The sequence below is a fragment of the Bufo gargarizans genome, chromosome 1, assembly GCF_014858855.1.
Source record: "Bufo gargarizans isolate SCDJY-AF-19 chromosome 1, ASM1485885v1, whole genome shotgun sequence".
Lineage (NCBI taxonomy): Eukaryota > Metazoa > Chordata > Amphibia > Anura > Bufonidae > Bufo > Bufo gargarizans.
Window position 1 is genome coordinate 306,746,789 of NC_058080.1, and position 144,179 is coordinate 306,890,967.

General features: G+C 45.0%; 1 protein-coding gene across 2 annotated transcripts; it reads left to right on the forward strand.

Annotated features, from left to right (window-relative positions):
- The first annotated feature begins 31,857 nt into the window (after window positions 1–31,857).
- FUT10 (fucosyltransferase 10) lies at window positions 31,858–107,111 on the forward strand. 2 transcript variants are annotated; one of them, XM_044305157.1, is made up of 5 exons: window positions 31,858–32,021; window positions 86,380–86,558; window positions 95,554–95,833; window positions 100,691–101,526; window positions 104,525–107,111. In XM_044305157.1, the coding sequence occupies exons 2-5, from the start codon at window positions 86,481–86,483 to the stop codon at window positions 104,747–104,749; spliced, it is 1,419 nt and encodes a 472-aa protein (XP_044161092.1). In that variant the 5' UTR covers window positions 31,858–32,021; window positions 86,380–86,480; the 3' UTR covers window positions 104,750–107,111. The 2 variants fall into 2 exon arrangements, with proteins under 2 accessions (XP_044161092.1, XP_044161093.1); XM_044305158.1 differs by having other exon boundaries at window positions 86,450–86,558.
- Window positions 107,112–144,179: the final 37,068 nt, after the last annotated feature.

Consider the following 144,179-nt stretch of genomic DNA (forward strand, 5'->3'; position numbering starts at 1 on the left):
GTGACGTTAGAAGGTCCTTATGGTTAATGCGATTCAGATGCCACTATAATGATTGGCAGAGGAGTGAGACAGGGGCCCTGGATGGACAGGAGGGGTGGACACAGCAAGTAGGTGCAAGGGGCTCTGAGTGGGATTCATACAAGTAGTGGCAGGAGGTCTGGGCAGGGCAGCAATAGGAGATAGGAGGGTGGAACAGCAGCTCTGGATACATGAGGGGGGAAAGGAGACAGCAAGGGCTCCATGAGGATGAGATAGGACAGGATATGGGGGGGGGGGAGTTGTCATGGAGGCAAAATGCTTAATGAAACATTAAAACAACTAAATAGAATGAAGTAGCATCCCCCTCCTGTCCCACAGAGAAGAGACAGTCACAGTTCAGACTCACTGACAACCTGTGTTCACACTTCTGCTCCAGCCCTGCTTGTCTCTCTCCTCAGGCAGCATGTCCTGTGTAGAAGGGGTGTGTCTGAGTCTCTGAAGCAGCCAGCCTCATGTGACTCAGAGGGCCCACCAAAGGGGTACTGCGCAAGTGAAATGACAGCAATGAGAGCTTCCATCTGTATTGATGGAAGTGCTCATAGCAGCTCAGTGAGCCCCCCCAGGAGCATTGGGCCCTGGCCCTGGGCCCAGAGCAGGAGAGGGCCCCTTTATACCGGGGGCAGGGGGAGATGAGCGCTTCCATTGTGGAAGTGCTTATTTCTATTCATCTGTATCGCTGTCCTTAGGACGGCAATACAGATGGATGCTGCGGCAGGGGAGAGGTGTCTCCCTTCCCTAGTCTTCTCATAGGTTGCAGGCCTAGTGCCTATAGCAGAGGCCAGCGCAGGTGGCGCAATGACATCATTGCACTGTCTGAGCCTACAGCACAGGACACAGGCCGGAAGAGGCCTGCATCACATTGCTGAAAGCAGCAAGGAGGTAAGTAATAAGTATATGTGTTTATTTTGTTTATTTACACTTTTCTAGGGACTCTATATGGAACTCATAAGGGCATCTACTGGGGCCCTATCTTATGTACTAGCACACATGGGGCACTATGGAGGAGGAGGAGCACTATGGGGGCCCTATTTTAAATACTGACACACATTGGGGCACCATGGAGGGGGGAGTACTATTGGGGCCCCATTTTATATACTGGCACATATGGGGGCACTATGAAGGGGGAGGAGCACTATGGGGGGCCCTATCTTATTTACTGGCACACATAGGGGGCACTATAGAAGGGAAGGAGCACTATGGGGGACCCTATCTTAGTTACTGGCACATATGGGGGGAACTATGGAGGGGAGGAGCACTATGGGGAGCCCTATCTTATATACTGGCACACATGGGGGCACTATGAACGGGGTGAGCACTATGGGGGGCCCTATCTTATATACTGTAGGGGCACTATTTCTAGTACGTATTGTCTGGTATATAATTATTTCTTTTGGTGGGATTTTGGGTAGCACTTTTACTTTGATGGGCACCCTGGCACGGTATCAGCTTAGCACAATTATGGGGAACATTATGTTTACACTATTAGTGTCAGGGACACTGTTTTCTGGGTGCAGTTATTTTTTAGGACACTGTGTGACAATAATTAATGAAGGGGAACAATCTGTATGCAAATAGTAAGAGATGACTTAAAAAAATCATCATGGTGGTGTGGTCTGAAAGGAGAAGATGAGGACAGAGAACATCTACATCAAAGAAAACATCACTGGATGTAAGAGGTATGTGGACCTGTATGAGGCTACCTTCACATCTGAGTTAGTGATTCTGGCAAGTGGTGGTCGAACCGGACCCATCTACGTCTTTTGTCATGTGCTGTTACTTTAAAACATTACCTTTATTTATTATTCCTTTTAAGAATACTTATGGGTCAGTACTACACGACAAGACAAATTAAAACTATCAGCGACATGGGTGGCTCCCTCTTTTGTCTATATCTCAGTGTTATTGCTGTTGCCTCACAGCATTTATGTAGCATCAATACCAACTGCAGCCTGTCTTGTGGTTAGCAGCTATTTAAATCTTTGTACCTCAATTGACTAAAATGAACTCCTATTGCGGAGCTCCCTCACTGCCACTGAGCCTAAAAACATACACACTCATACACTCTGCATCCCAACCTGTTTCACTGGTCACCCAGCATCTTCAGGGGATCGTGCAGGTATGAGTGTTGGGGGCAGAGCCATCTCTTAACCCCTTAAGGACTCAGCCCTATTTCACCTTAATGACTTTTTTTGCAAATGTGACCAGTGTCACTTTAAGTGCTCATAACTTTAAAACGCTTTGACTCAGGCCGTTCTGAAATTGTTTTTTCGTCACATATTGTACTTCATGACACTGCTAAAATTGGGTAAAAAAAAGTTAATTTTTTTGCATAAAAAAAGACAATTTTTACCAAAAATTTTAAAAAAATTAGCAAATTTCAAAGTTTCAGTTTCTATACTTCTGTAATACATAGTAATACCCCCAAAAGTTGTGATGATTTTACATTCCCTATATGTCTACTTCATGTTTGTAGCATTTTGGGAATGACTTACAAGGCTTAGAAGTTTAGAAGCAAATTTTGAATTTTTTCAGAAATCTTCAAAATCCCACTATTTATGGACTAGTTCAGGTTTGAAGTCATATTGTGAGGCTTAGATAATAGAAACCTCCCATAAATGACCCCAGTCTAGAAACTACACCCCTCAAGGTATTCAAAACTGTTTTTTCAAACTTTATTAACCCTTTAGGTCTTCCACAAGAGTTAATGGCAGATTGAGAAACATCACCAAGGTCTGATTTTAATACAAATCAGAATCGGAACCTGCGCTGATTCCGATACGATTCAGAATGATGGGTAGATGTGCAAGGGAAGGGATATTCACAGTAATGTTCGGAGTAGTTACCTTCTATAGCAGGCAATATGTCTGTGGAGTTTTCTTCTTATTGGATCCGAAAGGTTAGCTTCCAAGTACCTTCAGGTTCAACCTCTAGCGTAGGTGGTGCTCCGGCTGGCAGCAAATCACTCACACGAGGGAACCCCAGTTGAAGTCCGGGAACTTGGCGTGTGACGTCACCGCACTGAGTATGGAAGCCTTCAGGGGACAAATTAAATCCTTGAGATTGAGAAACAATTTTGCAGATTTTGCAGGACTGGTTTTGTTTATACCATGTCCCATTTGAAGCCCCCTGTTGCACCCCTAGAATAGAAATTTCAAAAAAAAGTGACTCCATCTAAGAAAGTACACCCCTCAAGGTATTCAAAACTGGGTTTACAAACTTTGTTAACCCTTTAGGTGTTCCACAAGAGTTAATGGCAGATGGACAAACAATTTCGAAATTTCTATTTTTTGGAAAAGTTTCCATTTTAACCCTTACTTTATTACTGGAAAAAATGGGTTAACAGCCAAACAAAACTCAAAATAGGTTGCCCTGATTCTGTAGTTTTCAGAAACACCTCATATGTGGTCGTAAACTACTATTTGGCTAAATGGCAGGACATAGAAGAAGAGGAACGTCATATGGTTTTTGGAAGGCAGATTTTGCTGGACTGGTTTATTTACACCATGTACCCTTTCAAGCCCCCTGATGCACCCTAGAGTAGAAACTCCATAAAAGTGACCCCATCTAGGAAACTACGGGATAAGGTGGTTGTTGTTTTGGGACTATTTTAGGGGTAAATATGATTTTTTGTTGCTCTATATTACTCTTTTTTGAGGCAATGTAACAAAAAAATAAAATTCTAAAATTGTTTCTACATTCGCTATTTAGTTTTGTGGAACATCTAAAGGGTTAACATAGTTTGTAAAGTAACTTGGCAGGGGGGGGTCTGGGGTCTGATAGATGGATCAAAGAAAGTTTTGAATAAAAGTGTATATTTTTTTTTTCCTAACTAACTTTTCCCTTCTTTCCCTGCCTAACGGTGCCTCTCCCTCACTGACCCTAACCTACCTGGGTGGCGATGGGTGCAGGAGGGTGATGGATGGCGATTAGGGGGGACTCAGGAGCTGGTGCTGGACGATGCTGCCGCGTGCTCGTGCAGAACAGGAAGAGGAGGGGAGAGAGGAGCGCAGGAAGTTTGAATCTCGCGCCTCTCTCCCCTGCACCAATCAGCACCCTGGACAGCAGTGTTCAGCACCAGGGCCAGCACCGCCTCTCCAAATCTTCGCACTGCGATTGGTGGTGTGTAATCACGCCACCGATCGCAGTCTTTTTCCGGGTCACAGGACACCCGAATGGACCGGAAACGCAGAAAACCGCAGGTCTGAATTGACCTGCGGTTTTCTGCGATCGCCGATACGGGTGGGTCAAATGACCCCCCCCCTGCGTTGTTACGGGATGCCAGCTGAATGATTTCAGCCGGCATCCCGTTGCGATTAACCCCCGCGGCGCCGGAATCCCGATTTAAAGTTAAGATGTACCAGTACGCCCTGAGTTCTTAAGGGCTCGGGAAATAGGGCGTACCGGTACGCCCTGGGTCCTTAAGGGGTTAAAGACTCGTACTACAGTGACGCGATCACCACTGCCTATGGGTGGCGTTCCGTCTTACATCCCTCCCTTCTTACTATACCTCTATCACTCTAATAGGTTGTTGCGCGCTGGGGGTGTGTTCTACCGATGACCGCAATGTCCTGTGTATATTCGCATATGTGCGTCAAGTTCGGAATTGTTCTTCTCCATCGGTACACACTGGAGTGGAACTGGTCAGGCGCATGGACTTCGGAATTTATCTTATCGGTGAGAATACAGATGGAACTGCGCAAGTGCATGGACTTAGAAATTTCTCTTGACATACACTACCAAAGCACATGTATTTTTACTTAGATGTTCACCTCTCCAAAGCCCAGGTGCAGCTACCTCAATGAATACCCCTCATTTTTCCCCCTCTTGGTACGTTGTAATACTTACATAATAAATCAAAATATGCATTTTCTCCTTTTCACATGTCCTCCAGGGCTTAACTACATGGGGTGATTACTTAAATATTTTTAGGAAACAGTCACCCCTCAATATACAGGTCCTTCTAAAAAAATTAGCATATTGTGATAAAGTTCATTATTTTCTGTAATGTACTGATAAACATTAGACTTTCATATATTTTAGATTTATTACACACCAACTGAAGTAGTTCAAGCCTTTTATTGTTTTAATATTGATGATTTTGGCATACAGCTCATGAAAACCCAAATTTCCTATCTCAAAAAATTAGCATATTTCATCCGACCAATAAAAGAAAAGTGTTTTTAATACAAAAAAAGTCAACCTTCAAATAATTCTGTTCAGTTATGCACTCAATACTTGGTCGGGAATCCTTTTGCAGAAATGACTGCTTCAATGCGGCGTGGCATGGAGGCAATCAGCCTGTGGCACTGCTGAGGTGTTATGGAGGCCCAGGATGCTTCGATAGCGGCCTTAAGCTCATCCAGAGTGTTGGGTCTTGCGTCTCTCAACTTTCTCTTCCCAATATCCCACAGATTCTCTATGGGGTTCAGGGCAGGAGAGTTGGCAGGCCAATTGAGCACAGTAATACCATGGTCAGTAAACCATTTACCAGTGGTTTTGGCACTGTGAGCAGGTGCCAGGTCGTGCTGAAAAATGAAATCTTCATCTCCATAAAGCTTTTCAGCAGATGGAAGCATAAAGTGCTCCAAAATCTCCTGATAGCCAGCTGCATTGACCCTGCCGTTGATAAAACACAGTGGACCAACACCAGCAGCTGACATGGAACCCCAGACCATCACTGACTGTGGGTACTTGACACTGGACTTCAGGCATTTTGGCATTTCCCTCTCCCCAGTCTTCCTCCAGACTCTGGCACCTTGATTTCCGAATGACATGCAACAGTCCAGTGCTGCTTCTCTGTAGCCCAGGTCACGCGCTTCTGCCGCTGTTTCTGGTTCAAAAGTGGCTTGACCTGGGGAATGCGGCACCTGTAGCCCATTTCCTGCACACGCCTGTACACGGTGGCTCTGGATGTTTCTACTCCAGACTCAGTCCACTGCTTCCGCAGGTCCCCCAAGGTCTGGAATCGGTCCTTCTCCACAATCTTCCTCAGGGTCCGGTCACCTCTTCTCGTTGTGCAGCGTTTTCTGCCACACTTTTTCCTTCCCACAGACTTCCCACTGAGGTGCCTTGATACAGCACTCTGGGAACAGCCTATTCGTTCAGAAATTTCTTTCTGTGTCTTACCCTCTTGCTTGAGGGTGTCAATGATGGCCTTCTGGACAGCAGTCAGGTCGGCAGTCTTACCCATGATTGCGGTTTGGAGTAATGAACCAGGCTGGGAGTTTTTAAAAGCCTCAGGAATCTTTTGCAGGTGTTTAGAGGTCATTAGTTGATTCAGATGATTAGGTTAATAGCTCGTTTAGAGAACCTTTTCATGATATGCTAATTTTTTTAGATAGGAATTTTGGGTTTTCATGAGCTGTATGCCAAAATCATCAATATTAAAACAATAAAAGGCTTGAACTACTTCAGTTGGTGTGTAATGAATCTAAAATATATAAAAGTCTAATGTTTATCAGTACATTACAGAAAATAATGAACTTTATCACAATATGCTAATTTTTTGAGAAGGACCTGTACACTCACCTAAAGAATTATTTGGAACACCTGTTCAATTTCTCATTAATGCGATTATCTAGTCAACCAATCACATGGCAGTTGCTTCAATGCATGTAGGGTTGTGGTCCTGGTCAAGACAATCTCCTGAACTCCAAACTCAATGTCAGAATGGGAAAGAAAGGTGATTTAAGCAATTTTGAGCGTGGCATGGTTGTTGGTGCCAGACGGGCCATTTCTAGGGTTTACAAAGAATGGTGTGAAAAGGGAAAAACATCCAGTATGCGGCAGTCCTGTGAGCGAAAATGCCTTGTAGATGCTAGAGGCGAATGGGCCGACTGATTCAAGCTGATAGAAGAGCAACGTTGACTGAAATAACCACTCGTTACAACTGAGGTATGCAGCAAAGCATTTGTGAAGCCACAACACGCACAACCTTGAGGCGGATGGGCTACAACCACTCATCTTCACTACAAATAGGAAAAAGAGGCTACAATTTGCACGAGCTCACCAAAATTGGACTGTTGAAGACTGGAAAAATGTTGCCTGGTCTGATGAGTCTTGATTTTTGTTGAGACATTCAAATGGTAGAGTCCGAATTTGGCGTAAACAGAATGAGAACATGTATCCATCATGCCTTGTTACCACTGTGCAGGCTGGTGGTGGTGGTGTAATGGTGTGGGGGATGTTTTCTGGGCACACTTTAGGCCCCTTAGTGCCAATAGGCCATTGTTTAAATGCCACGGGCTACATGAGCATTGTTTCTGACCATGTCTATCCCTTCATGACCACCACGTACCCATCCTCTGATGGCTACTTCCAGCAGGATAATGCACCATGTCACAAAGCTCGAATCATTTCAATTTTTTTTCTTGAACATGACAATGAGTTCATTGCACTAAAATGGCCCCCACAGTCACCAGATCTCAACCCAATAGAGCATCTTTGGGATGTGGTGGAACGGGAGCTTCGTGCCCTGGATGTGCATCCCTCAAATTTCCATCAACTGTAAGATGCTATTCTATCAATATGGGCCAACATTTCTAAAGAATGCTATCAGCACCTTGTTGAATCAATGCCACGTAGAATTAAGGCAGTTCTGAAGGCAAAAGGGGGTCCAACACCGTATTAGTATGGTGTTCCTAATAATTCTTTAGGTGAGTGTATATGTCACAGGCAATTATGCCAAATCAGATACTTAGGCCTCTTTTAGATTATTCCATGGGATGTATCTTTTCTTAAAGATTTTTCTCATCACCCTCCATAATATATAGGCATAAGCACTATCGCTTATTGGTATTACTTAAATTGCCCCATAACTATATAGTGGGGGGCGAATGTGCATTGTTTGGGGGATTATTGTGGGCATTCTTGTGTGGTTACAATAATATATATATATATATATATATATATATATGGGTAGTTTCTATCCGAATACATTGTTTACTTGCACAGGTAAACCTCTTCTCCTCCAAAACAGTGGGGGTCCAAGATTGTTACCCGAATGCTTTATTATTGTACGGGATTTACATATCTTTATTCTACTACTTTCCAGAATCCACCCAACGAGGAGGATCCTCTCCAGTACGTTCTGCGATTCCCCAAACTTAGCAAGCATTACCAATTGAAGGAAGGGGGCATACAGCCATCTTCATAGTAAGTATGATGTACCACGTTACTGTATACTATCTTATCATGTTTTTTTCTTTATTTGTATATTTTTTGTTTCCTTACTTACTTTTTATTATCTTTATTATTTATGGCGAGGATGGTCTTTTGTCTGTCTATACTAGTTGAGATACTATTACTAGTTGTGATATTTATTACTGATATTTACTTAGGTTTACCTAAGTTTGATAGTTGCTGTTCCATTATCTTATAAAAATGGAGAAAATGTAAATCCTTGATTAATTCAATTTGTTGACAGAGATTTTATGCGATAAATCCATTTAGCCTCTTCTTGCTATAGCTTATTATCAACGTCTCCCTGTCTCGGGCCTGCTTTTACCTTCTGTATACCCCAGATTTTTAGGTCTGAAGGACTACCTCTATGGTATTTATTTATGTGTCTTGATAGAGGTGTAGCCTCATTTGTATGTAGGTTGCTGAGATGTTTGGAAATTCTCCTTCTCAGCTACTGAACTGTCTTCCCAACATAAATTTTTGTACAGTCACACTGAATCACGTATACTACTCCGGTAGTCTTGCAATTGATGTAATCTTTTATGGTAAATGTCTTCCCATCTATTGGATTTTCAAAGTCTTTTTTAGGTGACATGTATTTACAAAATGTGCATCCGCCACAGGGACATGATCCCTGTGTGAATAGCCAGGTTTTAGTACCTTTTTTCTTCTGAAAGTGACTAGGCACCATAATCTCATTTAGCTTCCCCCCCCCCCCTTCTATAGGTTATTGATGAGTTTATAGATATCACCTCCCTAAGATCTTTATCTGATCTGAGGATATGCCAATGTCTTTTGAGAATTCCATATACTCTCTGATATTGGGAATCATATGTTCCTATACATTGTATTGTCTTTTTATTTTTCTGTTCCTTCCTTCTAAATAGACTATCTTTCTCTGTGTTTTTTGCTCTGTTATAGGCCTTATACAATGTTTTTCTAGGATTTCCTCTGGCCAAAAGTCTTTTATACAGTAGTTTACTTTCCTCCTCAAAAGCTTATTCGTACTGTTTATTTTGGTTCTCAGTTACTGGGCTACTGGTATGCCTTTTTTGAGGGGCTGTGGGTGACAGCTCTCCCAATGGAGAAAGCTGTTGGTTGCCATTGGTTTCCTATAGATCTCAGTGTTAATTTTACCATCGGTTTCTAGATTTATTTTTAAATCTAGAAAAAGTATACTTTTCTTCTGAATCTCTGCTGTAAATGTTAGGTCTATATCGTTCTTATTGAGGTTCTCAGTGAATTGCACAAAATCTGAATCTGTGCCATCCCAAAAAATTATAATGTCATCTATATACCTTCCCCAGTATAAAACGTGATCTGTATAATGTGTTAGATGCTCAGTGAAAACAAAATTATCTTCCCACCACCCTTAAAATAAATTAGCAAAACTTGGTGCACAAACTGTCCCCATTGTGGTACCGTGTGTCTGTAAATAAAATTGTCCATCAAAAATGAAAAAATTGTGCATGAGGAGAAATCACAACAGTGTGATAACTAAATTGTTGTGTTCGTGAAATTGGGTACCCTTAGTGTAGAGGTAAGATGCTACATCTTTAATACCTAGTTCATGGTGTATACTTGTGTATAATGCCTCAACGTCCAGGTGTAACGCACCAAGTTGGTTAGTTAGGATCTCAACTGCAGAGTCAATGGACATCAACTATTTACCACACTGCCTAAGTGCTGGCTGTGTGTTTTGCGGCTGCTCAATTTGAACCCCAGGCGGCTCTCTCAGTCTTAGGCGGAGAGGTTGGGGTTACCAAAATCATGTACCGCAATACACATAAATAGATTAATTAATGGGGAGGAAGATCTCCTCTTAGTTGCGAAGGTAAGGAGGTATTTTTATAGCAATTCCTCAGGAATATATATAACTGCAATATCAACTCTCACCACCGGGTGGCAGCAATTCTACAGGTTAGTATGTAACTGCAACATCAACTCTCACCACCGGGTGGCAGCAACTCTTCAGGGTTAGTATGTGACTGCAATATCAACTCTCACCACCGTGTGGCAGCAATTCTTCAGATTAGTATGTAACTGCCATATCAACTCTCACCACCGGGTGGCAGTAACTCTTCAAGGTTAGTATGTGACTGCAATATCAACTCTCACCACCGTGTTGCAGCAATTCTTCAGGTTAACTTCCACATAAACAGCGGAGCCTGTTAGCAGGCATGTACTTGCGGTTTAGGAGTCCTCCGAGAGGGAACCAGCAGTGGGGGAGCCGTAGCAGATGGTGGTGAGTCCTCCCTGAGCTGCAGGGTTCCAGACCTGCATCAACGATTCCGTCCTCTTGTGCAAATGGAGCTGACAGGGTGCGCACTCCATTAGTGGAACACCCTGTACAGCCCCTGACTTCTATTTATTGGCCGGAACGTGAGTGGGCGGCGCCATTAGACAGCCCAGCGGCCGGAGCGTTCCATCACACCAGGTTAGCTATGAGAGTGTTCTCATTAACATGTATGTCCTGTAGTTTGAGAACAGTATCACTCTTGTCTTTAAGGAAGGATGGAAGAGTTTCTACAAATGGCCTGATGATGGTATCTACATAGGCACTAATGCCTTCACATAAGTTGTTGTTCCCTGAAATGATCGGTCTTCCAGGTATAAGTTCTTGTTTTTTATGAATTTTTGGCAACGCATAAAATGCCGCAATGGTTGGATGTGTTTTATACAGGACTTTGTATTCTTTTGTAATCAATCAGTCTATTGCCTCCATCAGTATATTTTTTAGATCGTTATTATACTTCTCTGTTGGATTGCTCTCTAGTTCTTTTTAGGTATTTTTATTTAATAATCTCATCACCATCCCTACATAGTCATCTCTGTTCATCAGGACTACATTACCTACTTTATCAGAAGGTTTTATAATAAGATCATCTCTTGCGGTCAATTCTGTAATAGCTCTCCTCTCATCAGTAGAAAGATTTCCCCCCACTTCATTCTTTTTCCTTTTTATTTTTTCTAGGTCCTCTGTCACAAGGTTGAAGAACATTTGTATGTTTGCAAAACCTGAGAGAGGTGGAGTATACTTTTATTTTTAGCTCCTTCTCTAAAGAGCTCCTCTAGAGTCTCTAGAGCCTCTCTTTCTTTATTTTCTGTCTCGCCATATAGATGTTCTTTGATCTTAAAGTCTTTGTGTAATGCGAGTTTCCTGGCGAACAGATTAACATCTTTCTGGAGTGGGGGTATAAGATAATCCCTTCTGTATTAGGGTTTCATATTCTAGTTTCATTGTTACTGATGAGAGATTTATCATTTGCATCAGATACTGATATGTCTGTATATTGTTTAGAGTCTGTCCTCCTTATTGGTAGTAATTTATTAGTGGACTTGATATAGATATGACCAGTTTCAAAATCCCTCTTACCCCTAATGTAGTTTCAATGTTTCCTTTCTTTTACCTCTGTTTGTAAATTCTTAACCTTTTTTTTTGCAACTTTCTTTCTAGAGGAAGGAATTGCTTATGCTGAGAACTTGGCTTGGAGGGGAGGGGGCCCAGGCACATTCTTTGCACAGGGGCCCTCTGCTGTCTGTGTCTGCCCCTGTGTAAGAGTCAGCCTTACATTCACCAAATTACATTGCACTGACATCTCTGGCGATAATGCTGCACACAGGCTGTGATATCCTCCTTCAGCCACAAGAGGCTGCTGTGGCTTAGAGTAAGGGAAAGGACAAGCTGAAAGAAGATAATAAAGTTTTTCCCGGGCTGTGCTAGAAGTTGCCAGGTCTGTCTGGAGAGAGAGAGAGACAGGCTGTTGGGAGGTATAACAGCAAGAGACTATAAGAGGTAATTTCTTCCTGACAGCTGTGGAGCAGAATACAGAGACTGCAAAGCGTGTTTCAGAGGAGTGAGATCGTGTCATTCAGAGACTAGTGACAAGCCGGATTCTTGCTGCCAGAGCTGAAACTAGGTGAAGACCTACACCTGCCGTAATCCAATCAGAGAGAAAGAAAGACCACGCTGGGACAAGCAAGAGACCGGATCTGGAGCCAGACTGCACCTTCCATCACGTATCAGACCAAGGAGAATCTGCAGAATTGTGAGTGGGACCGGTGCTAATTTGCGATAGGTTATAGAGTAAGGGAATTTAGTCAGCGCACTGTAGAAGCGTCCCCTGGGTAGCAGGGCTAGATAGGAAATTATTAGTGAGAGTAGCTTGTAAGCTATGTTTGCTGTTTAGCTCATTCCATTTTTTCATGCAAAATTCCATTACCATTGTTGCTGATTTATGTACACCTGTTTATACCATTTCTGTCATTAACCCATTGTGCCTCTGGTGCGGTGGTACTGTACTGTTAATCCGATTTTCCGGCTTTTCCTTTTTGTGCTTTAATAAAGCCGGTGTATGTTTTAGCTTCCTTGTTTGCTGTACTGTATTTGAATCCTGCCTTGTGGTCTATTCCTCCTCTGACCGCTGCATCTGGATGAATGTGTTCAATAACAATGGTTCTCACCCTGTCCACCCCCAATATGACACCAGAGATGTGACGTCGCATCTGGTAAGGTTTCATGCGCTACTGTCTTAGGCAATCCATTGATAAAGACATTAGTTTGGCTTCTATTCTCCTGGGCCTCAATGTGAGTTACGATTAGCTTGATTGGTCTCAAACTAGTGTTGGGCTTGATTTTTTTTTTCCCTCAGTAACCTCCCTTCATGCTTGTGGGCCAATGAGAAGGCTGTAATGTCTTTGTCTGAGCTTTGCAACATCCCTAGCAACCAATAGGAAAGTTGCCTACCCCTTACTATATATGAACCTCCCTAGCAGCCATTTTCTGAGAGAGACAGCAGTGTTTGAGGATGTCAGGAGAGAACCTCTAGGAAGCCTGGAAGAGGATTTATGGCTCACAGTGGGGCCTGGCAACAGCAGCTAGGGAAGATTCACCGCCAAGGATCCGGGAAACACGTGGCTGTACGGTACAGTTCTGGAGTGGACCAGTGGATCAGGAAAAAGCACAGAGAGACTGGCAAGAACTGTAAGTACGGTTTTGCCACGTCACATCGCACCACACGTTTCCAGTGACATTTTGGATATACCAGAAAGCTATAAGAGACAAACTCCACTTTCCTTTGGATTACAAATAGTATTGCGCAATAATTAGGGTGCACCCCAAGGAGAAGATCGCTCAGGAACATTCAGGCGCAGCTACGCAGCTTTTTTGGACTTTGGGGGACATTTAGCAATAGCTGGTTTAGTGTTAGTAAGCATTATCTTTACTGTGTATTCATGCTCTGTTTTCAATCTGTTTTATATATGCTCAGCTGGTTGTTCATTAAGTTTATGTTCAGTAAACATAACTGCTGGGAACGAACCGTTGTTTGTGTCTGTGTGGCATCGTGCACCCTCTGTATCTGTGGGCCCAGCCTTCGGTGTTCTTTAATTTGCCCTCTAGTGTTGCTCTGATTGTGCCCAGTGCCAGTCTGTAGTAATAGACCACAGTAACCTCATACCCCTCCGCTGTCAGTTAATAGATAAAGTATATGGAGTAAGTTTCCATAAAAGTATTCAAGAGTAGAGTTGAGCGGACACCTGGATGTTCGGGTTCGACGGGTTCGGCCGAACTTCACAAAAAAAGTTCGAGTTTGGGACCCGAACTTGACCTCGAACCCCATTGAAGTCATGGGGACCGGAACTTTTGAGCACTAAAATTGCTCTAAAAAAGTCATGGAAATGGTAAGAGGGCTGCAAATGGCAGCAAAATGTGGTTAAGAGAATGGCAAGTGCTCTGCAAACAAATGTGGATAGAGAAATGACTTATAAAATATATAAATATAAATAATATAAAATACATAAAAATAAAAAATAATAATCTTGATCTAGGAGGAGGTTGAGGAGGTGGTGGATGTGGCAGTGTAGGTCGAAGCGGCGGTGAAGGAGGAGGAGGTAGCCAACACTGTTTTTTGTATTTTATTTTATAATATTTTTAAAAAAAATTTGGTTAGACCCCAAAACATTGGGAAATATAACCTGTGATAACCCCTTCCAGCCGTGCTAAACAAACGTTCAGACAATATCCTGGCTACAGGGCAGGCCAGCACATCCGTTGAAGGGGGTAGACCCATCAGTCAGTACGTGTAGGCGTGTGCACCTGTAATGACCGGCGTCACGCAAAGGGAGGGAAAAGGGAAGGCCCTGCCCAAGGGAGAGGGAAAGGTGGTGACCCCTGACTCACTTTGCGGCTGGCACCTGACTGCCCTGACGTCCCTAGACGGGTTCCTCACCCGTACGCCGATCACGTGCCTAAACCCTGGCTTTCCCTAAGGTGAGCCCTAGGTAGTGAACGGGGCGGTGGGATCACTAGTCCGCACCACTGACACTAAAAGAAAAACACCAAGGAGAGGACAGACAATACAGACAAACATATAATCCCAGGTGGGCGACAACAGCAGACCACAAAGGCCCAGCAGGGATCTGGAGGGTAACGTTCTGGAACAACAACCAGGGAACGCAGCAACACAGCTCCAGTGGGTCAGTATAGAAGTCCAGGCAGGAAGCTCTATATCTGGCAACCAGAGAAGTGGGAGAGGGGAATATAAGGAGGTTGGGAGTGCTGGACAAGGAACAGCTGAGGAGAAGGAGCTACGGATCCCTGAGTGAGCCAAAGAGGGTTGCAAAGCAAACCCAGAAAGCTACCATAAAGAAACAGCCCTATCTTTCTACATAGAGCACGCAGCCAACCGCTGCAACTTCCTGACCCCGGGTATAACGGAATCAGGCGTGGTTCTTGACACCCTCGTGACAGCACCCTTACTGCTCCACCATGTTGCACGTCCCTGTGATGTCCAGGATCCAATTGGATATCTTCTCTATCAACTTTCGATGTTCTTTTCTGCGCCTACCATGTTGTTCACAGTTAGCGGGGAATCAGGGTTCTACGCTGGAGGGTGAGCGTGAGAAAGGGATACCATATCCAAGGGAGGTCAATGGCTGAAATGTGATCGAGCGGAAATATAACGAAGTCAGGCGTGGTTCTTCACACCCTCGTGACAGTACCCCCCTCTCTACGAGGGGCCTCCGGACACTCAGGACCAGGTCTCTCAGGATGAGAGGCATGAAAAGCCCAAACTAGCCTGTCGGCGTTTACTTCAGACGCAGGAACCCACATTCTTTCCTCGGGGCCGTAACCTCTCCAATGCACCAGATATTGAAGAGAGCGGCGGACCCGACGAGAATTAACAATTTTGGATATCTGAAACTCTAGATTACCATCCACAACAACAGGAGGGGGTGGCAGCGGTGACGGTTCTAGAGGTGGAACATATTTCTTGAGTAACGACTTATGAAAGACGTTATGGATTTTAAAAGTCTGAGGTAACCTAGGACCCAGTTTCCAAGAGGGAACCTTTAATTTAATATTCCTAGTAGACAACCACACATAGTCATTCACTCCTAGGTCCGGACCTGGCGACCGTCTCTTATCAGCCATGCATTTGTATTTACCTCCCATATTTCTCAAGTTAGCTTGCACCTTCTGCCATACCGATGAAAGAGATGACGAAAACCGTTCCTCTTCGGGAACCCCAGAAGACCCCCCTCTTTGAAAGTACAGAATTGGGGATGAAAACCATATGCACCAAGAAATGGTGACTTGCCAGTGGATTCCTGACGACGATTATTTATGGCAAACTCAGCTAATGGTAAATATGATCACCACAACTCTTGGTTTTCAGACACAAAACATCTTAGATATGTCTCAAGGTTTTGGTTTGTATGCTCAGTCTGTCCATTCGACTGAGGATGGAAAGCTGAGGAAAATGACAACTGTACCCCCCAACGGGAACAAAATTCTTTCCAAAATTTAGAAATAAACTGGGTACCCCGAAACAACATCGGAAGGGACCCCGTGAAGCTTCACGATTTTACTGATGAATACCTGAGCAAGAGTCTTAGCATTAGGTAGTGCGGGTAACGCAATGAAGTGTACCATTTTGCTAAACCTGTCCACTACTACCAAAATAACTGTTTTACCTGCAGACAAAGGTAAGTCAGTGATAAAATCCATTGACAGATGTGTCCATGGCCTATTGGGAATGACAAGTGGTAATAAAGACCCTGCAGGACGTGTATGAGAGACTTTCGCGCGCGCACAAGTAGAACAAGAAGACACAAAATCCATTACATCCTGACGCAACCTTGGCCACCAAAAACAACGAGACAATAACTCCAAGGTTGCTTTACTACCCGGGTGCCCAGCAAGTGCAGAATTATGATGTTCCTTTAATAATTCGAAACGCAGGTTCAACGGTACAAACAATTTCTCTGAGGGGCAAGAGACCAGGCCGTCCCCCTGGGCCTCTAACACCTTCCCCTCCAGAGCAGAGTGTACTGCAGAGACAAATACTCCTTTTTGTAGAATAGGTACCGGATCACTCACATTACCCCCTCCAGGGAAACAACGAGATAATGCATCAGCCTTGGTATTTTTTGCCCCAGGACGATAGGTAATAAAGTTACACTGGTAAAAAATAGCGACCACCTAGCTTGTCTAGGGGTGAGACGCTTAGCTGATTCGAGGTACAGAAGGTTTTTGTGGTCCGTAATCACAGTGACGGGGTGGATTGCCCCCTCTAAAAAGTGAAGCCATTCTTCAAACGCTAGTTTAATAGCTAATAGTTCCCTATTGCCAATATCATAGTTCTTTTCTGCTGCAGATAGTTTTTTAGAAAAGAAAGCACAAGGACGCCATTTGCCAGGAGACGGACCCTGAGACAGCACAGCCCCCACTCCCACCTCTGACGCATCGACTTCAACAATAAAAGGCTGGGAGACATCAGGTTGGACTAGTACAGGTGCCGAGGTAAACCTCTCTTTTAGAGAGGAAAAAGCAATTTTAGCGGCGTCAGACCATTTAGAAAAATCAGTCCCCTTCCTAGTCATGTCAGTAAGGGGTTTTACAATAACTGAATAATTTTTAATGAATGTCCTATAGAAATTTGCGAAGCCCAAGAGCCGTTGCAATGCTTTGAGGTTCTCAGGAAGATCCCAATCTAAAATTGCCTGGACCTTCCTAGGATCCATACGGAAACCTGAAGCAGATAATAAATAACCTAGGAATTGTATCTCCTGAACGGCGAAGACACACTTTTCAATTTTAGCATATAATTTATTCGTCCGTAGGACCTGCAGTACTTGTCTGACATGCACCTTATGTGTTTTCAGATCAGACGAATAAATTAAAATATCATCTAGGTATATTACCACAAACCTGCTGATAAGATGACTAAAAATGTCATTAATGAAATGTTGGAAGACAGCAGGAGCATTGGTCAGACCGAAAGGCATGACTAGATTTTCATAATGCCCCTCAGGGGTGTTAAAAGCTGTCTTCCACTCATTCCCCTCCTTGATACGAATCAGATTGTAGGCCCCCCTAAGATCAAGTTTGGAGAACCACCTAGCACCTGCAACCTGATTAAACAGGTCAGGAATGAGAGGAAGAGGGTATGGGTCTCGGATGGTTATCCGGTTTAATTCGCGAAAATCTAGGCAAGGACGCAGGCCCCCATCTTTCTTTTTAACAAAGAAAAACCCTGCAGCCATGGGTGAAGAGGAGGGTCTGATGTGTCCCTTAGCCAAGCTCTCGGAGATATAATCTTTCATGGCTTGTCTCTCCGGACCCGAAAGATTATATAACCTGGTCTTGGGTAATTTTGCGCCAGGAATAAGGTTAACCGGGCAATCATAAGGACGGTGAGGTGGTAACTTCTGACAACCCTTTTCAGAAAAAACGTCCTCAAAGTCCGAAACAAATGTAGGTAGGGTAGCTATGGAGGCGACTAAGCAATTGCTATTTAAGCAATTTTCTCTGCAATGCTCACTCCACTCCAATATCTCCCTGGCCTGCCAATCCACCACTGGATTGTGCGCTACCAACCAGGGAAGGCCCAGCACCACCGGAGTGAGAAGCCCCTCCAGAACATAACATGAAAGCATCTCGTTATGGTGGTCCCCTACCCGAAGGTGTAATTTATGGACAATGTGGGTGAGGTTTCTCTGAGACAGGAGCAGAATCAATAGCGAAAATGGGAATAGGTCTCTGTAGCGTACAGAGAGACAAACCCATAGTGTGGGCAAAATGGGCATCTATCAAATTTACTCCTGCTCCACCGTCTAGAAAAAAAGAAATAGTCTCCGTCTTAGCGCCAAAAACAACAACCGCTGGCAACACAAATTGCGATGTTCGTATGGAGGAAACATATACCCCCCGGCTGACATCCTCCACACAGCCTGGGGTTAGTAGTTTTCCGACGGTCTTTTGTTTTTGAGGAAAGAAGGACAGACATTAATGAAATTACCCCTCTCCCTACAGAAAAAACAAACCCCACGCCTATGGCGAACCTCCAGAGGACGGACCTGACGAGTAGTTCCTCCTAGCTGCATATGCTCGTCTAAGTCCGTACAGACTAACTGCTGCTTGGGAGGGGTTACCAATTGCTCCGGGTCTTTCAATCTGTCCCTAAGACGTCTATCTATTCGGATAGAAAGGGACATAACAGCATCAAGGGAAAAGGGGGTCTCATATAGCGCAAGCGCATCCTTAACCCTTTCGGATAACCCAGAGCAGAACTGACTCCTGGGAGCCGGGTCGTTCCACTGGGTATCCGTAGCCCACCTACGGAACTCAGAGCAATAGTCCTCTACTGGCCGCTCTCCCTGAAGGAGTCTCCGTAATTTCGATTCAGCCAGTGCGACTCGGTCAGGGTCGTCATATATGAGACCCAAGGCCCCAAAAAAATCATCCACTGACCGGAGAGCCTGGGAATCAGTGGGTAAAGAGAACGCCTAGGATTGCGGGTCCCCCTGCAGCAGGGAAATAACAACCCCCACCCGCTGTTCTTCATTACCAGAGGAGTAAGGGCGCAGCTTAAAATATAATTTACAGGCCTCACGGAATGTCACAAACTTGTCCCTTCCGCCAGAAAATCTGTCAGGGAGAGCAACCTTGGGTTCCGCAACAACCTGGTTACCTGTAGCAACCGCTGGGCTTGCGGTCAGTTGTAATTGCTGCTGTTGCTGGAGGACCGATGCCTTCAATCCTGCCACCTCCAAAGACAGGTCATGAAATTGCTTTGACAAAGCAACAAAGCAGCAATTGGATCCATACTGGATTCTAAGTAGGTAAAAAAAAGGTTGTTTTTTTTTGTTTTTTTTACCTACACAAAATAAGGGCCAGATATAATGTAATGACCGGCGTCACGCAAAGGGAGGGAAAAGGGAAGGCCCTGCCCAAGGGAGAGGGAAAGGTGTTGACCCCTGACTCACCTTGCGGCTGGCACCTGACTGCCCTGACGTCCCTAGACGGGTTCCTCACCCGTACGCCAATCACGTGCCTAAACCCTGGCTTTCCCTAAGATGAGCCTAGGTAGTGAACGGGGCGGTGGGATCACTAGTCCGCACCACTGACACTAAAAGGAAAACACCAAGGAGAGGACAGACAATACAGACAAACAATACAGACAAACATATAATCCCAGGTGGGCGACAACAGCAGACCACAAAGGCCCAACAGGGATCTGGAGGGTAACGTTCTGGAATAACAACCAGGGAACGCAGCAACACAGCTCCAGTGGGTCAGTATAGAAGTCCAGGCAGGAAGCTCTATATCTGGCAACCAGAGAAGTGGGAGAGGGGAATATAAGGAGGTTGGGAGTGCTGGACAAGGAACAGCTGAGGAGAAGGAGCTACGGATCCCTGAGTGAGCCAAAAGGGTTGCAAAGCAAACCCAGAAAGCTACCATAAAGAAACAGCCCTATCTTTCTACATAGAGCACGCAGCCAACCGCTGCAACTTCCTGACCCCGGGTATAACGGAATCAGGCGTGGTTCTTGACACCCTCGTGACAGCACCCTTACTGCTCCACCATGTTGCACGTCCCCGTGATGTCCAGGATCCAATTGGATATCTTCTCTATCAACTTTCGATGTTCTTTTCTGCGCCTACCATGTTGTTCACAGTTAGCGGGGAATCAGGGTTCTACGCCGGAGGGTGAGCATGAGAAAGGGATACCATATCCAAGGGAGGTCAATGGCTGAAATGTGATCGAGCGGAAATGTAGGACAAGTTATTAAAGTGGAAGGATCGAATAAAAGGAGGTGGCGTGCCTCAATTAAAGATTAATTTTAGAAATTTAAGTCCCTGTCACCTATGCAGAGCTGGGGTTTTTCATCGGCAAAAATGTGTTCATGTCACCCACCAATTGAACAGATGATTTTAAAAAAATTAGGTCCCTGTCACCTATGCAGAGTAGGGGTTTGTATACGGCAAAATTGGTAAAATGTCAGCTGACAATGTAAGACGATTTTTTTAAATTTAGGTCCCTGTTACCTATGCAGAGCAGGGGGTTTTTCACGGCAAAAATTGGTAAATGTCACCGAAGAATGTAACAGACGCTTTTGCACACTGCTCCCTCTTTTGCTGTGTTGGTGCCTCTGTACGACCACCGCCTCTTCCTTCAAACTAGACAGGAAACTTGCATGACCTTGATTCCATTCCGTTGTCCTCCACATCATCTTCCACCCAGTCTTCACCCCCTGCCCTCCTTGTCGGTCTGCACACTGCAGAAAGCCACAGCAGTTTGCACCTGTGTTTCGTCATCATCCGAGACGTGCTGCGGTGGTCCTCCCTTGTACTCATCCTGAAACATAAGTGGTTGGGCATCAGAGCACTCAATCTCTTCCACTTCTGGGGCAGGGCTATGTGGATGGTCCTGGGAAACCCTGTTAGCAGAGTCATCAAAAAGCAGAACTGCTGCATGACTTGGGGCTCAGACTGCTTGGCTGATTTGCAAGGGGTGAGGTGAAGGACTGATGGACATGGGCTGCAGGTGCCAACTCTGATCTTTAAGCAGGAGACTGGGTGGGAGACAATGTGAAGGAACTGGAGGCACTGTCAGCCACCCAATCTACTATTGCCTGTACTTGTTCTGGGCCTGGTACGCATTCAGCCCTACCAAATAACACTGAAGGTTCTGTCGCCTACTCGCACCTGAGGAAGGTGTTTCACTTGCGCATGTAGCTGGCACAGATCTACCACGTCCTCTCCCTGCAACAGGAGCTCCACCAGCAGCACCACGACCGGGCCACGTCCCTTGTTTGACGCTCTCCTCATTCTTTGCGTTCACCCACCAAACTAACAGATGGTTTTGTCAGGCAACAATGTAACCGCCAATATTCAACAATTAAGTTCAATGAGAGTAAGGCAGTGCCAGTGTCATAAAGAGGAAAAAAAAAATTAGGTCATGCAACAGTGTGACAGGTGAATTTTATACAATTACTTCACGGTCCCAAAAAATTTTAATTTGTCAAACAACAATGTCCCCAGATGTAAGGTCTTTCAAAAAATTAGTTTTTTTAAACCCAGAATATAATAGCAGTATTTAAAGTTTGTATGTGACTGTCACAAATGCAACAAAGGCCGTAAATGTATTATCTTGCCCAAAATGGGTGTTTTCTTTCATACCAGACTATAACAGCAGTATCTAATGCTTGTATTGAACTGTCAGAAATACAGCAAAGGCCGCAAATGTATTATCTTGCCCAAAATTGGGTGTTTTTTTAAAACCCAGTATATAATTGCAGTATTTAAAGCTTGTATTTCACTGTCAGAAATGCAGCAAAGGCCCCAGATGTAGGGTCTTGCCAAAAATTGGTGTTTTATAAAACCCAAAATATAATTGCAGTATTTAAAGCTTGTATTTCACTGTGACAAATGTAGCAAAGGCCCCAGATGTAGGGTATTGCAAAAAATTGGTGTTTTTTTAAACCCAGAATATAACTCCAGTATTTAAAGTTTGTAATTGGCTGTCACAAATTCAGCAAAGGACCCAAAAGGTATTATCTTTCAAAAAATGTGTGTTTTTTTTAAACCCAGTATATAATTGCAGTATTTAAAGCTTGTATTTCAATGTGACAAATGCAGCAAAGGTCCCAGATGTAGGGTCTTGCCAAAAATTGGTCTTTTTTTTAAACCCAGAATATAACTGCAGTATTTAAACCTTGTATTTGACTGTCACAAATGCACATATGCTGTGCTGGTGCACTGAACTTGCACAAAATGTCCGCCAACGCCCACCTATCTAACAGATAAAAGTTATTTTTCTGTGTCAATGGGCTCAGGGCAGGGTAAAAAAATGGTGCACTGCACCCGCAAAACAAGATCGTTGTAGATTGCTGAGTTAACAAGCACTTCTGATAACAGATTCTTACCTATTCTCTTCCTCACAACAGCAGCATCTTATCCCTACACTAGTAAAATCAGAGTGACGTGTAGCGCTACGTGACTCCAGCTTATATAGTGGCTGGGTCACATGCTGCATTGGCCAATCACAGCCATGCCATCATTAGGCATGGCTGTGATGGCTTCTAAGGGCACAGAGTTAAACGCTTGCTGATTGGCTGCTCTACAGCCTTTCAAAAATCGCCTTTGACTCGCCAAACACCGAACTCAAACCCAAACTTTTACTGAAAAGTTCGGGTTCGGGTCCGGGATCCAAAAATCCTAAAGTTCGGTTCGCTCAACCCTATTCAAGAGTACTTCAGGGTAGAGTAGAAATAGCACAGCAAGATCTCTGGAAGTCTACCTGCATAAATCTGAATTACAGACTATAGTGAAAGAGGAAGGTGAACCTGAGTTATCTGACTTAGATGCCTTCCTGTAGGTGACAAAAAACAAATATGTTTAAGGAGATGTTTTTAGAGGCCCTGGATATTTCAGCCTCAATCTCCATGCATGTAATGTGGAAAAAACGAAACTCCTTCTATGCCATCTTACTGCTCAGTACAGCAGCTAAACCCTTGATTCCTTGTAGACCAGCCATCAGACCTCAAGAACCCTTCATTAGAGATTAGCACCCTTACTAGGAAGAAGTTATACTTCCCATAATTCTGTTGTGTTTCCATGTAGCCAAATAAAAGTTGTGCTATTTTGGGAACACCTTGGTCAAGCCGTATCACAGCACCTTAGCCCCGGGCACAAAATTGCAGGGGGCGCCAGCAGGCCTACACCGCCAATTAGGCGAGGTGAGGCGATGGCCTCAGGCGGCGCGGCCCTAGTGACAAGTGGGGGGCAGCAGCAGGGCACAGGAAGGTGAGCTCATCTTCACAGTCATCTGTATCGCCATCCTCAGGACAGCGATACAGATGAATGTGCTGCTGCAGGGGAGGGAGAGGCATCTCCCTTCCCCGTTCTTCTGATAGGCTGCAGGCATTAACCCTGCAGCCTATCAGAGGCCGGTGCAGGCGGCACGATGAAGTCATCGCGCCGCCTGAGAGGTACAGCGCAGGACACAGGCCGGAAGTGACCTTCATCGCATTGCTGCCAGCCTGATGGAGGTAAGTATAAGTGTTTATTATTTTTTTTATATGGTACTGTAAGATCCTCACCTGCTTTGAACTCCAGGGGAACCAAGAGGGGTCCTCGTGGAGTTGCGGGACAGGTTATGCGTGTCTCTGATGCACCAGCGCTGACCCCTTTGCGAGCCAGTGCGGAGATGCGTTCGCGTGGACATCGGAGGGGAGGACCGTCGGAGTCTCGGGGACAGAGTGGCCAGGCGAGTGACAAGACGCCGCGGCCAGGGTTGTCTCCGGTGTCTCCTGCGACTTCCGTTTCCGCATCTGGGTCCACGCGCTCGCATACTCGCGCTGAGTCAATCATGCGTCCGTGCGTACGCACGAGGGCAGGTTCGCAAAGGGATACACGGTCGCGAGTACGCGCTTCTTATGCACTTCGTCGACCAGTGGCGCATATTATACTGACTCACAAGAGCAAAGTGGATTAGGGAGCCAGCCATGGGTTAATCAACTTGTGATTGCCTTAGGCCTTGTACTCAGGTGCAGGGCAATTTGTTCACCTATGGTAGTGGACACTTGGCACCCTGGGATTGGTCAGCAGGCATTTAAAAGGAGGTCTCTCAGGGTGATCAGTGCCCACTGTTATTTTCCCTCAACCAGGTATAGGTCACAACTCCTAGTGACTGAAGACTGCCAGGAACTTTGTCCTTTACAGCGGACCCAAGATCTGGAGTGACTCGACTGCCAAGTGCACAGCATCATTCAGCACTGGTTGGGACTATTCCTGGAATCTCCTTGCCTGGTTTTTTAGTTATTATTCCTTGTTACCAGCAAGTGTCCTGGACGTTTATGTTTCTGGTGAATAAACACCTTTTTGCTTTCATCACTGGTCTGTTTGTTGGTGCCTTGCATTACAGAACAGTGGGCCCAACTAACAGTTGCCATGGACAAGATCCAGCAGCAGCTGAATGAATTAACGGGAGCCGTTAACCTGCTGTTCCAACGACGCCCAAATATACCAGCAGCCGCTGCAGCGCAAATCCAAGAGCAACTGACAACTGTGATGGAGGAGGTTCAGCAGCTTATCCAGGGAGCCTCAGCACTACCCGTCACTATCGCAAGGCATCAAACAGAACCTAAGATCCCTCTGCCTGACCCCTTCACAGGAGAGCGACAGGAGTTCTTAAACTTCAGGGACTCCTGTCTCCTTTATTTCCAGTTACGACCGATGGCTTCTGGCACTCTCAGGCAGAGAATTGGGATTGTAATGTCACTGCTACGTGGAGACCCCCAACGTTGGGCATTTAACTTGCCTCAAGACCATACAGCTTTTTCGTCAGTGGATGCCTTCTTCGAGGCTATGGCTGTGATTTACGATGACCCGGATCGTACTCGCACCGCAGAGACCAATCTTGAACATATTCAACAAGGCCGCCGCCCAGCTGAAGAATACGCTGCAGAATTCAGGCGATGGGCAGCTTTCACCACCTGGGGCGACGCAGCCCTACGCCATCGCTTCCGTTTGGGACTTTCGGATGCGGTCCGGGATCTTCTTTTGGCCTTGCCTACCCCCTTCTCGTTGGAAATGGCTATCTCTCAGGCAATCGATGCCGACAGGCGAATCCGTGAGAGGCGAGTGGAACGGTCGTCTCGGTTTTCATCCTCTCGACCACATCCAGGGCCTCTAAAATCGGCCGAAGAGCCAATGGAGGTTGGATCCTCCCATCTCACACAGGCAGAACGAGCTCGTCGCCAACAGAAAGGCCTGTGCCTATTTTGCGGAAAGTCTGGACACCTCGTTAAAACCTGTCCCCTCCTGCCGGCGGGAAACGAATGAACCTAGGGGGCATAGAGGAGAACCCCCTAGGTGCTATTATCCCTCCTCCAAGCCGGGTGATGGTATTCATATCCTTACGGTGGCAAGACAAGGTCCATGAGTTTTCAGCACTAATTGATTCTGGGGCCGCTGGGAATTTTGTGGACTCAACCTTGGTTCGTCGACTTGGCATCCCGTTGATCCAGCCGAAAACCACCATGTCAGTGACCGCGATTGATGGTTCCCCTCTTCAAGATGGTCGTGCAGTGTGGATGACTCCGGGAATACAGGTAACGGTGGGGGCTGATCATCGGGAGACCTTAAGCCTTTTTGTCCTTGACATGCCATCCACTCCTGTGATTTTGGGTCTCCCTTGGTTAAGGCTCCATAATCCAGTAGTGGACTGGCGCTCGGGTCTTATCTGTCAGTGGAGTACGGAATGCCTTACTAAGTGCATTCGTCCCGACCTGTCACTAGCCTCCATGGAAGTATTAAGTACTTTACCACAGCAGTATCATAATTTCCGAGATGTGTTCAGTCCTCAGGGGGCTGATGTATTACATCCCCACAGGTCATATGATTGTCCTATAGACCTGTTGCCAGGCACCATGCCACCACGAGGGCATCTTTATAATCTCACTGGGCCTGAGGTTCAGGCTCAGCGGGAGTATATTAAAGAGAACCTTGAGAAGAATTTCATTCGTCCATCCACTTCCCCTGCTGGAGCTGGATTCTTCTTTGTGGAGAAGAAGGATGGAGGCTTGAGACCTTGCATCGATTATTGCATCGAAGAATCGGTATCCACTGCCTCTGATTGATGATCTGTTTTCTCAGGTGGCAGGGGCCCGAGTCTTCACCAAACTCGATTTAAGGGGTGCTTATAATTTAGTTCGCATTAGAGAGGGTGACGAATGGAAGACCGCATTTAATACCAGAGACGGGCATTACGAGTATCTCGTGATGCCTTTCGGTCTCTGTAATGCTCCCGCGGTCTTCCAGGAGTTCATCAACGATGTTCTCAGAGATTTCTTGGATAGATGTGTTGTTGTCTATTTAGATGACATACTAATCTACTCTTCGGATCTGGTCTCTCATCGGAGACACGTGTGTCAGGTTTTCCAGAAGCTGAGGGAGAACCGCCTCTATGCCAAACTTGAGAAGTGTCTGTTTGAGGTGAAGGAGTTGCTTTTCCTGGGGTACATTATCTCAGAAAAGGGATTGGCTATGGACCCATCCAAACTTTCTGCTGTCTTGGATTGGCCTCAACCTAAGGATCTTAAGGGGTTGCAGCGTTTCTTAGGCTTTGCCAACTTCTACCGCAAGTTTATTAAGAATTTTTCTGCGATAGTAGTACCTCTCACCAACCTCACTAAGAAGGGAGCTAATCCTTCTAAGTGGACGAGAGAGGCAGTCAGAGCCTTTGAGACGCTGAAACAGGCCTTTTGCCCGGCACCAATTCTTACTCATCCAGACACCTCCAGACCTTTTGTTCTCGAGGTCGATGCCTCAGAGGTCGGTGTAGGGGCAGTTCTCTCACAGTATTCTGGGGACCCCGAGAGGTTACATCCCTGTGCCTTCTTCTCTCGGAAGCTCTCTCCAGCCGAGTGTAATTATGATATCGGCAATAGAGAGCTTCTGGGAGTAAGATTGGCTTTTCAAGAGTGGAGACATTGGCTAGAGGGTGCAGAACATCCCATCACGGTTTACACTGACCACAAAAATTTGGAGTATCTAGAGAGTGCCAAAAGACTCAACTCCCGACAAGCCAGGTGGGCATTGTTTTTCACCCGCTTCAATTTCCGCCTCACTTATAAACCAGGTTCCAAAAACGTGAAGGCAGATGCCCTGTCCCGCTGCTTCCCTGAGGCTGCTTCCGTCCTGGACTCTGAGCCAGAAACCATTCTCCCAACTAAATGTTTTCTTGCTGCCCTGGGGGCCGCAGAAGTAATGGAGGACTTGTCCTCTCTTCTTGAGCCCTCACAGGCAGAGAGTCCACCTGACAAACCCGAGGGTCGATGGTTCGTACCCATTAACCTTCGATTGGAGGTCATCCGACAGCTTCATGACTCAAAGTCTGCCGGGCATTTGGGTGTTAAAAAAACACTTGCCCTTGTTAAACGTCACGTGTGGTGGCCCAACATGTCCGTGGATGTTAAGGCCTATATCCAGGCATGTACTGTTTGCACCAGATGTAAACCGTCCCGGTCTGCCCCTTCTGGGACTTTACTCCCACTGCCTATTCCCCAGGCTCCATGGACTCACATTTCCATGGATTTCATCACAGATTTGCCAAGGTCCTCTGGAAGTACGGTAATCTGGGTAGTGGTGGACCGTTTTAGTAAAATGGCCCATTTTATCCCACTCCCTGGATTGCCCTCGGCCAGAGAATTGGCAGATCTGTTCTTGAATCATGTCTTTCGATTACACGGAGTGCCGGATGACATTGTTTCAGACAGAGGAGTGCAATTCATCTCCCGCTTCTGGCGTTCTTTCTGCTCCCGATTGGGTATTAATTTGTCTTTTTCTTCTGGTTTTCACCCAGAGACCAACGGTCAGACGGAAAGGACTAACCAGACCCTGGAGCAAAATCTCCGGTGCTTCGTGTCAGACTGCCAGGAGGAATGGGCAGCGTATCTACCCTTTGCGGAGGTGGCTTATAATAACTCTGAGCATGCTTCCACTAAGATGTCTCCGTTCAGGTGTGTGGGGGGCAGGGATCCAAGACTCTCTTCTTTGGCCGGACCCTCCACTGACTCACCGGTGGTGGATCAGTGGTTCAAGGATAGACGTCCCATTTGGTCGTCGGCCCAGCGGAATCTCCGCAGTGCGGTGGCGCAACAGAAGAAATTTGCTGATCGTCATCGCACCGTAGAGCAAAAGTTTAAGGTGGGAGATCAGGTGTGGGTCTCCACCCGGAACATTCCGCTGCGTCAGCCATCTTCCAAGTTGGGTCCTCGATTCATTGGCCCATACCCAGTGACACAAAAGATCAACCGAGTTACGTACAAGGTTGCTCTTCCACCGTCGATCCGAGGAGTGAACACCTTTCATGTTTCACTTCTCAAATCGGCCGCCGACTCCGCTCCCTTCATTCAGACCCCATCCCCGCTGGAGGTCCAAGGGGTACCGGAGTTCGAAGTGAACAGAATTTTGGACTCTCGTTTTGTCCAAAGGTCTCTTCAATACTTGGTGGACTGGAAGGGTTTTGGTCCAGAGGAGAGATGTTGGATACCTGCTCGCCAGGTGCATGCGGATGAGTTGGTGGCAGCCTTTCACCGGGATAATCCGGGGAAAGCTTGCTTGGAGTCTTCAGAGCCGCCTCCTCGAGGGGGGGGGGTAATGTAAGATCCTCACCTGCTTTGAACTCCAGGGGAACCAAGAGGGGTCCTCGTGGAGTTGCGGGACAGGTTATGCGTGTCTCTGATGCACCAGCGCTGACCCCTTTGCAAGCCAGTGCGGAGATGCGTTCGCGTGGACATCGGAGGGGAGGACCGTCGGAGTCTCGGGGACAGAGTGGCCAGGCGAGTGACAAGACGCCGCGGCCAGGGTTGTCTCCGGTGTCTCCTGCGACTTCCGTTTCCGCATCTGGGTCCACGCGCTCGCATACTCGCGCTGAGTCAATCATGCGTCCGTGCGTACGCACGAGGGCAGGTTCGCAAAGGGATACACGGTCGCGAGTACGCGCTTCTTATGCACTTCGTCGACCAGTGGCGCATATTATACTGACTCACAAGAGCAAAGTGGATTAGGGAGCCAGCCATGGGTTAATCAACTTGTGATTGCCTTAGGCCTTGTACTCAGGTGCAGGGCAATTTGTTCACCTATGGTAGTGCACACTTGGCACCCTGGGATTGGTCAGCAGGCATTTAAAAGGAGGTCTCTCAGGGTGATCAGTGCCCACTGTTATTTTCCCTCAACCAGGTATAGGTCACAACTCCTAGTGACTGAAGACTGCCAGGAACTTTGTCCTTTACAGCGGACCCAAGATCTGGAGTGACTCGACTGCCAAGTGCACAGCATCATTCAGCACTGGTTGGGACTATTCCTGGAATCTCCTTGCCTGGTTTTTTAGTTATTATTCCTTGTTACCAGCAAGTGTCCTGGACGTTTATGTTTCTGGTGAATAAACACCTTTTTGCTTTCATCACTGGTCTGTTTGTTGGTGCCTTGCATTACAGGTACAGCACAGAGAGGAGAGCATGATTGGGGGGCACTTGTTACTTGCACATTATTGGGGGGGCATCTATGGGGGGGCACTTCTTACTGGCACATGATTGGGGGCATCTATGAGGGCACTTCTTATTGGCACATTATTGGGGGTCACTGTGGGGCATCTATGGGGGCAGTTCTTACAGGCACATTATTGGGTGGCACTATGGGGGAATCTACTGAGGCCACAAAGAAGGTGTATTTTTATGGGGGGGCACTATGGGGGAAGGGGGGGGGGGAACACTATGGGGACTTCTACTGAGGCCACAAAGAAGGGGTATTTTATATAGGGTCCTCTGTATAGGGGAATTTTATACTGGGACACATTATGGTGGGTACTATGGGGAAGGGGGAGCGGAGTACTATGGGGTCATCTACAGGGGGCACTAAGAAGGGGTATTTTATACTTGCAAATTATGGGGACAGTGAGGGCATTTACTGGGGCACTATATATGGGGCATTTTATACTGGTACATTTTGGGGGGCACTAGGAGGAAGGCGGAGAGGAGCACTATGGAGGAATTTACTGTGGGCACTATATAGGGATATTTTATACTGGCACATTATGGGGGTATTTTTTGCACTAGCACACATTATAAGGAAGCATTTTTGTACTGTCACATTATAAGGAGAATGATTACTACTGGGTGGCATTATGGTGGGCTTTATTACTACCGGGGGTCTATGGGGAACATGATTACTAGTATGGGCATTATGGGAGCATTATTACTTCTGGGGCACAGTGGGGACATGTTGGGGGCACTGTAGGAGCACTATTACTACCATGTGTGCATTAGCAGTGAATTATTACTATTGGTTGGACTTTTGGGAGCACTATTACTGTGGGGGCACCTTGGCACAGTATTTGCTGGGAGCAGTTATTTTAGGGCAGTGTGTATCAATAATTATTGAAGGGGGCATTATCTGTGTGGCACTAGTATTTACAGGGGGTTTATCTGTTTCTGCAGTATAGAATTGGGGAGCACAGAGGCACAGTATTGGGGCTGGTAGGATGATTTGTACAGAAGATGGGAGGATGATGGAAAAGTAGTAAACTAAGATTTTTTTTGTCAAACTGCAGAGACGACAAATAGCTGAAAAATGGTCTGGTCTGAAGGTTTGAAAGGAGAAGGTGAGGAAAGAGAACATCTACATCAAAGAGACGTCACTGGATGTAAGAGTTATGGGGCGCTGTATTACCCTGTATGTTCTGTAGTGATGGGAGGGCGGATATAGAATTTGGTCCACCCTGCTGCATCCTGGCCCTAGACAAGTCTCACTGTGCGTGTTCTGAATTCTGGGGGCTCACACCCACCTACTACATTATCTGTACTCAGAGAGTTATCACAGTGTTATCTGTGGTGTTATGTATGACAGCAAGTGATATCTACTACATTATTTATATAAAAAAGGGCGTGGCCACATATTGGGGGGGGGGGGGGCACAATACTTGGCTTGCCCCGGGTGCTGGCAACCCACACTATGCCACTGCCTTAGCAACCCAAGTCTCTGGGGGGATGGAGCTCTTTCAATAGCTCTTTTGAGGACAAATGTTCTATGCATACCCTGAGGACAATACTTGGTATGGGATGGCATGGTATTCCAAATTGCCTTCATTTAAGGAAAAAGACCAAAACTTACGTGAACAAGTTTTTATATGAAGTGGATCTACCTTTTCAAAAAAGTGTTTGGCTCCCAATAACTAGCATTAGTATCTGTTAGTCTTTGTGATAATTGATGACTATGTATAATTGTAAGAGGATGTTTTGAACAATATAGCTCAGGGCTGGCCAACCTGCGGCTCTCCAGCTGTTGTAAAACTACAACTCCCACAATGCCCTGCTGTAAGCTGATAGCTGTTGGCAGTCTGGGCATGATGGGAGTTGTAGTTTTGCAACAGCTGGAGAGCCTCAGGTTGGCCATCCCTGATATAGCTTATGTGTCCCTCTTTCCCCATCAGAAACATCGGGAGTAGTGTCTTTCTCAGCTGCTGTCTTTCCAAACCATAGGTATTCAGAGTAAATTGAGTGATCTGAAAACGCTGGATAATAATCCAGTGTAATAGGAGCCAGGAATGTAAGGGATTAATTGAAGAGCTGCAGCTACAGCCACCGCAGGTTTTCCTAGATCCTGCTGTCTCATTGCTACACCAGATGCTGTGACATCATCTAGCAAACTACGAGCTGGATTCCTGTGAGTGAATGGGGCTGAGGTTATAAACAATCCCAGTCCTCAGCGTGGATGGGAAGGCTTCCAGCCAGAGATTACAGCTAGCTGTGCTGAGCCATAGAGGAAGTAGATGCTGTAGGAAGGCTGGTCAGCAATGGAAGCATGCCTGCTCTTGTCACCCCATTCACTCTCCTTTGTGTATCCACAGCCACTCCAGTGTAGGACCCTGTGAAGAGGTTGGACTTGTTATGTATTGCTGATGTCTGATATTTGGGGTTTAGATGTGCTTTGCTTCACGTTTACGTCACCAGGTAAAGTTTCTAAATGATGATGTTGCTCAGTGTCAGTCCTTCATGCAGCTGCCATGCATAATCTCTGACCACAGTGTAGTCAAATCCCTGTTGCTTTTAAATGTGTTTGCTGTTTCTAATTTGATGACTTTAGTTATGTAAAATCCTACATGGTATGTTTATCATGCTACTACGGATGTAGAAGAGTTAACACACATGCTTTATGCTTTATGAGAAGTGTTATCTAAACTTAAGCAAACACCTTCAATTACTTTTCAATGGCTTTTGTTTCAAGATAACGCGATGAGTTAAGAGTTTGTGTGTTAACCCTGTTACATCCGAATGTCAGTTTACCGGTGAATAGTGATCGAGCATGCTCGGCTTGTCGGGCAGTAATAATTCAATCAAGAATTATTAATTATGGTCATAAAAATAATTAACCATAAAAAAATTGAAGGTATAAAATTTGTCAAATAAAGGTATAAAATTTGCATAGAGCTTATCTTAATCTCCTGTCATAAATTTGTAAGTAGACATCCAGGAGGTCTCTTCTCAGACCAGTACATTAATGAGAAGAATAACACTAAAGAGCATAAACCTTTGTCGAGCATGGCTCTTAACCTATAGTCGAGCATGGCTCTTAAAATTAATGAACATCCATCTTGACTACAATAATTGGATATCAATGCATTTACCTATAAAAAGGCTCAACAGGCTGAACACCTGTTTGGCTCGAGCATCTCGATGCTCGGCACATGGCGGTACTTGGCCGAGCACCACATGTGCTTGAGTGCCATGCTCGAATCTCCTCCCCGCACTTTTCTTGTAGTGTAGGGAGTGTAATTGATTTTTTTTTTTTGTACAAAAACTTTTCAGAGACCCCAAAGTCCTTGTAAGGACTATTGTGTGTGACAGCAGCAATATGTTTGTAGCGCAACCTGCGTTAAATTGCTCAGTGTTAGGGAGAGCTGTGCATAGGAAGGGACAGACAGTGTAGGGAGTGTAATAGGAAAATTTTTATACAAAAACTTTTCAGAGACCCAAAAGTCCTTTTAACCCCTTCGGGACTTAGGACGTATCGGTACGCCATGTTTGCCGAGTCCTTAAGGACTCAGGACGTACCGGTATGTCCTAACTTTAAATCGACATTGCGCGCAGCGGGGGTCACAATGCCAGGGGGGAGTCATGTGACCCCCCCCCCCCCGTATCAGCGATCGCTGCAAACCGCAGGTCAATTCAGACCTGCGGTTTGCGGCTTTTACCTGGTGCGGCAGCGGTGGTCGGCGGTGCCAACGGGTCCCTATGCAGCTGTAGGGGGGACCCGATGGCATGGAAGGCAGCGAGATGTCTAAGGAAGCATCACGCTGCCTTCCGGTGACGAGCCTGTGAGATCCAGCCCCCTGGATCTCACAGGCCGGAAGCTGTATGAGTATTACACACAGTATTACTCATACAGCCAATGGATTCAAATACAGAAGTATTGGAATGCATTGTAAAGGATTAGACCCCCAAAAGTTCCAAGTCCCAAAGTGGGACAAAAAATAAAGTGAAAAAAAAAGTTGAAAAAATAACGTTTCCCCCCCAAAATTAAAAGTTTCAAGTAAAAATAAACAAAAACATAATTTTCCCCAAATAAAGTAAAAAAAAATTGGTAAAAAATAGGGGGAAAAAATGAATACATATTAGGTATTGCTGCATCCGTATCGACCAGCTCTATAAACATATCACATGACCTAACCCCTCAGATGAACACTGTAAAAGATAAAAAATAAAAACTGTGCTAAATAAACCATTTTTTTTGTCACCTTACATCACAAAAAGTACAACAGCAAGTGATCAAAAAGGCGTTTGCCCACCAAAATAGTACCAATCTAACCGTCACCTCATCCCGCAAAAAATGAGCCCCTATCTGAGACAATCGCCCAAAAAATAAAAAAAAATATGGCTCAGAATATGGAGACATTAAAACATCATTTTTTTGGGTTTTAAAAAAGCTGTTATTGTGTAAAACTTACATAAATATAAAAAAAGTATACATATTTGGTATCGCCGTGTTCGTATCGACCGGCTCTATAAAAATATCACATGACCTAACCCCTCAGATGAACACCGTAAAAAATAAAAACAGTGCTAAATAAACCATTTTTGGTCACCTTACATCACAAAAAGTGTAATAGCAAGCGATCAAAAAGTCATATGAACTCCAAAATAGTGCCAATCAAACTGTCATCTCTTTCCTCAAAAAATGAGACCCTACCTAAGAGACCCAAAAATGAGACCCAAAAAGAAATCATTGTGTAAAACTTACATAAATAAAAAAAAGTATACATATTAGGTATTGTCGCATCCGTGAGAACCTGGTCTATAAAAATATCACATGATCTAACCTGTCAGACAAATGTTGTAAATAAAAAAAAAAACGTGCCAAAACAGCTATTTCTTGTTATCTTGCCTCACAAAAAGTGTAATATAGAGCAACCAAAAATCATACGTACCCTAAACTAGTACCAACAATACTGCCACCCTATCCTGTAGTTTCTAAGATAGGGCCACTTTTTTTGAGTTTCTACACTAGGGGTGCATCAGGGGGGCTTCAAATGGGACATGGTGTAAAAAAAAAAAAACAGTCCAGCAAAATCTGCCTTCCAAAAACCGTATGGCATTCCTTTCCTTCTGCGTTAGTTAGTTTACGACTAGGGATGAGCGAACTCGAACTGTATAGTTCGGGTTCGTACCGAATTTTGGGGTGTCCGTGACACGGACCCGAACCCGGACATTTTCGTAAAAGTTCGGGTTCGGTGTTCGTCGCTTTCTTGGCGCTTTTTGAAAGGCTGCAAAGCAGCCAATCAACAAGCGTCATACTACTTGCCCCAAGAGGCCGTCACAGCCATGCCTACTATTGGCATGGCTGTGATTGGCCAGAGCACCATGTGACCCAGCCTCTATTTAAGCTGGAGTCACATAGCGCCGCCCGTCACTCTGCTCTGATTAGCGTAGGGAGAGGTTGCGGCTGCGACAGTAGGGCGAGATTAGGCAGATTAACTCCTCCAAAGGACTTCACTTGATTAATCGATCGATCTGCAGCTGTGCATCATTGAGCTGCTGAAATTCAAATGCTCACTCACTGTTTTTAGGCTGCCCAGACCGTTTGTCAGTCACTTTTTTCTGGGGTGATCGGCGGCCATTTTGTGTCTTGTGCGGTGCTGCGACCAAGTGCATCCAAGCTGCGACCAAGTGCATTTAACCCTCAATGGTGTGGATGTTTTTTGGCTAAAGCCTACATCAGGGTGAAGCTGTCACACCAAGTGCATTTAACCAGCAATAGTCTGTTCATTTTTTGGCCATATACTACATCAGGGGCAAGCTGCGCCCGTCACCAAGTGCATTTAACCCTCAGTAGTGTGGTTCGTCAAGCTGTGACACCAAGTGCATTTAACCAGCAATAGTCTGTTCATTTTTTGGCCATATACTACATCAGGGGCAAGCTGCGCCCGTCACCAAGTGCATTTAACCCTCAGTAGTGTGGTTGGTCAAGCTATCACACCAAGTGCATTTAACCAGCAATAGTCTGTTCATTTTTTGGCCATATACTAAATCAGGGGCAAGCTGCGCCCGTCACCAAGTGCATTTAACCAGCAATAGTCTGTTCATTTTTTGGCCATATACTACATCAGGGGCAAGCTGCGCCCGTCACCAAGTGCATTTAACCCTCAGTAGTGTAGTTGGTCAAGCTATCACACCAAGTGCATTTAACCAGCAATAGTCTGTTCATTTTTTGGCCATATACTACATCAGGGGCAAGCTGCGCCCGTCACCAAGTGCATTTAACCAGCAATAGTGTGGTTATTTTTTGGCCATATCCCAGTCTAATTCTGTCACTAAATCCATACCGGTCACCCAGCGCCTAAATACTAGGCCTCAAATTTATATCCCGCTAAATCTCTCGTTACCGCTGTCCTGTTGTGGCTGGGAAAGTTATTTAGTGTCCGTCAAAGCACATTTTTTGTTCTGGGTTGAAGTACAATTCCCAATTTAGCAATTTCATAATTTAGTGGTTCCTGCTATATCAGAGCTATTTGAAATCTATCCCTAAAAGGGTATATAATATTCAAGGTGCACATAGGGTCATTCAGAATAACTTCACACACACGCTACTGTGCATTTCCAAGTCTAATTCTGTCGCTAAATCCATACCGGTCACCCAGCGCCTAAATACTAGGCCTCAAATTTATATCCCGCTAAATCTCTCGTTACCGCTGTACTGTTGTGGCTGGGAAAGTTATTTAGTGTCCGTCAAAGCACATTTTTTGTTCTGGGTTGAAGTACAATTCCCAATTTAGCAATTTCATAATTTAGTGGTTCCTGCTATATCAGAGCTATTTGAAATCTATCCCTAAAAGGGTATATAATATTCAAGGTGCACATAGGGTCATTCAGAATAACTTCACACACACGCTACTGTGCATTTCCAAGTCTAATTCTGTCACTAAATCCATACCGGTCACCCAGCGCCTAAATACTAGGCCTCAAAATTATATCCCGCTAAATCTCTCGTTACCGCTGTCCTGTTGTGGCTGGGAAAGTTATTTAGTGTCCGTCAAAGCACATTTTTTGTTCTGGGTTGAAATACAATTCCCAATTTAGCAATTTCATAATTTAGTGGTTTCTGCTATATCAGAGCTATTTGAAATCTATCCCTAAAAGGGTATATAATATTCAAGGTGCACATAGGGTCATTCAGAATAACTTCACACACACGCTACTGTGCATTTCCAAGTCTAATTCTGTCACTAAATCCATACCGGTCACCCAGCGCCTAAATACTAGGCCTCAAATTTATATCCCGCTAAATCTCTCGTTACCGCTGTCCTGTTGTGGCTGGGAAAGTTATTTAGTGTCCGTCAAAGCACATTTTTTGTTCTGGGTTGAAATACAATTCCCAATTTAGCAATTTCATAATTTAGTGGTTTCTGCTATATCAGAGCTATTTGAAATCTATCCCTAAAAGGGTATATAATATTCAAGGTGCACATAGGGTCATTCAGAATAACTTCACACACACGCTACTGTGCATTTCCAAGTCTAATTCTGTTAGTAAATCCATACCGGTCACCCAGCACCTAAATACTAGGCCTCAAATTTATATCCCGCTGAATTTGAATACAATACATTGGGCCAAATAATATTTTTGTTGTTGTGGTGAACCATAACAATGAGAAAAACATCTAGTAAGGGACGCGGACGTGGACATGGTCGTGGTGGTGTTAGTGGACCCTCTGGTGCTGGGAGAGGACGTGGCCGTTCTGCCACATCCACACGTCCTAGTGTACCAACTACCTCAGGTCCCAGTAGCCGCCAGAATTTACAGCGATATATGGTGGGGCCCAATGCCGTTCTAAGGATGGTAAGGCCTGAGCAGGTACAGGCATTAGTCAATTGGGTGGCCGACAGTGGATCCAGCACGTTCACATTATCTCCCACCCAGTCTTCTGCAGAAAGCGCACAGATGGCGCCTGAAAACCAACCCCATCAGTCTGTCACATCACCCCCATGCATACCAGGGAAACTGTCTCAGCCTCAAGTTATGCAGCAGTCTCTTATGCTGTTTGAAGACTCCGCTGGCAGGGTTTCCCAAGGGCATCCACCTAGCCCTTCCCCAGCGGTGAAAGATATAGAATGCACTGACGCACAACCACTTATGTTTCCTGATGATGAGGACATGGGAATACCACCTCAGCATGTCTCTGATGATGACGAAACACAGGTGCCAACTGCTGCATCTTTCTGCAGTGTGCAGACTGAACAGGAGGTCAGGGATCAAGACTGGGTGGAAGACTATGCAGGGGATGATGAGGTCCTAGACCCCACATGGAATGAAGGTCGTGCCACTGACTTTCACAGTTCGGAGGAAGAGGCAGTGGTGAGACCGAGCCAACAGCGTAGCAAAAGAGGGAGCAGTGGGCAAAAGCAGAACACCCGCCGCCAAGAGACTCCGCCTGCTACTGCCCGCCGCCATCTGGGACCGAGCACCCCAAAGGCAGCTTCAAGGAGTTCCCTGGCATGGCACTTCTTCAAACAATGTGCTGACGACAAGACCCGAGTGGTTTGCACGCTGTGCCATCAGAGCCTTAAGCGAGGCATTAACGTTCTGAACCTGAGCACAACCTGCATGACCAGGCACCTGCATGCAAAGCATGAACTGCAGTGGAGTAAACACCTTGAAACCAAGGAAGTCACTCAGGCTCCCCCTGCTACCTCTTCTGCTGCTGCCGCCTCGGCCTCTTCTGCTGCTGCCGCCTCGGCCTCTTCCTCCGCCTCTGGAGGAACGTTGGCACCTGCCGCCCAGCAAACAGGGGATGTACCACCAACACCACCACCACCACCTCCGTCACCAAGCGTCTCAACCATGTCACACGGCAGCGTTCAGCTCTCCATCTCACAAACATTTGAGAGAAAGCGTAAATTCCCACCTAGCCACCCTCGATCATTGGCCCTGAATGCCAGCATTTCTAAACTACTGGCCTATGAAATGCTGTCATTTAGGCTGGTGGACACAGACAGCTTCAAACAGCTCATGTCGCTTGCTGTCCCACAGTATGTTGTTCCCAGCCGCCACTACTTCTCCAAGAGAGCCGTGCCTTCCCTGCACAACCAAGTATCCGATAAAATCAAGTGTGCACTGCGCAACGCCATCTGTGGCAAGGTCCACCTAACTAGAGTTGAGCGAACACCTGGATGTTCGGGTTCGAGAAGTTCGGCCGAACATCCCGGAAATGTTCGGGTTCGGGATCCGAACCCGATCCGAACTTCGTCCCGAACCCGAACCCCATTGAAGTCAATGGGGACCCGAACTTTTCGGCACTAAAAAGGCTGTAAAACAGCCCAGGAAAGAGCTAGAGGGCTGCAAAAGGCAGCAACATGTAGGTAAATCCCCTGCAAACAAATGTGGATAGGGAAATGAATTAAATTAAAAATTAAATAAATAAAAATTAACCAAAATCAATTGGAGAGAGGTTCCATAGCAGAGAATCTGGCTTCCCGTCACCCACCACTGGAACAGTCCATTCTCAGATATTTAGGCCCCGGCACCCAGGCAGAGGAGAGAGGTCCCGTAACAGAGAATCTGTCTTCATGTCAGCAGAGAATTAGTCTGCATGTCATAGCAGAGAATGAGGCTTCACGTCAGCCACCACTGCAACAGTCCATTGGCATATATTTAGGCCCAGCACCCAGGCAGAGGAGGGAGGTCCCGTAACAGAGAATCTGTCTTCATGTCAGCAGAGAATTAGTCTGCATGTCATAGCAGAGAATGAGGCTTCACGTCAGCCACCACTGCAACAGTCCATTGGCATATATTTAGGCCCAGCACACACACAGGCAGAGGAGAGAGGTCCCGTAACAGAGAATCTGGCTTCATGTCAGCAGAGAATCAGTCTGCATGTCATAGCAGAGAATGAGGCTTCACGTCAGCCACCACTGCAACAGTCCATTGGCATATATTTAGGCCCAGCACACACACAGGCAGAGGAGAGAGGTCCCGTAACAGAGGATCTGGCTTCATGTCAGCAGAGAATCAGTCTGCATGTCATAGCAGAGAATCAGGCTTCACGTCAGCCACCACTGCAACAGTCCATTGTCATAAATTTAGGCCCAGCACCCAGGCAGAGGAGAGAGGTCCCGTAACAGACAATCTGGCTTCATGTCAGCAGAGAATTAGTCTGCATGTCATAGCAGAGAATGAGGCTTCACGTCAGCCACCACTGCAACAGTCCATTGGCATATATTTAGGCCTAGCACACAGGCAGAGGAGAGAGGTCCCGTAACAGACAATCTGGCTTCATGTCAGCAGAGAATCAGTCTGCATGTCATAGCAGAGAATGAGGCTTCACGTCACCCACCACTGCAACAGTCCATTGGCATATATTTAGGCCTAGCACACAGGCAGAGCAGAGAGGTCCCGTAACAGACAATCTGGCTTCATGACAGCAGAGAATCAGTCTGCATGTCATAGCAGAGAATGAGGCTTCACGTCACCCACCACTGCAACAGTCCATTGGCATATATTTAGGCCTAGCACACAGGCAGAGCAGAGAGGTCCCGTAACAGACAATCTGGCTTCATGACAGCAGAGAATCAGTCTGCATGTCATAGCAGAGAATGAGGCTTCACGTCACCCACCACTGCAACAGTCCATTGGCATATATTTAGGCCTAGCACACAGGCAGAGCAGAGAGGTCCCGTAACAGACGATCTGGCTTCATGTCAGCAGAGAATCAGTCTGCATGTCATAGCAGAGAATGAGGCTTCACGTCAGCCACCACTGCAACAGTCCATTGGCATATATTTAGGCCCAGCACCCAGGCAGAGGAGGGAGGTCCCGTAACAGAGAATCTGTCTTCATGTCAGCAGAGAATTAGTCTGCATGTCATAGCAGAGAATGAGGCTTCACGTCAGCCACCACTGCAACAGTCCATTGGCATATATTTAGGCCCAGCACACACACAGGCAGAGGAGAGAGGTCCCGTAACAGAGAATCTGTCTTCATGTCAGCAGAGAATTAGTCTGCATGTCATAGCAGAGAATCAGGCTTCACGTCACCCACCACTGCAACAGTCCATTGGCATATATTTAGGCCCAGCACCCAGGCAGAGGAGGGAGGTCCCGTAACAGAGAATCTGTCTTCGTGTCAGCAGAGAATTAGTCTGCATGTCATAGCAGAGAATGAGGCTTCACGTCAGCCACCACTGCAACAGTCCATTGGCATATATTTAGGCCCAGCACACACACAGGCAGAGGAGAGAGGTCCCGTAACAGACAATCTGGCTTCATGTCAGCAGAGAATTAGTCTGCATGTCATAGCAGAGAATGAGGCTTCACGTCACCCACCACTGCAACAGTCCATTGGCATATATTTAGGCCCAGCACCCAGGCAGAGGAGGGAGGTCCCGTAACAGAGAATCTGTCTTCATGTCAGCAGAGAATAAGTCTGCATGTCATAGCAGAGAATGAGGCTTCACGTCACCCACCACTGCAACAGTCCATTGGCATATATTTAGGCCTAGCACACAGGCAGAGCAGAGAGGTCCCGTAACAGACAATCTGGCTTCATGACAGCAGAGAATCAGTCTGCATGTCATAGCAGAGAATGAGGCTTCACGTCACCCACCACTGCAACAGTCCATTGGCATATATTTAGGCCTAGCACACAGGCAGAGCAGAGAGGTCCCGTAACAAACGATCTGGCTTCATGTCAGCAGAGAATCAGTCTGCATGTCATAGCAGAGAATGAGGCTTCACGTCAGCCACCACTGCAACAGTCCATTGGCATATATTTAGGCCCAGCACCCAGGCAGAGGAGGGAGGTCCCGTAACAGAGAATCTGTCTTCATGTCAGCAGAGAATTAGTCTGCATGTCATAGCAGAGAATGAGGCTTCACGTCAGCCACCACTGCAACAGTCCATTGGCATATATTTAGGCCCAGCACACACACAGGCAGAGGAGAGAGGTCCCGTAACAGAGAATCTGTCTTCATGTCAGCAGAGAATTAGTCTGCATGTCATAGCAGAGAATCAGGCTTCTTGTCACCCACCACTGCAACAGTCCATTGGCATATATTTAGGCCCAGCACCCAGGCAGAGGAGGGAGGTCCCGTAACAGAGAATCTGTCTTCATGTCAGCAGAGAATTAGTCTGCATGTCATAGCAGAGAATGAGGCTTCACGTCAGCCACCACTGCAACAGTCCATTGGCATATATTTAGGCCCAGCACACACACAGGCAGAGGAGAGAGGTCCCGTAACAGAGAATCTGTCTTCATGTCAGCAGAGAATTAGTCTGCATGTCATAGCAGAGAATGAGGCTTCACGTCAGCCACCACTGCAACAGTCCATTGGCATATATTTAGGCCCAGCACACACACAGGCAGAGGAGAGAGGTCCCGTAACAGACAATCTGGCTTCATGTCAGCAGAGAATTAGTCTGCATGTCATAGCAGAGAATGAGGCTTCACGTCACCCACCACTGCAACAGTCCATTGGCATATATTTAGGCCCAGCACCCAGGCAGAGGAGGGAGGTCCCGTAACAGAGAATCTGTCTTCATGTCAGCAGAGAATTAGTCTGCATGTCATAGCAGAGAATGAGGCTTCACGTCAGCCACCACTGCAACAGTCCATTGGCATATATTTAGGCCCAGCACACACACAGGCAGAGGAGGGAGGTCCCGTAACAGACAATCTGGCTTCATGTCAGCAGAGAATTAGTCTGCATGTCATAGCAGAGAATCAGGCTTCATGTCAGCCACCACTGCAACAGTCCATTGGCATATATTTAGGCCTAGCACACAGGCAGAGGAGAGGTTCATTCAACTTTGGGTAGCATCGCAATATAATGGTAAAATGAAAATAAAAATAGGATTGAATGAGGAAGTGCCCTGGAGTCCAATAATATATGGTTATGGGGAGGTAGTTAATGTCTAATCTGGACAAGGGACGGACAGGTCCTGTGGGATCCATGCCTGGTTCATTTTTATGAACGTCAGCTTGTCCACATTGGCTGTAGACAGGCGGCTGCGTTTGTCTGTAATGACGCCCCCTGCCGTGCTGAATACACGTTCAGACAAAACGCTGGCTGCCGGGCAGGCCAGCACCTCCAAGGCATAAAAGGCTAGCTCTGGCCACGTGGACAATTTAGAGACCCAGAAGTTGAATGGGGCCGAACCATCAGTCAGTACGTGGAGGGGTGTGCACACGTACTGTTCCACCATGTTAGTGAAATGTTGCCTCCTGCTAACACGTTGCGTATCAGGTGGTGGTGCAGTTAGCTGTGGCGTGTTGACAAAAGTTTTCCACATCTCTGCCATGCTAACCCTGCCCTCAGAGGAGCTGGCCGTGACACAGCTGCCTTGGCGACCTCTTGCTCCTCCTCTGCCTTGGCCTTGGGCTTCCACTTGTTCCCCTGTGACATTTGGGAATGCTCTCAGTAGCGCGTCTACCAACGTGCGCTTGTACTCGCGCATCTTCCTATCACGCTCCAGTGCAGGAAGTAAGGTGGGCACATTGTCTTTGTAGCGTGGATCCAGCAGGGTGGCAACCCAGTAGTCCGCACAGGTTAAAATGTGGGCAACTCTGCTGTCGTTGCGCAGGCACTGCAGCATGTAGTCGCTCATGTGTGCCAGGCTGCCCAGGGATAAGGACAAGCTGTCCTCTGTGGGAGGCGTATCGTCATCGTCCTGCCTTTCCCCCCAGCCACGCACCAGTGATGGACCCGAGCTGCGTTGGGTGCCACCCCGCTGTGACCATGCTTCATCCTCATCCTCCTCCACCTCCTCCTCATCCTCGTCCTCCTCGTCCTCCAGTAGTGGGCCCTGGCTGGCCACATTTGTACCTGGCCTCTGCTGTTGCCAAAAACCTCCCTCTGAGTCACTTCGAAGAGACTGGCCTGAAAGTGCTAAAAATGACCCCTCTTCCTCCTCCTCCTCCTCCTCCTCCTGGGCCACCTCCTCTTCCATTATCGCCCTAAGTGTTTTCTCAAGGAGACATAGAAGTGGTATTGTAACGCTGATAACGGTGTCATCGCCACTGGCCATGTTGGTGGAGTACTCGAAACAGCGCAACAGGGCACACAGGTCTCGCATGGAGGCCCAGTCATTGGTGGTGAAGTGGTGCTGTTCTGTAGTGCGACTGACCCGTGCGTGCTGCAGCTGAAACTCCACTATGGCCTGCTGCTGCTCGCACAGTCTGTCCAGCATGTGCAAGGTGGAGTTCCACCTGGTGGGCACGTCGCATATGAGGCGGTGAGCGGGAAGGCCGAAGTTACGCTGTAGCGCAGACAGGCGAGCAGCAGCAGGATGTGAACGCCGGAAGCGCGAACAGACGGCCCGCACTTTATGCAGCAGCTCTGACATGTCGGGGTAGTTGTGAATGAACTTCTGCACCACCAAATTCAGCACATGCGCCAAGCAAGGGATGTGCGTCAAATTGGCTAGTCCCAGAGCTGCAACGAGATTTCGCCCATTATCACACACCACCAGGCCGGGCTTGAGGCTCACCGGCAGCAACCACTCGTCGGTCTGTTGTTCTATACCCCGCCACAACTCCTGTGCGGTGTGGGGCCTGTCCCCCAAACATATGAGTTTCAGAATGGCCTGCTGACGTTTACCCCGGGCTGTGCTGAAGTTGGTGGTGAAGGTGTGTGGCTGACTGGATGAGCAGGTGGAAGAAGAGGAGGAGGAAGCCGAGAAGGAGGAGGTGGCAACAGGAGGCAAAGAATGTTGCCCTGCGATCCTTGGCGGCGGAAGGACGTGCGCCAAACAGCTCTCCGCCTGGGGCCCAGCTGCCACTACATTTACCCAGTGTGCAGTTAGGGAGATATAGCGTCCCTGGCCGTGCTTACTGGTCCACGTATCTGTGGTTAGGTGGACCTTGCCACAGATGGCGTTGCGCAGTGCACACTTGATTTTATCGGATACTTGGTTGTGCAGGTTAGGCACGGCTCTCTTGGAGAAGTAGTGCCGGCTGGGAACAACATACTGTGGGACAGCAAGCGACATGAGCTGTTTGAAGCTGTCTGTGTCCACCAGCCTAAATGACAGCATTTCATAGGCCAGTAGTTTAGAAATGCTGGCATTCAGGGCCAGGGATCGAGGGTGGCTAGGTGGGAATTTACGCTTTCTATCAAATGTTTGTGAGATGGAGAGCTGAACGCTGGCGTGTGACATGGTTGAGACGCTTGGTGACGGAGGTGGTGGTGGTGGTGTTGGTGGTACATCCCCTGTTTGCTGGGCGGCAGGTGCCAACGTTCCTCCAGAGGCGGAGGAAGAGGCCGAGGCGGCAGCAGCAGAATAGGCCGAGGCGGCAGCAGCAGAAGAGGTAGCAGGGGGAGCCTGAGTGACTTCCTTGGTTTTAAGGTGTTTACTCCACTGCAGTTCATGCTTTGCATGCAGGTGCCTGGTCATGCAGGTTGTGCTCAGGTTCAGAACGTTAATGCCTCGCTTCAGGCTCTGATGGCACAGCGTGCAAACCACTCGGGTCTTGTCGTCAGCACATTGTTTGAAGAAGTGCCATGCCAGGGAACTCCTTGAAGCTGCCTTTGGGGTGCTCGGTCCCAGATGGCGGCGGTCAGTAGCAGGCGGAGTCTCTTGGCGGCGGGTGTTCTGCTTTTGCCCACTGCTCCCTCTTTTGCTACGCTGTTGGCTCGGTCTCACCACTGCCTCTTCCTCCGAACTGTGAAAGTCAGTGGCACGACCTTCATTCCATGTGGGGTCTAGGACCTCATCGTCCCCTGCATCGTCTTCCACCCAGTCTTGATCCCTGACCTCCTGTTCAGTCTGCACACTGCAGAAAGACGCAGCAGTTGGCACCTGTGTTTCGTCATCATCAGAGACATGCTGAGGTGGTATTCCCATGTCCTCATCATCAGGAAACATAAGTGGTTGTGCGTCAGTGCATTCTATGTCTTTCACCGCTGGGGAAGGGCTAGGTGGATGCCCTTGGGAAACCCTGCCAGCGGAGTCTTCAAACAGCATAAGAGACTGCTGCATAACTTGAGGCTGAGACAGTTTCCCTGGTATGCATGGGGGTGATGTGACAGACTGATGGGGTTGGTTTTCAGGCGCCATCTGTGCGCTTTCTGCAGAAGACTGGGTGGGAGATAATGTGAACGTGCTGGATCCACTGTCGGCCACCCAATTGACTAATGCCTGTACCTGCTCAGGCCTTACCATCCTTAGAACGGCATTGGGCCCCACCATATATCGCTGTAAATTCTGGCGGCTACTGGGACCTGAGGTAGTTGGTACACTAGGACGTGTGGATGTGGCAGAACGGCCACGTCCTCTCCCAGCACCAGAGGGTCCACTAACACCACCACGACCATGTCCACGTCCGCGTCCCTTACTAGATGTTTTTCTCATTGTTATGGTTCACCACAACAACAAATATATTATTTGGCCCAATGTATTGTATTCAAATTCAGCGGGATATAAATTTGAGGCCTAGTATTTAGGCGCTGGGTGACCGGTATGGATTTAGTGACAGAATTAGACTTGGAAATGCACAGAAGCGTGTGTGTGAAGTTATTCTGAATGACCCTATGTGCACCTTCAATATGATCTACCCTTTTAGGGATAGATTTCAAATAGCTCTGATATAGCAGAAACGACTAAATTATGAAATTGCTAAATTGGGAATTGTATTTCAACCCAGAACAAAAAATGTGCTTTGACGGACACTAAATAACTTTCCCAGCCACAACAGGACAGCGGTAACGAGAGATTTAGCGGGATATAAATTTGAGGCCTAGTATTTAGGCGCTGGGTGACAGGTATGGGTTTAGTGACAGAATTAGATTTGGAAATGCACAGTAGCGGGTGTGTGAAGTTATTCTGAATGACCCTATGTGCACCTTGAATATTATATACCCTTTTAGGGATAGATTTCAAATAGCTCTGATATAGCAGAAACCACTAAATTATGAAATTGCTAAATTGGGAATTGTATTTCAACCCAGAACAAGAAATGTGCTTGAACGGACACTAAATAACTCGCCCAGCTACAGCACTAGGGACAGATTTAGCTGGATATAAATTTGAGGCCTAGTATTTAGGCGCTGGGTGACCGGTATGGATTTAGTGACAGAATTAGACTTGGAAATGCACAGAAGCGTGTGTGTGAAGTTATTCTGAATGACCCTATGTGCACCTTGAATATTATATACCCTTTTAGGGATAGATTTCAAATAGCTCTGATATAGCAGAAACCACTAAATTATGAAATTGCTAAATTGGGAATTGTATTTCAACCCAGAACAAAAAATGTGCTTTGACGGACACTAAATAACTTTCCCAGCCACAACAGGACAGCGTTAACGAGAGATTTAGCAGGATATAAATTTGAGGCCTAGTATTTAGGCGCTGGGTGACAGGTATGGGTTTAGTGACAGAATTAGACTTGGAAATACACAGTAGCGGGTGTGTGTGAAGTTATTCTGAATGACCCAATGTGCACCTTGAATATTATATACCCTTTTAGGGATAGATTTCAAATAGCTCTGATATAGCAGAAACCACTAAATTATGAAATTGTTAAATTGGGAATTGTATTTAAACCCAGAACAAAAAATGTGCTTTGACGGACACTAAATAACTTTCCCAGCCACAACAGGACAGCGTTAACGAGAGATTTAGCAGGATATAAATTTGAGGCCTAGTATTTAGGCGCTGGGTGACAGGTATGGGTTTAGTGACAGAATTAGACTTAGAAATACACAGTAGCGGGTGTGTGTGAAGTTATTCTGAATGACCCAATGTGCACCTTGAATATTATATACCCTTTTAGGGATAGATTTCAAATAGCTCTGATATAGCAGAAACCACTAAATTATGAAATTGCTAAATTGGGAATTGTATTTCAACCCAGAACAAGAAATGTGCTTGAACGGACACTAAATAACTCGCCCAGCTACAGCACTAAGGACAGATTTAGCGGGATATAAATTTGAGACCTAGTATTTAGGCGCTGGGTGACAGGTATGGGTTTAGTGCCAGAATTAGACTTGGAGAGGGGGGCGGAGCCAGCAAGCGATGGTGTAGGACGTCTTCACCAGAGCTCCTCACCACTAGCCCAGCTTTTCAGCATTTAACCAGTAGATAAAGACCCCAAGATGGGGAAAACCCTCAGAGACAAAGATGGAGCTTCGGGGATCTCCTCAAAGACAAAGAAGACTCAGGGAGACCTGAACAAATTCCTTAATAGGAGATCTTCGTCTCACCCGGAGAGTGGCAAGATGGCGCGCGAGGCGCGAAACAACTCAGAGCGGGAGGGCGCGGAGTCGGATGCTGACAGCTCCGACACTGAAGCATACAATAGAGGTGAGCAAGACTCTCTTCCCCTGACCCGAAGCTTTCTCCAGCAGTCGCTGGCTCAGGCCCTTACGCCCGTGATGAGAGAGCTGTCGGACATCAAAGCCGAATTCCAGCAACTGGGCCTCAGGGTAGAGGCCCTGGAGGATAACCAAGACCTCCTTGTCCGCCACGGCACGGGTGTACAACACCACCTATCAGCCATGTCCAAGATGGTTAATACGGCATACCTGAACCTGGAAGACCAGGAGAACAGGGGACGTAGAAAGAATGTCCGCCTGAGGGGAATACCCGAATCGGTGTCGGCGGAAGACCTGACTGACACCGTACGCCGCTTGTTTTCCACTTTAGTAGGAGACGAACAGGCCGCCGCCATTATTATTGAAAGGGCTCATAGAGCTCTCCGGCCCAAACCAGCGACTGGGGAGCCGCCTAGGGACGTGGTGTGTGCCCTTATGAACTTTCTGGACACCGCAGCCGTTTTGCGTGCTGCCAGAGAGAAGGAAGACATCTTGATTGATGGCCACAAAGTCCTTCTGTTTCAAGATTTAGCTGCAAGTACGCTGGCCAAAAGAAGAAACTTGCGCCCATTAACCACGCTGCTTAGGAACAAGAAACTGCCGATCCGCTGGTTGTTCCCTTTTGGCCTTAGCACTGCGATAGGAGGGAAGCAGTTCACTATCAGGTTTCCAGAGGACTTACCACCTGTATGGGAGGCCTTGGGATCAGAAGCCCTGGACATTCCGTCATGGCTTCCCTGTAATCCGGTGATGGATCTACCACGCTTGCCGCAGGCGGATGGCTGGCAGCTTTCACAGAAGAAGAGGTCTCCGAAGAAAAGGATCCCCTGATCTGATCCTCTCAAAGATTACTGAGGACTCTCCGGATCGGGACTTGTGACATCCCGACCACGGTGATTGAGGCAGACGCCATGTGTCTGTCTTTCAGGTTTCATGCGCTGTTTTGCTCTTTACCGCTCCCATGTGCAGGTTATACCTGTCTTGATACTATTTATGCCTCCTTCATTACTACCCTTTCCCGCCTTTTTCCCGCATCTTTCCATCCCTCCATTTGTCATTTCATTCTGTCGCTGCTCTGTCTCTACCAAGAGAATCGCAAGTGTGTATTGCGAGGTGCCCTAGAGGGTTTCTCTCTGTTTAGATGTTCTTCTCCATAATACTTATCTACCGTCAATAGCAAGGTTGCTGGGTCTAGTGAGTGAGACCTGGCCTTCGGGTGCTTTTACACTGATCCTCCACACAGGGTTCTGTAACCCATCGGGTAGATACTACCCTTTCATCACAATGTCTTTTGTTCAATCCATTAGTGCTGTTTATACTATGTTCCTTTATGTTGTTGCCCTATGTCAACCCTTACCTGATCCCCTAGCATACTTGCGCAGACTAACAAGACACTACCATGTCTGACTTGAAAGTTATATCTTGTAATGTGAATGGTATGAACACTCCGCAGAAAAGGAGCCAGATCTACCAATTGCTTAGGAAGGAGGGGGCTGACGTGGTACTTATACAGGAGACCCACTTTAAGCATTTGCACATACCTAAAACTATGAGCAAATGCTTCCCTGAATGGTACCATGCCTCCTACTCCTCCGCGGCAAGAGGGGTCTCAATAGCGTTGGGTCAGAACTTTCCTTTCACACTGATGTCTAAACTGACTGATCCTGCTGGGCGATACCTATTTTTGAAAGGTAAAGTAGCAAATGTCACGTACACTCTGGTGAACCTGTATGCACCGAACAGCAAACAGATCTCCTGGCTGATTAGTACTCTGGAGGTTCTCAAAACCTTTAAAGAAGGTTATCTCATTATAGGGGGTGACCTTAACCTCACGCTTGATCCCTCCAGAGACTCGACTTCTAAAAATAGGCCGCACTCCAAGGGGCAGATGAGGAGACTCCTCCTCTCCTTCAGGGACTTAGGGATCTCGGATGCTTGGCGTCTTCTGCACCCTGAGGACAATGATTATACCTTCCACTCGCAGTCGCATGATACCTATCAACGTTTGGATTATATACTTATATCTAATCATCTGCTGCCCTCGGTTACTGAGGCTTGCATTGGAAATATTGTAATTTCGGATCATGCGCCTGTGAGTGTGAGGATTAAGTTTCATGGTCTGCCTCCGAGGTCCTGGGTCTGGAGACTAAACGAGACGCTTTTGGAGGAGGAACCCCTCAGGCAGGATGTGGAGAAATGCCTAATTAATTATTTCAAAGAAAATACTGGAGGCCTTTCCAGTGGGACATCACTGTGGGAGGCGCATAAGGTTGTGGTCAGGGGAGAGCTCATCAGTTTGGGCTCCAGAGCCAAGAGAAATAGACAGAAACAGCTAGACTCCCTCCTTCAGCAGATTTCCACGCTTGAAATCCTCCACAAGAGATCGAAATCAGATGAAGTCCTAGGGTCACTCAAGAAACTGAGACTTGAGGTAGTTGATCTGTTAAACGTGCGTTCCGCGAGGGCGATTAAGGTACTGCGCTTTAAACAGTACTTACATGGAAACAGAGGCTCCAAGTTGGTCTCCAGTCTCCTTAAGGGCCAGAGGAACAAGTCTTTCATCCAGGCTATTAAATCTCCCTCAGGCTCTCGATTTATTGATACACCAGCAATAGCCCGGGAATTCTGTTCCTTTTACTCATCCCTGTATAACCTCCCTGTCCCCCTCTCTAGCCAGCAGCTTGATGATCGTACACTGGAGTTCCTTGATTCCATTGCTATCCCCAAACTGCCGGCGGAAGATAGGCATAAGCTACTCCTGCCATTCACAGTGGAGGAAGTAGGTAAGGTCCTTGCCTCTATTCCTTCTGGCAAGAGTCCGGGGCCGGATGGGTTCCCAATATCCTATTATAAAAAGTTTAAGGATATACTTCTCCCTCATTTCACTGATGTCTGTAACCTTCTTCTCACTGGTGGCTCCTTGACTCCACAGGCCCAGGAAGCACATATCACGATTATTCACAAAGATGGTAAAGATAAAGAGATTTGTGGTAGCTACAGACCGATCTCGCTGCTAAACACTGATCTAAAGTGGTGGGCCAAACTGCTAAACAGTAGAATTTCGGAGTTGCTTCCTGGGCTTATTGGAGAAGAACAGGCAGGCTTCGTAGCAGGCAGAGAAGGCAGACATAATATTAGCAGAGTAATCCATATGATCACCCACGCCATTAAAACTAGTACCCCCCTTGTATTATTAGGAACGGACGCTGAGAAGGCATTCGATAGGGTTAGTTGGAACTTCATGGGGAAAGTCTTGAGTGCCTTCGGTTTCCCAGCAGACTTCATAAAAGCCATTTTTACTTTATATTCTGCTCCGTCAGCGAGAGTTTTGGTCAACGGTACCCTATCGAATGCCTTCCAAATCAGAAATGGTACCCGTCAGGGTTGTCCGCTATCCCCCACCCTATTTATCCTTGCTCTTGAGACGCTTTTACTTAAATTTCGCCAATCTCCCAAGATTAATGGGGTAAAATTAGGAGGTTACAATCACAGAATGGCTGCCTTTGCGGATGATTTGTTGCTTTGGATGACGAACCCTGAGACGGCTTTACCAGAGATCATGCAGATTTTTGAGACTTTTGGGGAGGTTTCAAATTTTAAAATTAACTTTGATAAGTCGGAGGCCTTGGGTATATCACTGCCACCAGCCCTGCGTACCAGAGTTAAGGCTCTCTCACCATTTAAATGGCCCGTGCAGGCAATTAAATATTTAGGGGTTATGATCCCGATGGAACCCAAACTCTTATTCAGCCTTAATTATCCCCCATTACTCTCCAAGGTCACTTCCATTCTCTCAAACAGTCATTCGCCTTTCCTCTCCTGGTTGGGTAGAAAGAATGTTTTAACCACATACATTCTGCCACTGATTATGTATACATTGAGAGCTCTTCCCATATCAATCCCAGGCACTTTTATCAACAAATTGCAGGCTGTCTTGAGCAAATACCTTTGGGATAAGGGTCGTCCTAGAGTTTCCCTTCGACTCCTTTCGCGTAGGAAAAAGCAAGGAGGAATATCCCTCCCGGATATAACAACCTACATCCAGGCTATTAGCCTAGAGAGGTGGGTCAGGTTAGCCAGACAGGAGACCCACTGTATGTACATAGACCTGGAGTTAGCCCTATTAGGTAGGGCAGTATTTCGCAGCCTGTGGATTCCTGGGAAGACAGGGATGAGGGCTAGAGTTGACAGTGAGCTCACCAAAGGTTTGATTAATGTTTGCCATGGGTCTGGGGAGCTCTCCTCTGGCCACACCAGGATTTCTCCTTTGGCACCCTTGCCGGTGGTCCCCATAGTGATGCATCCACAGATTCAATTTCCTTCGGGCATTTGGCTCTCATTATCTCGCTGTAGGGTAGGGGATCTAAAGAGGGTCCAGACGTCTCCTGGCTTTTATCCAGCCTTGTCAGGTGATGATATACCTGGACAAGACTTCATCCAGAGGAATGACTTCGAGTCTATTTGCAAACAGTTTCTGGCCTCTGATTTCGCTCCACGACACGATCCGACTTGGCTGGAGAATTTTATTCTCCTGCCGAAGTTGCCCGCTAAGTGTGTTACCCTCATTTATAGGCATATTCTGGATGCAAGGGACGCTAATGCGCCACCGTGGGTAGTGGAATGGGAAAGAGAACTCCGCCTTGTAGTGAATGATGCTGACAGAAAATGGATCCAAAAATGCTCACATGGTTTCTCCAAATGTATAAAGATACAAGAGAATTCTGTTAAAATAGCGTTAAGGTGGTACAGAACCCCGGAGTACCTTTTTAAAATCAAGCTCCTCCCCACTGATCTTTGCTGGAGATGCAAGGCTGATACTGGTTCCCTCTCACACATCTGGTGGTCCTGTCCGATTGTACGTGCTTTCTGGGATGATGTTGAAAGGGTCATAAATATGATATGTGCCACGAATCTAAAGCTCACAGTGCAGTTGGTGATGCTTTGGTTACCCACACCCTGTTTTCGCCCAAGTAAACATACCCTCATCACACATCTACTTATGGCGGCAAAGCTACTGATCCCAGTGAAATGGAGATCAGTTGACCCACCAACGTTAGAAATGTGGAGGGACAGGGTCCATCAGATGTGTCACATGGAAGAGCTGATAGGATGGACGTACCACTGTAGGGAGAATTTCCTGAAGCTCTGGCAGCCGTGGTTGGATTACAGGGCGAGCCTTCCTCAGTGATCTGACGAATGCTTCCAACAACTGCTGATGAGTTCTGCACTCCTCTACCTTTCCTTTGCCTTATACCCATCCTCTCCACTCCCGCTCCTCATCTTTTTGCTTTTTGCTTACTTACTTTTCGCCAGAAATGTACTCTGTTCATGTTTCACTCATACCATGTCTTAGTTGATGCAGACATTGCTGGTACTCTTGACACTAATCTTGACACTATCAAGCGAACTATGATTGGGTAATAGGTTGGCACAATGTTGGGTTTGTTAACTGTATGTCCTTGTTTCATATATGATCATTCACCCAAGGGCTTTTTAGCTCTAGCCGAGTGGTTATCATATCCTAGCATGTATTGTCAGGCACTGCCTTTGAAGATTTTTACTTTGCTGTAATGTGATATGTAACACTCTACGTGTATGCGTGTACTTAACTGATGATCTTTGTTTGTTCAATAAAAAGAGATTTCAAACAGAATTAGACTTGGAAATACACAGTAGCGGGTGTGTGTGAAGTTATTCTGAATGACCCAATGTGCACCTTGAATATTATATACCCTTTTAGGGATAGATTTCAAATAGCTCTGATATAGCAGAAACCACTAAATTATGAAATTGCTAAATTGGGAATTGTATTTCAACCCAGAACAAGAAATGTGCTTGAACGGACACTAAATAACTCGCCCAGCTACAGCACTAGGGACAGATTTAGCTGGATATAAATTTGAGGCCTAGTATTTAGGCGCTGGGTGACCGGTATGGATTTAGTGACAGAATTAGACTTGGAAATGCACAGAAGCGTGTGTGTGAAGTTATTCTGAATGACCCTATGTGCACCTTGAATATTATATACCCTTTTAGGGATAGATTTCAAATAGCTCTGATATAGCAGAAACCACTAAATTATGAAATTGCTAAATTGGGAATTGTATTTCAACCCAGAACAAGAAATGTGCTTGAACGGACACTAAATAACTCGCCCAGCTACAGCACTAAGGACAGATTTAGCGGGATATAAATTTGAGGCCTAGTATTTAGGCGCTGGGTGACAGGTATGGGTTTAGTGCCAGAATTAGACTTGGAAATACACAGTAGCGGGTGTGTGTGAAGTTATTCTGAATGACCCAATGTGCACCTTGAATATTATATACCCTTTTAGGGATAGATTTCAAATAGCTCTGATATAGCAGAAACCACTAAATTATGAAATTGCTAAATTGGGAATTGTATTTCAACCCAGAACAAGAAATGTGCTTGAACGGACACTAAATAACTCGCCCAGCTACAGCACTAAGTACAGATTTAGCGGGATATAAATTTGAGACCTAGTATTTAGGCGCTGGGTGACAGGTATGGGTTTAGTGCCAGAATTAGACTTGGAAATACACAGTAGCGGGTGTGTGTGAAGTTATTCTGAATGACCCAATGTGCACCTTGAATATTATATACCCTTTTAGGGATAGATTTCAAATAGCTCTGATATAGCAGAAACCACTAAATTATGAAATTGCTAAATTGGGAATTGTATTTCAACCCAGAACAAGAAATGTGCTTGAACGGACACTAAATAACTCGCCCAGCTACAGCACTAAGGACAGATTTAGCGGGATATAAATTTGAGGCCTAGTATTTAGGCGCTGGGTGACAGGTATGGGTTTAGTGCCAGAATTAGACTTGGAAATACACAGTAGCGGGTGTGTGTGAAGTTATTCTGAATGACCCAATGTGCACCTTGAATATTATATACCCTTTTAGGGATAGATTTCAAATAGCTCTGATATAGCAGAAACCACTAAATTATGAAATTGCTAAATTGGGAATTGTATTTCAACCCAGAACAAGAAATGTGCTTGAACGGACACTAAATAACTCGCCCAGCTACAGCACTAAGGACAGATTTAGCGGGATATAAATTTGAGGCCTAGTATTTAGGCGCTGGGTGACAGGTATGGGTTTAGTGCCAGAATTAGACTTGGAAATACACAGTAGCGGGTGTGTGTGAAGTTATTCTGAATGACCCAATGTGCACCTTGAATATTATATACCCTTTTAGGGATAGATTTCAAATAGCTCTGATATAGCAGAAACCACTAAATTATGAAATTGCTAAATTGGGAATTGTATTTCAACCCAGAACAAGAAATGTGCTTGAACGGACACTAAATAACTCGCCCAGCTACAGCACTAAGGACAGATTTAGCGGGATATAAATTTGAGGCCTAGTATTTAGGCGCTGGGTGACAGGTATGGGTTTAGTGCCAGAATTAGACTTGGAAATACACAGTAGCGGGTGTGTGTGAAGTTATTCTGAATGACCCAATGTGCACCTTGAATATTATATACCCTTTTAGGGATAGATTTCAAATAGCTCTGATATAGCAGAAACCACTAAATTATGAAATTGCTAAATTGGGAATTGTATTTCAACCCAGAACAAGAAATGTGCTTGAACGGACACTAAATAACTCGCCCAGCTACAGCACTAAGGACAGATTTAGCGGGATATAAATTTGAGGCCTAGTATTTAGGCGCTGGGTGACAGGTATGGGTTTAGTGCCAGAATTAGACTTGGAAATACACAGTAGCGGGTGTGTGTGAAGTTATTCTGAATGACCCAATGTGCACCTTGAATATTATATACCCTTTTAGGGATAGATTTCAAATAGCTCTGATATAGCAGAAACCACTAAATTATGAAATTGCTAAATTGGGAATTGTATTTCAACCCAGAACAAGAAATGTGCTTGAACGGACACTGAATAACTCGCCCAGCTACAGCACTAAGGACAGATTTAGCGGGATATAAATTTGAGGCCTAGTATTTAGGCGCTGGGTGACAGGTATGGGTTTAGTGCCAGAATTAGACTTGGAAATACACAGTAGCGGGTGTGTGTGAAGTTATTCTGAATGACCCAATGTGCACCTTGAATATTATATACCCTTTTAGGGATAGATTTCAAATAGCTCTGATATAGCAGAAACCACTAAATTATGAAATTGCTAAATTGGGAATTGTATTTCAACCCAGAACAAGAAATGTGCTTGAACGGACACTAAATAACTCGCCCAGCTACAGCACTAAGGACAGATTTAGCGGGATATAAATTTGAGGCCTAGTATTTAGGCGCTGGGTGACAGGTATGGGTTTAGTGCCAGAATTAGACTTGGAAATACACAGTAGCGGGTGTGTGTGAAGTTATTCTGAATGACCCAATGTGCACCTTGAATATTATATACCCTTTTAGGGATAGATTTCAAATAGCTCTGATATAGCAGAAACCACTAAATTATGAAATTGCTAAATTGGGAATTGTATTTCAACCCAGAACAAGAAATGTGCTTGAACGGACACTAAATAACTCGCCCAGCTACAGCACTAAGGACAGATTTAGCGGGATATAAATTTGAGGCCTAGTATTTAGGCGCTGGGTGACAGGTATGGGTTTAGTGCCAGAATTAGACTTGGAAATACACAGTAGCGGGTGTGTGTGAAGTTATTCTGAATGACCCAATGTGCACCTTGAATATTATATACCCTTTTAGGGATAGATTTCAAATAGCTCTGATATAGCAGAAACCACTAAATTATGAAATTGCTAAATTGGGAATTGTATTTCAACCCAGAACAAGAAATGTGCTTGAACGGACACTAAATAACTCGCCCAGCTACAGCACTAAGGACAGATTTAGCGGGATATAAATTTGAGGCCTAGTATTTAGGCGCTGGGTGACAGGTATGGGTTTAGTGCCAGAATTAGACTTGGAAATACACAGTAGCGGGTGTGTGTGAAGTTATTCTGAATGACCCAATGTGCACCTTGAATATTATATACCCTTTTAGGGATAGATTTCAAATAGCTCTGATATAGCAGAAACCACTAAATTATGAAATTGCTAAATTGGGAATTGTATTTCAACCCAGAACAAGAAATGTGCTTGAACGGACACTAAATAACTCGCCCAGCTACAGCACTAAGGACAGATTTAGCGGGATATAAATTTGAGACCTAGTATTTAGGCGCTGGGTGACAGGTATGGGTTTAGTGCCAGAATTAGACTTGGAAATACACAGTAGCGGGTGTGTGTGAAGTTATTCTGAATGACCCAATGTGCACCTTGAATATTATATACCCTTTTAGGGATAGATTTCAAATAGCTCTGATATAGCAGAAACCACTAAATTATGAAATTGCTAAATTGGGAATTGTATTTCAACCCAGAACAAGAAATGTGCTTGAACGAACACTAAATAACTCGCCCAGCTACAGCACTAAGGACAGATTTAGCGGGATATAAATTTGAGGCCTAGTATTTAGGCGCTGGGTGACAGGTATGGGTTTAGTGCCAGAATTAGACTTGGAAATACACAGTAGCGGGTGTGTGTGAAGTTATTCTGAATGACCCAATGTGCACCTTGAATATTATATACCCTTTTAGGGATAGATTTCAAATAGCTCTGATATAGCAGAAACCACTAAATTATGAAATTGCTAAATTGGGAATTGTATTTCAACCCAGAACAAGAAATGTGCTTGAACGGACACTAAATAACTCGCCCAGCTACAGCACTAAGGACAGATTTAGCGGGATATAAATTTGAGGCCTAGTATTTAGGCGCTGGGTGACAGGTATGGGTTTAGTGCCAGAATTAGACTTGGAAATACACAGTAGCGGGTGTGTGTGAAGTTATTCTGAATGACCCAATGTGCACCTTGAATATTATATACCCTTTTAGGGATAGATTTCAAATAGCTCTGATATAGCAGAAACCACTAAATTATGAAATTGCTAAATTGGGAATTGTATTTCAACCCAGAACAAGAAATGTGCTTGAACGGACACTGAATAACTCGCCCAGCTACAGCACTAAGGACAGATTTAGCGGGATATAAATTTGAGGCCTAGTATTTAGGCGCTGGGTGACAGGTATGGGTTTAGTGCCAGAATTAGACTTGGAAATACACAGTAGCGGGTGTGTGTGAAGTTATTCTGAATGACCCAATGTGCACCTTGAATATTATATACCCTTTTAGGGATAGATTTCAAATAGCTCTGATATAGCAGAAACCACTAAATTATGAAATTGCTAAATTGGGAATTGTATTTCAACCCAGAACAAGAAATGTGCTTGAACGGACACTAAATAACTCGCCCAGCTACAGCACTAAGGACAGATTTAGCGGGATATAAATTTGAGGCCTAGTATTTAGGCGCTGGGTGACAGGTATGGGTTTAGTGCCAGAATTAGACTTGGAAATACACAGTAGCGGGTGTGTGTGAAGTTATTCTGAATGACCCAATGTGCACCTTGAATATTATATACCCTTTTAGGGATAGATTTCAAATAGCTCTGATATAGCAGAAACCACTAAATTATGAAATTGCTAAATTGGGAATTGTATTTCAACCCAGAACAAGAAATGTGCTTGAACGGACACTAAATAACTCGCCCAGCTACAGCACTAAGGACAGATTTAGCGGGATATAAATTTGAGGCCTAGTATTTAGGCGCTGGGTGACAGGTATGGGTTTAGTGCCAGAATTAGACTTGGAAATACACAGTAGCGGGTGTGTGTGAAGTTATTCTGAATGACCCAATGTGCACCTTGAATATTATATACCCTTTTAGGGATAGATTTCAAATAGCTCTGATATAGCAGAAACCACTAAATTATGAAATTGCTAAATTGGGAATTGTATTTCAACCCAGAACAAGAAATGTGCTTGAACGGACACTAAATAACTCGCCCAGCTACAGCACGAAGGACAGATTTAGCGGGATATAAATTTGAGGCCTAGTATTTAGGCGCTGGGTGACAGGTATGGGTTTAGTGCCAGAATTAGACTTGGAAATACACAGTAGCGGGTGTGTGTGAAGTTATTCTGAATGACCCAATGTGCACCTTGAATATTATATACCCTTTTAGGGATAGATTTCAAATAGCTCTGATATAGCAGAAACCACTAAATTATGAAATTGCTAAATTGGGAATTGTATTTCAACCCAGAACAAGAAATGTGCTTGAACGGACACTAAATAACTCGCCCAGCTACAGCACTAAGGACAGATTTAGCGGGATATAAATTTGAGGCCTAGTATTTAGGCGCTGGGTGACGGGTATGGGTTTAGTGCCAGAATTAGACTTGGAAATACACAGTAGCGGGTGTGTGTGAAGTTATTCTGAATGACCCAATGTGCACCTTGAATATTATATACCCTTTTAGGGATAGATTTCAAATAGCTCTGATATAGCAGAAACCACTAAATTATGAAATTGCTAAATTGGGAATTGTATTTCAACCCAGAACAAGAAATGTGCTTGAACGGACACTAAATAACTCGCCCAGCTACAGCACTAAGGACAGATTTAGCGGGATATAAATTTGAGGCCTAGTATTTAGGCGCTGGGTGACAGGTATGGGTTTAGTGCCAGAATTAGACTTGGAAATACACAGTAGCGGGTGTGTGTGAAGTTATTCTGAATGACCCAATGTGCACCTTGAATATTATATACCCTTTTAGGGATAGATTTCAAATAGCTCTGATATAGCAGAAACCACTAAATTATGAAATTGCTAAATTGGGAATTGTATTTCAACCCAGAACAAGAAATGTGCTTGAACGGACACTAAATAACTCGCCCAGCTACAGCACTAGGGACAGATTTAGCTGGATATAAATTTGAGGCCTAGTATTTAGGCGCTGCGTGACAGGTATGGGTTTAGTGACAGAATTAGACTTGGAAATACACAGTAGCGGGTGTGTGTGAAATTATTCTGAATGACCCAATGTGCACCTTGAATATTATATACCCTTTTAGGGATAGATTTCAAATAGCTCTGATATAGCAGAAACCACTAAATTATGAAATTGCTAAATTGGGAATTGTATTTCAACCCAGAACAAGAAATGTGCTTGAACGGACACTAAATAACTCGCCCAGCTACAGCACTAGGGACAGATTTAGCTGGATATAAATTTGAGGCCTAGTATTTAGGCGCTGGATGACCGGTATGGATTTAGTGACAGAATTAGACTGGGATATGGCCAAAAAATAAACAGACTATTGCTGGTTAAATGCACTTGGTGTGACAGCTTCACCCTGATGTAGGCTTTAGCCAAAAAACAACCACACCATTGAGGGTTAAATGCACTTGGTGACAGGCGCAGCTTGCCCCTGATTTAGTATATGGCCAAAAAATGAACAGACTATTGCTGGTTAAATGCACTTGGTGTGACAGCTTCACCCTGATGTAGGCTTTAGCCAAAAAACAACCACACCATTGAGGGTTAAATGCACTTGGTGACAGGCGCAGCTTGCCCCTGATTTTGTATATGGCCAAAAAATGAACAGACTATTGCTGGTTAAATGCACTTGGTGTGACAGCTTCACCCTGATGTAGGCTTTAGCCAAAAAACAACCACACCATTGAGGGTTAAATGCACTTGGTCGCAGCTTGTGCTGGCGCACCACAAGACACAAAATGGCCGCCGATCACCCCAGAAAAATGTGACTGACAAACGGTCTGTGCAGCCTAAAAACAGTGAGCAATTGAGGATCAGCAGCTCAATGATCCACAGCTGCAGATCGATCAGTTAATCAAGTCCTTTGGAGGAGTTAATCTGCCTAATCTCGCCCTACTGTCGCAGCCGCAACCTCTCCCTACGCTAATCAGAGCAGAGTGACGGGCGGCGCTATGTGACTCCAGCTTAAATAGAGGCTGGGTCACATGGTGCTCTGGCCAATCACAGCCATGCCAATAGTAGGCATGGCTGTGATGGCCTCTTGGGGCAAGTAGTATGACGCTTGTTGATTGGCTGCTTTGCAGCCTTTCAAAAAGCGCCAAGAAAGCGTCACAAAAGCGCGAAGAAAGCGACGAACACCGAACCCGAACCCGGACTTTTACGAAAATGTCCGGGTTCGGGTCCGTGTCACGGACACCCCAAAATTCGGTACGAACCCGAACTATACAGTTCGAGTTCGCTCATCCCTGCACCTAACCACAGATACGTGGACCAGTAAGCACGGCCAGGGACGCTATATCTCCCTAACTGCACACTGGGTAAATGTAGTGGCAGCTGGGCCCCAGGCGGAGAGCTGTTTGGCGCACGTCCTTCCGCCGCCAAGGATCGCAGGGCAACATTCTTTGCCTCCTGTTGCCACCTCCTCCTTCTCGGCTTCCTCCTCCTCTTCTTCCACCTGCTCATCCAGTCAGCCACACACCTTCACCACCAACTTCAGCACAGCCCGGGGTAAACGTCAGCAGGCCATTCTGAAACTCATATGTTTGGGGGACAGGCCCCACACCGCACAGGAGTTGTGGCGGGGTATAGAACAACAGACCGACGAGTGGTTGCTGCCGGTGAGCCTCAAGCCCGGCCTGGTGGTGTGCGATAATGGGCGAAATCTCGTTGCAGCTCTGGGACTAGCCAATTTAACGCACATCCCTTGCTTGGCGCATGTGCTGAATTTGGTGGTGCAGAAGTTCATTCACAACTACCCCGACATGTCAGAGCTGCTGCATAAAGTGCGGGCCGTCTGTTCGCGCTTCCGGCGTTCACATCCTGCTGCTGCTCGCCTGTCTGCGCTACAGCGTAACTTCGGCCTTCCCGCTCACCGCCTCATATGCGACGTGCCCACCAGGTGGAACTCCACCTTGCACATGCTGGACAGACTGTGCGAGCAGCAGCAGGCCATAGTGGAGTTTCAGCTGCAGCACGCACGGGTCAGTCGCTGTACAGAAAAGCACCACTTCACCACCAATGACTGGGCCTCCATGCGAGACCTGTGTGCCCTGTTGCGCTGTTTCGAGTACTCCACCAACATGGCCAGTGGCGATGACGCCGTTATCAGCGTTACAATACCACTTCTATGTCTCCTTGAGAAAACACTTAGGGCGATGATGGAAGAGGAGGTGGCCCAGGAGGAGGAGGAGGAGGAGGAGGAGGAAGAGGGGTCATTTTTAGCACTTTCAGGCCAGTCTCTTCGAAGTGACTCAGAGGGAGGTTTTTGGCAACAGCAGAGGCCAGGTACAAATGTGGCCAGCCAGGGCCCACTACTGGAGGATGAGGAGGACGAGGATGAGGAGGAGGTGGAGGAGGATGAGGATGAAGCATGGTCACAGCGGGGTGGCACCCAACGCAGCTCGGGTCCATCACTGGTGCGTGGCTGGGGGGAAAGGCAGGACGATGACGATACGCCTCCCACAGAGGACAGCTTGTCCTTACCCCTGGGCAGCCTGGCACACATGAGCGACTACATGCTGCAGTGCCTGCGCAACGACAGCAGAGTTGCCCACATTTTAACCTGTGCGGACTACTGGGTTGCCACCCTGCTGGATCCACGCTACAAAGACAATGTGCCCACCTTACTTCCTGCACTGGAGCGTGATAGGAAGATGCGCGAGTACAAGCGCACGTTGGTAGACGCGCTACTGAGAGCATTCCCAAATGTCACAGGGGAACAAGTGGAAGCCCAAGGCCAAGGCAGAGGAGGAGCAAGAGGTCGCCAAGGCAGCTGTGTCAATGCCAGCTCCTTTGAGGGCAGGGTTAGCATGGCAGAGATGTGGAAAACTTTTGTCAACACGCCACAGCTAACTGCACCACCACCTGATACGCAACGTGTTAGCAGGAGGCAACATTTCACTAACATGGTGGAACAGTACGTGTGCACACCCCTCCACGTACTGACTGATGGTTCGGCCCCATTCAACTTCTGGGTCTCTACATTGTCCACGTGGCCAGAGCTAGCCTTTTATGCCTTGGAGGTGCTGGCCTGCCCAGCGGCCAGCGTTTTGTCTGAACGTGTATTCAGCACGGCAGGGGGCGTCATTACAGACAAACGCAGCCGCCTGTCTACAGCCAATGTGGACAAGCTGACGTTCATAAAAATGAACCAGGCATGGATCCCACAGGATCTGTCCGTCCCTTGTCCAGATTAGACATTAACTACCTCCCCTTAACCATATATTATTGGACTCCAGGGCACTTCCTCATTCAATCCTATTTTTATTTTCATTTTACCATTATATTGCGAGGCTACCCAAAGTTGAATGAACCTCTCCTGTGTCTGGGTGCCGGGGCCTAAATATATGCCAATGGACTGTTCCAATGTTGGGTGACGTGAAGCCTGATTCTCTGCTATGACATGCAGAATGATTCTCTGCTGACATGAAGCCAGATTGTCTGTTACGGGACCTCTCTCCTCTGCCTGTGTGCTGGGCCTAAATATATGCCAATGGACTGTTGCAGTGGTGGCTGACGTGAAGCCTCATTCTCTGCTATGACATGCAGACTGATTCTCTGCTAACATGAAGCCAGATTCTCTGTTACGGGACCTCTCTCCTCTGCCTGTGTGTGTGCTGGGCCTAAATATATGCCAATGGACTGTTGCAGTGGTGGCTGACGTGAAGCCTCATTCTCTGCTATGACATGCAGACTAATTCTCTGCTGACATGAAGACAGATTCTCTGTTACGGGACCTCTCTCCTCTGCCTGTGTGCTGGGCCTAAATATATGCCAATGGACTGTTGCAGTGGTGGCTGACGTGAAGCCTCATTCTCTGCTATGACATGCAGACTGATTCTCTGCTGACATGAAGCCAGATTCTCTGTTACGGGACCTCTCTCCTCTGCCTGGGTGCTGGGCCTAAATATATGCCAATGGACTGTTGCAGTGGTGGCTGACGTGAAGCCTCATTCTCTGCTATGACATGCAGACTGATTCTCTGCTGACATGAAGACAGATTCTCTGTTACGGGACCTCCCTCCTCTGCCTGGGTGCTGGGCCTAAATATATGCCAATGGACTGTTGCAGTGGTGGCTGACGTGAAGCCTCATTCTCTGCTATGACATGCAGACTAATTCTCTGCTGACATGAAGCCAGATTCTCTGTTACGGGACCTCTCTCCTCTGCCTGGGTGCTGGGCCTAAATTTATGAAAATGGACTCTTACAGTGGTGGGTGACGTGAAGCCAGATTCTCTGCTATGGGACCTCTCTCCAATTGATTTTGGTTAATTTTTATTTATTTAATTTTTATTTTAATTCATTTCCCTATCCACATTTGTTTGCAGGGGATTTACCTACATGTTGCTGCCTTTTGCAGCCCTCTAGCTCTTTCCTGGGCTGTTTTACAGCCTTTTTAGTGCCGAAAAGTTCGGGTCCCCATTGACTTCAATGGGGTTCGGGTTCGGGACGAAGTTCGGATCGGGTTCGGATCCCGAACCCGAACATTTCCGGGCTGTTCGGCCGAACTTTTTGAACCCGAACATCCAGGTGTTCGCTCAACTCTATTTACGACCACATATGGGGTGTTTCTGTAAACCACAGAATCAGGGCCATAAATATTGAGTTTGGTTTGGCTGTTAACCCTTGCTTTGTAACTGGAAAATAAAAATATTAAAATGGAAAATCTGCCAAAAAAGGGAAATTTTGAAATTGGATCTCTATTTTCCATTAATTCTAGTGGAACACCTAAAGGGTTATTGACGTTTGTAAAATCAGTTTTGAATACCTTGATGGGTGTAGTTTATAGAATGGGTGGTTTCTATTATGTCTCGCAAACTGACTTCAGACCTGAACTGGTTCCTAAAAATTGGGTTTTTGAAAATTTCTGAAAAATTTCAAGATTTGCTTCTAAACTTCTAAGCCTTGTAACGGCCCCAAAAATAAAATATCATTCACAAAATAATACAAACATGAAGTAGACATATGGGGAATGTAAAGTAATAACTATTTTTGGAGGTATTACTATGTATTATATAAGTAGAGAAATTGAAACTTGGAAATTTGCTATTTTTTACAAATGTTTGGTAAATTTGTTTTTTTTTTTACAAATAAAAATTAATTTTTTTGACTTCATTTTACCAGTGTCATGAAGTACAATATGTGACTAAAATATAGAATGGCCTGGATAAGTCAAAGTGTTTTAAAGTTATCACCACTTAAAGTGACACTGGTCAGATTTGCAAAAAAAGCCAAGTCCTTAAGGTGAAATAGGGGTTAAGGACTATTGTCTGTGACAGCAGCAATATATATTTTTAGCGCATCCTGCACTCAATACCATGTAATAGGCCACTGCAGACAGTTAAATTATCCGCGCCACATCTCCTGTTTAAAGTGTGAGCATCCCTAAAATATCTGTGACATCCAGTGTACCTTTTTCCATAGACACTGCAAACAGTGACATAACGTTTCCTTATCAAAAATACCTTTGTAAATTTCAAGCATATATCACATTTAAAATGAAGAAGGCGAGCAGTAAGGGACAGGGAAGTGGCTGTGATGCTGATGGTGCACACAGAGGTCGTGGTCCTGGGCGTGGAGAAACTATGCCTGCTGCCAGAGCACAAGAAAAACAATCATCCACAATACCTAGCTTCATGTCCCAGTTTGCAGGGTGGCGCAGGACACCACTCTTGCAGTCAGACCAGTGTGACCAGGTGGTCGGTTGGATTGCAGCAGATGATGCTTCCAGTCAGTTAAGCACCACCCTGTTTTCCACCAAGTCCAGTCTCAGTAGCCAGGAGTATGGTCAACACAATCCTCACCCAGATCCTTCTTCCTCCTACCATGTACAGTGTGGCTAAACAAGTGATCCCACACTCGGATATTACGAGGAACTCTTTTCATCGTCATTACTTGATTTGGCCCTCCCCGCCAAGCATGCTTGAAGAGGGACATGAGATCTTGTGCCCTGATTCCCAACCTCTTGAGCATCCACAGTCACAAGAACATGACGTTGGGGAAATGGCAATTAGTGTTTAATGAGGTGGATGATGATGAGACACAGTTGCCAATGAATCAACCACAATTACTGTCTCAAGAGGTTGATGAAGAGGATGAGACACAGCTGTCAATTACTGAGGTTGTGGTTAGGTCAACAATTCAAGTGGATGATCAGAGTGAGGAAATGGAAGAGGAGGTGGTGGACGATGAGGTCACTGACCCAACCTGGGAAGGTGAAAAGCAGAGCGAGGACAGCAGTACAGAGGGGGAGGGATTTGCAGCACCGCAACAGGCTGGAAGAGGCAGTGGGTGGCAAAAGGGAAAAGGCGGGCCACACCAAACAGGCCTGCAACTGTTCAACAGAGCACCACCTTACAGAAATCTCTCTTGCCAAGGGGTAGATGTTCCGCAGTGTGGTGCTCTTTTGAGGAAAGTGCAGACGACAAAAGAATAGTAGTTTGCAACCTGTGCCATACGAAAATGAGCCAGGGCGTGAACACTAGCAACCTCATCACCACCAGCATGATCCCTCACATGGCATCCAAGCACCTTAATAAGTGGGACGACTGGGTCAACAATCTGTGTCTGCGGGTCACACCACTGCCTCCTCTTCCCTTATGTTACGTGCCGGCTAATCCCCTGTTGAAGGCACAGGCCTGGATGCCTCCCGCCCTGCACCTTGACCTTCGCAAGCACTATCAGCGACCACTTCCATGTCCCAGCGCAACGTCCAAATGTCCTTACCCCTTGAATGCAAGCAAAAATACCCAGCCACCGACTCACAGGCTATAGCACTAAAGTTTGCTGTTTTCCAAATTACTGGCCCTGGAAATGTTGCCATTTAGGCTTGTGGACACTGAGGTCTTCCGCAGCCTGATGTTGGCGGCCGTCCTGCGTTAAGCAGTCCCCAGCCGCCACAATTTTTCAAGGTGTGCCGTGCCCGCCTTACACCAACATGTGTACCGTAACATCACCCGTGCCCTGACCAACACAGTTATTGGGAAGGTCCACTTAATCACGTACACATGGACAAGTGCATTCAGCTAGGGATGCTACATTTCCCTGACTGTACACTGGGTGAATATTGTGGAGGCCAGGAGCGAGTCGTACCCTGGGATGGCACAGGCGCTACCTACGCCAAGGATTGCGGGCCCTACGTCGATCAAGATTTCCACCAGCACCTACGATAGTGGCTCCAAACCCCACTTCTCCTCCTCCATCTCCTCCTCGAGTTCTACCTCCAATGTATCTGCGTGCAGCTGCAGTCTGTCATCAGTCAGTAGCTGGAAGCAGTGTAGCACTGCAGTGGGGAACCGGCAACAGGCCAGCTGAAGCTGATATGCTTACGTGACAAACAGCACACCGTCGCAAAGCTGTGGCAGGGGATAAGAGACCAGACTGAGCTGTGGCTCTCGCCACTCAACCTAGAACCAGGCATGGTTGTGTCTGATAATCGCCGTAACTTGGTGGCAGCTTTGGAGCTCGGTAAGCTCGGACACCTCCCATGCTTAGCCCACGTGTTTAACTTTGTGGTTTAGCGGTTTCTCAAAACCTACCCCAATTTGCCTGAGCTACTGGGGAAGGTGCGCCACATGTTTGCACATTTCTGCAAGTCGTCGACAGCTTTATCTGGTCGGTCAACGCTGAAGCAGTGCTTGAAATTGCCAGCTCACCGGCTGTTGTGTGACTCGAGCACGTGCTTGCTAGGCTGTGTAAGCAGCAGAGGGCAGTAGTGGAATACCAGCTGCAACAAAGTCGTCGACTTTCCAGTCAGCTTCCGCTATTCACAAGCGAGGAGCGGGCATGGATGTCTGATCTCTGTGAGCTTTTAAGAAACTTTAAAGAATCAACTCAAATGGTGAGCGATTATCAGCGTAACCATCCCACTTCTGTGTCTACTCAAACGCTTGCTGTGACACTTTGCATGTGGAAATGGGGGAAGACATTACACAGGGTGATAGCCAGACCACCCTTAGTTCGTATTCTCAGCGCAAATTGGACAATGAAGAGGAGGAGGAGCAGGAGACGGTTGCCTCCACTACAGAGGGGTAGTACCCATTGAAGTTTATATCAATCTGTTCAGCATGGGTGGGCATAAGAGGATGAGGAGATTAAGAGTGATCCTCCTGATGACGACAGCAAAGTCTTGCCTGTTGGTGCTCTTGCACACATTGCTGACTTCATGTTAGGCTGCCTTTCCTGCGACCCATGCGTGATACCAATTTAGATAACACGGATTACTGGTTGTTCACCCTTCTCGACCCCCGCTACAAAGAGAACTTCTCATCTCTAATTCCTCTGGTGGAGAGGAAGAGCAAAACGGTGCAATACCAGATCCTTGTTGAAAAATTGCTCCAAAACTTTCCATCTGACAACGCTGGTGGCAAAGTCCGCAGTTCCTTGGCCAACCGATGAGGGGGACAAGGGGAACACACAGCAGTTCCAACAGAGGCAGGGCAACACTTTCAAAAGCCTGCAACAGTTTCATAACACCCAACCGGCAGCCTCACCCTGATGCGCGGCCTTGTATCACAAGGAGTGAAACATTTTGGAAGATGGTGAAGGAGTGCCTAGCATCCTCGATGATCCTTCAGTGCCTTACAACTACTGGGTGTCCAAGCTGAACAGATGGCACGAACTGGCTCTCTACACCTTGGAGGTGCTGGCCTGCTCTGCTGCCAGCGTTTTGTCTGAGCGGGTATTTAGTGCTGCTGGTGGCATTGTAACAGATAAGTGTATCCGCCTGTCAACTGAAAATGCTGACAGGTTGATTCTTATAAAATTGCGGAAAGCGGATGAATATAAAGGCACTTTAAATGTGTTGTTTATAATGTACCGAATACACTGTATTCCCAGGCACCCATTCCACCACAAACAAGGGTATATGGTTGAATCTTCCTTTTCTCATCCTCCTTCTCCTCTTCCATCATATCAACACATACTTATTTGTCGCATATAATGCCATCGCATATATGCCCTTCACATATAATGTTTTATAGGGTCAGCTCACCAGCAGGCCCTCACCTAATTATACCTAATAGGTAATTTGCGCACATGCTGCCTTGCTTGGATGTGGTAGCCGTAGCTTTTTCTCAGGCTTTCTCTCCGGAATAAAACCCCAATTTTCTGTATCGAACGTTGATAGGCCAGACATCCGAATGGATCGTCGCCGTCCCTGGGATGTGCGATTGGCCCCAGGTTATATAGAGTCATCAATGCGGCAGCAGGCCCTCACCCATATTGTTTTAGATTGTCAGAGAAAGTAGCACTTGCACCTGGTAGCACTTGCACTTTATATGCAAGTTAATATACAGGAAAGAATGTTTCCTAACAATTTTTCATCTAAAATCTATTTTATCTTCGGTTTTGTGCGTATTATTGTCTGTAAAAGTTGCGTACTACTCGGACAACATCGTTCCAAGCAGCGACCTGAGAGTCAAAGATGCATCCAGACATCCTCCCCATGCTGCTCCCGAACAATTTTGGTGGTGTTGCTATCAATTTCTGACCTTTTTACTGTGAACCAGGCACCCTCCCTTTTCACACTATCGGTGCAAAGAACGACAGTGAAGTTAAAGCTATATTAATCTGTGCTACCTTTTCTTGACACAAATTTTCTATAAAGCCAGTTTCACACCAACATGTTTGGTCCGGGAAACATGCTCCGTGTGATGGTAACATTTACTGGAATGTGAAGTACTCACTCTGACATGAACTCGCAACTTCATAATGGTTTATGATTAGAGTTGAGCGAACACCTGGATGTTCGGGTTCGAGAAGTTCGGCCGAACATCCCGGAAATGTTCGGGTTCGGGATCCGAACCCGATCCGAACTTCGTCCCGAACCCGAACCCCATTGAAGTCAATGGGGACCCGAACTTTTCGGCACTAAAAAGGCTGTAAAACAGCCCAGGAAAGAGCTAGAGGGCTGCAAAAGGCAGCAACATGTAGGTAAATCCCCTGCAAACAAATGTGGATAGGGAAATGAATTAAAATAAAAATTAAATAAATAAAAATTAACCAAAATCAATTGGAGAGAGGTTCCATAGCAGAGAATCTGGCTTCCCGTCACCCACCACTGGAACAGTCCATTCTCAGATATTTAGGCCCCGGCACCCAGGCAGAGGAGAGAGGTCCCGTAACAGAGAATCTGTCTTCATGTCAGCAGAGAATTAGTCTGCATGTCATAGCAGAGAATGAGGCTTCACGTCAGCCACCACTGCAACAGTCCATTGGCATATATTTAGGCCCAGCACCCAGGCAGAGGAGGGAGGTCCCGTAACAGAGAATCTGTCTTCATGTCAGCAGAGAATTAGTCTGCATGTCATAGCAGAGAATGAGGCTTCACGTCAGCCACCACTGCAACAGTCCATTGGCATATATTTAGGCCCAGCACACACACAGGCAGAGGAGAGAGGTCCCGTAACAGAGAATCTGGCTTCATGTCAGCAGAGAATCAGTCTGCATGTCATAGCAGAGAATGAGGCTTCACGTCAGCCACCACTGCAACAGTCCATTGGCATATATTTAGGCCCAGCACACACACAGGCAGAGGAGAGAGGTCCCGTAACAGAGGATCTGGCTTCATGTCAGCAGAGAATCAGTCTGCATGTCATAGCAGAGAATCAGGCTTCACGTCAGCCACCACTGCAACAGTCCATTGTCATAAATTTAGGCCCAGCACCCAGGCAGAGGAGAGAGGTCCCGTAACAGACAATCTGGCTTCATGTCAGCAGAGAATTAGTCTGCATGTCATAGCAGAGAATGAGGCTTCACGTCAGCCACCACTGCAACAGTCCATTGGCATATATTTAGGCCTAGCACACAGGCAGAGGAGAGAGGTCCCGTAACAGACAATCTGGCTTCATGTCAGCAGAGAATCAGTCTGCATGTCATAGCAGAGAATGAGGCTTCACGTCACCCACCACTGCAACAGTCCATTGGCATATATTTAGGCCTAGCACACAGGCAGAGCAGAGAGGTCCCGTAACAGACAATCTGGCTTCATGACAGCAGAGAATCAGTCTGCATGTCATAGCAGAGAATGAGGCTTCACGTCACCCACCACTGCAACAGTCCATTGGCATATATTTAGGCCTAGCACACAGGCAGAGCAGAGAGGTCCCGTAACAGACGATCTGGCTTCATGTCAGCAGAGAATCAGTCTGCATGTCATAGCAGAGAATGAGGCTTCACGTCAGCCACCACTGCAACAGTCCATTGGCATATATTTAGGCCTAGCACACAGGCAGAGGAGAGAGGTCCCGTAACAGACAATCTGGCTTCATGTCAGCAGAGAATCAGTCTGCATGTCATAGCAGAGAATGAGGCTTCACGTCAGCCACCACTGCAACAGTCCATTGGCATATATTTAGGCCCAGCACCCAGGCAGAGGAGGGAGGTCCCGTAACAGACAATCTGGCTTCATGTCAGCAGAGAATCAGTCTGCATGTCATAGCAGAGAATGAGGCTTCACGTCACCCACCACTGCAACAGTCCATTGGCATATATTTAGGCCCAGCACCCAGGCAGAGGAGGGAGGTCCCGTAACAGAGAATCTGTCTTCATGTCAGCAGAGAATTAGTCTGCATGTCATAGCAGAGAATGAGGCTTCACGTCAGCCACCACTGCAACAGTCCATTGGCATATATTTAGGCCCAGCACCCAGGCAGAGGAGGGAGGTCCCGTAACAGAGAATCTGTCTTCATGTCAGCAGAGAATTAGTCTGCATGTCATAGCAGAGAATGAGGCTTCACGTCAGCCACCACTGCAACAGTCCATTGGCATATATTTAGGCCCAGCACACACACAGGCAGAGGAGAGAGGTCCCGTAACAGACAATCTGGCTTCATGTCAGCAGAGAATTAGTCTGCATGTCATAGCAGAGAATGAGGCTTCACGTCAGCCACCACTGCAACAGTCCATTGGCATATATTTAGGCCCAGCACACACACAGGCAGAGGAGAGAGGTCCCGTAACAGAGAATCTGTCTTCATGTCAGCAGAGAATTAGTCTGCATGTCATAGCAGAGAATGAGGCTTCACGTCAGCCACCACTGCAACAGTCCATTGGCATATATTTAGGCCCAGCACACACACAGGCAGAGGAGAGAGGTCCCGTAACAGACAATCTGGCTTCATGTCAGCAGAGAATTAGTCTGCATGTCATAGCAGAGAATGAGGCTTCACGTCAGCCACCACTGCAACAGTCCATTGGCATATATTTAGGCCCAGCACACACACAGGCAGAGGAGAGAGGTCCCGTAACAGAGAATCTGTCTTCATGTCAGCAGAGAATTAGTCTGCATGTCATAGCAGAGAATCAGGCTTCACGTCACCCACCACTGCAACAGTCCATTGGCATATATTTAGGCCCAGCACCCAGGCAGAGGAGGGAGGTCCCGTAACAGAGAATCTGTCTTCATGTCAGCAGAGAATTAGTCTGCATGTCATAGCAGAGAATGAGGCTTCACGTCACCCACCACTGCAACAGTCCATTGGCATATATTTAGGCCTAGCACACAGGCAGAGGAGAGGTTCATTCAACTTTGGGTAGCCTCGCAATATAATGGTAAAATGAAAATAAAAATAGGATTGAATGAGGAAGTGCCCTGGAGTCCAATAATATATGGTTATGGGGAGGTAGTTAATGTCTAATCTGGACAAGGGACGGACAGGTCCTGTGGGATCCATGCCTGGTTCATTTTTATGAACGTCAGCTTGTCCACATTGGCTGTAGACAGGCGGCTGCGTTTGTCTGTAATGACGCCCCCTGCCGTGCTGAATACACGTTCAGACAAAACGCTGGCTGCCGGGCAGGCCAGCACCTCCAAGGCATAAAAGGCTAGCTCTGGCCACGTGGACAATTTAGAGACCCAGAAGTTGAATGGGGCCGAACCATCAGTCAGTACGTGGAGGGGTGTGCACACGTACTGTTCCACCATGTTAGTGAAATGTTGCCTCCTGCTAACACGTTGCGTATCAGGTGGTGGTGCAGTTAGCTGTGGCGTGTTGACAAAAGTTTTCCACATCTCTGCCATGCTAACCCTGCCCTCAGAGGAGCTGGCCGTGACACAGCTGCCTTGGCGACCTCTTGCTCCTCCTCTGCCTTGGCCTTGGGCTTCCACTTGTTCCCCTGTGACATTTGGGAATGCTCTCAGTAGCGCGTCTACCAACGTGCGCTTGTACTCGCGCATCTTCCTATCACGCTCCAGTGCAGGAAGTAAGGTGGGCACATTGTCTTTGTAGCGTGGATCCAGCAGGGTGGCAACCCAGTAGTCCGCACAGGTTAAAATGTGGGCAACTCTGCTGTCGTTGCGCAGGCACTGCAGCATGTAGTCGCTCATGTGTGCCAGGCTGCCCAGGGGTAAGGACAAGCTGTCCTCTGTGGGAGGCGTATCGTCATCGTCCTGCCTTTCCCCCCAGCCACGCACCAGTGATGGACCCGAGCTGCGTTGGGTGCCACCCCGCTGTGACCATGCTTCATCCTCATCCTCCTCCACCTCCTCCTCATCCTCGTCCTCCTCGTCCTCCAGTAGTGGGCCCTGGCTGGCCACATTTGTACCTGGCCTCTGCTGTTGCCAAAAACCTCCCTCTGAGTCACTTCGAAGAGACTGGCCTGAAAGTGCTAAAAATGACCCCTCTTCCTCCTCCTCCTCCTCCTCCTCCTGGGCCACCTCCTCTTCCATCATCGCCCTAAGTGTTTTCTCAAGGAGACATAGAAGTGGTATTGTAACGCTGATAACGGTGTCATCGCCACTGGCCATGTTGGTGGAGTACTCGAAACAGCGCAACAGGGCACACAGGTCTCGCATGGAGGCCCAGTCATTGGTGGTGAAGTGGTGCTGTTCTGTAGTGCGACTGACCCGTGCGTGCTGCAGCTGAAACTCCACTATGGCCTGCTGCTGCTCGCACAGTCTGTCCAGCATGTGCAAGGTGGAGTTCCACTTGGTGGGCACGTCGCATATGAGGCGGTGAGCGGGAAGGCCGAAGTTACGCTGTAGCGCAGACAGGCGAGCAGCAGCAGGATGTGAACGCCGGAAGCGCGAACAGACGGCCCGCACTTTATGCAGCAGCTCTGACATGTCGGGGTAGTTGTGAATGAACTTCTGCACCACCAAATTCAGCACATGCGCCAAGCAAGGGATGTGCGTCAAATTGGCTAGTCCCAGAGCTGCAACGAGATTTCGCCCATTATCACACACCACCAGGCCGGGCTTGAGGCTCACCGGCAGCAACCACTCGTCGGTCTGTTGTTCTATACCCCGCCACAACTCCTGTGCGGTGTGGGGCCTGTCCCCCAAACATATGAGTTTCAGAATGGCCTGCTGACGTTTACCCCGGGCTGTGCTGAAGTTGGTGGTGAAGGTGTGTGGCTGACTGGATGAGCAGGTGGAAGAAGAGGAGGAGGAAGCCGAGAAGGAGGAGGTGGCAACAGGAGGCAAAGAATGTTGCCCTGCGATCCTTGGCGGCGGAAGGACGTGCGCCAAACAGCTCTCCGCCTGGGGCCCAGCTGCCACTACATTTACCCAGTGTGCAGTTAGGGAGATATAGCGTCCCTGGCCGTGCTTACTGGTCCACGTATCTGTGGTTAGGTGGACCTTGCCACAGATGGCGTTGCGCAGTGCACACTTGATTTTATCGGATACTTGGTTGTGCAGGGAAGGCACGGCTCTCTTGGAGAAGTAGTGCCGGCTGGGAACAACATACTGTGGGACAGCAAGCGACATGAGCTGTTTGAAGCTGTCTGTGTCCACCAGCCTAAATGACAGCATTTCATAGGCCAGTAGTTTAGAAATGCTGGCATTCAGGGCCAGGGATCGAGGGTGGCTAGGTGGGAATTTACGCTTTCTATCAAATGTTTGTGAGATGGAGAGCTGAACGCTGGCGTGTGACATGGTTGAGACGCTTGGTGACGGAGGTGGTGGTGGTGGTGTTGGTGGTACATCCCCTGTTTGCTGGGCGGCAGGTGCCAACGTTCCTCCAGAGGCGGAGGAAGAGGCCGAGGCGGCAGCAGCAGAATAGGCCGAGGCGGCAGCAGCAGAAGAGGTAGCAGGGGGAGCCTGAGTGACTTCCTTGGTTTTAAGGTGTTTACTCCACTGCAGTTCATGCTTTGCATGCAGGTGCCTGGTCATGCAGGTTGTGCTCAGGTTCAGAACGTTAATGCCTCGCTTCAGGCTCTGATGGCACAGCGTGCAAACCACTCGGGTCTTGTCGTCAGCACATTGTTTGAAGAAGTGCCATGCCAGGGAACTCCTTGAAGCTGCCTTTGGGGTGCTCGGTCCCAGATGGCGGCGGTCAGTAGCAGGCGGAGTCTCTTGGCGGCGGGTGTTCTGCTTTTGCCCACTGCTCCCTCTTTTGCTACGCTGTTGGCTCGGTCTCACCACTGCCTCTTCCTCCGAACTGTGAAAGTCAGTGGCACGACCTTCATTCCATGTGGGGTCTAGGACCTCATCGTCCCCTGCATCGTCTTCCACCCAGTCTTGATCCCTGACCTCCTGTTCAGTCTGCACACTGCAGAAAGACGCAGCAGTTGGCACCTGTGTTTCGTCATCATCAGAGACATGCTGAGGTGGTATTCCCATGTCCTCATCATCAGGAAACATAAGTGGTTGTGCGTCAGTGCATTCTATGTCTTTCACCGCTGGGGAAGGGCTAGGTGGATGCCCTTGGGAAACCCTGCCAGCGGAGTCTTCAAACAGCATAAGAGACTGCTGCATAACTTGAGGCTGAGACAGTTTCCCTGGTATGCATGGGGGTGATGTGACAGACTGATGGGGTTGGTTTTCAGGCGCCATCTGTGCGCTTTCTGCAGAAGACTGGGTGGGAGATAATGTGAACGTGCTGGATCCACTGTCGGCCACCCAATTGACTAATGCCTGTACCTGCTCAGGCCTTACCATCCTTAGAACGGCATTGGGCCCCACCATATATCGCTGTAAATTCTGGCGGCTACTGGGACCTGAGGTAGTTGGTACACTAGGACGTGTGGATGTGGCAGAACGGCCACGTCCTCTCCCAGCACCAGAGGGTCCACTAACACCACCACGACCATGTCCACGTCCGCGTCCCTTACTAGATGTTTTTCTCATTGTTATGGTTCACCACAACAACAAATATATTATTTGGCCCAATGTATTGTATTCAAATTCAGCGGGATATAAATTTGAGGCCTAGTATTTAGGCGCTGGGTGACCGGTATGGATTTAGTGACAGAATTAGACTTGGAAATGCACAGAAGCGTGTGTGTGAAGTTATTCTGAATGACCCTATGTGCACCTTCAATATGATCTACCCTTTTAGGGATAGATTTCAAATAGCTCTGATATAGCAGAAACGACTAAATTATGAAATTGCTAAATTGGGAATTGTATTTCAACCCAGAACAAAAAATGTGCTTTGACGGACACTAAATAACTTTCCCAGCCACAACAGGACAGCGGTAACGAGAGATTTAGCGGGATATAAATTTGAGGCCTAGTATTTAGGCGCTGGGTGACAGGTATGGGTTTAGTGACAGAATTAGATTTGGAAATGCACAGTAGCGGGTGTGTGAAGTTATTCTGAATGACCCTATGTGCACCTTGAATATTATATACCCTTTTAGGGATAGATTTCAAATAGCTCTGATATAGCAGAAACCACTAAATTATGAAATTGCTAAATTGGGAATTGTATTTCAACCCAGAACAAGAAATGTGCTTGAACGGACACTAAATAACTCGCCCAGCTACAGCACTAGGGACAGATTTAGCGGGATATAAATTTGAGGCCTAGTATTTAGGCGCTGGGTGACAGGTATGGGTTTAGTGCCAGAATTAGACTTGGAAATACACAGTAGCGGGTGTGTGTGAAGTTATTCTGAATGACCCAATGTGCACCTTGAATATTATATACCCTTTTAGGGATAGATTTCAAATAGCTCTGATATAGCAGAAACCACTAAATTATGAAATTGCTAAATTGGGAATTGTATTTCAACCCAGAACAAGAAATGTGCTTGAACGGACACTAAATAACTCGCCCAGCTACAGCACTAAGGACAGATTTAGCGGGATATAAATTTGAGGCCTAGTATTTAGGCGCTGGGTGACAGGTATGGGTTTAGTGCCAGAATTAGACTTGGAAATACACAGTAGCGGGTGTGTGTGAAGTTATTCTGAATGACCCAATGTGCACCTTGAATATTATATACCCTTTTAGGGATAGATTTCAAATAGCTCTGATATAGCATAAACCACTAAATTATGAAATTGCTAAATTGGGAATTGTATTTCAACCCAGAACAAGAAATGTGCTTGAACGGACACTAAATAACTCGCCCAGCTACAGCACTAAGGACAGATTTAGCGGGATATAAATTTGAGGCCTAGTATTTAGGCGCTGGGTGACAGGTATGGGTTTAGTGCCAGAATTAGACTTGGAAATACACAGTAGCGGGTGTGTGTGAAGTTATTCTGAATGACCCAATGTGCACCTTGAATATTATATACCCTTTTAGGGATAGATTTCAAATAGCTCTGATATAGCAGAAACCACTAAATTATGAAATTGCTAAATTGGGAATTGTATTTCAACCCAGAACAAGAAATGTGCTTGAACGGACACTAAATAACTCGCCCAGCTACAGCACTAAGGACAGATTTAGCGGGATATAAATTTGAGGCCTAGTATTTAGGCGCTGGGTGACAGGTATGGGTTTAGTGCCAGAATTAGACTTGGAAATACACAGTAGCGGGTGTGTGTGAAGTTATTCTGAATGACCCAATGTGCACCTTGAATATTATATACCCTTTTAGGGATAGATTTCAAATAGCTCTGATATAGCAGAAACCACTAAATTATGAAATTGCTAAATTGGGAATTGTATTTCAACCCAGAACAAGAAATGTGCTTGAACGGACACTAAATAACTCGCCCAGCTACAGCACTAGGGACAGATTTAGCGGGATATAAATTTGAGGCCTAGTATTTAGGCGCTGGGTGACAGGTATGGGTTTAGTGCCAGAATTAGACTTGGAAATACACAGTAGCGGGTGTGTGTGAAGTTATTCTGAATGACCCAATGTGCACCTTGAATATTATATACCCTTTTAGGGATAGATTTCAAATAGCTCTGATATAGCAGAAACCACTAAATTATGAAATTGCTAAATTGGGAATTGTATTTCAACCCAGAACAAGAAATGTGCTTGAACGGACACTAAATAACTCGCCCAGCTACAGCACTAAGGACAGATTTAGCGGGATATAAATTTGAGGCCTAGTATTTAGGCGCTGGGTGACAGGTATGGGTTTAGTGCCAGAATTAGACTTGGAAATACACAGTAGCGGGTGTGTGTGAAGTTATTCTGAATGACCCAATGTGCACCTTGAATATTATATACCCTTTTAGGGATAGATTTCAAATAGCTCTGATATAGCAGAAACCACTAAATTATGAAATTGCTAAATTGGGAATTGTATTTCAACCCAGAACAAGAAATGTGCTTGAACGGACACTAAATAACTCGCCCAGCTACAGCACTAAGGACAGATTTAGCGGGATATAAATTTGAGGCCTAGTATTTAGGCGCTGGGTGACAGGTATGGGTTTAGTGCCAGAATTAGACTTGGAAATACACAGTAGCGGGTGTGTGTGAAGTTATTCTGAATGACCCAATGTGCACCTTGAATATTATATACCCTTTTAGGGATAGATTTCAAATAGCTCTGATATAGCAGAAACCACTAAATTATGAAATTGCTAAATTGGGAATTGTATTTCAACCCAGAACAAGAAATGTGCTTGAACGGACACTAAATAACTCGCCCAGCTACAGCACTAAGGACAGATTTAGCGGGATATAAATTTGAGGCCTAGTATTTAGGCGCTGGGTGACAGGTATGGGTTTAGTGCCAGAATTAGACTTGGAAATACACAGTAGCGGGTGTGTGTGAAGTTATTCTGAATGACCCAATGTGCACCTTGAATATTATATACCCTTTTAGGGATAGATTTCAAATAGCTCTGATATAGCAGAAACCACTAAATTATGAAATTGCTAAATTGGGAATTGTATTTCAACCCAGAACAAGAAATGTGCTTGAACGGACACTAAATAACTCGCCCAGCTACAGCACTAAGGACAGATTTAGCGGGATATAAATTTGAGGCCTAGTATTTAGGCGCTGGGTGACAGGTATGGGTTTAGTGCCAGAATTAGACTTGGAAATACACAGTAGCGGGTGTGTGTGAAGTTATTCTGAATGACCCAATGTGCACCTTGAATATTATATACCCTTTTAGGGATAGATTTCAAATAGCTCTGATATAGCAGAAACCACTAAATTATGAAATTGCTAAATTGGGAATTGTATTTCAACCCAGAACAAGAAATGTGCTTGAACGGACACTAAATAACTCGCCCAGCTACAGCACTAAGGACAGATTTAGCGGGATATAAATTTGAGGCCTAGTATTTAGGCGCTGGGTGACAGGTATGGGTTTAGTGCCAGAATTAGACTTGGAAATACACAGTAGCGGGTGTGTGTGAAGTTATTCTGAATGACCCAATGTGCACCTTGAATATTATATACCCTTTTAGGGATAGATTTCAAATAGCTCTGATATAGCAGAAACCACTAAATTATGAAATTGCTAAATTGGGAATTGTATTTCAACCCAGAACAAGAAATGTGCTTGAACGGACACTAAATAACTCGCCCAGCTACAGCACTAAGGACAGATTTAGCGGGATATAAATTTGAGGCCTAGTATTTAGGCGCTGGGTGACAGGTATGGGTTTAGTGCCAGAATTAGACTTGGAAATACACAGTAGCGGGTGTGTGTGAAGTTATTCTGAATGACCCAATGTGCACCTTGAATATTATATACCCTTTTAGGGATAGATTTCAAATAGCTCTGATATAGCAGAAACCACTAAATTATGAAATTGCTAAATTGGGAATTGTATTTCAACCCAGAACAAGAAATGTGCTTGAACGGACACTAAATAACTCGCCCAGCTACAGCACTAGGGACAGATTTAGCTGGATATAAATTTGAGGCCTAGTATTTAGGCGCTGGGTGACAGGTATGGGTTTAGTGCCAGAATTAGACTTGGAAATACACAGTAGCGGGTGTGTGTGAAGTTATTCTGAATGACCCAATGTGCACCTTGAATATTATATACCCTTTTAGGGATAGATTTCAAATAGCTCTGATATAGCAGAAACCACTAAATTATGAAATTGCTAAATTGGGAATTGTATTTCAACCCAGAACAAGAAATGTGCTTGAACGGACACTAAATAACTCGCCCAGCTACAGCACTAAGGACAGATTTAGCGGGATATAAATTTGAGGCCTAGTATTTAGGCGCTGGGTGACCGGTATGGATTTAGTGACAGAATTAGACTGGGATATGGCCAAAAAATAAACAGACTATTGCTGGTTAAATGCACTTGGTGTGACAGCTTCACCCTGATGTAGGCTTTAGCCAAAAAACAACCACACCATTGAGGGTTAAATGCACTTGGTGACAGGCGCAGCTTGCCCCTGATTTTGTATATGGCCAAAAAATGAACAGACTATTGCTGGTTAAATGCACTTGGTGTGACAGCTTCACCCTGATGTAGGCTTTAGCCAAAAAACAACCACACCATTGAGGGTTAAATGCACTTGGTCGCAGCTTGTGCTGGCGCACCACAAGACACAAAATGGCCGCCGATCACCCCAGAAAAATGTGACTGACAAACGGTCTGGGCAGCCTAAAAACAGTGAGCAATTGAGGATCAGCAGCTCAATGATCCACAGCTGCAGATCGATCAGTTAATCAAGTCCTTTGGAGGAGTTAATCTGCCTAATCTCGCCCTACTGTCGCAGCCGCAACCTCTCCCTACGCTAATCAGAGCAGAGTGACGGGCGGCGCTATGTGACTCCAGCTTAAATAGAGGCTGGGTCACATGGTGCTCTGGCCAATCACAGCCATGCCAATAGTAGGCATGGCTGTGATGGCCTCTTGGGGCAAGTAGTATGACGCTTGTTGATTGGCTGCTTTGCAGCCTTTCAAAAAGCGCCAAGAAAGCGTCACAAAAGCGCGAAGAAAGCGACGAACACCGAACCCGAACCCGGACTTTTACGAAAATGTCCGGGTTCGGGTCCGTGTCACGGACACCCCAAAATTCGGTACGAACCCGAACTATACAGTTCGAGTTCGCTCATCCCTATTTATGATGCTTTGCATTCCTTTTTCTTGACCGCTGATCTATGCTGCTCTATAGTCACATTAGGCCTCATGCACACGACCGCTATTGTGTTCCGTGTCCGTTGTTCGGTTTTCCGTGATTTTCTACGGACCCATTGACTTTCAATGGGTCAGTTGAAAACTCGGATAATGCACCGTTTGTCATCCGCATCCGTGATCCGTGTTTTAAGTCCGTCAAAAAAATATGACCTGTCCTATGTTTTTTCATGGAAAACGGTTTACGAACCCATTCAAGTCAATGGGTCCGTGAAAAAACACGGATGCACACAAGATTGTCATCCGTGTCCGTTTTTTTTCCTATCATTTGCAAGGCAAACTTGACTTCGATTTTGTTTCACTTTCCTTCATGTCTGGTGATCCTCCAAAAATTAAGGAAGACACATGGAAACAAAAACAGATCACGGAACAACAGAACCCCGTTTTGCGGACCATGAAAAAATACTGTCGTGTGCATGAGACCTTATGCATAGTTGCCCACTCTCCCAAACTTGCCTAGACTATCCCTGATTTTAGGATCCAGTCCTGGGCCAAAAATAGTTGGGGCTAGGTAAACCCTGCCCATAAGTGGACATTCCTGGGTGGTGCTTAGATGCTCTGATTTTACCAACTGAAATGTTGGTAAGTATGGTGACCAGACCCGAGGTTGGGCAAGGATTCATAACATCATAAATCATTATGATGCTGTGAGTTTAGGTCAGAAGAGCAATGTTAAGTCTGGGGAATGCAGCCGTCACATGGTAGGTTTCCGGAACCAGACATGCTCATGTACAACTGACCTAAAGGTATGTTCACATCGTCATTTAGAAATCGCGCATGTGTTCAACTGATACCCGGGACCTCTGCCAATCAACTGTTTGAGAAGGCAACAGTGCTTGCAGTAGCTTTTACTAGACCATGTGATGACAATTTCATTGGTCATGTGACCTAAGCGCAGCTCAGTCCCATAGAAGTGAATGGGGCTGAGCACGATACCAAGCACAGACGGTATACATTGTATGGAGCTGTGTTTGGTGAGTACGGAAAAAGGCCATGGCGCTCACAGGTATGCCGGTGCCTTCTCAAACAGCTGATTGGCAGGGCTCCCGGGTGTCGGACCTTCACAGGTCAGATACTGGTGTCTTATTGAGAGGAGAGCTCATCAGCATTAAAGTCTTGGAAGAAGTGCAGAAACCCCCAAGCTGAAAGTATCAGGCTGGAAATACACTGTACAGATTTACGGTATGTGAAAATTATCTGCCTGAAAACTGCACAGAAAGCGCACATAATACCGCACAATTTATTGTAGTTTTGGTGCGTTTTAAGTGGAGTTTTTATGCATTACCTACCTTTTACAGGTCCTGAGTAGTGTTGATCGCAAATAGTTGTCACGGCTGTGTCTCGGTCGTGGTGCAGTTTGCCATGACACAAATGTCATGCATGCAGTTGCCTGGGGCAATGTGTTGTTTCTTTATGTGTGTGCACTGCTCCTGTATCCTGGCCTCTCCTCAGTCTGGTGGTTATGAGGTTAAGGTGTGGATCTGGGTGTGGTCTCATGGCTCTACTTATCCTGTTGCTGTGAGGTTGAGGTCAGTTGTATTCCACCCTTGGTTGGTGTTGGAGCCTTGCTCCTTTCCTGGATATTCCATATGTCCAGTGTGAGGGCCACCTAGTTTCACACCAATGTCTTCCCTATGTTTCTTTGCATTCTACCCTACCTTCCCTAGTATATGTTTGGTGTGGGTTATGTTCAGGGTCTGTTGTATGTTTAGTTGTTGTTCCATGTCTGAACTGTCGTTGGTGTGTATTGTCCTGCATGGATGCTAGACATTCTTCTGTCTGTCTGTGCCTTTGGTGAGAGGTCTCCTGGGTTCCCCGGAGGGGGAACTGCAAGTCACTGAGCAGCTCTGCCTGGTGCTGTCATGTATCCAGTTCACATGGGGGTCCAGACAGTTACTGATGTTGTTGCTGCGGCAGGTAAGTGCTTGTTGTTCTGGTGTGTTGTTTTATGACTGGGTTCTTACCTGCCGACTCCTGTTCGTTCGTGTTTTGGAGGAACAGGTCGTCTCTGTTGATGACTCTTTTCCAGGGATCTTTAGGGTTAGTAGGGCCAGAGGTTCCTGTGTATTAGCCCTCCTACCATCTGGGTCCACTCATACGGTTAGGGCTAGGATTAGGGTGGCATTATGAGGTGACCTGCTCCCTGTCCCAAGTGTCCAGGCCTAGTTTCATTCCCATTCCCCATCGGTGTTCGGTGGGAACTTTCCCCCCACTCCCCAGTGACAATATTCTAATTGTGAATATTTATCCCGAATATCGGCACTTCGAGAATTCGCGAAAATGTAGAATTTAGTGCTATATCTTCGTAATCGCGAATATTCTAGATTCTTTCATCAATACCCTCACTGCTTCTTGCTTGTGGGCCAATAAGAAGGCTGTAATATCTTTGTCTGAGCTTAGCAACATCCCTAGCAACCAATAGAAAAGTTGCCTGCTCCTTACGATATAAGAAACTCCCCAGCAGCAATTTTGAGCTGTTTTTTGCCGTTCTGAGAGAGAGAGAGAGAGCAGTGACATAGCTTTACTCTGTGCTTTGCTGAGTCATTTACATTGCTGAGTCAATTACATTAGATAGCTAGTTATCTCATATATATATAAAACAGATAGTTAGTGGGAGATAGTCCCTGTGATGCAGTTATTGGTAATCCCTTTATATCACGCATGCTCAACCTGCGGCCCTCCAGCTGTTGCAAAACTACAACTCCCATCATTCCCGGACAGCCTACAGCTTTCAGCCTACAGAATGGCATGGTGGGAGTTGTAGTTTTACAACAGCTGGAGGGCCACAGGTTGAGCATCCCTGCTTTAGGCTGCGTTCACACGGGCGAGATTTCCGCGCGGGTGCAATGCAGTAGGTGAACGCATTGCACCTGCACTGAATCCTGACCCATTCATTTCAATGGGGCTGTGTACATGAGCGTTTTTTTTCATGCATCACTTCTGCAATGCTTTAAAATCGCAGCATGTTCTATATTCTGCGTTTTTCACGCAGCCCTGGCTCCATAGAAGTGAATGGGGCTGCGTTAATAACGCATTGCATCTGCAAGCAAGTGCGGATGCAATGCATTTTTCACTGATGGTTGCTAGGAGATGTTGTTTGTAAACCTTCAGTTTTTTATCACGCGCGTGAAAAACGCATCAAAACGCATTGCACCCGCGCGGAAAAAACTGAACAACTAAACGCAATTGCAGCCAAAACTGACTGAACTTGCTTGCAAAATGGTGCGAGTTTAACTGAACGCACCCTGAACGCATCCGGACCTAATCTGTCACGCTCGTGTGAACTCAGCCTTATATAGACAAAGAGATCAGGGGACCCTGAGGCTGTCTACCGGGTTTGCCTGCTACACAACTGGTATAAACTTTAGTTCTGAAGGCTAATGTATCATTTAGCCCTAATGATATTGTAAAATACAGATTCAGAATCCCTCTTTGGATTTAGGAAACTCAGTAAGAAGAAATAAGATTCCAAATAGGAAATTTAAAGGCATCTGTCACTGCTTAAAGGGGTTGTGCAACTTGGAAGACCTCCCAATTGCCCCTAAACGTGTTAAAATAATAAAATAACATACATTCACCAGTGTGTTTATTGGCTGTGACGTAGCTGTATGTGGCATGTGACCACCGTAGCCAATTGCAGTACCCCAGAGCAGGGGTTCTATTCATTTATGTTATGTCATTTTTATGCTTTACATTCTCTGTATGGTAAAGTGTGGGAGTGATGGAGTTAATCACTGCAAAAGGTGCACCACAGTTATATGCAACTGACAATACTGGCTAATTCCTCAGGCTGATGTTAAAAACTGAGACTTTAGCCAATGTATTCTAGTCAGGAACACAACAGAGCCCTTTTGCACCACTGTCAAGGTATCTCAGTGTGGCATGGGTCCTATCACTAGACTACCTATGGTGTGTGAACTAGGTCTGAATGGTGCTAAGATCTAACTCACAGCCAAGCTCCCACATACCTCCATAGTTAAATGACTCATGGAGTGGGAGTGTTTGGGGGTTTTGAGCATTTCCTCCTATTTAGGCGACTTAATTTTTGTGGTTTTTCTTTAAATGATAGAGTTAACCAACCTTGGCATGGTACCTAGGGAGGCAGAGGTGTGGACTGCTCCACTTCTAGCTCAGTCTAATCTGGTAAAAGAGTTTAGTTAGGGAGAGGGGCTAAAATCCATGTGCTCCATGCCTCAGGCCTAGGCCTCAAGCTGCAGAGACTAACCTTAACAGTGTCACTGGAGCGATGGGACATTCAACTGGTAAGTATAGCGTAATCTGTTAGTTTACACTATGCAGTTGGTAACATCCCCTTTAATGAAAGGCTTGTGCTTAGTAATCAATGCACTAGGGTGGAAAAGCTTTCTACTAGTGTTGGTCTGGCAGTACAGAGCACCCATGCACAATGGAAGTCAATGGGAGAACCTGAGCATTAAACCAGGCACCCCCTGCTCTGAAGAGGGGAGGGTGTCGGACTCTAGTTCAGCTAAAATGCCCAGAATGTTAACCACTACACTATAGAGCTGCATGGCCAGTTACTAAAAAAATAAATAGAAAATCCACAGCACTCCTCAGTTCTGGTGAAAAAGCCGGTTACTGTATTGGTTGAAATGTTGCTTTTTGTATGCTGCTGTTACCAATAAAGTAACCAGCTTTTTCACCAGAACTGAGGAGTGTTGTGGATTTTCTATTTATTTGTAACCTTATGGGACCCCCAGCCAGGATCCCCATCAGCGGGCACCATCTAATATATTTTTCTACTGGCAACTTTCCCCAGATTGGGACCTGGGGTGCTGCTTAACCCAATTTTTTTGTCCAGTTACTAAAAAAAACATAGAATATGAGTAAGTATTCCTATACTGCAGAAGTCTAATATATATTTAGTTAGTTTATTTATTTAAAGTAACTGACCATGTAGTGGTTAACATTCTTGGTTGTAATATCAAAGGTTGTGAGTTTGAATCCCGCCAGAAACATTTCAGAAATAGAGGCTAAATTAGATTTAAATACACTCACTCTAGCACATGCGAATTTCGGCAGAACACCACGATGTACCGAGCATAGCGATGCTCGAGCCAAACTTGTGTTCGGCTGAGCATGCTTGCCCAACACTTCTGTCTACTATAAATGAAGAAAGCCTATCAACATTTTAATTCCATTGTATTTACACAGGGTTTTAGTATTATATGCAAGTTGGTAATTTCAGGAAATTATGGCTACATTCATGCATCACAAATCCAGCTATTTGTGACAACAATGCATCACAATTGTACCAATATGTAATTTTAATGTTTGTCTTCTAATCCCTGCATTAGGCTTTTCAACGCAGTACAATGTACAGTCCACAATATATAACCACACATCCCCATGTATATCTTTTTGAAGGCTATTCCTTGACCATGATGAACGGTGAAAAATGATTAAAATCTGGGGAGTCAAGTTTTGGGTCTCATGCCTAATTATAGCATTTTTCTTTCTCTTGGTGACACTCCAGGTAAGAAAAAAAAGCAGTAATTATTTTTACAAAATACTTATCTAATCCAGAAATCGAATGAAGTAGTTAGCCTGTAATGTTATCGAGATGCTTTTTACTTTTATATCACAGAATTGTATGGTGGTGGTCACATACAGTATGCATGTTCCTTTTAATTAAAGGATTCTACCCAGCACATACAAAGTGGTGGTATTTTGCTGGGATGCCACAATCCTAAGAAGGAGCCACAGCACTGTTCCTCACCACAAGCTGTGCAGGACACTGCAACTGACCTCTTTGACTTAAATTAGGTGTGTAGCTATACAGTTTAGCTTGTCCACTTTTTTTTATATTGTTGACTGGTGTTCGGCCGAGCATGCTCGCTCAACACATCGCTGTACAGTGGGTGGGGACATCCAGCATATTTAAATCTAATTTAGTCTGATTTCAGAAAAGTTTCTGCCAGTATTTGAACTCGCAAGCTTCTGCATTAAAGGCAAGCATCTTAACCACTGGGCTATACAACCCAATAATAAACTGTGCTGGATAAACCTCATAGTAGTTTCTGTATCAGTAAGTATTCCTTATGTATAGGAAAAGTTACTACTTTAGAAACTACTATGAGGTTTTTCCAGCACAGTTTATGATTGGGTTATATATCCCAGTGGTTAAGATTCTTCCTTCTAATGCAAAAGGTTGTGAGTTCAAATCCCGGCAGATACCGTTTTTACAGTTTTAGTAAGTATAAAAAATGTATGGCACAAAATTAATGTGTAATTACTAATATATATATATATATATATATATATATATATATATATATATATATATAGTACAGACCAAAAGTTTGGACACACCTTCTCATTCAAAGAGTTTTCTTTATTTTCATGACTATGAAAATTGTAGATCCACACTGAAGGCATCAAAACTATGAATTAACACATGTGGAATTATATACATAACAAAAAAGTGTGAAACAACTGAAAATATGTCATATTCTAGGTTCTTCTAAGTAGCCACCTTTTGCTTTGATTACTGCTTTGTACAGTGGCATTACTGCTCTGCTCTTGGCATTCTCTCGATGAGCTTCAAGAGGTAGTCACCTGAAATGGTCTTCCAACAGTCTTGAAGGAGTTCCCAGAGATGCTTAGCATTTGTTGGCCCTTTTGCCTTCACTCTGCGGTCCAGCTCACCCCAAACCATCTCGATTGGGTTCAGGTCCGGTGACTGTGGAGGCCAGGTCATCTGGCGCAGCACCCCATCACTCTCCTTCATGGTCAAATAGCCTTTACACAGCCTGGAGGTGTGTTTGGGGTCATTGTCCTGTTGAAAAATAAATGATGGTCCAACTAAACGCAAACCGGATGGAATAGCATGCCGCTGCAAGATGTTGTGGTAGCCATGCTGGTTCAGTATGCCTTCAATTTTGAATAAATCCCCAACAGTGTCACCAGCAAAGCACCCCCACACCATCACACCTCCTTCTCCATGCTTCACGGTGGGAACCAGGCATGTAGAGTCCATCCGTTCACCTTTTCTGCATCGCACAAAGACACGGTGGTTGGAACCAAAGATCTCAAATTTTGACTCATCAGACCAAAGCACAGATTTCCACTGGTCTAATGTCCATTTCTTGTGTTCTTTAGCCCAAACAAGTCTCTTCTGCTTGTTGCCTGTCCTTAGCAGTGGTTTCCTAGCAGATATTCTACCATGAAGGCCTGATTCACACAGTCTCCTCTTAACAGTTGTTCTAGAGATGTGTCTGCTGCTAGAACTCTGTGTGGCATTGACCTGGTCTCTAATCTGAGCTGCTGTTAACCTGCGATTTCTGAGGCTGGTGACTCGGATGAACTTATCCTCCGCAGCAGAAGTGACTCTTGGTCTTCCTTTCCTGGGACCGTCCGCATGTGAGCCAGTTTCTTTATAGCGCTTGATGGTTTTTGTGACTGCACTTGGGGACACTTTCAAAGTTTTCCCAATTTTTCGGACTGACTGACCTTCATTTCTTTGGACACACCTTCTCATTCAAAGAGTTTTCTTTATTTTCATGACTATGAAAATTGTAGATTCACACTGAAGGCATCAAAACTATGAATTAACAAATGTGGAATTATATACATAACAAAAAAGTGTGAAACAACTGAAAATATGTCATATTCTAGGTTCTTCAAAGTAGCCACCCTTTGCGATGATTACTGCTTTGCACACTCTTGGCATTCTCTTGATGAGCTTCAAGAGGTAGTCACCTGAAATGGATTTTACTTCACAGGTGTGCCCTATCAGGTTTAATAAGTGGGATTTCTTGCCTTATAAATGGGGTTGGGACCATCAGTTGCGTTGTGGAGAAGTCAGCTGGATACGCAGCTGATAGTCCTACTGAATAGACTGTTAGAATTTGTATTATGGCAAGAAAAAAGCAGCTAAGTAAAGAAAAACGAGTGGCCATCATTACTTTAAGAAATGAAGGTCAGTCAGTCCGAAAAATTGGGAAAACTTTGAAAGTGTCCCCAAGTGCAGTCACAAAAAGCATCAAGCGCTACAAAGAAACTGGCTCACATGCGGACCGCCACAGGAAAGGAAGACCAAGAGTCACCTCTGCTGCGGAGGATAAGTTCATCAGAGTCACCAGCCTCAGAAATCGCAGGTTAACAGCAGCTCAGATTAGAGACCAGGTCAATGCCACACAGAGTTCTAGCAGCAGACACATCTCTAGAACAACTGTTAAGAGGAGACTGTGTGAATCAGGCCTTCATGGTAGAATATCTGCTAGGAAACCACTGCTAAGAACAGGCAACAAGCAGAAGAGACTTGTTTGGGCTAAAGAACACAAGAAATGGACATTAGACCAGTGGAAATCTGTGCTTTGGTCTGATGAGTCCAAATTTGAGATCTTTGGTTCCAACCACCGTGTCTTTGTGCGACTCTACAGTCGTGGCCAAAAGTTTTGAGAATTACATAAATATTGGAAATTGGAAAAGTTGCTGCTTAAGTTTTTATAATAGCAATTTGCATATACTCCAGAATGTTCTGAAGAGTGATCAGATGAATTGCATAGTCCTTCTTTGCCATGAAAATTAACTTAATCCCCCAAAAACTTTCCACTGCATTTCATTGCTGTCATTAAAGGACCTGCTGAGTTAATTTCAGTAATCGTCTTGTTAACTGAGGTGAGAATGTTGACGAGCACAAGGCTGGAGATCATTATGTCAGGCTGATTGGGTTAAAATGGCAGACTTGACCTGTTAAAAGGAGGGTGATGCTTGAAATCATTGTTCTTCCATTGTTAACCATGGTGACCTGCAAAGAAACGTGTGCAGCCATCATTGCATTGCAAAAAAAATGGCTTCACAGGCAAGGATATTGTGGCTACTAAGATTGCACCTCAATCAACAATTTATAGGATCATCAAGAACTTCAATGAAAGAGGTTCAATTCTTGTTAAGAAGGCTTCAGGGCGTGCAAGAAAGTCCAGCAAGTGCCAGGATCGTCTCCTAAAGAGGATTCAGCTGCGGGATCGGAGTGCCACCAGTGCAGAGCTTGCTCAGGAATGACAGCAGGGAGGTGTGATCGCATCTGCACGCACAGTGAGGCGAAGACTTTTGGAAGATGGCCTGGTGTCAAGAAGGGCAGCAAAGAAGCCACTTCTCTCCAAAAAAACCACCAGGGACAGATTGATCTTCTGCAGAAAATATGGTGAATGGACTGCTGAGGACTGGGGCAAAGTCATATTCTCCGATAAAGCCTCTTTCCGATTGTTTGGGGCATCTGGAAAAAGGCTTGTCCGGGAAAAGAAAAGGTGAGCGCTACCATCAGTCCTGTGTCATGCCAACAGTAAAGCATCCTGAGACCATTCATGTGTGGGGTTGCTTCTTATCCAAGTGAGTGGGCTCACTCACAATTTTGCCCAAAACCACAGCCATGAATAAAGAATGGTACCAAAACACCCTCCAACAGCAACTTCTTCCAACAATACAACAGTTTGGTGAAGAACAATGCATTTTCCAGCACGATGGAGCACCGTGCCATAAGGCAAAAGTGATAACTAAGTGGCTCGCGGACCAAAACGTTGACATTTTGGGTCCATGGCCTGGAAACTCCCCAGATCTTAATCCCATTGAGAACTTGTGGTCAATCTTCAAGAGGCGGCTGGACAAACAAAAACCCACTAATTCTGACAAACTCCAAGAAGTGATTATGAAAGAATGGGTTCCGATCAGTCAGGAATTGACCCAGAAGTTGATTGAGGGCATGCCCAGTCGAATTGCAGAGGTCCTGAAAAAGAAGGGCCAACACTGCAAATACTGACTCTTTGCATAAATGTCATGCAATTGTCGATAAAAACCTTTGAAACATATGAAGTGCGTGTAATTATATTTCACTACATCACAGAAACAACTGAAACAAAGATCTAAAAGCAGTTTAGCAGCAAACTTTGTGAAAACTAATATTTGTGTCATTCTCAAAACTTTTGGCCACGACTGTACATGTCTGGTTCCCACCGTGAAGCATAGAGGAGGAGGTGTGATGGTGTGGGGGTGCTTTGCTGGTGACACTGTTGGGGATTTATTCAAAATTGAAGGCATACTGAACCAGCATGGCTACCACATCATCTTGCAGCAGCATGCTATTCCATCCGGTTTGCGTTTAGTTGGACCATCATTTATTTTTCAACAGGACAATGACCCCAAACACACCTCCAGGCTGTGTAAGGGCTATTTGACCATGAAGGAGAGTGATGGGGTGCTGCGCCAGATGACCTGGCCTCCACAGTCACCGGACCTGAACCCAATCGAGATGGTTTGGGGTGAGCTGGACCGCAGAGTGAAGGCAAAAGGGCCAACAAGTGCTAAGCATCTCTGGGAACTCCTTCAAGACTGTTGGAAGACCATTTCAAGTGACTACCTCTTGAAGCTCATCAAGAGAATGCCAAGAGTGTGCAAAGCAGTAATCAAAGCAAAAGGAGGCTACTTTGAAGAACGTAGAATATGACATATTTTCAGTTGTTTCACAGTTTTTTGTTATGTATATAATTCCACATGTGTTAATTCATGGTTTTGATGCCTTCAGTGTGAATCTACAATTTTCATAGTCATGAAAATAAAGAAAACTCTTTGAATGAGAAGGTGTGTCTAAACTTTTGGTCTGTACTGTGTGTGTGTGTGTGTGTGTATGTATGTGTATATATATATATATATATATATATATATTTAGTAATTACACATTTATTTTGTGCCATACATTTTTTACAATTACAAAAAAATATATAAATGTAATCTCTATTTCTGAAATGTTTCTGCCAGAATTCAAACTCCCAAGCTTTTACATTAGAGGCAAGAACATTAACCACTACACTATATAGCTACATGTTAGCCTGCACAGAAATATAAAAGAAGTATTCTGCTGAATAGGAATACTCACTAAATAAGAAACTACTATGAGCTTTTTCTGACAGTTTAGCATTCAGCTTTATAGCTGAGTGGATAAGGTCCTTGCCTCCAATGTACAAGCTTGGGGGTTTGAATCCTGGCAAAAATTTGATTTAAGTACCCTGGGGTGTCCCCAAGCACTGATCAAGCTCCTCTGTCCCTATTCACTTCAATGGGACAGCTCTTTCCTATTCAAGAGAATTGAATGGGGACGTTGAAGTTGTAATTACGCTGGTCGCCATCGCAACATCAGTGGTGACCTGTGTAAAAAGTGAAGAGAAGGCACCGTTTATACGAATGCTGCTTTCTTTTCTTTTTTTCAATCTCCATATTTTATTTATGATACAAAAATACATATCGACATGACATTTATAATATCTTAAATGTTGAAATCATCCCCAACCACCCCCCTCCCTCCCAACCTTGCAGGAAAAAAAAAAAAAAATAAAAAATAAAAAAATAAAAAAATTTAATGAATTAAGCCGTAACCCACTCTCCCCACAGACCACTCCATTTTAAGTAGGCTCCTCTCTGTTTGTACAAGATCTTCTCGTAGTTCTTCACCTTCTCAACCATAGCCATCCAGTTACCACAATCTGGGATGGAGGAGCTAAGCCACAGTCTAGCAACAATAAGCCTGGCCAGGAACATAACCTTAATCAATAATTGACGATTTATGGGCTGATAGTTAACCTCCGATAGGTCTCCCAGGACCCATATCCTGGGGGACAAAGGAACAAGCATATTCAGTTTGCAGGCCAAAGTGGTCTGGACTGATCTCCAATAACCACCCACCATCGGGCAATCCCAGAACAGATGTAAATGATCTGCCCCGGAGTCGCCACAGCGTGGGCAATCGGAGGAGGTCCTAAATCCTCTTCTATATAACCACATAGGTGTCACATATATTTTGTGCAGAATGTTAAATTGTACAACAGTGTGATTGAAGTTGTGTGAAACATATTTTAAGTTTTCCCCTATAGTTTCCCAATCTGGGGGACCCACCTCCGAAAGTAGCAAAGACCAGGACTTCTGTCCTGGAGAAAGAAGACCCATAAAAAAGTGTTTCATTAAGTGTCTATAACAATATGACATTTTAATTTTTGTAGCAGTTTTCTTAATAATAAGATTATGCTGCTTTCTTTTCAAACAGCTGATCGACGTGGGGTGCTCTACAGATCTGATATTGATTACCTTTTCTGAGGATAGGTCATCAATGTAAATAGCGGACAACCACTACATTTACAAAATTGCTAAAAAAAAGTCGGGTAATTTAGGACCAAAACATACATTAATGTGGAAAATCTTGTTATCCTTCTTCAAGGATGGTGTAGTCTTCAGAGGTCTTAAGGGTCCTTTACACGGGCCGACAATTGAACAGATCATTGCTAACCAGTGTTACTAGTAACACTCTTTAACAATGATCTGGTGGTGTAAATGCACCGCCGAAACAGTCGTCCATCGGGTAATTGGATCTTTTGTGCAGCACAAAAGATCATAGTTTCCGAGTTGCAGATCGTGCTGTGTAAACACATTTCGCTTCCGGGAAACAACAAGACGGTATGGGGAAGAGCTATGGATTAGCGATCTCTCCTCCCTATACTCTGGAGGAGATTGGTGCACCAGTCACCTCCACTAGCTTCCTTCCCAACAATCTGCTAGATCATTGTACCGTGTAAAGAGTGGGTTAGCAAATGCATTTTACTACAATTTTTGCGCACTTTGAGGTCTTAGTGGAGTTTTTTTTGTAGTAAAAACCCCAGCTCCAGATGTTAGCTTGAAAGTCCATGGAAAATCTGAAAATGCAGACTGCAAACAAGCTTTTATTTTTTTTTATCATATTTTGACTTTTTGCAATATAGGGAAAAAAAAAGAAGAAAAAAATGCTGCTAAATAATTCCATAAAACTCTATGTAGTATGAGAAAAGTGTTTTGCATTTAGGGCATCTCACCTGACCAGAGCACCTTCTTCCACCCGCCTCTTATCCGGGCAAAAAAACTGACGCCCGTGTGAAAGAGGCCTAATAGTTGTCATGTGGACAGAGTCTCCCACCTGAGTTGTGGATCTCTGCAGCTCCTCCATAGTGACAATGGGCCTCTTGGCTGTTTCTCTAACTAATTACTGCTCTCCTTGCCTGGGCTGTCAGTTTAGGTGGACACTGGACAGCCATGTCTTGGTAGGTTTGCCATACTCCGTGCATTTCCATATGATGGATTGAACAGTGCTCTGTGAGATGTTCAAAGCTTGGTATATTTTTTGTTTATAACTTAAAGGGAATCTGTCACCTAGTTTGAGCATATTAAACTGTTAACATAGCAATGTTCAATAAAGTACCTTCATTCCAGTAAGGGTCTTCTTTCTTTTATTCAAGTTTTCATTTTGATCAAAAAGCGATTTTTAAAATATGCTAATTAAGCTTCAAGGTGCCCAGAGAGGCGTTATTCCTCTCCTCAAGTGCCCAGTAACGCCCCCCTGCAGTGCCCAGCCTGCCTTTCTTCCAAGCCCAGCACGCCTCCTAAGAAATAAATTTACTCCCATATCCTTGCCGAACAGCGCCGCCCCCTCCGCTACGTCATGTAATTTATTCACCCCACGATCCTTACGTCCTCCTTTCTTTCCCCAGAGATCTTGCGCAGCCGCAGTATTGCCGACTGCCTGCACCTGTTCTATACTACAGCTCCTGAGGGCAACAGTGGCCCGATTACATCACTGGGCTCGGCGCATGCCCAGTGACACTATTGAGGCTGTTGTCCTCAGGAGCCGTAGTATAGAACAGGCGCAGGCAGTTGGCGATACTGCGGCTGCGCAAGATCTCTGGGGGAAGAAAGGAGGACGCAAGGTTTGTGGGGTGCATAAATTACATGACGTAGCGGAGGGGGCGGCGCCGTTCGGCAAGGATGTGGGAGTAAATTTATTTCCTAGGAGGCGTGCTGGGCTGGGCACTGCAGGGGGGCGTTACTGGGCACTTGAGGAGAGGAATAACGCCCCTCTGGGCACCTTGAAGCTTAATTAGCATATTCGAAAAGTCGCTTTGGATCAAAATGAAAACTTGAATAAAAGAAAGAAGACCCTTGCTGGAATGAATGTACTTTATTGAACATTGCTATGTTAACAGTTTAATATGCTCAAACTAGGTGACAGATTCCCTTTAATCCTGCTTTACACTTATCCACAACTTTATCCCTCACCTGTCTGGTGTGTTTCTTGGTTTTTATGATACATTTTGGTCACTAATGGTCTCTATCAAACCTCTGAGGCCTACCCAGACCAGTTCTAACTATAGTGAGAATAAATTACACAGGTGGACAGGGTATAGGGGCTGAATAGAAATGCCTGCCACACTTTTCAGAATTTTATTTATAACATTTTTTTGAAAACCATGTATCATTTGCTTTTCACTTCGCACATACTTTTTGTGTATCAATGAGTGTATCTTTTTTACTGAAAAAAAATTATACTTTAACTGTTTGCCGAAAAGATGGTGTGAGCTTAACCAATATGGGCAGGGGTCTCAGATGTGGTACTGAATGAAAGTGAAGGAACATACTGTATACAGTTTATAATTATATTCACATTTATTTTTCCACAGGTGATAGTTGAACTGGGTAATTTTGAGAAACAGAAAGTAAGCTTGTTAGTAAAAGATGCTGGCCAACAGAAAAAATCCAATCCATTGCTGAAAAGATTACATGAATCCATCTTATCCAGAAAATTAGAAAATGGATTAGGCAGCTATCCCATTCTGCTCTGGTGGTCACCTTTGACTGGTGAGACTGGAAAGCTGGGTCGATGTGGAGAAGAGACCTGCCTTTTCACTATAAACAGAACATACCTTCAGAATCCCATGACAAAAGCTTTTCTCTTTTATGGTATGGTTAATTTTTTATGAAAATATAACAAATTGTATACTGTGGATCATCTGAAAACCTATCCCCTTCATGTTTTGTTGCCACAAGTGTGGGGCTTGCACCTTTGTCAGCAACATATGACCAGGACAGGCTTCCAACTTCATGATATTAAGGGTCCATTCACACGTCCGCAATTCTGTTCCGCATTTCGTGGAACGGAATTGCGGACCCATTCATTTCTATATGTGCGGCCCGGATCCGGAAATGCGGACTTGCACTTCCCGGTCCGCATTTCGGTTCAAGAAAAAAATAGAACATGCCCTATTCTTGTCCGCAATTGCAGACAATAATAGGCATATTCTATTAGTGCTGGTGATGTGCAGTCCGCAAAATGTGGAACGCGCATTGCCAGAGTCTGTGTTTTGCAGATCCGTGGATCTGCAAAACACACGGACGTGTGAATGGACCCTAACACAAATGTCCCTAATTAACTGAAAACAAAGAGGCCAGGGGTGTACACCAATATCATAGGGCCCCATAGTCAAATGTATGTCCTTCATGAGATTTGTGGAAAATTTACATTTTTTATTAAAGAGATGGTCCGGGTTCAGAGCTGAATCCGGACAGATCCCCATTTTCACACTTCTAACCAAAGCAGCAGGGAGCGGTAACCTACACTAACTTTATTATATAGATTAATATTGTACGGAAGACATTCTTGAAGAACCCTGAATACAATATAAGGGGTAAACTATATTCCAAAGTGAAAGCTGAGAGAGGAACAATCTGCAAACATAGCAAAATCTCCCAGTACGGACAAAATAAGCACACTCTATACACTATAGGTGCTTATATCCCAATACTATGTAAACCACCTGTTTTACCTACCCAATTTTTAATGGATCCCATTTTTTTCACTTGGACTATACGTTTTGGTCCCTGAAGGACGAACCCTGGTATATTTTATGGGCCATATGAACTCAGTCAACCTACAGAGCTCTTTTATATGAATCCAGTATGCACGCAGCACTTTATCTATTTAGCCTTAATGTGACAATTTGTGTGTTATCAATTCTAACCATTGTGTACTTGACCTACTTGCACAGATTACTTTATATGTATTTAACTTGCACACAGTACCTTATGTATTCAGCCATATTGTGATAATTGGATGATAGAAATATCAACCCTTGTGTACCCAGCTTACCAGTGCAACTCAAAATATATATACTGTATACTCAGCTTGCACATAGCACTTCATGTATTCAGCCATAGTGTGATATTTCAGGTGCTTACCTATACAGATCAGTTATATGTAACCAGCTTGGATACAGCACTTCATGTTTTCAGCTTGCACATAGTACTTTATACATTACACAAAATCAGTATATCAATCTGATTAAACAGTAGATATATGTATTTAGCTTGCACATAGCACCTTATGTATCAAGCTTGCACATAGTACTTCCTAATATACTGAGCTCACACGTAACACTTTGTATATCCAGCTTATACAGAACACTCATCGTTCAATCTATAATAGCACTTCACAAATCTAGCATTGTGAATACCGTTATATCTAGTGTTGATCACGAATATTCGAATTTCGAATTTTTATCGCGAATATAGGTACTTTGAAAATTCGTGAATATTTCAAATATAGTGATATATATTTGTAATTTTGAATATTATTATTTTTTTTTTAATCAGTACACATGATCCCTCCCTGCTTCAAGCTTGTGGGCCAATGAGAAGGCTGCAGTATATTTGACTTTAGGAGTAGTGTTGTTTGCAAATTTTCGTAATGCTAATTTTCGTAATACAAATTTTTAATTGCAAATTTTTCAACTTACAACTATTAGAGAAAGAAGATTATAGCGCTATAAGCTAATTGCTCTATATTCGATTTTTTTTCGAATATTCGCTATATTTTCTTGTTTTAGAATATTACAAATATTCCAAAAATCTAAGTTATAGCAATATATCGAATATTCGGGAAAAAAACGAATATAGAGAAATTTAGCTAATATAGTGCTTAAATTTTTTTCCAATCTGAACTTCAGATGAGACTATAATCTTCTTTGTCTAATAGTTGCAAGTTGAAAAATTCTCAATAGTAAATTTGTATTACGAAAATTTGCATTACGAAAATTTGCATATTACATAATCATTACCTTGCCGATTTTATGAGTGAAAAAAATCGTAGAATATAACGAATATTCGAATTATATATTCGCGAAATATTGCAAATTTGAATATGACCCCTGCCGCTCATCACTAGTTATATCCCACCAGAGGATTACATACTCATATTATCCATCTAAAATTATACAATATATTACACTGAATAGCCTTAAGACATCTCAATTCTTATCAATATAGAAGATCTTTCCCATTTTTACTTTTACTTGTGCAAATAAAAAAATATAATTTTATTACAACCAAAGATCCCATCTATTCCATTGTTTCACTACATGAGAGTGTGCCATCACATTTTTATATACCAAACTATGTTTATTATATACCTGGTCTTTAAATAATATGTACCAAGCATGAGAAAATGAGGGTCTGTTTTTACCTTAGCCATTAGCATACTGTATGTGCACAAACCTAAGCATTTAATAAGACCGCATTCACCCAATGCATTGTAAAAGTGTATCCTTTTGGCATATGCTGGACCATTTTGTAACTTTTTTTTTATTAGTGTATAGGACAGCATTTCTATACAGTGTAATGTAAACAGAGCTTTGTCCATGTGGACACCTAAATCTGCAGTCTTCTGCCCAGAAAAAATGAATCCGTACTGTCCCTGACAAAAGTCTTGTCGCTTCTCTATTTTGTAGAAACTCCTGCTATTAACCTGACTTTTAATTAATCAATTGGTGTTAGAAATAGCTCATATGAAAAGCTAAAGCCCTCCCAAATGATGTTTAATGCACTGAAATAAATTAGTTTCACTGAAAAAAGATTTATCATTTAATCAAGACAGAAAGGTCAAATTTTGGCAAGACAAAAGTTTTGTCGCCTATACAGAAATGGAACAACTTTACTGCAAATCCAAAAATATGACAGCAAATTAAGTAGTGGTGCTGTGAGATCCAAATTTAATATCTTGTATGACTTCCATGAGCTTGAAGGACAGCATCCATGCGGTTTGGCAAGGATTCATACAATTTATTGATGAAGTCATCAGGAATAGCAAAGAAAACAGTCTTGCATGCCTCCCAGAGATCATCAATATTCTTTGGTTTCATCTTCCATGCTTCCTCTTTCATCCTACACCACATATGCTCAATGATGTTCATGTCTGGTGACTGAGCTGGCCAATCCTGGAGCATCTTGATTTTCTTCGCCTTAAGGAACTTTGATGTGGAGATGGAAGTATGCCATGGAGCACCATCCTGCTGCAGAATTTGGCCTTTGGTTGGGAATATAAGAGGTAGCTAAGATTTCTTGGTTTTTTAGACTATTGATGTTGCCTTCCACCCTGCAGATCCCTCACACACCCCCATACTGGATGTAACCCCAGACCATGATTTTGCCTCCACCAAAATTCACTGTTTTCTGTGTAAATCTCGGCTCTATGCGGGTTCCAGTAGGTCTCCTGAAATATTTGCGGCGACTGTGGTGTAATTCAACAGAAGATACATCTGAAAAATCCACCTTCTGCCACTTTTCCAGCATCCATCCTTTTAGCAGGCTGTGGCCCTTGGCAAATGTTTTGTTTAGTGCTGGCTTATGGGCACTGATTCGACCATGGAGGCCATTTCGAGACAGAATCCGACAAACTGTTCTGGTTGACACAGGGACTTCAGGTGACCAGGTCTCGTGGAGCTCTGCTGCAGTGGAAAATGGGCTGGTCTTGGATTTTCGAGCCAACAAACGGTCCTCTCGAACAGTTGTCTTGCGGGGTCGGCCTGACCTGGCCTTGTCCAAATCGTCTCCAGTCTCTTCAAATCTTTTTTTTATCCTCTGAACTTGACGCTGAGACACATTGAAGGTGTCTGCCACATCAGCAGTGGATCTGGTCTTCAGATAATCAACACTTTAGACTCCGGGTAAATCTTAGGCATGTTTGCAGAGGTCTAGTTGCAGTTGATGTTGAGGTCTAGTGTACTGGGGTTCTTTTTATACACACCTGAGATCTAATTGATTTATTATTAGTCACAGGTGAAGCTCATATGACAAGGCGACAACACTTATGTCTTGGCAAAAATTGACTCAATGGGTTTTACCAAGTTGTGAATATTAGAATACTTTTTGTCAGTTTCGTTTTGCACTGAAACATTATTACAAAAGCTGTTGGGATTAAAATGACCCATTTCTTGTAACAAAATCTTGATTAGAAATATATTTTAGCGGCACTTCAGGTCAATTTGTACACATCAACAAGACTTTTGTCAGGGACTGTATGAGGATAGGTGATGGCAATAGCCATCTCTGGTTCCCATACAGAGGAGGTGATGGCTGAGTGCTCCCTTCCTGATAATTGCCTGCTGGGCCGGAGAGAGTAAATGCGCCTTTACTGTTATAGCATATCAGAACAACTGTGGGATTGCAGTAATAATCAGTCTTCATCTGGAATGACTAATTTTCAGCATTGCTTTCTAGTGCTCATTTAGCGCCAAGTTCTGCTTCATTCAAGACTAAAGTAGTCTAGACAAGGGGCACCCAATGTCCTTCATGATAGTTATCCACTAAGATATCAGACCTTGTTGAAAGTGGAATATCACTTTTACAGAAAAGGCATTTATTTATTGTACGTATAGTTACCATATTTCTATGTATGTATTTTACAGTAGTGAATTACAGAAAAAAGCAAACTCAAATTACAGTATGTTTTCTTTCTTTTTTTTTATCTTTTTTTTTTACCTATAGGAACAGATTTCAACACAGACAGCTTGCCACTGCCACGAAAGCCATACCATGAATGGGCTTTGTTTCATGAAGAATCTCCAAAGAACAACTACAAACTGTTTCATCCACCAACCATAACTATGTTCAACCACACAGCTACATTTAGCCGACATTCCCACTTGCCTTTGACAAGCCAGTATTTGGAGGATCTCGAGACCCTTACGTCACTTGAGTACTTTGTGTCTGTTCAAAAAAAGAATGTTCTGAGAAGGAAACTTGCTCCAGTAGTGTATGTGCAGTCAGATTGTGATCCTCCATCAGATCGAGACACTTACATACAAGAACTAATGAAATATGTCCCTGTAGATTCCTATGGAGAATGCCTTCATAACCGAGACTTGCCGCCACAAGTCAATAACTCCTCTTTTATGGACGACAGACAATTTTATCGTATACTTGCTCAGTATAAGTTTATCCTTGCATTTGAAAATGCAGTTTGTGAAGATTATATAACTGAGAAACTGTGGAGGCCTTTAAAGCTGGGATGTGTCCCCATATATTATGGTGCCACTAATATTGAAGACTGGCTCCCTAGCAAAAAAAGTGTGATAATTGTGGACAAATTTTCTCATCCACGAGAACTTGCACACTACATTAAACAGCTGGACAGAAATGACAGCTTGTATCTGGAGTACTTAGACTGGAAATTGCAAGGCCATATCAGCAACATTCAGTTGATCCATGCGATCAAGGATAGAATGTGGGGTGTGCAAGATGTAACCCAGGACAATTATATTGATGCTTTTGAGTGCATGGTATGCAGAAGAGTGTGGGACAACATACGACTGCAAAGAAAGGTAACTGTAACACATGGAAGATCTAACAATTCAATTAACATAAAAATAATGCATTATATTAACATTGAAGGGCTTATCCAGGAGTTTTTATATTGATGGCCTATTCTCAGGATAGGTCAACACTAGTGTTGAGTGAATCGAAGCATCTGAAGCACCACCTTTCATTATTCAGAACTCCTTTGAAATGATCAATCTGATTGGTTGCTATACACACCACTTTTTTGATAAATCTCCCCCATAGTCACTACTGAATTGATTCATAGGTGTCTAACAAATTTTCAATACCATATTCTTTTGTCTACAGCTGCTATGCACACGTATGCCTCTCCATGGTAACAGTCTATGAACAGTTTGTAGTCTGATTCTTCAGTAAGGTTATTTAGGAAAGCTGTCCAGATTTTATTTTATTTCAGATGTTTTGCAGCAATACAATGTTGTTGAGAATGGCTTTAAGGTCAAAGCACTGGTTTGCCTGATTGATCCCTGACAAATAAACATTTAGGCTATATTCATATTTTCAGAACCTTTGATGTCTATGGTTCTATTGGCGTTTTTTTTAACTCGCCATAAATAATGGGCATCGGGAAAAACAGGACATGTCTTTTTACATCCATGTTCATAGCCTGAGAGCCCCCATCCAACTGAAGGGAGCCACTTTTAATGTCAGCTTTTTAGAAAGGCATTCGTAAAAATACTGGCGTTAAAAACTGACTTTCACACAGTGTTTGATCAATGGTTTCAATCAGTGATTATGAGCCACAACCAGGAATGGTGGCTATACAGTGATATAGTATGATGAAAAGATTTGCACCTGTTCTGGCTCACAATCACTTATGTAAATGAGCTTGCTCAAAGAGAGAAAAACTCACAAAGGTCCCCTGAAATAACTTATAACTGACAAAATAATAAAAACTTACTGAAAATCAGACATTGTTTTTGAATTGTGGTTCAACAGAATAATTTCAGATTTAAACTAATGAAACTTTCCTGAACAAAAATTATGCTATCCTTAACTTAATATTTTGTAGCACAACCTATTGAGGCAATCATGAGATTTCTGTAACTCAATGAGACTTCTGCTCCTGTCCACGTATTTTGGCCCACACCTCATGAGCAAACTGCTCCAACTATCTCAGGTTTGAAGGCTGCCTTCCCTAGACTGCATGCTTCCTTCCACAGATGTTCAATAAGATTTAGATCGGGGATCCTAGAAGGCCACTTCAAAATAGTCCAATGCTTTGCTCTTGGGTGTTTTTAGATGTGTGTTTATGGGTCATTATCCTGTTGGAAAACTCATGACCTGCGACTAAGACCAAGTTTTCTGATATTGGACAGCACATTTCGCTCCAGAATGCCTCGATAGGTCTTGAGATTTCATTGTACTCTGCAAAGATTCAAGACTATGTGCCAGATGCTGAAAAGCAGACCCAAAACTTCCCCATGTTTCACAATAGGTATAATGTTTTCTTTTGTATGCTTAACTTTTGTGTCTGTGAGCATAGAGCTGATATGACTTGCCCAAAAGCTCCAGTTTTGTCTCATCTGTCAAAAGGACATTATCCCAGAAGCTTTGTGGCTTGTCAATATGCATTTTGGCAAATTCCAGTCTTGCTTTTTTTTTTTTATAATTTGTTTTCAACAGTGGTTTCCTCCTCGGTCGTCTTCCGCAAAGTCCACTTTGGCCAAGACAGCAACGGATGGTTAGATCTGACACTGATGTACCTTGACCTTGGAGTTCACCTCTTTGGAAGTTGTTCTGGGCTCTTTGGTTACCATTTGTATTATCCGCCTCATCAATATGTCATAAATGTTCCTCTTGTAGCCACTTCCAGGGAGGTAGACTACAATCCCATAGACCCTAAACTTCTGAATAATATGTGCAACTGTAATAACAGGAACATCAAGCTGTTGGATGATGGCCTCGTAGCCATTACTTTTCACATGTTTGTCTATAATGTTCTTTCTAATCTCGGAGATAGCTCTCTCCTTACCTTTCTTTGGCCCATGTTCAGTGTGGTACCCACCATGATAAAAACAGCAGTGACTACTTTTCACCCTTTAAGTAGGCAAACTAACTGAATACAAGTTTGAAGACACCTGTGATGCTAATTACCAGGCACATCTTAGTTTGTGTCCCTATGGTCAAATAACTTTCAATATTTTCTAAGGATATAATCATTTTTGTCCAGGCCAGTTTCATTAGTATTATTCCATTGAACTACAATTCAAAAGCAATGTCAGATTTTCATTAGCTGATTTACAGTAAATTTCTATCACCATTGTGGGTTTTTCTTTCTTTAACGGCGGGGTACCAACAATTTTGTTAACGTATGTAGCTAATGCATACTTGTGTGACAGTCACAGGCAAGTTTTAATATTTAGTCAAAGGGATGCATTAATTCATTCCACTTTATCTATAACTTATGAATGCTTTTATCCACTTGCTCGTTTACAGCATCATGTCTGTGATCCACAGTGTGATAAATTGGATGTTCTTGTGCACTCAAAGTTCAAACAGAGTTTCATTAACCTCACTACAACTGTGTTAAGTCATTGCTTCTTATTTTTTATTTCCAGCCTGCTCCTGACAATAATTCAGTTTACTAAGCAACTGTCTGGGAATAATAGTGACATCATCTCTATTATGGCTCCTATCACACTCTATTTCTTTTCTGCATTTGTAGAAGCTTGTTAAGAAAAAATTCCAATGCATTGTTAATGGTGTTTTTTTATATGCATTTATTAGTGGTATATTTTATTCTGCAACATTTTGTAAATGCATATTAAAAAGGGGGCAAAGTCAGAAGAAACCTCTATCTCACAGGATCTTTGAAGAAAAAAAATAATCAAAATCTGTGGAAATATGCCAAGTAAAAAAAGCCCCAAAAAGCTTGTTAAATCAGTGTGGTAATCCATTTTTAAAGGAGTAGAAAGCAATATATTCAATATCTTGGCAATGGTTAGTCTTTGCTAATGGATAATTTGCTGTATTTTACAGGGTTTGCAAATAAAGCAGTGGAAAGCTGATTCAAAACATTTGTCTTGTCCAGCCCCAAAACCATTTCCATTCCTTCCAGAACAGTCATCTAAGAACAGCATGAGGGAACTGTGGAAACCAAGCTTTGAACAGTCCAAAAAAGAAGCTAAAGCACTCAGACTTCTTGTCAACAGGAACAGGAATTTTACATCTCAAGAATTTTGGAATCTTGTTTTCAAACATTAGGTTAAAGAGGACCTGTCACCTCTCCTGACGTGTGTTTTAGTAACTACTTGTATTTTCCATGTAATAACAATTCTGGAGCATCTATTCTTATGACTCAACTGTCTGACCTGTTGCATGTGAGCTTGGCACCTGAAGGGATCATTGTTGGTTAATATGTGCCTGGATTGCTGAGAAAAATGTCTTAATATATGCAAATGAGCCTCTAGGACCAAGTGGGCTGTTTCCATTACCCCAAAAAACTCTGTTCTCTCTGCAACTGTGCCCCCTGCACGTTCATTGTCAGGGTTAGGCAGTGGTCACGCCTGCCTAGCCTGCACAATCAAAATGGAAACGATGTGGCAGTTGCAGAGAGAGCAGAACCTCTAGGTGTACCTGTGGTGGTCTTGATGTAGATTATGAAATCAAGCTAATGCTGATGAGTTGAAATATTCAGTCTTTGTGTGCTGATATGTTTTTAAAGTGACTCTGTCACCAGAATCAACTCTATCACATAGCCTGGAAGGGGTGATCCTGCAGTTAAAAATTATATTTTCCTCCTCATTGTCGGCGCCACAGTTGTTGATAAAATCGTACATTTATTCCTTTGCTTGCAGGCAATTTTGAGCACCAGAAGGCAAGCTTTTTCAGTACCGCTATGCAACCCCTACCGATGCCTAAACACTCCCCTCCCCCTTGATTGACAGAGCTAGGTAAGACTTTGACTTCAATTATTGCTGTCAATCATGGGGGGTGGTGTTTAGACGTCGGTAGGGATCGCATTGCAGTGCTCGTACTGAAAAAGCTCTGGAGCTCGATATTGCCTGCCAGCAAAGAAATAGAAGTATAAATTTATTAACAACCATGGTGCAGACGGTGAGGAGAAAGGTATTATTTTAAACTTCAGATCACCCCTACTAGGCTATGTGCCAAGTTTAATAGGGGTGATCTGGTGACAGATCCGCTTTAAGGGGTTATCCAGCTGTATAATCCTGGAGGGAAGCCAGGCCCGGCAATAGTCCTGTGGGGTACTATGAGGCCCCAGGAGTCAGTTACCACCTTTGGCTCCTGTATACTGGCATACCTCTAGGAGTATGAAGAGAATGGAAAGACTCTGAGACCACTCCGTGAAGATCTAAAGGCAGAAAGAATAAGAGCGGACAGGGCATCCAGAAGGAACAGTAAAGAAATCTCCATTAACATAAAAAAAATGAAAGAAGAAATAAAGAAGTTGGAAGAAAGAAGGGCAGCAATCCTTTGCAATAGTGGGCCTTTTAGAGAGAAACTTGAGAATGAGGCCTGCTTCAAAGAAATGAGTAAAGGACAGCAGCAACAGGAAACTGAAGGCACAGAAGCCTCTGATAGGGAGGAAGATATGGAAGAAAAAATGGAAAAGTCAGAAGTAAACCTGCCTTTTTTGTAAGCTCGGGGATTCGGCCTGAGCAGGTCTGCCTACCGCCCACGAGCTCAGATGAGGATTTTTATGGTGAGAATACTGGAGTGGTTGGTCAGCTGCTCGAGCAAATCAGGCACCTAGTTCCTGAGAATCTGTGGAGAAAATCTCCTTTTCGGTGATGAACTCCCAGAAGGAGATGAGCTTAGTAAAAAATAAAGCAAAGCAAAGCCATGGTGAGACAACATTTGTTTACGTATCCTATCAATTGGACTCCGGGTGGGCTGCAAAGTCAGCCCAGGGAGCAAACCTCGCTATCCTCCCTAGTCTCTGATGTAGGACTGAAGCGTAGGAGCGGGGAGATTGATCAAGATCAAAACAAAATGGTGCAGGACGCTGTCCCAGTTTGTAGTAGCGGGGAGGGCAGAGACGAAGGACCAGCTAAGCCAGACAGGAAGGAATCGAGTGGCGAAGGAGGGGGGTGTCAGCGGGTCGGGTGGCCCTACCTACCGTCGTGGCCTCTGTATCGCTGGAAAAGTGTTCAGTTGGCCTGCAGCGGTGTGGCACAGCTGTTGGCCCCGCCCCTCCTAATACCCAGGTTGCCTCCACAGTCGTCCCTGCTGACTCCTTCCTGCCTGCTGTTCCACCTATGCCAGTAAGGTGGCGTAGGAAGGGGGATGCTGCGGGGGCCATGGGCATCTCTGTGGGTGTGCCTCTGGGAGTTCCTGGAGGCGTGTCTCTGGAAGGGGGCGGGACTGGTGTGCACAGTGCTATTCACAATATGGATAAGGCTGGTGTGGCTGGGAGCTGTATTTCTAGCCAGAAAAAGCATAGGACAAAACATCTGTGAGTCAAGTGAAAGTCAAATAAATCAGACTGATGCCTCAGCTACATCTGCTCTGTCCTTCTCCTCCAGTGAGGGGGAGGCAGAGCGGGTAGTGGCTAAGGCTCAAGTTTATAGTAATATTAAAAGCAAAAAAATCCAAAGGTGTTGTGGGCCCTGCCGGGGGGGGGGGGGGGGAAGTGGGGGTCCGGCTGCTGTTAAAGTGGCTGGTGGGCCTCATGTAGCCTCCTTGGTGGGGTCTAAGGTGGCCACTGTGCCTTCTGTAGTGGATAGGTCTGGGGGGGGGGGGGGGGGAGTCCGGTCCGGCTGCCCCTTCTACGTCGGTTACGCCTGGCAGAAGTTACGCAGGGGGGGAGGGGCAGCCCTCATTGTCCTCCTCACTGTCAGGGTCTGGCGATGGTGACTTACAGTGGCGACTCCTAGAGGCCCTCAAAATGGGGGAGAGCTCCATAACAGTAGGCGGGTAGGAGATGGATCTATCCTTCTGGATAGACAGGCACGGCCGGGGTGCCTACCAAGAGCAAGGCATGGGCGAGACCGCATGGTCTCTACCCACAACCACCCCCAGGACTGCCAGACGGAATTTAGTCTGTCTGAAATGGAGAGGCAAGGAAGCATGCACCACCAGAAAGAGGGTGGCGGAGCTTCTCTTTCAGATGGGCATCAGAGCATGTGACATCTTTGCCCTGATACATTCGTATGGCACCAGGGAGTTTGACATCAGTTTTTCCTGGCCAGAGGGTCTTGAGCTCTTCTGGTCAGGGTATGAACTGGCGAAAGACCAACCGGACTGTCATGGGTTTTTCGTGCAAGCGATAACCCGCCAGAGTGAGGTTAAGAAAGTGACAATTTTGACCCGTAATGAGTTACTTTCTAGCATTGACATCTTGGCTAAGCAGGTACAGGGACGTCCAGGGTCTTCTTAGTTAGAACCTAGACGAATTTGGCATCTGGTCGGGTGCCTGGATGTTTCTGATCAAACTGAAGCGTTCAGGAGGGTCAGTTTTCAACATTCCATCGTCTGCCTTCCTCGGGCGGGAAAGGATTGTGGTCAGCCTAAGCTCTGACACAAGTGTGGCAGCCCTTCGCACTTCAGCGCCAGCTGCCAAGTGCAGAAGTGCGCGTTGTGTGGGGATGAAGGTCATCTGGCCACATCCTTTAAGCAGATTAGATGCAACCTGTGCGTTAAACTAAGGCACCCGTTGAGTTGCTAACGTGGCTTGCACATGCTCAGAGGCGATCCGGGAGGCTCCCGCTGCCAAGGCGAGTGTTGGTGAAGGCAGCAGGGCTAAGGGGTCAGTGAAGAGAAAAGATGGCCCGTCCCAGCAGAGGTGGAGGGAGAGGCGTCAAATGGAGAGGGGGCAGGAGGAACACCATCCTGGGGTGATGTCTGTGCCTTCCCAGGAGAATGCATCTCCTAGAGCGGAGCTGAATGAGAAGGCTAGACCGTACCGAGGTGACTCTGTCCTCATGCTACAAAAGTGCATCAGAGGGTAGCTGGATAGAGTCAAAGATCAGAAGGAAACGCCTAACCAAGAAAAAATCTAGCCTGACCAGAGTGGCAGTGGAAGGTGAAACCAACTCCCTCCTGGAGCTCTCCAACCAGTACCTCACCTTGGATGAGATCTTCGCCTCCTGTTCTTCTGGAGAGGAGGTTGAAGGTGAGGGGCCGGGGGCGAAGGAGGGAGAGCCTCGCACCTCTCTCCAGTGGGGATGCAAGGTCCTCAGGAGGAGAGCCAGGTCCGGACCCTGAGACCGAGAATGACAGAGGTGGTGCGAGGGGAGAGGTAGTGGTGACGAATGAAATGGACACCAGTCTCTCTCAAGAGAAGCCACACCATCCTGAAAGACAGCCCCGGGAGAGGGAAAAAGAGTGGTAAGGGAAGGAAGAAGGCCATCTAACCTAATCACCCCGTATGGCAGCACCCACTCCGTTGACCCTGGCGACCATTAATGTCGCTTGTATTAAATCAGATGTGGCTTGGTTTACAGCCTTTGATTTTCTCAGTCGGGTTGAAGCTGACATTTTATTCTTGCAAGAGACCAGGCTGCCAGCTTTGGCAGCCGTACATAAAGCAAAAAAGGAGTGGAGATGTGGTCCATCTTATTGGTCTCTTGTGGCTGAGCCATATAGCAGAGTGGCGGTCCTTTTTACCGTACCGGTAGAATGCTGATGGGTGATTGAGTTGGAAATGGGGAGGTGTTTGATCCTAGAAGTCTTCATGAAGGGACAAGAGCTTCGCTTAATTAACATCTATGGTCCCCAAACTAAGTGGGACCTTTATGAGGATTAAGCCTTTCCTTTTTACGAGCCGGCAGGTGGTCTTTGGTGGGGACTTCAATACAGTCACGAGGTCCCAAGACAGAGGAGGTGCCAGAGACCGGCTGGCTTATGATTATTGTAGCATTGAATAGCATAGCTAGTGAGGCTCACCTGGTAGATGTCCACATTAGGTAGACCCTAGGTCATGCGGGGTTCACTTATTATAGAGGTAGTCAGACCAGGTCTAGAATAGATGGGTTTTATTTGAAAGACGAGACTACTTTTTTGCCTTTAAAGGTTGTGGAGGTAAAAGTCTCCGATCACTGTTTAATTATGTTTTCTTTTTGAATATTGCAGAGTCTCCCCAAATGGGACGAGGATATTGGAAGTTGAATTTGGCCCTCCTGGAGGAAGCAGAGGTGAGACAATCCTTTGAGGACTTCCTTCAGAGTCAGGTATTGTTGCTGGATCTCTGTGACACTGTCTGAGATATTCAAGGATCGGGTAGCAAAATTCTTCCGCCAGCTCTCGAGCCTCAGGTCCCTGGACAGGTACCGCCTGTACCAGGGTCTGAGGAGGAAACTCGAGCATCTGGTCTTGACTGGTAGCCACGAGGATATCTCCAGAGTGAAATCTTTGCTCAAGAGGTGCCAGTATGATAGACACACATCTTTGGTTTTTTGGAGGGATTTAGGGAGATACCGCTCGCCCTACCCTTACAGAAATTGTAAGATGTCAGTGAGTTGCAAGCTGGTGACAGGAATGGTCGATAGTACAGGATATCTGGACAGGTCCAGATCAGGGATCCTCGAAATCGTCAGATCCTTTTACTCCTGCCTCTTGGGGAGGAAGGATCTGAATCGAGACAGGATGTCTGCTTTCCTGACTGAAACCATCCCTGAGTCAGGAGTAGACCTCTCTCTTGGCATTTTGGTGGAAGAGATAAGAGAAGAGGAAGTCAGCCTGGCAATCAAAGGGCTTGCCCTCAAGAAGTCGCCAGGCCCAGATGGCTTAACATCCCAGCTTTACAAGACCTTTAAAGACTCCTTAGTTCCCCTCTTGACTGAGGTATTCAATGAGTGCCAAAGTCAATGAGGAGGTCAGCACTAATACTTTTATTAAAGGGTAGAGATCTGAGCTGTGTTAAGAATTGGCGTCCCATAGTGCTCCTCAATATGGACCGGAAGATTCTGGCCAAGATACTGTTTAAACAGCTGGTGAATTTTGCATGCCGGCTCCTTTCGGGGACCCAACATTGCTCAGTTACAGGCCGTAGCACTTTTAGTGCTGTACTCGCTGTCCGAGAGGCAGAGGAGCAGAGTAGGGCGGGTAACTGGAAGGGGTACTAATGTCCTTAGATCAAGCAAAGGCATTTGATTGGGTTAACCACGAGTACCTCTGGTCGGTCATTCTGAGATATGGCCTGCTGGGGGGGTTGTTGATTGGTTAAAGATCTTGTATGCAGGGGCAGAGAGTTTCCCGCTGGTGAACGGTTTGTCTGGCAGCCCTTTTGAGGTTGGATCTGGAGTCCTCCAGGGTTGTCAGTTGAGCCCGCTCTTATATGTGTTCGTGATTCCTCCTTTTCTTAGGAGGATTGATTGTGGACCGTTGGCGGGAGTCAGGATGGATCCGGTGGAGCCAGAAGCCACTCTGAGGGTGATGGCGTACGCCGATGACGGCACAGTTTACGTGTCCTTGGGAGGGGAGGCGGAATACATGATGTCAGAAGTAGAACGCTACTCGGAAGTCTCCGTGTCCTTGATCAACCAGGATAAGTGTGAGTGTCTCTGGCTGTAGGGGGTGATCCATCTTTCGATCTCCCGGACACCTTTCCAGGGCCCCAGTCATCAGCCAAAGTCCTAGGCGTGCAATTTGGCCATGGGGATTATCCCACCCAAAATTGGGATAGTATGCTTAAGATTGCCGCTCAGAAGGTTCAACAGTGGAAGGGTTTGTCTTTGACCCTCAGGGAAAGGGTGAACCTGATCAAGACCTACCTGCTTCCTTTGTTTATGTATTTGGGCAGTGTGTGTGTCTTGCCAGAACCTCTCTGGACTCGGGTCTACAGCTTGTTCTTCCAACTGTTAAGGGGGAATAGGCTGAACCTAGTCAAGAGAGAGGTGACATACAGTACGAGGAGACTAGGGGGGTAGGGTATGGTCAATCCTGTGGTGTTCCTTGTGAACACCTTTGTTAAGATCAGCCTAGCAAACCTCTAGGTAGAGAGGGCTCCTCGGTGGTAGCCTCCTGCAGGGGGTGGTTTCGGTCTTTCTTCCAGGAACAGGAGACAGGAGGGCAAGTGAAGGATTTACGTACACACGGATATCACCCCGATTCTGAAGGTGATCTGCTGGTGGGGTTTGGAGGTGAGGGAGATCAGGGAGATCCCTTGATGAGAGGGTCTTGTTGACCCACTTTCAAAAGCCCCTGGCCCTTAAGGATTTCCAAAGCCAGAATCTAGACAATGGGTTACAGTTGTTAAATTCAGCAAGAATCCCCTTGAAGTTTTGGGAATTGGCTTGGTGCTCCTTTCACTGAAGGAAGCTGTATGTGAGGGACAATCTGAAGTACAGGAACTCAGATGAAAGGGGTTGTCTCCAGGAGGAGTGCAGCGACATACTGGAAAGTATGATGCACTTCCTGCTTCAGTGTCCCTTTAATACAGAGGTGTACAAACGGGTGGGCGCTTCCATTGGCTCTCCTAGGTTAGCCAACCTCTCCTATACAGAGTGGGCCTATGGGGTGTTCAAATACCTGGGAAGAAGAGACCCGTGCATGGCTTTTCTAGTTAGCATAGTAGTCAGGTTTTTCACATGGAATGCACAGTGTTTAGTTTCAACTCGGCAGAAAGTCCTTCCTGTGGATGAGGTATGTAGGAATATTCTGGGTGACCTGGTGAAGGTTCGTAAGAGAATCTCGGCACGAGTAGGGCCTCTCTCCTTTGGAGAGGCTTTGCTTTTGATGTGCCCTAGCTTAGTCGTACCTTTCCTGGTGGTGGGCTGTTGCTTTCACCTAAGATTTTTGTTTTGTATTTGAAAGAGATTTTGATGACTGGTTACAGACTACTGAACTCGGGCGTTCAGAAGGGGTTTTGTTTTAGTTGGATAAGTTTGGGGGGTTGTGTGTGTGTGTGTGTGTGTGGGGAGGCATGCATCCAGCCCTGGACTATGCGGACATGGGGCAAGGGGCTGAATGCAAGCAGGGGTGGGTTTAAGCGGGGCTGGCCTTGGACTATGCGGACATGACATGGACATGAGGCAGAGGTCAGCCCCTGAGTGGTGGTTTAGTTAGTTTAAGTTAGGTAAAGTGTGTGGTTTCTTTTGCTATGTTTCTTATTTAAAAATAAAATAAATAAAATAAAAAATATATATGATTTTGTATGACAAGGTTTGTCTATTTTCAGTTAAATAGTTAAAAAATGGTATACTCTTTGTATATTTGGTTTCACAGCTGGACACGGAAGTAAAGGTTTTGTTAAGTTAGGTTAGGTTCAGTTCTTCTTCATTTTTGTATGAATGATGCATGCATGTGGCTGGGCCAGTTGGAATTTTGTATTGTATCGTTTTGTATCTTGTATTTTTTTTGTAATGTTTTGCACTTTTGTATAAAATTTTATTAAAAAAAAGATTTCCAGTTGTATAATTTTATCTTTTTTTAAAATATGGGTACCAATAGGGGAAAAACATTTAAAGTCAATACTTGCCTCACAAATCCCTACCTACAGTACAGACCAAAAGTTTGGACACACCTTCTCATTCAAAGAGTTTTCTTTATTTTCATGACTATGAAAATTGTAGATTCACACTGAAGGCATCAAAACTATGAATTAACACATGTGGAATTAAATAAACAAAAAAGTGTGAAACAACTGAAAATATGTCATATTCTAGGTTCTTCAAAGTAGCCACCTTTTGCTTTGATTACTGCTTTGCACACTCTTGGCATTCTCTTGATGAGCTTCAAGAGGTAGTCACCTGAAATGGTTTTCACTTCACAGGTGTGCCCTGTCAGGTTTAATAAGTGGGATTTCTTGCCTTATAAATGGGGTTGGGACCATCAGTTGCATTGTGGAGAAGTCAGCTGGATACGCAGCTGATAGTCCTACTGAATAGACTGTTAGAATTTGTATTATGGCAAGAAAAAAGCAGCTAAGTAAAGAAAAACGAGTGGCCATCATTACTTTAAGAAATGAAGGTCAGTCAGTCCGATAAATTGGGAAAACTTTGAAAGTGTCCCCAAGTGCAGTCACAAAAAACATCAAGCGCTACAAAGAAACTGGCTCACATGCGGACCACCACAGGAAAGGAAGACCAAGAGTCACCTCTGCTGCGGAGGATAAGTTCATCCGAGTCACCAGCCTCAGAAATCGCAGGTTAACAGCAGCTCAGATTAGAGACCAGGTCAATGCCACACAGAGTTCTAGCAGCAGACACATCTCTAGAACAACTGTTAAGAGGAGACTGTGTGAATCAGGCCTTCATGGTAGAATATCTGCTTTGAAACCACTGCTAAGGACAGGCAACAAGCAGAAGAGACTTGTTTGGGCTAAAGAACACAAGGAATGGACATTAGACCAGTGGAAATCTGTGCTTTGGTCTGATGAGTCCAAATTTGAGATCTTTGGTTCCAACCACCGTGTCTTTGTGCGACGCAGAAAAGGTGAACGGATTGACTCTACAGTCGTGGCCAAAAGTTTTGAGAATTACATAAATATTGGAAATTGGAAAAGTTGCTGCTTAAGTTTTTATAATAGCAATTTGCATATACTCCAGAATGTTATGAAGAGTGATTAGATGAATTGCATAGTCCTTCTTTGCCATGAAAATTAACTTAATCCCCAAAAAAACTTTCCACTGCATTTCATTGCTGTCATTAAAGGACCTGCTGAGTTAATTTCAGTAATCGTCTTGTTAACTGAGGTGAGAATGTTGACGAGCACAAGGCTGGAGATCATTATGTCAGGCTGATTGGGTTAAAATGGCAGACTTGACCTGTTAAAAGGAGGGTGATGCTTGAAATCATTGTTCTTCCATTGTTAACCATGGTGACCTGCAAAGAAACGTGCATAAAAATGGCTTCACAGGCAAGGATATTGTGGCTACTAAGATTGCACCTCAATCAACAATTTATAGGATCATCAAGAACTTCAAGGAAAGAGGTCCAATTCTTGGTAAGAAGGCTTCAGGGTGTCCAAGAAAGTCCAGCAAGCGCCAGGATCGTCTCCTAAAGAGGATTCAGCTGCGGGATTGGAGTGCCACCAGTGCAGATCTTGCTCAGGAATGGCAGCAGGCAGGTGTGAGCGCATCTGCACGCACAGTGAGGCGAAGACTTTTGGAAGATGGCCTGGTGTCAAGAAAGGCAGCAAAGAAGCCATTTCTCTCCAAAAAAACCCATCAGGGACAGATTGATCTTCTGCAGAAAATATGGTGAATGTTTGTTTGGGAGATCAGGAAAAAGGCTTGTCCGGAGAAGAAAAGGTGAGCGCTACCATCAGTCCTGTGTCATGCCAACAGTAAAGCATCCTGAGACCATTAATGTGTGGGGTTGCTTGACATCCAAGGGAGTGGGCTCACTCACAATTTTGCCCAAAAACACAGCCATGAAAAAGAATGGTACCAAAACACCCTCCAACAGCAACTTCTTTCAACAATCCAGTTTGGTGAAGAACAATGCATTTTCCAGCACGATGGAGCACCGTGCCATAAGGCAAAAGTGCTAAGTGGCTCGGGGACCAAAACGTTGACATTTTGGGTCCATGGCCTGGAAACTCCCCAGATCTTAATACCATTGAGAACTTGTGGTCAATCCTCAAGAGGCGGGTGGACAAACAAAAACCCACTAATTCTGACAAACTCCAAGAAGTGATTATTAAAGAATGGGTTGCTATCGGTCAGGAATTGGCCCAGAAGTTGATTGAGAGCATGCCCAGTCGAATTGCAGAGGTCCTGAAAAAGGAGGGGATAACACTGCCAATACTGACTCTTTGCATAAATGTCATGTAATTGTCGATAAAAGCCTTTGAAACGTATGAAGTGCGTGTAATTATATTTCAGTACATCACAGAAACAACTGAAACAAAGATTTAAAAGCAGTTCAGCAGCAAACTTTGTGAAAACTAATATTTGTGTCATTCTCAAAACTTTTGGCAACGACTGTATATACACCTAAAGAATTATTAGGAACACCATACTAATACGGTGTTGGACCCCCTTTTGCCTTCAGAACTGCCTTTAATTCTACATGGCATTGATTCAACAAGGTGCTGATAGCATTCTTTAGAAATGTTGGCCCATATTGATAGGATAGCATCTTTCAGTCGATGGAGATTTGAGGGATGCACATCCAGGGCACAAAGCTCCCGTTCCACCACATCCCAAAGATGCTCTATTGGGTTGAGATCTGGTGACTGTGGGGGCCATTTTAGTACAGTCAACTCATTGTCATGTTCAATAAACCAATTTGAAATGATTCGAGCTTTGTGGATTATCCTGCTGGAAGTAGCCATCAGAGGATGGGTACATGGTGGTCATGAAGGGATGGACATGGTCAGAAACAATCCTCAGGTAGCCCGTGGCATTTAAACAATGGCCAATTGGCACTAAGGGGCCTAAAGTGTGCCCAGAAAACATCCCCCACACCATTACACCACCACCACCAGCCTGCACAGTGGTAACAAGGCATGATGGATACATGTTCTCATTCTGCTTATGCCAATATCAAATGAATTTGAATGTCTCAACAGAAATCGAGACTCATCAGACCAGGCAACATTTTTCCAGTCTTCAACAGTCCAATTTTGGTGAGCTTGTGCAAATTGTAGCCTCTTTTTCCTATTTGTAGTGGAGAGGAGTGGTACCCGGTGGGGTCTTCTGCTGTTGTAGCCCATCCACCTCAAGGTTGTGTGTGTTGTGGCTTCACAAATGCTTTGCTGCATACCTCGGTTGGAACGAGTGGTTATTTCAGTCAACGTTGCTCTTCTATCAGCTTGAATCAGTCGGCCCATTCTCCTCTGACCTCTAGCATCAACAAGGCATTTTTGTCCACAGGACTGCCACATACTGGATGTTTTTCCCTTTTCACACCAGTCTTTGTAAACCCTAGAAATGGTTGTGCGTGAAAATCCCAGTAACTGAGCAGATTGTGAAATACTCAGACCGGCCCGTCTGGCACCAACAACCATGCCATGCTCAAAATTGCTTAAATCACCTTTCTTTCCCATTCTGACATTCAGTTTGGAGTTCAGGAGATTGTCTTGACCAGGACCACAACCCTACATGCATTGAAGCAACTGCCATGTGATTAGTTGACTAGATAATCGCATTAATGAGAAATAGAACAGGTGTTCCTAATAATTCTTTAGGTGAGTGTATATCTTAATTGCTGTTCAGCAGTGAAGTAACATTGTACTACAGCCTTTTTTGGGGGGTATTATTTTAATTTTAATTTAATTCTTTTATCATAAAGTATGTCACACAGACCAGTGACATGCCCTTTAAAGGGAACGGGCAGTGGCCAAAATGTTTCGGCTGCAGGCAGCAGAAGAAGGGGGGGCTGCAGCAGGAGTCGCAGAGAGAGGCCTGAGCTCCCAGTGTCATCTAGCAGTCGTGTCTTGCAACCCAGCGGTGCTTGAATGGTTGACTCAGTCTTTAAATTCATCGCAAGTGACATCAGACACTTCCAGCCAAGAGTCGGTGGGTTCCTCTGACACGACGCTTAGTTGGCATGGCCCGGGAGCAGGCCCTGTGCCCGCACCTGTCCTGAACCTTCCTCTGTCATTTTCAGTTCCCTCAGCATGAGAAGTATTATATTCCATAGGCTCAGCTCCACCTTTCAGCGAGGACGAGCTACTAGAGGACAGTCAGGAGCTACTGCCCAGCCAAGATCTGGAGGAGACATCCGCCGCTTCCTCCGGTAGGCGGGCAAGTAGTGATGATGAAAGTTGCGTGGGACTAGGTGTTGCGAGCGGTCAGGCTCCTGGCCCAGAGACCATTAAAGGGGGACATCAGTGAAGTGGAGACAGTAGCTGATGATGATGATGTAGCTGATTGCACTTGGGAGCAGGGTAAAGAAGTGGCTTCATCATCAGGAGAAGAGGGTGGCAGCTTGCGTGTGAGGCAGCGGCTGAGCCAGCAGAGAGGCAGCATGGCTGTGAGTCAGCAGGGTGGCAGCAGTGGGAGGTCAGGAGCCAAACATGCCCAGGGTAGACCACCCACTTCGCAGGAGCCTACAGGCCCGGAAAGTATCGGTGCAGGGATTCATGGAGATAGCAGTAGCAGGCAGTCAGCATGGAGTATTGCTGGGAAAATGCCATACTCGGCGGTGTGGAAATTTTTGGGTAGGCTGCCGGAGGAGGTGAATATGGCCATTTGCCGGATTTCTGGGCAGAAGGTGAAGCATGGCCACTGCTCTGCATCAACACATGCAGCGTCACCATAAATTGGCCTGGGAAAACTGTGGCTCCGATGTGGTGACCAGCCCGCTGCAGCAACCCAGTGGCATGCAACCAATTTCATGCAGTCAAGGCTCCACCACCTCAGCCGAAGGGAGCTGTCTGTCCTTCCCATCTGCTGGTCATGCTGCTCCTGCACCTCCTCCCTGTCAGTCACTCAATCAGCAATCAGTCACCAAAGAGATTGCCAAGAGACAACAGTATGTGTGCACTCATAAAACCGTGCAGAAGCTAAACGTGCTCCTGGCCAAGTTGCTGGTGCTTCAGTCCCTCCCTTTCCAAGTGGACTTTGCACCTTTCAGAGAACTGATGGCTTGTGCCGAGACGAGGTGGAGAGTCCCAAGCCGTCATTTATTTGCCAAAAAGGCAGTACCAGCCCTGCAGACATGTAGGACAGAAGGTGGGCCAGTCCTTGAGCTTGTCGGTATCTGCCAAAGTACATGGCAGCGCTGATGTGTGGAGCTGTAACTACGGTCAAGGACAATATATGTCCTGTACGGCCTACTGGGTAAATGTAGTTCCTGCCCAGACACACCATCAATTTGTCCAGGTGACGCTGCTTCTGCATCCACGTTGTCACGCCGTTGGTCCAGCTACAATGTCCGCCTCTGCCTCCTCATCATCCACCGTGCCCTCAGCCTCTACTGCAGGGACAATTCACAGTGCCCCACCAGCATACCACATGTGCAGGGCACGGCGGTGTCATGCTGTTCTGCACAGAGTCACACAGGAGAGGAACTGCTCAGCATTCTTCATCAAGAAATTGAATCCTGCCCTTCTCCTCCACAATTCAAAATCGGAACCATGGTGACCGACAATGGGAAGAACACGGTGTCGGCGCTGCGTCAAGGAGGGCTGAGCCATGCACCTTGCATGGCATATATGTTCAATCTGGTTGTAAAGCGGTTCCTGAAATCTTCTTCACATCAGCAAGACATCCTGAAAATGGCGAGGAAACTTTGCATGCACTTCAGCCACTCGTACACCGTAAAGCACACCCTTCTTAAGCTGCAGCGGCAGAACGGCATCAGCCAACATAGGCTGATATGCAACGTTTCCACCCGTTGGAATTCCACCCTCCATATGTTGGACTGATTATATGAACAGAGAAAGGCCATAAATGATTTCTTGATGATACAGGAGGACAGAGGTACTTCCCTCTGTAAATTTGATGTTAGCCAGTAGCTCATGCATGACACCTGCCATTTTCTCTGACCCTTTGAGGAGGCCACTTTGTCAGTCGCCAGGACTACGGGATGAACAACGTCATTCAACCGATTCATGTCCTGGAACAGATGCTGCTGAATCTGGCTGGCCAGGAGAAGTGGCCACCAGATCTCACGGCCACATAAGCCCTTTGGGGGCTGAACTAAAGGAGGAGGAGGACATTCAAGCATTTCTACAAAGGTGACAGGAGAGGAGGACCAGGAGCAGACAGAGGAGCTAAAGGGCAATGAGGAAGATGAGGCAGAGGACCCAGACACACCGTGGCAGTATGTAGTGGAGATAAAGGCAGGGAGTTCCGCCGAGTCACTTGCACAAATGCCACGATGCATGCTCACTTGCTTGCGTAGTGACAGCCGAATTATAACCATTTGCCAGAGGGATGACTACTGGCTCTCCACCATGTTAGATCCTTGCTACAGGTCCAAAATGTGGGCCTTTTTCACACTCGCTGAGAGGGAGGACAAACTGAACTCCTTTAAGACATCCTATGTAATCATTTGGATGCTGCCTATTTGCACCATCGCCCATCCTCACGCAGGTCTGCCCAGGAAGGCCCCCTGTGCTCATGTGCCACTGCCATAGCTGCTGGTGGAGGGGTTGAGGCAGGTGCAGTACCAGCTCCATCAGCAGCAACTTAAGTCTAGAGTCGCTGATAAACAGTTTTCTTCACCCGCCTACTGAAGAAACTACTCACCAGCAGCAGCAGGTAGACAGAGCAGTACCTGAGCTAGCAGGTTGTGGCATACTTGGCGTGCACCCTGCCACCCCACATTGAAGATCCCCTGGACTACTGGGCAGCCAAACTCAATTTGTGGCCACAACTGGCCGAGTTTGCCCTGGACAAGCTTTCCTGCCCAGCCAGCAGTGTGGCATCATTGCGGGTGTTTAGTGCTGCGCGGGCCATAGTTCCCCTAAGGATAACTCGCCTGTCCACAAAATGTAGAGAAACTGACCTTTTGTGAAAATGAATCAGGCGTGGATCAGCGAGGATTTCCACCCACCAATGCCTGATACATCAGACTAGATCATCCATGGTGCCACACCAATACTTTGATAAAAGAAACCAGTTTCTTCTGGCTACCTGCTTCAGCTACTATTCTGATGCTGCCACCCGCCTGATGCCACACCTGCTGCCAGGTGCTCCTACTGTCAGCCACCATCTTCAGCTTGTACTTGTATTGCCCCCCACCTACCCACCCTGTCACTGGGCCACTCTGTGGTCTCCTCATGCTGCTGCCACATCACTACTCTGTGGTCTCCTCATGCTGCTGTCACCTTGACACTATATCTCTGGACCATTCTGTGGTCTCTTCATGCTGCTGCCACTTCACCACTCTGAGGTATCCTCATGCTGCTGCTACCTCAACACTATGTCTCTGAGCCACCTCTTCACTCTGTGGTCTCCTCATGCTGCTGCACCTTGACACTATATCTCTGGACCATTCTGTGGTCTCCTCATTCTGCTGCCACATCATCACTCTGTGGTCTCCTTATGCTGCTGCCACCTCAACACTATGTCTCTGAGCTACTCTGTTGTCTCCTCATGCTGCTGCCACTTTACCACTCTGTGGTTTCCTCATGCTGCTGCCACATTACCACAATGTCAATGGGCCACTATGTGGACTTATCATGCGGTTCCCACCCTCCCTACTTCATGACTGGGCCACAATTTTGCCTTTTCAGCCTGGTTGACATCATCATTTATTTGACCCTTCTTCTGATCTGTCAGAAGGAAGGAAAAATTAGACACACAATGGATCCTGTCTATGTAGCAGTTGTAAGGCCTGTACGGTCCCATCAGAATAGACTTATGATTTGGTAGCCAAAAACAGGAGTGGGTATAAAACACAGAAGACATTAAAATATTCTATTCACGTATCATCTGACGTGTGACTGCCCAAATAAATGAAGTGTGCAGTGATTCTAAGAGCGACACCTGTAATGTGCGTGTCATACTGACTCGCAGTATTCTTTCACTACCACAGCAGACTCCCTATGCATGTTACTACAAACCGGATTCCCAAAAAGTTGGGACACTATACAAATCGTGAATAAAAACTGAATGCAATGATGTGGAGGTGCCAATTTCTAATATTTTATTCAGAATAGAACTTAAATCACGGAACAAAAGTTTAAACTGAGAAAATGTACCATTTTAAGGGAAAAATATGTTGAATCAGAATTTCATGGTGTCAACAAATCCCCAAAAAGTTGGGACAAGGCCATTTTCACCACTGTGTGGCATCTCCCCTTCTTCTTACAACACTCAACAGACTTCTGGGGACCGAGGAGACCAGTTTCTTAAGTTTAGAAATAGGAATGCTCTCCCATTGTCTAATACAGGCCTCTAACTGTTCAATCGTCTTGGGCCTTTTTTGTTGCACCTTCCTCTTTATGATGCGCAAAATGTTCTCTATAGGTGAAAGATTTGGACTACAGACTGGCCATTTCAGTACCCGGATCCTTCTCCTACGCAGCCATGATGTTGTGATTGATGCAGAATGTGGTCTGGCATTATCTTGTTGAAAAATGCAGGGTCTTCCCTGAAAGAGATGACGTCTGGATGGGAGCATATGTTGTTCTAGAACCTGAATATATTTTTCTGCATTGATGGTGCCTTTCCAGACATGCAAGCTGCCCATGCCACACGCACTCATGCAACCCCATACCATCAGAGATGCAGGCTTCTGAACTGAGCGTTGATAACAACTTGGGTTGTCCTTGTCCTCTTTGGTCCGGATGACATGGCGTCCCAGATTTCCAAAATTTTGAATCGTGACTCGTCTGACCACAGAACAGTCTTCCATTTCTCCACACTCCATTTTAAATGATCCCTGGCCCAGTGAAAACGCCTGACCTTGTGGATCTTGCTTAGAAATGGCTTCTTCTTTGCACTGTAGAGTTTCAGCTGGCAACGGCGGATGGCACGGTGGATTGTGTTCACTGACAATGGTTTCTGGAAGTATTCCTGAGCCCATTCTGTGATTTCCTTTACAGTAGCATTCCTGTTTGTGCTGCAGTGTCGTTTAAGGGCCCGGAGATCACGGGCATCCAGTATGGTTTTCGGCCTTGACCCTTACGCACAGAGATTGTTCCAGATTCTCTGAATCTTCGGATGATGTTATGCACAGTTGATGATGATAGATGCAAAGTCTTTGCAATTTTTCGCTGGGTAACACCTTTCTGATATTGCTCCACTATCTTTCTGCGCAACATTGTGGGAATTGGTGATCCTCTACCCATCTTGGCTTCTGAGAGACACTGCCACTCTGAGAAGCTCTTTTTATACCCAATCATGTTGCCAATTGCCCTAATTAGTGTTAATTGGTCTTCCAGCTCTTCGTTATGCTCAACTTTACTTTTCCCAGCCTCTTATTGCTACTTGTCCCAACTTTTTGGGGATTTGTTAATACCGTGAAATTTTGAATCAAGGTATTTTTCCTTTAAAATGATACATTCATACGGTCAGTTTGACTTCATGTTAAGGATATCACAAGAAAGATGTATCACTGGACATCAGAATGCAAGTGATGTACATCAGGGACAGATTCTAGACTATTTTAGATTTTAAGTTACCTTTTTATTACTGAAAACTCATGACTTGCCAGTTATGTAAAGTTGCTGATTAATTTTACAGTATTTACTGGTACGTTTTGATAAAAAAATACATATTAAAAATCTTTTAAAAAAAAGTCAGCTCAACTCACTGATTTTGGCAGGATTGACCAACTCCCATTGACATCTCCTTTTTGGAGATAAGCTGCTGTGCCAGAAGTATCTCTCAATAGATTTTCCCCTATGGAAATGTGTACAGTCAGTCTAATGCCTTATGAGACTGGTAGACAGATATTTAAAATTTATTTGTATTTTTTTAAATAGGAATTAACAGTAACGCATGACTGCAGGATCAGATCACGCAGGCTTTCTGAACACTTATTGTGAGCTTGATCATGGGTGGCTTGCTTTATGGGGTTGGGGTTTTAAAGGGTTTATCCACCTTTTGGGATACCCCCCCCCCCCCTCCTCCTGTCCTTGGGCAGACCTGCAAAGGGAAGCATACTTACCTGATTTTGGTGCTGGCTCCCTACTCAACTCTCTCCCCAGCCTCAGCTGCTCTGCTGCGCTCTCAAAATGGAACTGTTTCCCTACAAGGCACAACTCCAATAACAAAAGCAGCACATGAGAGGCACCACATGGCACTTGTCAGTGTTTTGCTGTGGTGAGGAGGAATGCTCGGTCAGTATCTCTAGTTGTATACATAGTACGCAACACAACAATCGAAAGGCAGTCTCCAATAACAATACTTGTTCCTTCCAATCATTGGCCGCTTATATCTCGCCTGACTCTCTCTTAGCTCTGTGACCGACTCATTTGGTTATGACCCACAGCATTTTGTCTGAACAGGTTCTGACTGCTGGTGCTTGAGTCTCCTCTCCAGGGCTAACTTAAGGGCTATTTTCAGCAGATTCTCTTAGCACATTAGGTATCTTACCACCACAAACTGGCCTTCACTTCCTCCTCCTAGAAACTTGCATCTCTTTGTTATAGAGCCATCTAGTGGTCATAGTCTAACATTACAGTGCAAAATAATTGCAGCAAACATCAGTTTTAAAGACCCCATTTCCTAGAATAAACCAAAGATATTTGCAGTGAAACTTAGTGTATTAAATCTGTCGCCAGTTTTATGCTGATCTATTTGAGGGCAGGATGATCTGGAGACAGAGACTTTGTGAAACTCTCTTACTTTTTCTTGAGCTGCAGCCAGAGCCAAGTGCTGAAGTCCGCCCAAAATAGTGTACTAGATCGGGAGTCCTGATATTCATACACTCAGATCACCTCCCCCAACATTGATTGGCAGCTATCTTCCGAGACAGAGTTTAGGAAGAGAACCATCAATCATCCACAGGAAAGGTTATTAATATCTTGACTTCAGCACTGGAAGTTCTCATCAGTGTAAAAAAAGAAAATTAACCTCTCGCTGTCTCTCTGTGTCTGTTTGGTTGTAAGTGCTGCGAGATATAGAGTAATAATATTAAATATCAGGAAATAGTAATTTATATAACAATGCTTACAGTCAGGGGCCTACGTAGAAAAGTAAGGGCCCGATAGCAAGGATCAAACCAGGCCCCCCTCCCCACAGGACAAAAGGGTTTCTGCCTAAAGCCTTAAAAAAAATCCACTGCCTCATTTTGCTAAAAGTTGTTCCTTTAGAGCAGGGGTGCACAACCTTTTGTGGTTGGGGGCCACATTGTCAGACTGAATCAATTTCAAGAGCCGAAAATAAAACTTTGAACCTGGACAACCCCTTTAAAGAGGTATTACCAACTGAAATACTATATTTTTGGCATATTGAACATACTGTATATACCATAGATGTCTAGTTACACTTCCAGGACTCCCATCTAATAGGACAATACATGAAAGATACATGTGAACAGCCACAAGATACAGACATACAGACATGCTGTTATCAGATGGTTGGGGGACGCACAGAATGGTATTAAAGGCCACATGTGGCCCTTGGGCTGCAGGTTGTGCACCCCTGCTTTAGAGGGTAGAGTCCCGACCAAGTTTTCACCTCCAGTAGAAGAGGGGATGATCCCAACTGGGCCCCCTCTTGCCCTGGGCCCCACAGCAGTTGCATGATCTGCCGCTATGGTAGTTACGCCCCTGCTTACAGTTAAACTAGATGATATTGCCACTGCAAGAGTCAAACAATATCCTATAGAAACTGTTCCTGTAAAGGATACTGCTATCACTGTAAGATGTAGAAAGCTGATTTCCAACCCTCAAGCATGCACATAAAAAGGCAAAAACAAATTTTATAAAGGCGCAGCAGTCTCACTTCACATACTGATTAATTTTGGTGCCATTTCAGGAGGTTTTAGTTTTATATATTGGGGTCACCATGTGAAAAAAGGAGGCCTTTGAATTGCCCTAACATACATGCTAACAATAACTGTAAATTTTGCCTAATAAAAGTTATATTTAATGTTTTTTTTAAATTTATTACCACACACTCTGCCATTTCTGTTCCCCGAGATAGTCCGCTTGCCTTTGTATGAATGTTTTGCACTTACTTCATAAACCTAAACCTGATGTAGATGGAGTATAATCAATGCTTTACCATTCAACTCAACTGCCGACGCTCCCCAGCAGGCACAATGTGGTCACACATCTCGCTGCTGGGCTGTCTAGGAGGAGCGTACAGGCCCAGGAATCAGCCTGTGCACTCCTCCTACACAGCAAGCGTGATGTGTGAGTAACCGCATCATGCCTGCTGGAGATCACAGGATGTGCCCCAATCATCGGGGGAACGCATTGGTGAGTGTTTAATGTTTTATTTTTATTTTTTTATATTTTAAACTGAGGTGGCATTACTGAAAAGAGTATTACTGAAAGGGCAGCATAACTACTGTGGGGGCACAAAGTGGGCATTTCAATGTAGAATAAAGAAAACAATTTTTCAAGCACTTCTTAAAAAAAAAAAGCCCTTATTGTACAAAAGGATAAAAAAAAAACCACACAAACCTACGTGAATGTTTCAGACACAGTAAGACTTGTCCTTACTCATGCCATAATGGTTTCCTCTTGGTCAGTTCTTACTTCGGACCTGCCCTGGTATTCATAGACACCTATTAACATTATACAGTATATGACCAACATGTCTAAGACATTTCAAATAACAAATCTTCACATCAGTTCGGTTAGTCACTCAAAAATCCATGACATCCGGTCATTTATTCATTCTTGCAGGGAATCTCATATCCAAATTTAGTATCCAAACTATTTCTCTAGCCTTTATTTTATACTCCCAAGTTCCTCTGATCGTTTTATATACTTTTTCCAAACCTCACACCTTCATATAATCCACATTACTTGCATGCTTCTGAACAAAATGTCTCGATGCAGCAGATAAATTGTGTTCCTAGTTTTATAGCATTCACTTTGTGTTCACTTAGGGGTAATTTATTAAACTGGTGTAAAGTAGAACTTGCTTAATTGTCCCTAGTAGAGATGAGTGAATTTCTCAAAAATTTGATTCTGCCTGTTATTTATTTATTTATTTACAGCGAATCACGATAAAGAATGGCTATTTCCGGGCTGCAGGGAGCCTTTATAGGGGTGTAGAACAAAGTGCCTTGCAGTAACACGCACAGGGAGTCTGCTGTGGTAGTGAAATAATACTGTGAGTCAGTATGACATGCAGATGACAGACGTCGCTCTTAGAATCACTGCACACTTCACTTATTTGGGAAGTCACGGGGCAAAAATCGACAAAATAACTCAAGTGTGAACTCAGCCTTACAGGTCGATGTTAGCGTCAAGAAGAAGCGCACTCCTTTTACACTATCATCAGCAGATTCTACATACATGTAAACAGAACCAGTTCTATTAAACGCATATACAAGTCGAGCCCCCCCAACAGAGTGGAGAGGGTGTCAGCAGTAAGTTTGTGTTGACGTCACTGATTAATTTGCCCTTCCTCTGATCCACCAGAACAATAACCCACAAAAAACGGATCCTGTCTTCACTGGGTTGGCATTTGCTCAATAATCCATCAGTATTGCTAATGCCAAAAAACTGGAGTGGATCTAAAACAGAGATGACACGTGAATAGAATATTTGCATGTCTTTTATGTTTTGTACCCACTCCTGCTTTTGGCTACCAAATCATAAGCGAATTCTGATGGGACCATACAGGCCTTACAGCTGCTACACAGACAGGATCCTTTGTGTGTCTCATTTTTCCTCCCTTCTGACAGATCAGAAGAAGGGTCAAACAAATGATGATGTCAGCCAGGCTGAAAGGCAAAATTGTGGCCCAGTCATGAAGTGGGGAGGGTGGGAACAGCATGAGGAGACCACAGAGTGGCCCAATGATAGGGTCTGGAGGTTGTGGCAGCATCAGGAGGCCAAATAGTGGAACAGTGACAGAGTCTGGAAGTGGTGGCAGCATGTGGAGACCACATAGTGTCACAATGACAGTGTGGAGGTGGCGGCAGCATCAGGAGGCCATGGAGTGGCACAATGACAGAGTCTGGAGGTAGCGGCAGCAGCAGCAGCATCAGGATAAGGCCACCGAGTGGCACAATGACCAAGTGCGGAGGTGGCAGCAGCATGAGGAAGTCACAGAGTGGCACAATGACAGAGTGCGGAGGTGGCTGCAGTATGAGGAGGCCACCGAGTGGCACAATGACCGAGTGTGGAGGTGGCAGCAGTATGAGGAAGCCACCGATTGGCATAATGCAGAGTCTGGAGGTGGCGGCAGCAGCAGCATCAGGAGAAGGCCACCGAGTGGCACAATGACAGAGTGTGGAGGTGGAAGCAGCCTGAGGAGCCCACAGAGTGGCCACTTCCTCTATTCATTTATATATGGGACAGAACAGAAGGTTAAAATACCTCAACTTTATAAAGTGTTGCTTAAAACACGATTTAATAATACACATTCTCTGGCCCAAAAGGCTTGGCACATTGATTGTCCGTGAATTTCACTCGAAGATTGGCATAATATATTTGCAAATTTAAGTTTACTTTCTTATAATTTTTAATAAAGTTTTGGTTCAATTTAATATTCAATATTTAATAAATTTAATAAAAAAAGTTAAGTGTTGCCTAAGACAGGAGAGAATCCACCAGTCTTCAGTTTATTCGAAAAAGTGGTTACGATGCAGAAAACAATCTAAATAAACAATATATCTCCAGCTGGAGACGAATCCTGTCAAGATTGATGCAAGTGTGGTATTGGCTGTTTATCGACTGAGATACTTCTAAGGGGAACCTGCCTGGCATGAACAGGCCTCTAGTAGCTACAGACAATGAGAAGAAAAAGCGTCAAGATAGCTTTGAGCCCGGAAGAGTCACAAAGTTCATCAAGATACGTCACTAAAGATTTTACCACATATAACAGCAGCGCTGACCACTAATTTACCATCACTTGTGCGTTGCGTGAAAATCGCAGCATGTTCTATATTCTGCGTTTTTCACGCAACGCAGGCCCCATGGAATTGAATGGGGCTGCGTGAAAATCGCAAACATCCACAAACAAGTGTGGATGCAGTGTGATTTCCACGCACAGTTGCTAGGAGATGATCGGGATGGGGAACCGATCATTATTATTTTCCCTTATAACATGGTAATAAGGGAAAATAATAGCATTCTTAATACAGAATGCATAGTACAATAGGGCTGGAGGGGTTAAAAAATAAATACAAAATAATATAACTCACCTTAATCCACTTGATCGCGCAGCCCGGCTTCTCTTCTGTCTTCTTCATTGCTATGCACAGGAAAACACATTGCACCCGCACGATAAAAACTGAACAACGGAACCCAATCACAGTCAAAACTGACTGCAATTGTGTATCTACTCGCGTGGGTTTGCCGCAATGCATCCGGACCTTATCCGGACACGCTCGTCTGCAAGGGGCCTAAATGTAGCCAAAGAGAAAGTAGCAACTGGCAATTAAATAACCTGGCTTTAGCACTGGTAACAAGATGTTTCCTAGGTTTTTTGACTGAAGCCCCATGGAAATGTATAACACCTTAGATCCGGCAGCAACCCCCACTGCATGTGCTTTTCAGCTTTAATACCAGACTGCCGTAATATATAAAAAATAAAAAATAAAAGTGTGTCATTTGTTTTGTAGCCAAAATGTGATATATACCCTAAAAGGGATCCTATAAAAGCTATAGATTGTCCTACAAAAAAAAAACATCCCTCACCTAGCTCTTTAGCTAGAAATTTAAAATAGTTATGGGTCTCGGAATATGGCAAATTTTTTTTCCCCCCCAAAGATTTTCATTTAAAAAAAGTAGAATAACATAAAAAAAACCACTGTATATAAATTTGTTTTTTCTGTGAATGTACTGATCCACAAAAAACTATAGTAGGTTTGCTTTTTTCCCCCCAATTTCAATACAGAATATGACACTGTTACAAAGACAATGTGTCCCACAATAAATAAGCCCTTATATGACTATGAACAGAAAAAAATTAAAAGTTATGGCAAAAACTAAAATTGGCTTGTTTCTTGAGTGGTTAAAGACCAGGTCTATTTAAAGAGGACCTTTCACCATAATTAAACTTCTAAAGTAACCATACAGGCATGTAGAGCGGCGCCCAGGGACCCCCCTGCACTTACTGTTATACCTGGGCGCCGCTCCGTTCTCCGGTAATTGCCTCCGGTATCTTTACAGTTAGGCTCCACCCAGGGGAACCTGCCGTCGTCTCCTTCTCCCAGGCTGTAGCGCTGGCCAATCACCGCGCTCAGCTCATAGCCTGAGAGAGAGCTGAGCGCTGTGATTGGCCAGCGCTGCAGCATGGGAGAAGGAGGCGCCGGCAGGTTCCCCTGGGTGGAGCCTAAGTGTGAAGATACCGGAGGCAATTACCGGAGAACGGAGCGGCGCCCAGGTATAACAGTAAGTGCAGGGGGGTCCCTGGGCGCCGCTCTACATGCCTGTATGGTTACTTTAGAAGTTTAATTCTGATGAAAGGTCCTCTTTAAGCCTTTTTTTTTTTTCTTTTAATACCCCATATAACCCCCCCCAAACCCCCCCCATCCTACCCCCAGATGTGTCCTCCTTCACCATCAGTCCTTCGTAACCCGACCGATGAAAGATGTAGAAGGATGGAGAGCGAAGGGAAATCTATCTATTCCAGTCTCTCCAGATTTTACTCCATTTTATTTCAATATCTCTTTGCTTATACAGGATATGTTTATATCTATTACTGGTGTCTACCAATTTTAACAATGTATTAATACTTGAAACCTCTTGCGCAAACCAAGAGCCTGCTATTAGGAGTCTTGCCAGAAACATTATCTTAAACAAAATATTTTTTTTATATTGATAACGAGCCAACCTGGCAAGATCCCCCAATACCCAAAAATCAACCAAAAAAGGAATCCGCATGTTCACTTTTCTCTGTATATAATCATGAATAAACCACCAATATTGTTTCAACTTTGGGCATGACCAAAACATATGCAGATAGTCCGCATCCGGAGCCTCACACCTAGGACAATTAGAATGATTCCTAATACTACGTCCTTTAAGCCATCGCGGAGTAACATACAATCTATGTAGAATATTAAACTGCACCAAAACGTGATTGAAATGATGTGAAACCACTTTAAGATCCTGGAATACCTTCTCCTGATCCTCCACGTGAATCATTGAGCATTAATTTTGCCAAGCCCTCTGACCAGGAGACAAAATATCACCAAATCGTACTATAATTAAACTTTTATACAGTGGAGAAATCTTCATCTTTTGCCCCAAATTCTCTATCAATTCATTAAATTGTGTACAAGCGTGAATTTCAAGCCTATTTTTTTCTTTAATATTTAGTAGTGCCGACCTTAACTGTAAGTACTGAAACCATGATAGTTTGTATACATTTTGTCTTTGTGATAATACCGTGAAAGAAACAATATCCCCATTTCCTACTATCTGTGTCAAATACAGAATATTACCTTTTTGCCAGTATAAATCTCTATTTAATTCAACTAAATTTGGAAAATGCTTATTATGCCAGAGCGGAGTACATCTAATTGAACCTTTCACTCCACACCAGAGTCTGATCGAATACCATGACTTCATAAAGAGGTTCCTGGCGGATTTAAATTCTCTATTGGAGTTGGTCAATTGACCAGTCTCCAATAGTGTGAAAAAGTTGTCATAAGGAGATCTATTAACTAAATACTTACAGAGTGGGCTATCAGTCCACTCACGGAGAAAGCAGAACTGTGTGGCTAAAAAGTAACCCCTGAAGCAGGGGAGATTAACTCCTCCTCTCTCCAAGGGCTTATACCAATGCTCTAGTTTAAGTCTTACACGTTTCCGCCCCAGAGTAGAGCCCTAATAATTATTTCTTTTATATCCCCAATCCAAACTGGAGAGTTCTTAAAGAGATATAATAACTGGGGTAGAATCACCATCCTAATTAGGGATACTCTATCATCCTTCGATAAATGTAAGCAAAGCCAAGTTGATATTTTAGATCTTGGATCTTTAGCTTGTTTATCAATGGAATCAAGTTGAGAGGGATAAAATCTTCAACCCTTGGAGAGAATATAATTCCTAAATACTCAAAGGAATCAGCAATTTTTAAAGTATTAATTGTGGCTTAATTTTGGAATGACGGGTTATCTAAGGGCATATTTCTATTGTCCAAGGGCACAAGAGTAGTTTTTTCCCAGTTTACATCCAGACCCGAAACTTCTCCAAACTGATGTATCGTTTGAATAATGCTCAACAGCGTAAATTGTGTCTTCTGAACATAAAACAAAATACCATCTGCGTAGAGAGAAATTCGGTCTTCGATTCCCAATATCCCGAACCCCAAGATCCTAGGGTCCTGTCTAATTCTAGCAGCCAAAGGCTCAATATAAATATCAAATAATAGAGGAGAAAGTGGGCATCCCTGGCGAGTGCCTCTAATTAAAGGAAAACTTCTTGTCAGATGACCATTAATATTCAATCTTGCAGTAGGAGATCTGTACAGAAGTTTTATCATATTAGTAAACCAAGGGCCAAAGCCCATCTTATGAAGCACTCTCCACAGGAACCTCCATTCCACGCTATTAAAAGCCTTAGAGGAGTCAATATACAAAATGGATCTTGTATCCCCTCCGGACGTCTGTATATTAGTAAAGAGACAATGTAGATTATAATGGGTCCCTTTCTTAGGGATAAAACCTGTTTGGTCTGGGTGTATAATTGATGTCATAACCGTAGATAACCTCCTGGCCAAAATCTTAGAAAAAAGTTTAACATCTGTATTAAGAAGAGAAATAGGTCTATATGACCCCAAATCCTTAGGGTCTTTACCCTTCTTTAATGCCAGTATAATAACAGCCTATGTCATTGTTTTTGGAAGGGATTCCTCCTTTATTGAATCAGTGAGTGTTCTCCACAGATTAGGAAAAACATTCTCCCTATATTTACTATAAAACCCATATGGGAGTCCATCCGATCCAGGAGAGGAATTCCCTGAACCGCCTTTTATTACATCATCTATCTCTTGAAGGCCTAGGTCCATCTCAAGATATTCTTTTTGACTCTCTGTAAGAACTGGAAGAAAAATAGAATCCAAGTACGAGTCAATCACATCATCTGGAAGAACACTCTCTGATTCATATAGTTCAACAAAATACTTTTGTATAAATGTTTCCAGAATTCCCTCCTGATCTTCAATAATGGTCCTGTCCATGGCACGAATGTTACAAATCTCTTTCTTTGGGTCTTGGCTAGCTATTACCCTGGCCAACATCTTCCCTGGACGCTCTGCCTCAGAAAAATATTTTTGTCCTCTAAAGAACAACCTCTGTTGGGCTTTTTCCAAAAGAAAATCGGAGAAAGCCTGACCTGTCCTCTGCATATTCTCTCTCGCTTCCCCCGTCTTTAACCTGACATAGCCGGCCATTCCAGCCGCAGCTGCTTCCTCTAAATATTTCTCCTTCCTAGCATATCGTTTAGTGACATTGGCAATTGTACTAATAAAGATCCCTCTCATAACAAAAATTGGGGTTTGGCTGAAGCGGTATTTTTTCCCCGAAAGGAAGTGATCTCATTTTCTATCTGGTTATGATTATCAATTATTAATAGCCAGTGGGGATTGAATCTAAATGGTGGTCTATATCTAAGATTATTCCTAAGCATATACAACTCAATTACAAAAGGAACATGGTCTGAGACGGATCTGGTCTCATATTTCATCCATTTGATACAGTTTAAATATCCTTTGTTTATCAAGGCCAGATCAATCCTAGACGTAGATCTTCCAGATTTACTTATGCATGAATAAGCCCTTTTTTCTTTGAATAGATATTCCCAAACATCCACAAGGCCAACCTCCTGGCAGAACCGCGTCAAGGGGAACCCCTGGGTCGGGTGATAAATATTCCCTCCCATGGTAATCCTATCCCCAAGAGTGTACCTAGAGCATTTGGCACCCGGGGCGAACCCTTTGTTTGGCACCCCCCCCCCCTCTGAATGGGCTGCAATTGCATTTTTAGGGTCGTACTACTGTACTATCAATATCATTCATTCACCCACGGGCCCACGGCCACTTACCTTATGAGTTTTTTTTTTTTTTTTCTCAGATTCCTCCTCCAGGCTCCAGTCCAGAGGCTCTAGTAGTCGTAGTCGACCTCCACACTACTTTACTGGCACAGTCAGTGGCAGGTGGCAGAGTGGCAGTGGCTTAGCCTTCCCAAGTCCAGCGGCCAGCCGCCTGAGCCTGCCTCTGCTGCTTTCTTGGGGTGCTGCTGCAGGATGGCAAATGGGTCTGTGGCAGTGCTGCCACTGCCAGTGGCACTTTACTTGGCAGTGGCACTTGGCAGAGTGCCACTAAAAGGTGACGGTCACGACACAGCACTGTCACAGTCACTCTCTCTGAGCTCTCTCTCAGTCTGTCTGTCTCACTGTAGTGTCTACTCTAGTAGTAGCTGCCTGACTGCCCTGTTTGCGCCAGGGGGTAGTGCAGTAGACAGACAGTGAAGCACCTCCCCCAGATGAAGCGCCGGCGCCTAAAGATATGGAAATAGAATTAGACACTTGACTCAGACAGTGCCGCCCACCACAGACAGTTCACGCTGAGGGCGGCCGAGCTGATGACGTGTGACGTCACGTCATGATACATTGCACACTGTGCGGCCGCTGCGGCGCACTGCGGTCCTGCTGTCCTGCTGCCCGGCGACCTTCAGCTCCTCCCTCCTCAAGTTAGTGACTGTGAGTGTACAGTTTCACAGTGACTGTGACTCCGTCATGGCACCCCCCTTGTGAGTGGCACCCGGGGCGGACCGCCCCCCCCCCCCCCCCCTAGGTACGCCACTGCCTATCCCTCTCTGGATTAAACACACAGTTAAAATCCCTCTTGACTATAACCAGACATTCCGGCCATTGATCCACAAACGCCATCAGACAGGTCAGTATTAGTATGAAAAAAGGTGGAGGGATATAGATGAAGGCCAGAATACATAACTTCCCATCTAGCCTACCATGGAGAAAAACATATCTTCCCTGTCTATCACTAGATGATGCCAAACATACAAAATTAATCCGATTATGAATTAAAACTGTGACTCCTCTAGAATAAGTGGTATATGTAGAATTATACACCTGTGTAGCCCACCTCCCCCCAAGTCAAATAATCGTATCCTGTGAAAAATGGGTTTCTATCAGGCAAACAATAGCTGGTAGATGTCTTTGTATGAAATCTAAGACAGCCTGCCTTTTTATCTTCTGCCCAAGGCCCCGAACATTCCACGTATTTTAGTTGCCATTATTTAACCTTAGAGTATCCAATTGATAAACTCCCCAGACTTCGCTCCGCTCTCCTCCACAATAGAGACACATCATAACCCCCCCCCCCCCCCCCGGTTGAGCCCTTCCCCCACCCCCCAACCAAAAAAAAATCTCCCCCTTGCTCCATCACTAAGGTGACAGACCTCCTAACTAGGACCATCCCTCCCCCACCCCCTCAACCTGACCTCCAAAAAGAAGAAAAACTGATTTTGCTCTGATCTAGCCAGTCAGTGGACACTTCTGAAGAGTAAAAAAAAAGGACATTATCAATAAATACAATCCTTAACTTGGCCGGATATATAAAGGAGTACTTAATGTTTTTGCTCTGAAGGTGTTTTATAACATGCAAAAATGTACGTCTCTTATCTTGAACCTCTTTTGAAAAATCTGGGAAAAAGGAAAGTTTACATCCATTATACGTAATCGGGGGGGGGGGGGGAATCCCGTGCTCGCCTCAAAATCATATCTCTATCAAAAGCGGCTAGCATCTTAACTATTAACGTCCTTACCACCAGGTGTTCGATGGGCCCTTTCAATTAGAAACAAAGATTTTTTTATTATATTAGTATCCAGCTTCCCCTTTAGTCCTGACCTGGTACTAAAATTTGGAGATTTCAAAAATGTATCAATTTTAAAGGACTCTGTTTGTTTCTGTCCCACCTTAACCGCGTTTAAGTCTGTTGAGCATCTGTTCTGTTTAGGGGCCATTTATTTATTTCTTCTTCTCCCCCCCCCCCCCTTTTTTTTATTTTCTCCTCAAACTCTCCTCAGCGCTCCCTTTCTTTTTTTTCCCTTTTTTTTTATTTCCCCCGCTAACCCAGTAAAGCTTTTATTTCTCCTTTTTTTTCCTCACCCCCACTTCAATACAGGAGGTTAGTAAATAATTGACAATACTGGGGAATGAGGGTTAAACAATAAGACTGTCACATTGGGTTAGATGAAGTCAGGTAGTTCAGGATAAGATCGAGAAAAAACACGAGAAGAGGAGGAAAACGAGGCAAACAAGGGGTCCCGAGCAGGGGGGAGGACAGCTGGGATGGATCCCACCTGTCAAGCTTTATCTCAGGGTCTTCCAGTCTGGTTTCACCCTCCGCAAAACTCCAAGAGAGTACCACAGGTGGACAAGAAGTAGAGAGGGAGATCAGAGGGGGAAGAGAATGATCACCGACGACCCAAATCAAAAAGCAGCATAAGGAGTCCAAAGGAACTTCGGCGTCTCTACAGGTGTGGAAGGAAATGGGTCGCAGAGAAATCACCACAGGGCAGCAGGAGGGCAGCAGCAGGGCAGACACGGCAGGCACCAGCCAGGAATAGAGGAGATAGGAGCGCTTTCACCTCCCGGGCAGGGGAACGGAGTAGCAATCCTCCAGTCCCGCTGCAGTCACATAGCGGGAGATAAGAGCAGGGAGTCAGCACCAGATTTGCCAGGATCCACAGCCATCTCGGAGACAGCCGTCATCACAGAGGTAAGCCGGAGAGGGAGGAGGGAGAGCGCAGAGCTACGCTCACGTCATCACGTCCTCACCCCCTATTTAAGCCTTAAAGGAGTTGTCCGAGTTATGAATAAAAAATATATATAGCACTGTAAATCTGATGGGCAGCAATATCTAACTGAGCTAAGCAGGTTTTAGGTAAAAAAAAATATATATTTGCTCATTTCCCTGTTTCTCTTCTGGCCCTTTGTTTACCTGCAATAACAACAATCTCTGCCTCTCCTCCTGCTCTGCAAAGGGAGTGCTGCTCTGAGTGACATGTCTGCCTGCTGGGAGACTCAGCAGCATGTTGTATGTGTAGGACTACAAGTCCTAGCTGTACAATGACACTGCTGATACATACAGGATCTTTACCCTACCTGTTCTTGTGCAATGATCTGCAGAACTCCTCTAGTCTGTCAGCTCCTGTGCCCAGCATTTGTCTCCTCACTGCCTGAAGCTACTCAGTAAAGCCTTCTGCCCCGAGTCTGTACAGCTGAAGGGGTTAAGAATCCAGGGATAGAGCACATAGCAGCAAACAGCAGTGAAGGGGGCGTGGCCAGCACAGTGATGTCTTGCATACAGACACATATCTGCTCTTTCAGGCTTGTGCACAAATCATCATTAGAGCAGGGAGAGAAGCTGACATCACAGGTCATGTGACCCTCAGTAAAATCTGAGAAAGGAGCAACTACAGATGCAGTAAGTTAATGGCAAAGCTGTTACATTTGATTAGTTAGAAACATACAAAGAACAAAAAATTAAGTGGGACAACCCCTTTAAGGTCCCTTTCACACGAGTGAGTTTTCTGCACGGGTACAATGCATGAAGTGAATGCATAGCACCCACACTGAATCCTAACTAATTCACTTCAATTGTTCTGTGCACATGAGCGTTATTTTTCACAGATCATTCCTGCGTTCAAGAAAAATCGCAGCATGTTCTATAAACTGTGTTTTTCATCCAGCCCTGGCCCAATAGAAGTGAATGAGGCTTCAGTGCAAAACGCATTGCATCTGGATGTTGCTTATTAATCTTCAGGTATTATATATTTTTTTCACACGTGTGAAAGACGCATTAAAACTGATTGCACTCGTGTGGAAAAAACTAAAACACTGAACACAATCGCAGACAAAACTGACTGAACTTGCTTGTGAAATAGTGCAAGTTTCACTGAACGCATCTTTAGCCAATTCATATCATTCGTGTGAAAGAGGCCTAGAGGGCATCTGTCAGCAGATTTGTACCTATGAAACTGGCTGTCCTGTTACATGTGCGCTTGGCAGCTGAAGACATCTGTGTTGGTCCCATGTTCATATGTGCCCGCATTCCTGGGAAAAATTATGTTTTAATATATACAAATTGACCTCTAGGGAAAATAGGGGCTTTGTCATTACAACTAGTAGCTGAGCTCTCTCTGCAACTGCCATGTCCTCTGTACTTTGATTGACAGAACCAAGCAGTGAAAAAAAATCCAAATGGGGTGAAATTGGAGAAAAATAACTCAATTGCGCAACAATGTGTTTTGTTTTTACGTTGTTCCGTATATGGTAAAATTGACCTGTTACTTTCATTCTCCAGGTCAGTACGACTACGGTGATACCACATGTGTATAGTTTTTTTCTTGCATTTTAATACTGGGGAAAAAAATATTTGGATTTTTTTTCTTTTAATCAACATATTCTGACCCCTATAACTTTTTTTTGCAGTTTGGTGTATGGAGCTGTTTGAGGACTCATTTTTTGTGGGGCGATTTGTACTTTTCATTGATATCCTTTTGGGGTATATATAAATTTTTGATCACACCATTTTGCCATTTGTCTTATGGGATAAATATTTTTATATTTTAGAAGTGAATGGGGCAATATAATGTGTTGGTCTATTATATAAAATCCCAATAAAATACATTTAAGTTTGTGGGTGTAGCGTAAAAAATCTGGAAAAGTTCAAAGGGTATGAAAACTTTTTCAAGGCACTGTACTAAGTATCAGGCTAAGAGACTGAACATTTTGAGCAGATATAACATGCTACAGGTGACATCTTAGATTGTTTCCAAGATGTTATGTATATCCTATGGAATACCATCCATGCTATAATGTTGTAACTGTCACTGGGTAATATAGTGTTGCATCTAGTATTTCCTGTTTGCTAATGGAGAGTAACTGAGACAGTCGGTTTTCTGACTTTGTAGATAGAAATGAAATAAAGGTTTGATAGTTTTGCTTTTCATTGAGAATCATCAGGAATGGTGAAATGTTTAATCTGTAGGTAAGTAAACTTGCCCCCACAACTAGAGGGTATTTAAAGGTATCTTCTTAAGAGAGGACAGAGAAACTATAGGTTGAGAAGTCTGAGACCAATTCACTCTGTGTGCCTCAAGGCTTCAGAGATCCCAGGCTACAAGAATCTAGAGGTGCCTCGATTCAGAGTCAGCATGGTATCCTACAGGTCAAGCCAACAGTCATCTAAAGTTGCTAAAAAACAGAATAGTAATCCAATGGGATTTTCTCTTAGCTCTGTTGGGACTGTTGGTTCAGCTGATCACTAGTCTCTGCGATGACCCACCTCAGCCAGTGAATTGGCTAAGTGCCATTTCTTGCATGCCGAGGCAAAACCAGAAGGTGGAGAAGAGAAGGTACTGGAGCAGCTGCCAAATTTCAATGGCAGGGGATCGATGAGTTAAATGATGATTCTTTGTTATTTTGCCTCACTGCCCATTTTTAAATAAATAAAATAAATAAATAATTCCGCCAGAAACCACTTTCTTGGCAAGTTTGTCTACTTTTTCCAGAGATGCCATACAATTGATTACTTTTTTAATAAGGTTTGTTTTAGTTATATCTATTTGTGCCACCAGATGTCACTATCGTTTAAAGAGCAACTTCTCCCATATCGTCATTTTATCTGATATGCAAAGTAAACGTCCTACATCCAAATGCTCTAATGCCTTTGTCTGTGTGTAGAGACGAGGAGGGAGGGGAATATAATTATGTCCAGTTTGTCTAGTTATAGTTTCTAGGATGGTAGGAAGAATATATAACTTGTTGCACTCTAGAAATCATAGCTTAACTTGTTCATGCTGCAGAATATGTTCAATACTCATTTCTTGTGTTCTGCAATTAAATATAAATCATAGAAAGTGTTAAAGAGGTTGTCTGGTCCCAAAATCAAAAAAAAATTTATGTGGTCCTAACACTCCTCACCATCCATACATATGCCCCCAATACCTGTTTTACATGTCTGAGCTTTCCTTCCCCCTGGAAGACATCACATTATCCTGGCAGATCTGTTTACATTCTCCCTTTATTGTTTTGTTGAATACATAACTTTATTGGTACAAGGGTATCTAAACCCTTATACACACGACCGTATCCATTTTGCGATCCACAATTTTGGCAGTCCCATTGAGTTCTATGGATTTGAGGTCCTCATTTTGAAGACCAAAATAGGACATGTTCTGTGTTTACTTGAATTGACATACGGATGTAAAATACACACTCATGACATCCCTGTGCTTTCCATAGCCGTATGTCAGTTCTGCGAAAGATAGAACATGTCCTATTCTGGTCCTCATAATGCAGATCTAAAACCCATAGAACTCAGTAGGACTGCAAAAAAATGTGAATGGCATACGGACAGTAACTTTAATTAAAAGGTCCGCGACTTGCAGACCACAAAACAGATACGGTTTTGTGCACAAGCCCTATAACTTATATTCAGCGCCCATAACAGTGACGTCCACAGTGCCCCCATAACAGTGACATCCACAGTGTGTCCATAAAAGTGACATCCACAGTGCCCCCCATAACAGTGACGTCCAAAGTGCCCCCATAACAGTGACGTCCACAGTGCCCCCATAACAGTGACATCCACAGTGCCCCCATAACAGTGATGTCCACAGTGCCCCCATAACAGTGATGTCCACAGTGCCCCCATAACAGTGATATACACAGTGCCTCCATAACAGTGACATCCACAGTGCCCCATAACAGTGACATCCACAGTTCGACATAACACTGCGATCCAGTGCCCCATGTGCCATCCATTGCCCCCATGTGCTATTCATTACCCCCTTGGGCCATCCAGTGCCTCCTGTTTTCCATCCAGTACCCCCTTGGGCCATCCAGTGCCTCCTGTTTGCCATCCAGTACCCCCTTGTGCCATCCAGTGCCCCACTTGTGTCATCAATTAACCCCCTTGTGCCCTCCAGTACCCTATTGTGCCAACCATAACCCCCTTATGCCATCCAGTGCCCCCCTTGTGCCATCCATTGCCCCTCTTATACCATCCAGTGCCCCACTTGTGCCATCAATTGACCCCGTTGTGCCATCCAGTTCCCCTATTGTGCCATCCATTGCCCCTTGTGCCATTCATTCCCCACATTGTGCCATTCATTACCCCCTTGTGCCATCCAGTTCCCCTATTGTGCCAACCATTGCCCCCTTGTGCTATCCAGTGCCACCCTTGTGCCATCCAGTGCCCCACTTGTGTCATCAATTGACCCCCTTGTGCCCTCCAGTTCCCCTATTGTGCCAACCATAACCCCCTTATGCCATCCAGTGCCCCCCTTGTGCCATCCATTGCCCCTCCTTTACCATCCAGTGCCCCACTTGTGCCATCAATTGACCCCATTGTGCCATCCAGTTCCCCTATTGTGCCATCCATTGCCCCTTGTGCCATTCATTCCCCACATTGTGCCATTCATTACCCCCTTGTGCCATCCAGTTCCCCTATTGTGCCAACCATTGCCCCCTTGTGCTATCCAGTGCCACCCTTGTGCCATACTCAAAAAAAAGAAATAAGTATAATGTATATAAATTATAAAATTATAAAATACGAGAGTATTGTGGTATTCAGGGATACCTTTTTATTGTACTAAGCTAATACATTTTTTTTTGTAAGAGATGACGGTTTGATTGGCACTATTTTAGGGTGCATATGACTTTTTGATCGCTTGGTATTAAACTTTTTGTGATGTAAGGTGACAAAAAATGACTTTTTTGGCACAGTTTTTTAATGGTGTTCACCTGAGGGGTTTAGTCAAGTGATATTTTTATAGAGCAGGTTCTTACGGATGTGGCGATAACTGTGGTCTACTTTTTTTTTTTTCACTTTAGCACAATAATAGCAGTTTTGAAGCAAAAAAAAATATCATATTTTAGTGTCTCCATTGTCTGAGTGATAGCTTTTTTTTATTTTTGGACCGATTGTAGGGTTTAATTTTTTTAAGGGATGAGATGGTTGTTTGCTTGGTACTATTTTTGGGGGGCGTACACCTTTTTGATAGCTTGGTATTACACTTTTTGTGATGTAAGGTGACAAAAATGCCTTTTTTTTTTTTTTTTTTTACGGTGTTCATCTGAAGGGTTAGGTCATGTGATATTTTTATAGAGCAGGTACTTACAGATGTGGAAATACCTAATATGTATACTTTTTTTTATTTATTTTACTTTAACACAATAAAAGCATTAAAAAAAAAACAACATGTTTTAGTGTCTCCATAGTCTGAGAGCCATATTATTTATTAAAAAAAAAGGAAATTGACAGTGCTGAATCCAAGTACCTCCATATACAATCTACCGACATGGCCGATTTAATAAATTATATATCATAGTGAACAAACAGTAAGGCCCCTTTCACACGGGCGAGTATTCCGCACGGGTGCAATGCGTGAGGTGAACGCATTGCACCCGCACTGAATCCAGACCCATTAATTTCTATTGGGCTGTTCACATGAGCGGTGATTTTCACGCATCACTTATGCGTTGCATGAAAAGCGCAGCATGCTCTATTTTGTGCATTTTTCACGTAACGCAGGTCCCATAGAAATAAATGGGGTTGCGTGAAAATCGCAAGCATCCGCAAGCAAGTGCGGATGCAGTGCGATTTTCAAGCACGGTTGCTAGGAGACGATCAGGATGGAGACCCGATCATTATTATTTTCCCCTATAACATGGTTATAAGGGAAAATAATAGCATTCTGAATACAGAATGCATAGTAAAATAGCGCTGGAGGGGTTAAAAAAATTTTTAAAAATTTTTTACTCACCTTAATCCACTTGCTCACGCAGCCCGGCACCTCTCCTGTCTCTTTCTATGCTGATTGCAGGACCTGTAGTGACGTCACTCCGGTCATCACATGGTCCGTCACATGATCTTTTACTATGGTGATGGATCATGTGATGGATCATGTGATGACCGGAGTGACGTCACCACAGGTCCTGCAATCAGCAAAGAAAGAGACAGGAGAGATGCCGGGCTGCGCCAGCAAGTGGATTAAGGTGAGTTCATTTTTATTTATTTTTTTTACCTCTCCAGTGCTATTTTATTATGCATTCTGTATTCAGAATGCTATTATTTTCCCTTATAACCATGTTATAAGAGAAAATAATACAATCTACAGAACACCAATCCCAAGCCCGAACATCTGTGAAGAAGTTCGGGTTTGGGTACCAAACATGCGCAATTTTTCTCACGCGCGTGCATTACAATGTTTTGCACTCGCGCGGAAAAATCAGCGCATGTTCCCGCAACGCACCCGCCTCTTATCCGGGCCCAAAATATGACGCCCGTGTGAAAGAGGCCTAAAGTACAGATTCGATACATAGTCTACGCTGTTTTGGGAGATTCACACACTCGCTGTTCAGTTCAATATTACATTTGACTCAGATCTCCCACCGTCTATCCAGACCTATCCCCCGTATCCCCCCTCCCCCATGATGGTCGTCTTGGTGGGCATTGCTAATGGTCGCTCCGATCCCTCTCCCCCTCTCCCCCTCTCCCCCCCCCCCCCCCGGACGGCGACAGCACTCATTCAACACCTACCACATATTCCTCGTATCTTTCCATCCCTGTCAATAGGTTTTGCTATTCCCTAATGCTGGGTGCTCGTTTTGCGCCCTATTATCTTGCGATGATAACTTTTACTGCCATGAGGCCTCCTATCCAAACCCTTTTATTCTCTTTTTCCCTAATTAGTGATGGAAAACAACCTAAAACAGCCACTTCCGGTTTAAATGGAAGGGATATTAGGGACTCTGCGCTTAAAAAACCAAAGACCTCCCGCCAGTAAAATTGCATACTTGAACAGGTCCATATCATATGAATGTAGTCAGCAGACTCTTCTCTACATTTCCAACATTTTGATTCTCGTTCTTTATAGATCTTACTTAGCAATATTGGAGAGCCATATTTATTTATTTTTTTGGGTGAATGTCTCATGTAGGGGCAAATTTTTTGTGGGATTAGGTGACAGTTTGATTGGTACCATTTTGGCATACATAAAACTTTTTTGATACCTTTTTTGGGAAGTGAGGTGGGCAAAATTTTAATTTCATCATAGTTTTTTCATTTTTTTTAGGCCATTACCGTGCAGGGAAAGTAACATTACCCTTTCAGAAATCAGGTCGTTACGGACGCGGTGATATCAAACATGTGTAGTGTATTTAATTTTTAAAATTTTTAATCAGTGACAAATGTGCGGCTATAAGAAGAATTTTTTTTTTGTTTTTTTTACCCAGACCCACTTGGTTCTTGAAGAACCAGTGGGTATGATGCCTATATAATACCCTACAGTACACTATATAGTGTACTGTAGTGTAGTGTGACTTTACACTTGTAACGGGGTGCCGAAGGCGCACTCTGTCTCCCATCAGCCACAGACCTGCTGCTTAGCTTTGGGAGCGAGGATCTGTGTTTGACCTCGTTCCCAGAGCGGCTTTGCTAGCTGGGAGGCTCCCTGCTCCTAGGTCTGCCTTAAGCACCGAGCTGATCACTCGGTGCTCGACTGGTCAGTCTGTCGGTTATGTGACGCTGGCCACGTCTCATGATCCTCACTCCCCACTATAAATACAGGCATCCTGCTGGCCACAGGTTGCCTGTTAATTCTAGGTTCCTGGCATTTTGTTGGACTACTGAATACTACCTGACCCTGTTCCCTGACGATCCTTTGCCTGCTCCTCCTGTACTGCGCGTCTCTCCTGGTATCCTGACCCTGGCTTCCACCTGACGATTCTTTGTGGACTCCTGTTGTAATTTGTTTCTATCCTAGTATTTGACCTCCGCTTTTCCTGACTATTCTCTGCTCATTCCTTAGTACTGCGTAGCTCTCTAGGTATTGACCCGGTCTGTTCATGTTCCGTTATTTATCTTGTCTGTCTTCCCAGCACGTATCCTAAGTTAGGGACTGCCGTCTAGTTGGCCCCTGTCATTAGGACTTGCGAGGCAAGTAGACAGGGCCAGGGGTGAGGGTGGAGCGCAGTGGTCACTATCCTCCCCCCTGTGTGTAGTGTACGTGACTGTCGCAACACTAGCCTGATCAGGCTGCTGCCTTTAGCAGAAGCCTGATCCGGCTTACCATGGCAAGCCGGAAACCTGTGAAGGCGTCCGGTTGCCATGGTAACCATCGGACGCTGTCAAAACAGAGCAGCGGCTGATGAGGGAGGGAGCCCTGTTCCCTCTGTGATCCCATCAAGTATCAGGTGGCTGCAACGGC

Coding starts and splice junctions, on each gene's coding strand:
- FUT10 (XM_044305157.1), top strand. CDS start 86,481: ATGATTAAAATCTGGGGAGTCAAGTTTTGGGTCTCATGCCTAATTATA. Junction 86,559..95,553: donor TTCTCTTGGTGACACTCCAG/GTAAGAAAAAAA, acceptor ATTTTTCCACAG/GTGATAGTTGAACTGGGTAA. Junction 101,527..104,524: donor ACATACGACTGCAAAGAAAG/GTAACTGTAACA, acceptor TGTATTTTACAG/GGTTTGCAAATAAAGCAGTG.